Source organism: Diabrotica virgifera, chromosome 5 (assembly GCF_917563875.1).
Source record: "Diabrotica virgifera virgifera chromosome 5, PGI_DIABVI_V3a".
NCBI classification, from domain to species: domain Eukaryota; kingdom Metazoa; phylum Arthropoda; class Insecta; order Coleoptera; family Chrysomelidae; genus Diabrotica; species Diabrotica virgifera.
The window spans coordinates 110,794,939-110,907,017 of NC_065447.1; the positions used below are offsets into that span (position 1 = coordinate 110,794,939).

At 34.3% G+C, this 112,079-nt stretch overlaps 1 protein-coding gene across 1 annotated transcript; it reads right to left on the reverse strand.

Moving 5' to 3' along the window:
- Window positions 1–870: 870 nt before the first annotated feature.
- Window positions 871–79,391, reverse strand: LOC114344934 (endoribonuclease Dcr-1). The gene is made up of 7 exons (XM_050651516.1): window positions 77,903–79,391; window positions 60,818–61,658; window positions 41,672–41,886; window positions 26,359–26,572; window positions 20,574–21,179; window positions 16,763–18,636; window positions 871–2,094 (listed from the first exon to the last, which is right to left on the reverse strand). The coding sequence occupies exons 1-7, from the start codon at window positions 79,202–79,204 to the stop codon at window positions 1,624–1,626; spliced, it is 5,523 nt and encodes a 1,840-aa protein (XP_050507473.1). The 5' UTR covers window positions 79,205–79,391; the 3' UTR covers window positions 871–1,623.
- Window positions 79,392–112,079: the final 32,688 nt, after the last annotated feature.

The following is a 112,079-nucleotide window of genomic DNA, read 5'->3' on the forward strand; positions in this document are numbered from 1 at the left end:
AATCATTTTTTAATAATATTGTGGCTTATTTCCCATTATAAATAATTAAAATTGTAAAAATGCCACAAGAAAATAGCTTCAGAACAACCTAAGGTTCTATTTACAAGGACGTCCAACATCAGTTGATTTTCTAATTTTTTGCTTTTTTGAGGACGATTTCCGGAAAGGAAGTCGACACGTCAAAAACTAACAAAAATGTGATTATCATTACAACCCATCCGATCAAAAAAAATTTTGTCAACATAAAAATGATAAATAATCATATCTTAAGGTTCTATATTATTTAAAAAAAAATGGCCCGATTTTCATTTAAAAGTCCCGGATTTCAGGTATTATTTTGCAGCCATGTACCGAATTCGACTGAATTGGAGTTGGTCACACTGGTTATCCAATAAGAAGAATTGCTGATCTGTGGGTTCCTGGAAGAAGTACATTATAGATGTTTTCACACAACGCAATGGTATTTGTCATAATATAAAAATTCATCAATCATCGATCAAAAGAGGTAGCTTGATTAACATAAAGTTACTGGAAGTAAAATATTACATATCACTGGGACACGTTTTTTACGTACATGATGAATCTATTATCAAAATTACTCTTACTGTCATAGTTTACAAGTAAATGTGATTTTGCTATTTCCCGGAAGTAGAAACTTCCGATTTGGTAGTTTTCCCCTACAACTTTTATTACTAAATTTGTTATTACTTTATTACTGATTCATTACTGAATCACTCATCAGATTCTTTTCGTGAATTTGTTGGGTTTAAGGCCAGTTGTCTCTTCAGTTTTTCTGTATTTATTGCAGTTAGGCTGTACTAACTTCTGGACGCATTGATAGACGGGTCGCACAAAATTAAAGGATAGAGATGTTTTTAAATTTTTATTTTGATCCAATAAGAGGATATTGTATAAAGGAGTTAGCGCATATTGTACAATAGGTATTACATAATCATTAGACAATGATTATTATAGGACCGACTTGCATTTCATAATTAAGGTAATCCACGGCATTTCTGGTCATGGGCCACTAATAAAAATAATTAACAGTTTTTAGTAGGAAAGTGCAGTACTTCATGGTGATTCTCGAATACATGCCAGAGATGATAAGCAGATTCCAATATTTTCCAAAGGAACGATATTCCAATAGTAACATAAATTTCCGATCATGGTCTAGCGCACTAGATAATGGAAAAACCCACAATTCGAGAAAAATCAAGAGATATGTTGTTGTATATTGTAACTTAAGAATATATAATATATAATTGTGTCCATTATTATATAATATATCCTCAAACTAGGGAAGACTTATCTCATCCAACTGTGGGAGCTACCAGTTGAAGTAGTAGAAGTTTGCTATATTCCACAAAAGTACTTCTTGGCACAGAGCCTCATTTTTCTTGTTATTTATTCCTATATACTGTACAATACTTCTGTATTCTACATTCCACCTTGCGTCTTACGTTGTTTGATTTCGCCAGTTCCGACATTTTTTCTGATTCCGAAAATGTTCTTACATTCCATGTTCATTTTTTCTCAATTTCAGTCTTTGTCTATCGGTATTGCTCGTAGACAATTCATATTTAAAAAGACAGTAGGAAACAAAAAACGCCAAGTGATACATTAGTTTTCTACTTTCCTTAACAAACCCCTTCTTTTCAGATGTTTTAATGCACATTTAGCTGCGGTACACTTGGCAATACGGTAATTGCGTCCAATCCCTTTAAACAAACCTTTCCCAAATACTTCCACAGTAACTCTAACTCTCCTTCCATCAGCCAATTTTTCTGGTTTGCCGAATTTTGCTGTTTCTGGTTCGAGTTCCAAGAGTTCTCTAATGGGTGATTTGGGTACTTTATTGCTAAACTGTTCGATCTCCGGTTTCATCATTTTATAGTACACTTTCCACACAGCATCTAATGACATTCCAGAATCTAAAAATATTGCACCTGCTACGGATTCAAAGACATCTCCTAAGGCTTTGGGAACTTCTACATCTTCTATTTCCTCACATTCGGTCTCTACAACCAGGTACAATTCTTCTACTAAAGAATGTCCACTCTCTTCTTGTAGTCTTATAAATCTCTCCACAACCTAAAAATATCAAAAAGTGTTATTTACAAAATTCAGATAGGTTTGCTTTCAACATATTAAGAAACATATGTGCGATTGAACAAAAAATTTTACATTTATATCTTGGCACAACCAAAAATTATAAGATAAGGTTTAATCGCATTATATACTCACGGACAAAAATATTGCATATTATGCATTAGTGATGTTGAAAAAGTTACTATTCGTTAAAAAGTACTCGTTACTTTCGAATACCGAAAGTAACGATTACTATACAGAGAGGCAAATCGTTACTATGATTACTCTGATTACTTCGTTACTTCGTACCAATCGTATCAGAGCGAGTAACGACTATTGTATCTACTTTGATTGCTTTGATTACTCTGATTACTTCGATACTTCGTACCAACCGTATTAGAGCGAGTAATGATTATTGTATCTAGTTTGATTACTTTGATGTCTCTGATTACTTCGTACCAATCGTATCAGAGCGAGTAACGGAGTAACGACTATTGTATCTACTTTGATACTCTGATTACTTCGTTACTTCGTACCAATCGTATTAGCGAGTAACGACTATTGTATCTACTTTGATTACTCTGATTACTTCGTTACTTCGTACCGATCGTATCAGAGCGAGTAACGACTACGACTATTGTAGTTGTTATATCGGAATACCTATACAAAATACCTACCTACCTACTGAGAAATACGATTCACGATATGATTACCGGTACTCAAATACAAAAGTAACAAAAGTAATCAAATCATTTTTATCCCTTAAACAGATCGGTGAAGGTCGTTGTTACATCGGAATATCTATGCAAAATACCTACCAACTGAGAAATATGATTCTCGATATGATTACCGGTACTCAAATACAAAAGTAACAAAAGTAATCAGTGTAATCAAAGTAACGAATACTGTAAAAAATGATTACTTTATACAAAATACCTACCTACTGAGAAATACGATTCTCGATATGATTACCGTACTCAAATACAAAAGTAACAAAACTAATCATAGTAATCAAAGTAACGAATACTGTAAATGATTACTTTATACAAAAGTAACGATTTGTAACGAATACTCGAAAGTAACTATAATCAACATCACTATTATGCATGTGGAATGAAATTTTTTGTGCTGTTATCCTTAGCCCCCCTGTATCATAGGAATATGATTTCTTCTTCGAATGCGATGTTTTAATTAAAGTATCATATAAATGCTATAATCGGATTTAAATCTGATATGGGCTTTATGCTGGCCAGAATAATTTTTAAATTGAATCTCATCAAGGTAAGTCTTCACTATGCTAGCGACATAAAGACGTGCATTGACAAAAATGTGTCATCTCAAATATGGCTTTCAAATGGCAAAACATAATCTTCTTAAATGTGTTCAATGTCCATATCAGTTGGCTTTCGCCTGACCACCTCCACGTTCGGTATGTCCTTTCGGTCCGCACGCCCCTGTTCGGTATGTCCTTTCAAAGCAAAACCGCTCCATAGCACTATGACGCCACCACCAAAACTAACGGTCTATATGAGGTTACAACTGACATACTGTTCGCCAACTCTTCTATAGACGAAGTTTTGTAAATCTTGCTTCCATATGATGAACGCTATGCCAGATGTAACCTCATACAGAGTGTTAATTTTGGTGGTGGCGGAATAGTGCTATGGAGTGGTATTTCTTGGAAAGGAGATACCGAATTTGTGGAGGTGATTGGGTGAATGGCAGCTGATATGTAGGGTAGAGTGGGCCACAATGAGACATGGGCCACTATGAGACAGTTAAAGTATTTCAATATAGCGGGGCTTGACAGGTACTGCACTCTATGAGCAGTTCTATGAATTTCATCTTTACCCATAACCCTACATTACCAATGGCTGCTATCACTCTATTACAGATTGTTTGACTTTCGTACTTTTTCGACACCAGAAGTTTTTTCATCACTCTATTTCATCACAAAATATTACCCAGTTAAGCAGATATTCTGTTACTTTTTATAACTAACATATTATAACACATGTTTATATAGTTAACTTTCATGATATTTACATTGTGAGTTTCTACATTTAAATCGGTTATAATAACAAAAGAGTAAAACACTGTGTATTGGGTCACAATGCGACAGATACATTGGGCAATAAGACAGAATTTTTGTAGGCACTCAGACATAGAACACTACGTTTCAAGTGAGAGTAGTGAGGAATTTGAAATTACTGCTTCTAGTAACAGTGAAGAGAAGTTTTGATAATGACCAGCAAGAAAGAGTTGATCCTTCAAAATTTAAGCTCTTTGATGACGACCCAAATGTTGAAGATTTTGTCCTTGTTAGGTTTGAGCCTAAAGACATGAGAGATGTTTATTACATAGGTAAAGTAATCTCAACAAAGGGCATAAATGGTGATGTAGAAGTAAGTTTTTTAAGGAAAAGTTAAAAAAACCAGGTGTCTCATTGTGGCCCATGCTTGGATCACAATGAGACATTTGCAATGGTTTTTAAAAAACTTTATGAAACTGATTGAAATCAATCACAGATCATCAATTTCAATGTAAAACGTAGAGAAAACGTCAACGTTTCTAGAATACTAAATTTGAAAATAATCTGTCTACTGAAAAAAAAAAATAAAAAAAAATAAAATGAATTTTGTCTCATTGTGGCCCACCCTCCCTTACATTAAAAACATTTTAGAAGATCATGTTTCACCACTTGCCAGCCAATTTGGATACCAAATTCGTGTTAATCCACCGTGACGCAGGTCTTCATCTCGGTAGAATAGTGAATACTTATCTTGATGAGATTCAATCTAAAAATTCTATTGGCCACCATATAGCCCATATCAAATCCGATTATACCATTTATATGATACTTCAAAACATCATATTCGGAAAAGAAATCCTATTCCTATGACACTGGGGGCAGCACAAAAAGTTTTATTTCACACGTTAATTTTAAAATAAGCAATATTTTTGTTCGTGAGTGTATATTACTGCAATACATAACTGAAAAGACTGCAAATTCCCATAGTTGTGGATCACCCATCTAACATTTTAGTACTTAAACAGCGCTTATTTATGCCTAATGGAAAAACTATAGGACGAAAAAAGTGAGTACTATTATGAGATGTAGTGAATAAAACTAGCACTGAAATGGTTTTAAAATTATTTTCCTCGTGACATCAGGGCTACTATACTATGCGGTCTACCCCGAGGATCTGGTCTACCTGTGCATATACCTTTATTATAGTGTGTGGTATACCGATCGCAATCTAAAAATTTCTTAAGGATTTGCGCAAAATAAAAGTATTCTTCTAATGGTTTAATTTTATCTGCTTCACTTATAATAACAATTGAGACATGTTTTATAGATTAAAAAGTAACAAACTTTAAAATAGGTACTATTGTTAGTTGTAGATTGAAATAAATCGCAAAATATAGTTAATTTTCTATTGGTATTTTAAATTTGTGTTACCAATTATTGTATTAAAGCACTTTCAATAAGAGTGCGCTGACCTATTGTCATTAGTTATGTCGTATCTGCAAACTATACTGAGTTGGTGTAAAGCGTGGTTTAGACACAGCGATAAGTCACAGCAACTTATTATGATGACAAGTTGCTGTGATCTGTTGATGATTTAAACGCTGTTTAGACGCTGCGATATGTTGTTGTGATTTATCGCGATGTGATTGACCACAACAAGTTGAAGAGGGGAGTATTGTGTGCACTTTACACCCTTCAATACATTATAACGAGTTTTCATCCTAACAAATAGATCCTGTTACCTTCTTCATACAAAAATATCAAGGTTGGATATGTTATACAGGGTATTTACAAAGTTATAACCAATTTTATATGAAAATCGTAACAAGTTCAACTCACTGGATAAATAAAAATAAGCACAACGGCAATGGTTTATTGATGCCATATTTTTTTATTGTCAAAATTTTTAAAAATGATTGATATTGCTAATTTACTTTATATCTAATACAGGGTGAGTTAAAACTCAAGTACATTATTTTCTCAGTAAAATTTAAATGGGATACCCTGTATTTTATATCACTATTGAAAAGTACCATTACCGTACTTTTATTTGTATACAACATTCCCTATGTCTAAATTTATTAGTTTTCGAGATATTTTCATTTTTCAATGGACCAGTAGCGTGGCTGCCCAGATCACCAGAATTTAATAAACTGGACTGATTTTTTGGGGTTACTTTTAGAATAGAATGAAGGTTACAAAATGCCCCCAACAACAAGAGATGAGATGAAAAATAGAATAAAAAGTGTATTTCGAAGTGTTAATTTACAAATGCTTCGTAGTGTAAGTAACTCATTCAATAACCGTTTTTAGACATGCATAAAATGTGTTAAGCGGTCATTTTGAACAACTTTGTAATTACATAAATATATAAAATATTTTAATTTTTTCAAAAATGTTGTGTTTTGTGTTCATTTTTTTTTAATTTTTTACTGATAAATTATTTTTCGTTCTTTATTTGTTACATTGGTACATTTACATACAAAAGTAGTTTTTATTTGTTTTCACAAAATTTTTTTGTTTTGTGTTTTTGTTTTTTTTTGCAAAATTTATAATTAATAAATTATTTTTCTTTCTTGTTTCTTACACTTACCAAAAGTAGTTTTTAATTGTTTCAAGAATTGTGTAAGTATGTTGTGGTTGTGTTTTTTTTTTTGTAAAATTTATTACTAATATTTTTTTTTTCTTTATTTGCTACATTGTTACATTTATTACCAGATTGATAATCAGTACTTAATCGTAAATTGACAGTTTTAGACAATTCAGTTATGGCTTACTCAAAATGTGGAAAGTTTTAGACCCGTAATTAATAATTTGCTCTGAAAAATGAAAATATCTCGAAAACTAATAAATTTAGACATAGGGAATGTTTTATAAAAACTAAAGTACGGTAATGATACTTTCCGATAGTGATATAAAATACAGGGTGTTCCATTTAAAATTACCGAGAAAATAATGTAGGTACATACTTGCGTTTTGACTCACCCTGTATTCAATATAAAGAAAATTAGCAATATCAATAATTTATGATATTGATATACGAATGAACTCCTAAAGTACGGAGAACAAGATCTAACTAAATAACTATTAAAACTAATACAAAACATAATAGAACAAAACAGAAGAATGGAGATCAAGCATCCACAAGAATGGAGATCAAGCATTCTCATACCTCCCTTCAAAAAAGGAGACCAATCGGACCCGGAGAATTATAGAGGAATTAACTTGTTAAACACAACATTAAAATTAACAACTAAAGTGATAACAAACAAATTAACTGAAATTATACCATTAGCAGAAGAACAACAAGGTTTTAGGTCGGGAAGGTCATGCACTGACGCTATGTTTATAATGAGGTAAGTTCAAGAGAAATCGTTGGAATACAACAAACCGGCATATTTATGTTTCGTGGAACTTAAGAAAGCATTTGACATGGTCAAATTAAAGGACGTTATCCATTTGTTATACTCGAGAGAGGTACCTCTAGGAATCATTAAAACGATCGAAAACATCTACCAGAACCACACAATAAAAGTAAAAGTGGAAGATGAACTAACTGACCTAATTGAAGCGGGCAGAGCGACAGGGGGATTCATTGAGTCCTTTATTGTTCAACCTGATCATGGACGAAATAATAAAAAAAGTAAGAACTAAAAAAAGATATCAAATGAGAGACAAACAACTCAAAATAATCTTCTATGCATACGACGCAATACTAATAGCGAGCTGTTGAAAGGTACAAACGTTATTTTGATAGTCCGTTTAGTTTTGGAATTAGCAGTGGTAAACTATCTGAAATTAAATTTTTAAAAGTAGTGCACCTAAGTTAAAGTGTTATCCAGTCTGTTTGGTGAATTTGGCTCCAGAAAAGTGCATCCAGGCCTGTGTGTAGATAAATTCATCGTATTGCAAGGTCAGCTTTATTTACATTATTTACATTAATTACTATCTATCACTCCCACCGTGCCAACTAGTCAAACCTGCGCTAATTGTTTAAAAGCGATCGACGACCGTGAACGTTCGGCCCTACAATGTGATGCCTGCAAAAGAGGAATTCATCTGGCATGTACCGAGCTTCTCCAAGATGATCGCATAACCAGATGTAAGGTGCGAGGCATTAAAATTATTTGTAACAGCTGCTCAAGCAATATTGAAGCGTTTTCAAATTTAAAATCCATTCTTAAGGAATATAATGATGATCTACAATTAAAAATTAGTCAAATAGATGAAAAGATCGCTGAAATTACAACGAAATTCAATGATCTAGAAATTAAATTATCATCTGCTGACCAACATTCGTCACCACAATTTGCTGAAAATATCGCCAATGAAGCCGTCGATCGTATTAATCGTGCCAAAAATGTTATTGTCAGAGGCGTACCAGAATCTACAGGTGATATTCAAACTAAAAAAGATGAAGACAAAAAATTTTTGGAGGAAATTTTGTCGGCTGTAGAATGTAATGCTACCCCGGTTACTTTCTTTAGAGTAGGCAAAGTTGGTGATAGATTTCCTAGAATGATTAAAATGGTAATGAATAATGAGTATGAAGCTAAGCAAATTCTACGAAATAAAAGGAAACTCTTAGAAAAAACAAAAACAAAAAATGTATCCATTGTTGACGATAAGACACCTATGCAAGTTAACTTTTTAAAAGAATTGCGATCTGAGTTAGAGACTAGAAAAGAAAACGGAGAGCAAAATTTAACAATAAAATACATACGTGGTATACCAAAAATCACTAATTTTCGACAATAATATTATAAAAACCTGCTTTTACGACTGGCTCTGCTTTTATACCAATTTAGCGACATTGCATTCTAAATTTAATGAACTTTTATGTTATATTCAGGATTTAAAACCTAAAATAATATTAATCACCGAGACTTGGCTAACACAAAAAGATTCTGACAATTTATATACTATAGATGGATACTCTCTTTACAGATTTGATCGCAGCAGTCGAAGAGGGGGAGGAGTGTGCATATACTTGTCATTAGATATTTCTGAGACTTTTTCTGTTGCTAATCTGGATGTTGTTGTACCTAACATTGAACTTTTATGTTTAAAAATTTCTCTTAATTCACTTGTTATTCACTTGGCGTGCATATATCGTCCGGGTAGTACTATCCTAGAAGATGACCTAATCTTGATTGAAAAAATGGAACTCCATTCAAACCTTGAAAATCTTGTCTTATTTGGTGATTTTAATTTTGCCGATATCTCTTGGCCTTTGACTATTGTAAGCAATGAACTAACAAATTCGAAAAACATTTTTACAAATTTTGTTCAAAGTTCTAATCTACACCAATTGATTACCAATCCAACTCGTTTCAGAATAAACAATTTGCCATCAACGTTAGATTTGATTTTTACAAATGATGACCAGTTGCTTACAGAACCGGTGATTCGCACTCCAGTGGGCAATTCTGATCATGTAGTTATCACGACAGACATACAGTTTCTTATGGAATATAATCATCTTTCTGAAAATACAGTTATACATGAAATAACACATTTTGAAAACCTCTCTCTTCAATTGCGTGATGTTGATTGGCCGTTACTACTGGGAAGTCTAGAACATCCGGAAGAAGTTTGGAATAATTTCATAAACATCATTGACAACTACAAAAGACTCAACACTACAAAAAAAACTTACTATAGGAACAAACTTAAGCCATGGATTAACGGTGAATTGATATCACTTATAAGACACAAAAGAAAATTATGGCGAAAATACAAACGTACAGGTGATACACGTGACTTGCAAACTCACAAAAATTACACAGGAATACTAAAAAAGTATATCAACGAAGCCAGAGTGGCATATGAAGAATCTATTGTAAGCTGCAACGACTCTAAAAAACTGTATAAATATGTTAGGTCTGCTATGTCTTCTAAAGTGTCCATTCCACTGTTAAAAAAGCATGATGAAACGATTTGTCAGAACACGTGTGAGGTCGCTAATATTCTCGCAGATACATTTTCTAAAGTTTTTGCTATTGAACCGTCTCAAAATCAGTTTCCTATAATCAGTAATCCACGAGTTATTCCCAAAATTGATTATATTGATTTTTCATCTGAAATCATTCAGCGCCATATTGACAAATTAAAAAACAACTCATCTCCAGGGCCCGATAAAATTTCTACATTATTTTTGAAAAAATGTTCAGATGTCCTCTCTGTTCCACTATCACTAATGATGCGTTCATCTTTTAATGCACACTCTTTGCCTTTAATTTGGAAAAGTGCTTCGGTGACACCTATATTTAAAAAAGGGAATAAGTTAGATCCTAATAATTACAGACCAATAAGCCTTACACCTGTTATTTGTAAAGTTATGGAATCAATTATTACAGAGTGCCTTTCAGAATTTTTACTTCGAGAAAAAATTATTCCTCTACAACAACATGGCTTTGTGAAAAGTCGATCAACCATGACTAATTTACTGTGGTGTGTTAATGAGTGCACAGCAGCATTAGATAAAAAACGACCTATGGATATAATATATTTAGACTTTGCAAAAGCATTTGATCGAATACCAAGAAGAAAATTGATGTATAAACTAGAACATTTTGGCATTCGCGGACAACTTCTTGAGTGGATTAATGATTTTTTAACAAATCGGGAGTTTTGTGTTAGAGTTGGCAAGTCGCTGTCATCTAAAAAAACGGTTTTAAGTGGTGTTCCACAAGGATCTGTTTTGGGTCCGCTTCTATTTGTGTTGTATGCTAGTGATCTTGAATCTCATATCAAATCTAGGAAAGCTTTCTACGCAGACGATACAAAAATATTTGCTGACCCACTCTTGAATGGGCAAGACTTACAAAGTGACTTAGATTCGATCTTCAAGTGGTGTTCGGATTGGATGTTACCTCTAAATAGAGATAAGTGTGTGGTTTTACATTTGGGAAAAAATAACCCTCGTTTGTCTTACTCGATAGACGGGCATTTACTGGATACTGTGGAATCATATAGTGACCTTGGTGTAACAATTACTGAAAATTTGAGTTGGTCGGAGCATATTTCAAACGTTACTAAAAAAGCGAATAGTAAGTTATACCTACTTAGTAAGACTTTTACAAAAATATCATTTTCGGGTTCTATTCGTTTGTATAAAACTTATGTCCGACCCCTACTGGAGTACTGTGGAACGGTTTGGTGCCCAGAATTAGTGCGCGATAGAACTCTTCTCGAAAATATTCAAAAGAAGGCCACCAGACTATGTTTCAAACGAAGAAGGCCAGATTACCAACAAAGACTTTCTTTAGCCGGGTTATCAACTTTTGAAGCTCGTCGACTCCGTGGTGACTTAATTATCACCTTCCGAATTTTAAAGTATGGATATGGAGATTTGCAACACTTGTTTATTTTAAACGATCACAGCAGACTACGTGGACATAGTTTGAAAGTGAAGAAGGAACCCTTTTCGTCTATAAAGCGCCAACATTTTCTGTGTAATCGCATTTTTAGTATATGGAACAGTCTCCCAACGGAAATTATAAATTCTCCATCTATTAATGTTTTCAAAAATCAACTAGACAGTTATTTGTTTGTAAACTGATCAGTGTTGTGCACAATCTATTAGTCTATAGTTTATTTGCGAAGCTAATTTTTGTAATGTAGGTACTATTTCATTTTTCTTGTAAATGGGCTTATGGGTCTCCATGACCCCAGCCCTTATTTCTATGTAATAATAATAATAATAATAATAATAATAATATTAGCTATTAATAATATTAGCTATTCATTTGGTATTGTTAAGTGGACAAAAACGGATATAGAAAATCTTCAGCGAAAAGTACGAACACACCTCACAAAGGCACAAAAACACCACCCTAAAAGTGCAGTAGAACGAACGACATTACCCCGGTATTTAGGAGGAAGAGGACTTATGGATATAGGTGAGCAATTAGATAAACAAATTGCTAATTTAAAAACTTATTTTCAGATGCAGGCTGAGACATCTACTCTACATCGCGCTATCTGCGCAGTAGATGACACAACACCGATCAAACTGAGGGAAGCAGAACTGCGCATAAACCACCTTACTAAGGACGAAAAAGTGCGCGCCTGGATGGGTAAACCTTTGCACGGGCGACATCCCAATGAGGTCAGCCAAGATTATGTCGACAATATAGCGTCGAACTACTGGTTGACATCAGGAAAGATGTTCCCTGAAACGGAGGGTTCATTACTGGCCATTCAGGATCAGGTTATACCAACCAGAAACTACCTGAAATATATCATCAAAGACCCTCAGGTTCAAAACGACAGATGCCGATATGGATGTCAAGCCCAAGAAACCATCCAACATCTTACAGGGGGCTGCCAGGCATTTGCTGCAACTGAATACAAGGAACGGCATGACGCAGTGGGAAAAATCCTTCATCAAGAGATAGCTATCAAGCTGGGACTTCTCCAAACGGACCATCTCCCGTATTATCAATACGTCCCTGAGAGTATGCTTGAGGATGGCAACTACAAGCTATACTGGGACCGCACTGTGCTCACAGATCAAACAGTGGCACATAATAGACCAGATCTCGTACTAGTTAATAAATTAACAAGACAAACAACACTAATTGATGTGGCGATACCTAACAACAATAATCTACGTAGTAAATTCACTGAAAAGATCGCCAAGTACAGAGATCTAGAAATTCAAATACAAAGGCAATGGAGAATGCAAAGTACCCAGACGATACCTATTGTTATATCTACTACTGGAGTCATTCCGAAGAACCTCCTCGAAAGCATAAAAAGGCTGGGTCTAAATGAACATCTTTACAAGACCATGCAGAAAGCTGTACTACTCGCAACGGCCAGATGTGTACGAAAATTTTTGGGAGATACACCTGCATACCAAGTCACCTAGGGCTCGATAACACGGAAAGAGTCCCACCAGAGCTCAATCCTTTTGATACCGTAGGTATCTGGGATGAGTCAATTTTCCCCCTTAGAGGGAGTGTGAGCCGTATGGCTAAATCTGGATAATAATAATAATCTCTCAAAGTGAAGATGATTTACAACGTATTCTGCACCAATTTAACATAACCGCCAGAAAATTTAACATGTTAATTTCACCAAAAAAAGACAAAATGCATGGTTATAACGGCAGATCCAATAAGATTTTAATTGGAGCTGGAAGGTCAGATAATAGAACAAGTGATGGAGTTTAAATACCTAGACATCACACTGTCTAGCTACGGAAGGCTCGAAACAGAAGTGGAAGATCAAGTTAATAGAGCAAACAGAGCCGCAGGTTGCCTGAATGACACAAAGGCAGAATTGACAAAACAGTCATCAGAATAATTATGACATACACGGCAGAAACACGACCCGACACAGAGAGGACAAAAAGATTGCTCGAAACAGCGAAGATGAATACCCATCGAAAAATCGATAGTAAGACTCTATGGGACAGAGCTAGAAGTGCAGATATACGACAGAAGACAGGGTAAGAAAGAGAAGAATAGAATGGAATGACCACATAAGCCGAATGACAACAGAGTAGTCAGGACAGAGAGAGACGGTTTCCCAATAGGAAGACGATCAGTAGTAAGACCACGAAAACGATGGAACGACAACTTACTAGAGGCACATTGAAAAAACACAGTCATGTCTATACAAAAAGAAGAAGAAGAAGAAGAAGAAGAATTTATGAAAATTTTGATAATAAATAAAAAAATATGGCATCAATAATCCATTGCTTTTGTGTTTATTTTTATTTATACAATGAGTTAACTTGTTACAATTTGTCATATAAAATTGGTTATAACTTTGTAAAATACTCTGTATAACATAACAATTAAGTTAAGAAGATTTTGAATATAAAATAAAATACAGGGTGTTCCATTTAAAGAAACATAAGTTTGGTCTGTCATTATGTTATCGAACCCCCTGTAACATTCTAATTAATTTTGAAATGTGAATCTCAAAGTTGGCTACAATTTTTGTTATTAACAATAACATTTATTGCTATCTATTATTAAAACGGATCTACGGAGCTTAACCCCACTAATCAATCACCCTGTGCACATAATTCGTATAGTTGATAAAAGTATTATATTATTATTGTTGATTGATGCAACCCAACTCCAATGATAAATCGCTGTACCGTTTAGACACGACGATAAATTAAAACAACTCGATAGTTACAATAAGTTGATGCAACCCGATACCAACTCCAATCCAACTTCAACTTTGATAAGTCGCTGCGATGCACCGTTTACACACAATGATAAATTGCAACAACTCTATTGATATCGATAAGTTGATTTATCGCTGTGTCTAGACGACCCTTTTCCCATAGCATTTCCCATAGTTGAGGCGTTCAGAGCAACAGTGGCGTAAGCCACAAATTGAGCATTTTTAGATTAATATATCAATAAAAGCAGCAACATTAAATCTACGGATTAACCACCTCTAAACAACCTACACAAGAGAAATAACTCAAATAATTCAAGAAAACAAATGTTTAAAAAAGTTTTGAGGCGAAATACGAATAACATCGGTAACAAAAATATGTACAAAATCAGAAACAAAGATGGCAACATTGCTACGGTTAAAGCCGAAATCCTCAATATTGTCGAATCGTTTTATCGCGAAATGTATGAGAGCACCAACGAAAGGCAAGATCAGCCCCTGCCCAAAATCACAAACCGGGGATCAGAATTCATGCCAGAAGTAACACCACATGAAGTTAAAAAGGCACTTTCAGAAATGAAAAATAATAGTTCCCCTGGCGATGACGAAATAGTGATCGAGGTAATCAAACAAGGTGGAAATAAAATTATCCAGGCTATGGCCAAACTTTTCACCGAATGCATTTACCAAGTAAAAACTTCTCAATGGAGCAATGCAGTGATTATTTCATTACACAAGAAGTGACATAACAGATGTAAAAAACTACCGTCCTATCAGTTTGCTATCACACATATATAAACTTTTCACAAAAATTATCAAAAAAAGAATGGAGGCTAAATTAGACTTCTATCAGCCTAGAGAACAAGCTGGATTTAGATCTGGATATAGCACTAACGACCACTTACTGGTAATAAAAAACCTAATAGAGAAGTCTGCGGAATACAACAAACCATTGGCACTGATATTCATGGACTACGAGAAAGCATTCGATACCATAAGCCAGCAGAAAATGTTAAACGCATTGACAGAATGCCGAATAAACCATCGCTACACTAACATGATAATATATCTACCAAAAGGCAACGGCTAGCGTAAGACTGTCCGAGCAACAAACAAATACATCCTGTATACAGCGAGGAGTACGACATGGAGACACCATCCCACCAAAGCTATTCACAACCCTTTTAGAACACACTTTTAAGAAGGCAGATCTAAACGAATATGGTATCAATATAAATGGAGAGAAGCTCAGTCATTTGAGATTCGCAGATGACATCGTCCTTATAGCCGGTCGTATGGATGATGCAATAATAATGTTGATCAAATTATATCACGCTTCCTTAGAGGTCAGACTAAATATTAACATCAACAAGACGCACATAATTACTAATATGGTGCTAAATCGTAATATTGTTGTTGATGGAATGGATATTGAGCAGACTGCATCTTATAAGTAATTGGAACATGAAATTCGGTTGGGAATAGATAACCTGACGTGCGAGCTCCCACGTCGCATAGGATTAGCCTAGGCAGCGTTTGGTAAACTGAACTATGTATTTAAATCGGACTTGCTTATACGCCTCAAAAGCAAAATCTTTGACCAGTGTGTGTTGCCGGTACTCACTTATGGAGCCGAAACATGAACACTAACAAAAAAGGTAGTGAACAAGATTCGCGTAAATCATAGGGCTATGGAGCGCCAGATGTTGGTTGTCTCCCTGAGAGACCGAATCCCAAACGAAGACGCCGTAGAACAAAAACAACAGACGCTGTCGAAAAAATCGTCGCGTCACTTAAGTGGAATTGGGCAGGGCACGTTACCAGATTGTCAGACAATCGATGGACAAAACGTATTGTCGAGTGGATGCCGCGAGAAGAAGCACTACGGAGCAGAGAACGCCCACTAACCAGATGTTCCGATGATTTGAAGCATGTTATTGGTAACTGGATGTAAGCCGCACAAAACAGAGATAGATGGAAAGAGCTGAGGGAGACCTATGTCCAGCAGTGGACGCGTACGGCTTGATGATGATGATGATGATGAAACAACCTACCTCTATATTTGGCTAAATGGCGCTACATAAATTGTAGCGCCAGCCCATAAGCACAACGGAAATGCGAATGCAAAGATTGCATTTATCTCAAAACTTCGTTTTTGGGGTTAGGCCACTGTTGCTCTAAGCGACTCATTTTGTATTATTATATTTATAATTTTATTAAAGAGGTTTTTATTTATTTGATTTCCTTCTATTACTGTTGTATTGCGTTGATGTAATCAAATTTGCCACATTTATTAATATTATTAACCCACACAGAACCCTGACACTAAAGGTATTTATAGTATTTTGGACGCCATCAATTAAAATAATTAACAATGATTAGTAATAAACTCGTTTTCAGTAATAATAATGTTTAATAATACTTTAGATTGGTATTAATTGGTTTTAAAGACAAAACGATAATTCTAAACTTTTTAAAAATAAAACTTACTTCGTTCAAGCCTGGTGACAGATGTCTAAAATATTTATGAAAGTTATTTCTCACAGCTAAAGATGCAAAAATTGTATTATTAACTAGAGCTGATCTCAAATCCGTCAAAGCACCAGGAGAATGCATCCTAGGATCCTCGTATAGATGTCTTGTTATTAAATAATCGAGTACAGCGTCGCCCAGGAATTCTAGCCTCTGGTAACAATCTGTAAGGTGGTTAGGGAAATACGACGCATGGGTCGTGGCTTGCAATAAATATGAACGGTCTGCAAACTTGTAACCAATGTGTCTTTCAAATTTATCGTATCCATCTAACAGTCTGGTTAATTCTCCCTCAGGATCGTGCACATGTCGTAAAAGTGGTGATCTAGGTGGTTTAATTTCTCCATAACCATCATCTGGTAGCCTTGGCAATACCCTTATTCCCAACCAAGCCATAAATAGAAGTGCTCCCCGCGGTCCACACTCTATTAAATAAGCGCCTATAACTGCTTCTACACAATCTGCAATGCTTTTATCAGGGATACTATGCTGTGTAACTAGATTATATGGAATTGCCATAGGACCATCACTCAACAAATTACTTGTTAATGTATAACCCTCCGCACGCTCTCGTACCATTAAACAAATATCGTCTAAACTCATGTTTCTAGTAGCAGCCATGTCTGCAACTGACCAGCAGTTCGCCGGGTATTGTGCGTCTATTAACGCCTCCTCCAGTTGTTTCGGAACATAAAAGCACGGTGGCAACCAATTATCGTGAGGATCAAATTTTGTAGCTATCATAAACTCTCCTAAATATTTTCGCCTTCCTAAACGATATAAATTCAAATTGCTAACTTGTTTAGACCTCAAATGACTCAACTTTCCTTCATGAACGTTCTCGTATTTAGAATATAAGTAATTTGTTATAGCATATTTTAAAAAAGAATCACCAATTGTTTCTAACCTCTCTAAATTAATACCATCGTTGGCATTTGACATTGTCAAAGCTTGTAATAACACGTTAGGACTTGGACCAGGATGTTCCTCTAGGTTTGGTTGTTTATCAAAACTAAATGACAGAGGTTCAGATTTATCATACTCGTTAAAATATTCTAATTCTAATATATCATCCATTTGTTGCTCGATGGGGGTCATATATAGTCCTGATAAATCAATATTATTAACTATGGGATTTAAAAACACTGTAACTCCTTCCTTATCCCTAGAAGAGTGTTTACTAAAAGTACTGTCCCTTTTAATTAATATGCCACTTGAAAGTATATGTTTTTTATTTTTGTCACAGGCTGCATGAAATTCTTTCTTAAGATTCTCAGTCAGCTCGTTTTCTTCATCTATTTGCCACACACTGTCATCGTTGTAAAGTTTGAAGGAACTATCTTCTTCATCTTCTTCATCGTCTACAGCTTCTGCCTGATGATCACCTGTAAACTCGATTCTAAAAGGTCCAAGTTCTGTATCCGAATCTTCATCATACATATCTGATTCACTATCAGAAAAATCTTCGTAGTTTGTATCTACTGCCATCCAACTTGTTGGTGAAGCGTATCGAACTACGGCCGAATTTTCTGGGTCTGTAGATCCGGCCATTTCATTACACCATGTACCTATTTCGATCCATTTAGATTCGCCTTCATTATTAGAGTCACTTATATAAGTTTCTAATTTGGTGTCATCATTACTGCAATCATCTATACTCTCAGGGTCTTCATCCGATTTTATTTCCCGAATCGTTAATGTTTGCAATTTTTCTGTTACTTTTGTTTCCAAAGCTGCTAAGTTCTCTTGTTTTTTCCGTAGCTCTTCCTCCCTGGATTTCTTGAGGACATCGGAGAGGCTCCAACCGAAATTTAAGGAAGGCCATTTAAAATCTGCAAGAAAATCAATAATCGTCTAAATATAACGTACAGAAAAAATAACAAATTAACTTATGAATAGAAAGATAATGATTTAAATTAGATAACTTAGTACATAAACGAAGACTGCCACAGATTTATTTAAATTTTAACAAACACTACAAAAAATAAATAGTGCAATCAGTGAGGGTATTTGGCTCCGGATTCCATCCTACTGCATCAATTTATTTGAGATTTTTACTATAACTAGGGAATAGCTCAAGAAACAAAGTCTATCCTATATCCTGTGGGGATATCTTCGGTGTGGTTTTTATCTTGGGGGTGGTTCCCACTCCTTCTCGGTGGAGGAAAATTTTTTGGTCAAATTAACCAAGGACGTGGCTAGAGAACCTAATTCTAAGAAAAAACTGTTCTATAATTTTTTTTATAAACTCAATACTTTTTGAGTTATTAATGATTGAAAATTTGACATTTTAATTGAAAAATGACACCTTTTCGGACGGTTTTTGCGAATACACTTTTATTAAAATGTAAAGTTTTAAAAGATAACTCATTCTCAACCTATTTAAACAATTATAACAAATTGACTCTTATTGGCAACTCTTATTGATATTGGCAACGAAACATGAATTTCTTTTTTGGAACTTAGAACGTTAGAACTTTGAATAGACACGGAGTATTGAACGCCCTAGTCAGTGAATTGAAGAGACACAAAATTGTCTTTTGGTCAAATTAACCAAGGACGTGGCTAGAGACCCTAATTCTAAGCAAAAACTGTTCTATAATTTTTTTTATAAACTCAATACTTTTTGAGTTATTAATGATTGAAAATTTGACATTTTAATTGAAAAATGACACCTTTTCGGACGGTTTTTGCGAATACACTTTTCTTAAAATGTAAAGTTTTAAAAGATAGCTCATTCTCAACCTATTTAAACAATTACAACAAATTGACTCTTATTGGCAACTCTTATTGATATTGGCAACGGAACATGAATTTCTTTTTTGGAACTTAGAACGTTAGAACTTTGAATAGACACGGAATATTGAACGCCCTAGTCAGTGAATTGAAAAGACACAAAATTGGCTTGGCAGCAAGAAACAAAATAGCTGGAGAAGGGTATCTATAGGACACAAAAACACACATCATTCTTGGCAATTGGTTTAGATTTTTAGATACAGGAAATAAGGAATTTGGGGTGAGATTTATAATCGATAAAATAAAATGAAACACCTCGTAACAGATTTTCAAGCAGTTAATGAACGAATTTGTAGTATATATGAATAAAGGCTCACTTCTTCAACTTATCCATAATAAACGTTTTCTGCCAAACCAAAGAACAAGATTATTCGAAATGGAACTGGGCCGAATATGTTTCTAGAATTCAAGAAAGCAGAAGTGGAAATGTGAGTAGATGGAGACCATGGGGAAAAAGAAAAAGCGTAGTAAGACCGGAGCAAGGATGTTATGACGACTTAAAAAGAACAAGAATAAACGCTGAGGAAACGGTAGTAGATAGAATAGAAAGAAGATCATTGAAATGGTTTGGACACCTATTAAGAATACCTGAAGAACGTTGGCCTAAACAAATATTTCAGTGGAGACCACCAGGAAGAACAAAGCGGGGTAGACCTGCGAAGGTCATGGAATGAGAGCGTCAGGAGATCAATGTATGACCGCAATTTACAAGAAGATAATGCCTTGAACAGAGAGGTTTGGCAAAGGATGACGGGAATATGGCAAGATGCTGTTAACAATTGAATAATTATTGTACAATTGGACCCGTAAATAGATAGATAGCTATTTAAAGAAACTGCATAACGTGTTAGATAGGGAAAAAAATTCAACATACTACGCAACATCCAAAAATATTTTTATACAAAGTTAAGTTTGGCTGGTATTTCAAAGATAGCTCAAGCATATTATATAGAACGAATTATGAAACACTTACCTTCAGACAAATTCGATTTTCCTAATCTGAGAGCCTCAGCAACTGTTCTGCGTATCTGATCGGCCAGGAGCAACGCGTTGATTCTGTAAAGAATGCAAGGTAACGCTACAGCTTTTCTCCATAGAGAACCTGGAAATGGATGAATGGCACATAGTTCGGGCACTAGTATTTGCTTTTGTTCCAAGTTTTCGCGCTTGGCGCGTTTGGTTTCTTCACTGCTTGTTGGCAGAGCAACTCCTTTTCTGTTCACATATCTAGGGGTAAGAAAATTTAATCTGGCTGAAGTATGATCGACATCTAGTAGATTCTGGTTCAAATTTTGAATCTGTATACCATATTTTCGGTTATAATACTCCTCAAATGTAGCGTACTCTGAGCCAGGAAATGCTGACGTAGGGTTCAGGTTGCTACAAATTTCAGCAACATAAAAATACTGAGGCTGATCTTGATTCCTATACCAGGGCATCACGACAGCATCACTATATGCCTCAGCTTTAAATTCGTAGTCTACTCTTTTTTCGTCGACAATAAACTCCGGAGTAGTTGTTAAATTATTGAATATCAAATCTATGAAATCCCAGTGGACTCTAACACTTTGAGCATCATCTAAAAATTACTTATTTTAAAAAAGAAAAATTAATAAAAAACATATATATAATGCTGGTTCCTAAAGAAACGCAAATACATATTTTGCCAAAAAAAAATATACAGTGTGTTTCATTGGGACACGGAAATACTTAAAGGGTGAATAGAGGTCACTGAGACGGTTCTAGATATACATTTATTGCTTCATCGATTTTTATAACCGAGTTACAGGATGTTTTATCGATTTCGTCCATTTTTGTTAGATCCACAACTTTAGCACCACCTTGTATATTTTTTTGATATTGGGTACACATATGTCTCATTTATAACTCAAACCACCCAACTACTAATCACAAGAAAAAATCAATTTAAGCAAAAAGTTTCATGTACGCAATGGTTGTTTAATCCTATGCAATATTATTGACATAAGAAGACAGAAGAAGTAGAGGTAGACCGCCTACACGATGGACATACGACATCAAAAGGATTGCTGGGAATTGGTTGCAGAAAGCCCAAGATCGACAAAACTGGAAGAAATTAGGGGAGTCATATGTTCAACTTTGGATGCAGAAGACTGGATGATGAATATTATTGATTGCTTTTAAGCAGGTGCTGAACAACTCTTTTTTATAAATTTTAATTTATTCAGAATATGAAGTATATAGGTCTAATCATCATCATTCTCTTTGCCTTTATCCCTATGCGGGGTCGGTTTCCCCAATTGCATTTCTCACATAAGTTTCTAGCTTGGGTCATATCAATATTAATCCCCTTTACCGACATGTCCTGCCTAAGCGACTCACCCCAGATTTTCTTTGGTCTTCCTCTCCTAATCCATACAGGAACCTGCAGTTAAAAAATTCTTCGTATTGGGTGACCTGACGTCTCGACGTTGAACATGACCAAACCATCTGAATCTATATATGCTCTCTCATTTTGGTATCAATGGGTGCCACCCCTAGACTTCCCTAATATACTCATTCCTAATCTTACCCTTCCTTGCCACTCCACTCATCCATCTAAGCATTCTCATTTCCTCCACATGCATTCTTTGTTCTTCTTTTTTTTTAACTGCCCAACATTCAGTTCCGTACAATCATAGCTGGCCTTATGGTTTATTTATACGATTTTCCCTTCAACTTCATTGGAATTTTTCTGTCACACAAGATACCTCTCGCTTCCACTTCATCCATCCAACTCTAATTCTACTGCATGCATCTCCATCTATTTCCCCATTACTCTGTAATACCGCTCCTAGATACTTACAACTATTACATACTTTTCACAATCATTTCACCATCCAAAGATATCATTTTAGTTGTAGTAACTCCATTTTTAAATGAACGTTCCAAATACTCTGTGTTTGTCCTACTAAGTTTTAAACCATTTTTCTCAAGAGCTTGTCTCTACTGTTCCAGTTTTTGTTCTAAGTCGCTTTCACTATTTCCTACTAACACTAAATCATCAGCATACATTAAGCACCAGGGAATGTTGCCCTGTAGCTTCGCGGATATCTGATCCAAAACTAATGGGAATAAATTTAATAGGGACTAAGCAATCCTACTTTCACATAAAATTTATCAGTCTCTCCCACACCTGTGCTAACACTAGTTGTTGCTCCTTCATACATATCCCTCACAATCTTTAAATATTCACCGGGGACTCCTTTCTTATTGAGTGCCCACCAGAAAATCTCTCGAGCAACTCTAAAGTCTAATAATATATTAAATCACCTCTAAAATTAGCAAAATAATCACGAAAGTTTATGTAAGTTTCGGCATGTTCGGAAAAAATTTGAGCAGTTGGTTGTACTGAAACGGCGTACAAATAGCATAATTGAAATTTAATAAAAAAAAAATTTCTTTCTTCTTGGTAAAAGGTATATTAGTTTAAAAAGCCCTAAAGGGCTACAAACATATGAACAAAACGTTTTCGCTCTGTAACAAGAGCATCATCAGTGTTACCTAAAATAAGTACATATAACCACATTAATTAAGCAAATGTTAAAGTTAAAATGATGACCAAGCTAAAAGGAAAGTTTGGTTATACTTACAAGAACATGGTGAGCCAACCGAAAAATACAAAGGTCAAAGCCTTTCAAAAAACAGACAAAAGTCTTATATAAATGAAAACATCGAAAATCCAAAGGATGGATAAAATTCCTAAGGATACGGCCCTAGGGCAACATATGACTCCCACACGTTGTAAGTGGGTCAAAAGGTAACTAGGTCATTCTATTATAAGAGGTGGCAGGCAACTAATAGATGAGACTTCAAAAGCGAATCTGTCTGATGTCAGGACGACAATTGTCAATGATTGAAGTTTTATGAAATTTTGGTTACGCAGCTACTAAATTTAAAGTTATTTATGGTACAAGCAATGATAACAGCTAACATCAGTGTGTTGGAATTATAAAATTACAAGAACTTAGTGTGAATAAATTATCTAAGATTTATAAAATAATGGGCGAATTTGAAATTCCAAAATCATCAATGAGGTGTATATAAATTGATGACGTGAAGATAGGCAAACCAAAATACATGTGGCATGTTTTGCGGTTTGTGTTAAAAATTAGATAATTAATATTTGTGAACCAACACAAATGATGGTTGATAAAAAAGGCTGCATGAAGATGAGACAAGTGAATAGGGGTTGTGGTATCAAATGCTTAGGAACATTGTAAATGCAAAAAAAAGATTTTTTTATAGTTAATAGGATATAGATTGATTCATCAACACCAATTTAAATGACTGAAAAGGTTGTTTTAAAGCTTAGTCCGAATTTCTTTATTCTGTCCTTTTATGTAAAATAACATCTAGGGCAAAGAAAAATTAATAAAATTGGATAAAAGTATCTAAGCTATGTCTAACGTGAGGTCAGATGAAGTTAGGTGTTAAGTAAAATTATTGAGTAAATGGGGAACATTTTTTTAAAAATGTGTTTAGTTTAATTAAATTAAAAGGTAAAACAGAATAAAAGAAATGTTGATAGATAAATGACGTGGATAAAAATTTTTTTTTGATATCACAATTATGACAATTAATGATGATAATTATTGAGAGACTGGGAACTCAAGTGACCCAACGACCAAACAAACCTGATGATGTGAGTAGAAGGTGGGCTGATAGAATAGCTTGATGTGAGAAATTTGATTGAAATATTGTATGTATTGTTGGATGAATGAGTTGAGGAAGTGAAATGGTTATGATTGGACACTAAACGAAGACCAGGTTGACAAAGATGATGTGAAGAGTATGGGAGAGATACTGACTAGATATAGTTGTGCAAAAGTTGTGACAAATAGATGTTGTAAATATCGTTAAAATGAATTATTTGGGAGAAAAAAATTTTTGTTTGAAGAAAGGATTAGATGATTATCGAAAATTGAGAGGAATGTCTGAAAGTGTAAATGTAGATAGAAAGAAATAATAAAAAAAAAGAGAACAGTATTAATATAGATGAGAGTAATTAGGGGAAGCAAAGATAATATGGGAAACAGATTTATAATGTAATTTATGAAAAGAGTTGAAGATGTAAGGGTTGGAAGTCACGACTGAAAGACACATGGCGATTAACACAATTCGGACTTCTCTGTTTCTCTTTGACTATTTCAAGGTCCTCGTATAGGTCCAATCTGAAGGTCTCAATCTCTTCACATCATCTTTGTCAACCTGGTCTTCGTTTAGTGTCCAATCATAACCATTTCACTTCCTCAACTCATTCATCCAACAATACATACAATATGTCAATCAAATTTCTCACATCAAGTTATTCAATCAGCCCACCTTCTACTCACATCATCAGGTTTGTTTTGTCGTTGGGTCTCTTGAGTTCCCAGTCTCTCAATAATTATCATCATTAAGTGTCATAATTGTGATATCAAAAAAAAATTTTTATCCACGTCATTTATCTATCAACCTTTCTTTAATTTTGTTTTACCTTTTAATTTAATTAAACTAAACACATTTTTAAAAAAATTTTCCCCATTTACTCAATAATTTTACTTAACACCTAACTTCATCTGACCTCACGTTAGACATAGCTTAGATACTTTTATCCAATTTTATTAATTTTTCTTGGCCCTAGATGTTGTTTTACATAAAAGGACAGAATAAAGAAATTCGGACTAAGCTTTAAAACAACCTTTTCAGTCATTTAAATTGGTGTTGATGAATCCATCTATATCGTATTAACTATAAAAAAATCTTTCTTTTTTTGCATTTACAATATTCCTCAGCATTTGATATCACAAACCCTATTCACTTGTCTCATCTTCATGCAGCCTTTTTTATCAACCATCATTTATGTTGGTTCACAAATATTAATTATCTAATTTTTAACACAAACCGCAAAACATGCCACATGTATTTTGGTTTGCCTATCTTCACTTCATCAATTTATATACACCTCATTGATGATTTTGGAATTTCAAATTCGCCCATTATTTTATAAAACTTACATAATTTATTCACACTAAGTTCTTGTAATTTTATAATTCCAACACACTGATGTTAGCTGTTATCATTGCTTTACCATAAATATCTTTAAATTCAGTAGCTGCGTAACCAAAATTTCATAAAACTTCAATCATTGACAATTGTCGTCCTGACATCAGATAGATTCGCTTTTGAAGTTTCATCTATTAGTTGCCTGCTTCCTCTTATAATAGAATGACCTAGTTACCTTTTGACCCACTTACAACGTGTGGGAGTCATAAGTTTCCCCTATTGCCCTATCCTTAGGAATTTTATCCATCCTTTGGATTTTTCGATGTTTTCATTTATATAAGACTTTTGTCTGTTTTTTGAAAGGCTTTGACCTTTGTATTTTTTAGTTGGCTCACCATGTTCTTGTAAGTATAACCAAACTTTCCTTTTAGCTTGGTCATCATTTTAACTTTAACATTTGCTTAATTAATGTGGTTATACTTATTTTAGGTAACACTGATGATGCTCTTGTTACAGAGCGAAAACGTTTTGTTCATATGTTTGTAGCCCTTTAGGGCTTTTTAAACTAATATACCTTTTACCAAGAAGAAAATTTTTTATTAAATTTCACTTGTAATTAATGGTATACAGCCAACTACAGGAAGTTCTTCCTTGTGGAAATAGCATAATGGCATACAAATTGAATTGAGAGCCAAAAATGTATATCAATGAAGTAAATGTACGAGATTTAATTAATAAAATGTTTGACTTACCTTTAATAGTTGGAACAATAAGATAGTTATTAGGTGAAGCTTCCGGATTGAATAACATTAAATATTTCTGGAGCCTCAAAACGCTAGTAAAGGTATAGTTTACAAATTCTCTCGTTTTCTCGATCTGGCTCTCACTAAGAACGACATCTGTAGATATAAGCTCCAAATCTACACTAACTTCTCCTGATCGAGTAAATATTGGGAAGGCACTTATCTACAAATAAATTTAAAAAATGATTAAATCAAAGTATTTACTATAGTGGGAATTAACAACAATTTCAGTCGAAAATACGTTTATTTTCAATGTTAAAAATTCAAAAATTAAAAAAAATCACATTTTTGTATGTCTAACATGAAAATAGCTTGTTTATGCAAATTATATATATGGGGATTTAATATTCAGGTGATTGTCCATACTGTATAAGCCAAATTGGTAGTTTGTAATTGTTTTAGATTTAACTATCCACGAAATCTATTCTTTTGATTTTAAAAATTCTTTTGGCCGGTTGGCGATAAGAGTTTTCTGTGTAAGCTATTCATTCATTGTGGTATCGTGATTCAAAGAGTAACATTCAATCTTTATACATGCTTTGAGTTATTAAAATAAAGGGATGCTACTTGAATGTTTTTTATTAATAATTAAGAAGTGTTTTACATACAATTTTTGGTCCTTCGTCAAGCCTGACACAGTCTAGTGAAGTGATACAGCTCAATTCTCCAATTTATTGAAATTCATTGTCAATAATAGCTACGTGAAACTTGGAATTGTATGCCAACAATAAGTTCTTTCCAAGTACACACTGCGTTGGAGGAATCTGGTGAGCTTTTTCATATTTTCTTTTCCTATTTGATACATCCTTCAGATAAATAAAATATGGCTTCACAGAATATCATAAAATACAACATATTACATTAAAGTTTATTCATTATTTCAATATAAATAATGTCAATGACTGATAGTATTATTTCTCATTACAAGTGCAAATTTTCATATTTATTTTTCTTATTAAATATTTTTACATTAAGTAACAAAATGTATCAAATCAAAAATTTGCTTAAGAGAGCTGCTTTAAGACCAAACTGATGGTTTTCAGTCACTTTTTGAAAAAGATTAGTAATTATAATTCAGATGTGCCGATTTTGAATTACAAACCAGACTTGCAAGGTGGCAGGACATCATAAAACAATTCTACTAGCTCCAATATGAAATTGATGAAATAAAATGGATGAAACAACTGAGGATGATATTGTATATCGCTAATAGTTTGAGTCTACAATTGGGAAGGATCACAGCTTCTTATCTGCGCCCAGTAACAAGCATCCGAACACACACGCATGTTGCAGCTATTAATCTGCCAAAATTGTCTGGTACTTACGAAGACTAACTTCGATTCCGAGATTCTTTCGAATCACTAATTAATTTAAATTCTACACTTGAGAGCAAAATAATCGACTCACTTGCTGAATTGTACACGTTAGAAGTATCGAATTTCCTAAACCTGTTGTCCGATTTGAGTGATTTTTTTAGAATGTTATAGCCTTATTATTTAAGAAAATCGATGTAATATTATTGTTGCTAGACAAGTAAAACTTATTTTATACCGGGTGTAACAATCATACTGTGTTTTTTTCTTAAAGTTCGGAACACCCTGTGGAATATTCTAGCATATAAAAAATGTTTAAATTAAAACTCAATTGTAGCCTTAGGCTTTATTGACATTTTCTTTTTTGATTAATTTGCTTGTTGGATAATAAAAAATTTAACGTTAACATTTAGCGATGTTTTTCATCAATAAATCCTCATTTTCTGCTTAGTTTAACAAACAAGCCTAAAGTAGGTTATAAGAAATTAACAATTTATTGAATGTCAAATGGTTAACAGTCAAAAAGTGTCTGGTTTGTTGTGAAAATTAGTAGACTTATTATTTAAAGTTTCATTAAGTCTGTAGTTTTTTTTGTTATTTGGTGGAAATGGAATGCGCTAAAAGGAATTTGACTCGCGATGAGTGTGTTCAAGCAGTGATCTTACATAGCGAAGGACTTAGCTACCATGCTATCGGCTTCTTATATTGGTAACAATTTCTTGCTAATGCACGATAATACAAGACCTCACGTTCACGAACTGTAACCGAATATTTCAACAGGTAAATCTTCGGGCTTCGCATTGGCCATCGCATAGTCCAGATCTTAACCGGATCGAACATTTGTGGGACATAATTGGCAGAAGACTACGACAGCGTTTGCCACCTCCTAGAACCTTACAAGAGGTAGAAACAGTAGCTCTCGAGATTTGGACCAAATAGCATACCTCATTTGTAATATAAAAGTACATATCTCTTTTATTATCGAACATAAGCGAATCAATAAAAAACAGGATGTTTAGAAAGCCTAAGGCTACAATTGAGTTTTAATTTAAATATTTTTATATGCTAAAATATTACAAAGGGTGTTCGGAAGTTCAAGAAAAAAAAACACAGTACGATTGTTACACCCGGTATAAAATGACCTTTACCTGTCTATCAACAATAATATTACATCGATTTTTTTAAATAATAAGGCTATAACATACTAAAAAAATCACTCAAATCGGACAACAGGTTTAGGAAATTCGAGACTTTTAACGTGTACAATTCTCCAAGTGAGTCGATTATTCGAGTCGAGATGAACTTAAGGTGCATTACAGCACAGTTGTCTTGGATAGTGGCTCTCATTCAATCTCGCCTTGTAAAATACTTGGATTTACTCAAAACTCCAACAAACAGATGTGGAATTGGCATTGGACTATCCACTCCAAACATCAAATTAAAAATAACAGTTGAAATAGTCATACATAATAGTCAACATTCATAATCAGTTTGGATTGTCTTTAGAGTGCTAAAAGTTTATCAATGATAATATCTGTGATCGGGTCACAAATGAGGAGGTCCTTAGAAGAATGGGGAAGAACCGAGAGGTACTGACCACCACCAAATCTCGAAAGTTGGAAAACTTTGGACACATTATGCGAAATGAATCGAGATATGCCCTCCTACAAGCCATCCTGCAAGGAAAAATATTTGGAAAGCGTGGTCCAGGAAGAAGAAGAACATCCTGGTTAAATAACCTCAGAACCTGGTTCAACACAACATATGTGCAGCTTTTCCGCGTTGCTGCAGATAAGGTGAAGATTGCCATGATGATCGCCAATATTGTCACGGATAGGCAGATTATTCCTGCAGATAAGGTGAAGATTGCCATGATGATCGCCAATATTCGTCACGGATAGGCACATCAACAGGAAGAAGAATATCTGTGACCAACTTCGGAGTGGTCGCATAGACATTACTTCACTTTGTATCACTCGAATACAACTTTACGGTGCGCTTGTGATAGCACCGATATTTGAACAGGTTGGGCATAACGTTAAGAGATAGGGTAAGAAACGAAGAAATTCGTAGAAGAAGTGTTGTAGAAGACATAATAAAACACATAGCCAAAATTAAATGGAAGTGGGCAGGACACGTCGCTAGAATAAGATGATAGGTGGACCAAAAAAATCTTGGAATGGAGACCGAGAGCGGATAGACGAAACCCGAGAAGACCACCCACAAGATGAACTGACTACATAATGAAAATTTGTACCAACTGGATTGCAGCAGCGCAGGATAGATCTGAATGGAAGTTTTTCGAGGAGGCCTATGTTCAGGAGTGGACGACCATGGGCTGATGATGATGATGATGATGATGATGATGATTTCCTCTCTACTATATGTTAAGTAGGAGTACTTTTCTGATGTGCATTTAATTGAAATACTTTTCAGATTTAATAAGTTTGCAACAAACACCTTGCACTGAAACTAATGTAGAAAAGATAACATATTAATTAGCATTTTGTAGTATGATTAGTTATTTTAAATTCCTCAGTTTCCTTTCTACAAAATTGAAGATGTCTAAAAACTTCACTAGTATTCAAAATATAAATTCCTAACTTTTAAAATATTCCCAGTAACAATTTACAATACTGCTGTTTTCAAAATATACTGATAATAACATCAAAACAATACACAATGAATTTATATTTTATTTATTGTACCAGGAAAACTTACAGAAAAGTATACAGTAACCAAAAAACAATCATATTTATATTATTAGTTTTCCTTCCCATATTAGTCCATGTGTGAGGACACTTTCGTATGAAAGATGTTTCTGACTCGATTTGAAAAATGTCCCCTTTAAACAAATCAGAACGGTGCCGGGTGAAACATTTTTTAAGCAAATTCAAAATTACTTTTTTGCCTCGAAAAATGTATTTTTAGGTTTATTGGATAATTATAAACAAAAATGGTCTCTTGTCATATTTCTGAAAAGTTATAGTTTTCGAGTTATAAGCGACTTAAAATCTGAAAAATGCTAAAATATGCATTTGCGATGCTTGAAAACTCTTAAGTTTTAATAAAATGACAGATCTTTTTTGTTTAAGATAACCCAAAAATGTTAAAAACATATTTTCGGGGGCAAAAAAGATGATGTTTTGAATTTGTTAAAAAAATGTTAAACAATTTCTGCCCAAAAATTTCGCCTGACACCCTTCTGATTTGTTTATAGGGGATATGTTTGAACAAGAATCCGCAAAGAAACCGAATCAGAACAGCCAGACACAGGCAGTATAAATCCAGACCCCGGAAGTGTCATAGGTTTTCGAAACTGACCCTCAGGGAAACTAATTGGTGACCCCTGGCATAGACCGTCATTTAAGCATGAATCTTCCAATACTTGGAAAATCTCTTCTTTTCAACTACCTCAAGTTCTAGCCGAAATGAGGCAATTAACAAACTCTTTGGTCAATGTTCCCTGCTTCCAATACCAATCGAGAAATTTTCTAACTTCGTCACACACCAGAGAGTTGTGGCATATTGTTTGAGATTCTGACATAACTGTTTGGTCCTTAATAATTCTTCTCTAGGCTCACAGGTCCAAGGGAATTGTTTTGTCCTTGAAGGATATAGCTGAGTATAGCTATTTCGAATCAGGGGAGAATCATGAGCTTGAACCCGTTTCTTGTTAAAAATGACGCAATAAGAGTAGGCGGTAGCTTAAGGTAAAACTTCAGTTTCGCTGAGAAGCACCCTACACTGCTATCAGCCAAGCACCATCTAACTAGCGATATTCCAATCCGAGCATCAGATAACACTTCATGCTGGACCACAACATTTCTCAAACGTTAGAGGGCAATTAAGTGATTTCATTCCTGTAAACTCACCTCATTTCGGCGGAATATACAAAGCTGGAGTTAAATCAATGAAGGCACATCTGAAGCGTGTTATTAAAGATACAAAGTTAACTTACGAAACTTTTGACTAAATATTTGTTCAGGTGGAAGGTTTATAAAATTCCAAACCCTTAAATCTTATGTCTTCTGATCCATCCGATCAATCTTATTCCTTCACACTAATTCATTGGAAAATCAATGGATTCCACACCGCAAATTGACTTAAGTCAAGCTCAACCAAACAGGCTGATACTATTCAATCGATTGCAGCAACTTCGTCAACATTTGGAAGAAATGGTTATTAGAATAAATCTCTGAACTACAGCAGCGATGTAAGTGGAAGCAGAACGAGCATAATGTGAAAATTTGTACACTGGTGTTAATCAAAGACAGAAATGTACCTCCCTTAAACTGGCCTTTAGGACGTGTTTAATCCGTTCACCCAGAATCTTATGGAGTGGTCAGAGTCGCAACTATTCGAACTCCAAGGGGCACTACCCATAGGTATGTGGCATCTATTTGCTCTCTTCCTGATAGCATGGATCCAGCTCCTGAATTTGATGCAGCGCCTGTAGAACGACTGTGTTAGAGACTACCATTGTTGTAAAAAAAACAGAATTCTTGTGTTTCTATTTCTTACTATTTGGTTAGACTATACTATTGATTGTGTTATTTTACTTATTTACTTTTACTTTTTTTGCTTATTAATGTTAATAATTATGTATTAATGATAACTAATATTTATCGTTCAAAGGCCAGCCTTTCAAGGTTATAGGTTTTGAACATGCAAATTATATATATTTGGATTTAATATTCATGTGATTGTCTGTCCACACTGCCAAATTGACATTTTGTAATCATTTTAGCTTTACATATTTGAATAACAGTGTGTATTATGCGTTATGTAACTTTCGCCTTTCGACGAAATCCATTCTTTTAATTTGCGGCTTGTTGGCGATAGGGGTTTTTGTGTAAGCTATTCATTCATTTGTCAGGTTGTCATCTGCCGAATTATTGAGATCTACCGTAAACAAAGTCAGAATAACCATGTTAATTGCCAACGTTCGGAACGGACAGTGCACATGAAGAAGATTAATTCATTGTAATATCGGCATTCAAACTTTTTACATGCGTTCGATAATTAAAATAGACCAATTCTACTTGTGTGAATGTATATCAGGTTTTTTATTAATAATTAAGAAGTGTATATTAATAATTAAGAAATCCTGTATTAACATTTAACTACCCAAGTCAATATTTGAACGAAGACCTATCTAAAATGAAACAATGAAATCCTAGTAATCCGAATCTGCTCCTCCTAAAGCCATGTCATCTTGTCTTGACCATCAGCAAAAAATGTAGCCTCAATGATTCGGAAACTGTTTAACTGTATCCCGTTATGGGTCACCCTTCTAAAGAGGAAGAGGAACTACTGAAAAGGAAAAAAACGATGAAGCTAAGCAAGGGCCGAAGGTCCAGTGAGCCAGCATGTGCGGCGTAGCGGAAAAAGGATTTGTGTACCTATTAAAACAATAGCTTAACCAAAGAAGGCTCTATCTCTATAACAATGGCTAGAACCTATCTGAAAATCATGAATCTAGTGCGGCAGATTCGTGCAAATAATATAAGAATTGTGCATTTAATGATAGAAGCATATAATTTGGACCACATATACTACACATACAAAGGTTGTAATTTAGATGGGAGGCCATCTCAGATTCTGCCTTTTACAAAAATGGCTGCGATTCAAAATGGTGACTATACATATGTGACTAGTAGCACGATAACTTTTGAACGAGACTTCAGATTTCAACCAAATTTGGTATATAGGTTCTTTTTTTGATGTATAAGATCGAGGTCTTGAACTGGAAGAATCGGTTTACCAGAACTTGTGTTTTTCCTGGTTTTTATGTAAAAATATGTTGTTTTTTTCTCAATTATTTCACCCTGTATGTTTTAATTTTTCAAAATTAAAATTAATACGGCCATTAAAAAGAGCGTAAAAATATTTTTTAGAAAATATCTTTAATGGTAATTAACAAAAACTGAGACGGCCTCGTATCTTAATTTGAACCTCTATATGTGTAGTATATGTGGTCCAAATTATATGCTTTTATTTGCTGCATTTAATAAATGCAGAACGTATCTTCACATCTACCTATATGCAAATATTATAAGCAGATTCGTGCAAATATTATAAGAATTATTGTGCATTTAATGGTAGAAGCATATAATTTGGACCACATATACTACACATATAGAGGTTAAAATTAAGATACGAGGCCGTCTCAGTTTTTGTTCCTTTTACAAAAATGGCGGGCATTCAAAATGGCGACTATACATATGTGACTAATAGCACGATATTTGAACGAGATGTCAGATTTCAACCAAATTTGGTACATAGGTTCTATTTTTGATAAATAATATCGAGGCCTTGAACCGGAAGAATTGGTTTACCAAAATTTGTGTTTTTACTTTTTTTTATGTAAAAATATGTTGTTTCTTTTTCAATTCTTTCATCCTATATATATTAATTTTTCAAAAAGGCAATACCGGCGTTGAAAACAGTGTAAAAATATTTTTTAGGAAATATTTTGAACTCTTTAGTTATATTAATTACCATTTAATAAATGCATAACCTATCTTTAGATGTAGGTACCTATGTGTGGCAGATTCGTGCAAATTATAATATAAGAATTATTGTGTATTTAATGGTTGAAGCATATAACTTGGACCAGGACCACACATGCTAAACATACAAAGATTCAAATTTAGATATGAGGTCATCTCAGATTTAGTCTTTTACAAAAATGGCGGGCATTCAAAATGAATCTGCCGCCCATAGGTACATGTGAACAAACGTTATGCATTTATTAAATTGTAATTAACACAACTGAAAAGTTCAAAATATTTCCTAAAAAATATATTAACACTATTATCAATGGCGGCATTACCTTTTTGAAAAATTTATATATACAGGGTGAAAGAATTGAAAAAGAAACAATATATTTTTACATTAAAAAACAGTGAAAACACAAATTCCGGTAAACCTATTCTTCCGGTTCAAGACCTCGATATTATTCATCAAAAAAAGAATTTATATACCAAATTTGGTTGAAATCTGACATCTCGTTCAAAAGCTATCGTGCTATTAGTCACATATGTATAGTGGCCATTTTGAATGGCCGCCATTTTTGTAAAAGGAACAAAGTTTGAGATGTACCTAAATTTGAACCTTTGTATGTGTAGTATATGTGGTCCGAATTATATGCTTCTACCATTAAATGCACAATAATTCTTATAATAAATCATACAGAAGTAAAAACTTCGTTTGTATAAAAAAGTTTATTAAAAACTATTAAAAGTCATCCAAAAGGATTTACAAAACGTTTTCGATCTAGATCAGATCATCTTCAGTGCCTTCTGCTTAGTACATGGAACTAGCAACCTTATGAAATTGGTAACATCGAGAAATATGGTTTACATGATAACTATATAATATTTATAGCGACTCAAAGTCGATGTTAAAAGATTAAATGTGTTAGGAGTGCTCAAAGGGCAACATGGTTCCCTGCTCGATAAAAACTCGTGGTTCTTGCCAGTTCAATGGACACAGACCAAAATGTTGGTCTGGCAAGAACCACGAGTTTTTATCGAGCAGTTCGTTGGTCTGTGTCCATTGAACTGGCAAGAACCACGAGTTTTTATCGAGCAGGGAACCATGTTGCCCTTTGAGCACTCCTAACACATTTAATCTTTTAACATCGACTTGGAGTCGCTATAAATATTATATAGTTATCATGTTAACCATATTTCTCGATGTTACCAATTTCATAAGGTTGCTAGTTCCATGTACTAAGCAGAACACACTGAAGATGATCTGATCTAGATCGAAAACGTTTTGCAAATCCTTTTGGATGACTTTTAATAGTTTTTAATAAACTTTTTTATACCATTGTACAAACGAAGTTTTTACTTATGTATGATTTTTTAATTATGGTGTACAGCCAGCTACTGGGTATTTTCCCATTGATTTTGTTTTAATTCTTATAATATTTGTACGAATCTGCCGCATATAGGTACATGTGAAGATATGTTTTGCATTTATTAAATGGTAATTAACATAACTAAAAAGTTAAAAATATTTCCTAAATAATATTTTTACTCTTTTTTCAATGGTGGTATTAACTTTTTGAAAAATTAATACAGACAGGGTGAAAGAATTGAAAAAAAAACAGCATATTTTTACATAAAAACCAGGAAAAACACAACTTCTGGTAAACCGATTCTTCCGGTTCAAGACCTCGATCTTATACAGCAAAAAAAGAACCTACATACCAAATTTGGTTGAAATCTGAAGTCTCGTTTAAAAGTTATCGTGCTATTAGTCTCATATGTATAGTCGCCATTTTGAATCCCCGCCATTTTTGTAAATGGTAGAATCTGAGATGGCCTCCCATCTAAATTAGAACCTTTATATGTGTAGTATATGTGGTCCAAATCATATGCTTCTATCATTAAATGCACAATTGTTTCACATATCGGCTGCACTAGACAAAGCGTATGTATGAAAGATCCTCATGTTGCAATGTGAGAAGTCATGCTTAACGATCTCTTTTTCCATATTAAATTCTACCCTGGATTCCTGTATATGACGAAAAATTTGGTGAGTATATGCTTATTTTATTGTAAAAATATAACCGAGACTAAACTAGCAACCTCATAGAATCTTACAGCTCTAGGAGTAGAAGTATCTAGTAGATTTTTGTCTTCTAACAGAATTTAACACTAATACATTAACAATTTATTGTAATAACCTGTTAAAGATATACTACTTTTATCAAAGATCATGAGCTTACAAGTTCTCCAATATCTTCCAGCCTGTAACATATTTAGTTTCCAACATTTCATTTTCATCATTTTGTCCTTTGCAGCCAATAGCATACATGTTTATATTTTTTTACTCAGTTGGAAATTCAAATCTTATTTTTCAACGAAACTATGCGATTCAACACTCAGAAAGCATTCAATGATGTACTCCTTTTAACCCTCCGTTAGTCGCTATCGGTGTCACACACCGACGACAGAATTATTTATTCGGGATTTACAAAATAACTGGTTTTTTCTATCGCCACTATCTGTACCTCTTCCTATCAACTAACCTCGTGTTAGTATACATTCTTACCTACTTGGGTACAGTTGTGCGAGTTTTATAGCTATTTTCGGTACAAGACTTCGTAGCGACTAACGGTGTGGTTATTACTTTATTGGCATAACTTACAGTTCAGGTAAAGATTTAGCTTCTTATTATTGCACTTTATCGGTAAGTTTTGGTCAAATCTTATTTATAGATGTCCTTTGAAGCCGAACAAAAACGTTTGTTGGAATTATGGGAAATGGTTCCTAGCGAATATTCTTATATTACAAATAACAATATGTATATTGTTATACTGGGGTTTTTCATTTTATATCTGTTGTTTTTCAATAAAACATTTTCAAAAATATTTTTCAGTCATTCCTAAACACAATATAAAATGTTTGTATGAATTTTGTAGCAATAACTATTTTTTTTAAATTGTCAGTCTCTGACACCGTAGCGAGTCTTTATGTTCCGTTTATCCTAGCGACTAACGGAGGGTTAACAACGACTTCTCATTTTATGATATGCTTAAAAGTTCTCAATCTCTGTAACCTATTTCTTTTCCAACATTTCATTTTCATTATTCCATCCTTTGCAGCCAATAGCATCACTTTTATATTCTTTGATTCAGTTGGAAGTTCAATCTCATTTTTCAACGATGTATTTCTTTTAACAATGACGTCTCATTCTAGCATATTCTTACAAATTCTCCAGTCACTTCCACCCTGTAACCTATTTCTTTTCCAACATTTCATTTTCATCATTCTGTACTCTGCAGCCAACAGCATACACCTTTTAACAATGACAATCTCATTTTTCAACGATGTACTCTTTTTAACAACGACTTCCCATTCTATCATGTTCTTACAAGTTCTCCAGTCACTTCCACCCTGTAACCTATTTCTTTTCCAACACTTAATTTTCATCATTCTGTCCTCTGTAGCCAATAGCATACATTTTTATATTGTTTTATTTAGTTAAAAAGGATCCCGCAACACTCCTTATGGAAAAGTGGTCTCGGTCAAATTTAACGAAAGTTTGGTGAATGATACTTCTCGGTGTGTAGATTAAAAAAGTCCATTGGACCTGGGTCTAAATAACCACTATTCTCGAGCAGGGTTGGCGTAGAATTTCCCCATCTTATAAAACCCAGTGGGTTTTTTCGGGATTTTTCAATTTATAAAACCCACTATTATTGGGTTTTTTGGGTTTTTTTCAAAAATAGCAAATTTTCAGTTGAATGAACGTCATATACATATATTTATTTCTGAATAAAAATAAAAACTAGCATAAATACCATGAAGTAAGTAGTAGGTGAATACAAAACGAGAGAAACTGAAACTAAACTAATAAAACACTTATTTTAAACATGGTATATAGACAAAAAAAACAAGTTTCTTGTTAAACAAAGCATCAGCAAAGCATATTAGTTATCAGGAAAATCAGAATCTGTATTTTTGTCACATTCCCAATTCCCATTCGTTATTCGTTAGACTCGATCGAGGACGAGGACTCGGTTCTTAAATGATTATATATTTTTACCAAGTTTGCAGCTCTATCGGTACCTAATCTGTTGCGAAGCTTAGTCCATATTAATCCATATGAAGAAAAAATCTGCTCAATAGATGCAGATGAAGCTGGACATGAGAACAAAGATAACATATAAATACAAAATTCATCTGGTATTTTATTTGTTTTTTTATTTTTTATTGATATCAGCTTCCACCACTTCTTTGTTGAGAATTTTTTGACAAGTTCTTCTTTGAAAAGTGTTGCGGGGAACATATCTGTATCCTTAATCTTGAATGATAACATCACTGCCAAAAACTCATCAGAGAGATTCGATGCAACCCATTGTTCGACTGTTTCCTCTTCTTCCCCTGTAAGTCGTCTTCCCATGTATTTGGGATCCATAGTATTTGCAAAAAGGTGAAATGGTTGAATGGCAAAGTCATATCTCTTTTTTATTTCTTGTCTGTATGACTGTAACAAATCATGGTCGAGGGCATCTTTCCATATTTCTACTGCATCAGAAATGTTTACAGAATCGCTTTGGAATCTTTCTAGAGCTTTCACAATAACGGCAAGTTGTTTTTGCAAATACAGAGCCTCTCTATATATGGCGACATTATCTAATATTTTGGAGATATTTTTATCAAATTCTTGCTCCTTCTCTGTCCTAATTTCAACATATGTGATAGTTGCTTATAAATGTGGCAAGACAGGCTTCATGTGATTTCCAACGGGTTTCATTGGGTAGCTGAGGCATTAGACCCTTTTTTTCTTTAAGCCACCCATATGGTAAATGTTTATTTCTAAAATATTTATGGACCTCAATTATGTGCTGATGCACTGATGGCCAGTGATGCCAAATGTATTTATGTCAAGTTGCTTTATTTTGTAAGCATATTTTGTTATTTTATTATTTTTGCAATAAAATTCATAATTTTTGTAAAACTTTTGATAGAGCAGAAACTATATATCAAATCTAAATAAAAAACTGAAAATCCCCAAAAAACCCGAAAAAACTCAAAAAAACCCGTCGGGTTGGGCTTTAAAAAAACCCGGGTTTTTTACAACCCTGTTCTCGAGCTATTCTGAAGTTATTGGATTCGAGTGCTTGGTTTACGTTAAGTGCACTAATTTACGGTCAAGTGAACGAAAATATTTATTATTGGAAGAAGGGAGACTCATTTTCTTCATGCATACCTGCGTCTTGTATATGAAATCGTGGTCAAAAATAGATGCATCGTATTTTAGTCTTCAGGAAACCTCCGAAAAGTCCTCAGGAAACTAAAGAAGTGCGATATAAAATGTGCTACTAGAGCGATATAAGAATTATCATGTTTTCATTAATGCTTCACAGTTATGCAGTACCAGCAAAACTGCAGTTCTCCTTATCTTTAGAATACTACTGAACAGTGGCGGATCTAGGGGGGAATTGAGGAATTCTCCCCATAACACTTCTCCCCGTAACACGGTCTAAAACTAAAGAAAATGTTGTCGAAACATAAAAAAATACATTAGCAGACATGAAACTTGTCCCGCATATCAGATATAAGACAAGTAGAGAACATGGACTTGATTTCAATACGAAAAAAAACTAAGTACCTGGTAGTTAGTAAACGCTAAATATTAATTACAATTGTCTATGGAAAAATCGGGTTTAAGTCATCTTCGACTACCTGTACGTTAAGATTTTGCTGATTTTGGTTAGATGCATCATATATCGTGTTAACAACCTATCAGGATACTTAACATTGGGTTGATGTCTTGCAAAGCCTAAAAACCATAACACACAGATTATATGAGCACAAATACCCACAGTTATCGCATCAGATTGATAGGTACAGCAGTACCCGCTAATCGGTTCTTCTGCAGGCTCATCTTCATCAACCGTGTAGGAAATGAATATTTGGTGTTTTGTAGCTTGCCGAAACCTAGAAAATATTCGAACTCTTATGAATCCCTGTTCATCCATATTCTCATCAATTTGAAACTCTTCGTCATTGTCTCTAATTATTTAATCTTGTATTTAAGACGGTGCTAGTTTAATTTGATATATCTCAATCGTAAGGTCTTTTAGGTATTAAAAGTCGAAAACAGGAAAGTTGGCAACATCATGATTATGAAGCCATTATTATTGACCATTTCTTCTAATCACATTATCAGTCTCAACTTGTACAACATTGGGAATTAATAACCTCTGCAATAATAATTGTTGAGCACCTTCAGCTGTAGCACCTTCCATTGTACAATATTTTGTATTAAAAAGTTCATCACTGGCTCTAGAGCCCCTGGTGGACCTTGGCCTGTTCAAGAATCAGCTTCCATTCCTTCCTATCCCTCGCCTACGTGTTCCAATTTCGTACTCTTAACACCCGTAACTTGTCTTCCACCCGGTCCTTAAATCGTACTCTGGACCTACGTCTTTCTCACACCATCCGGTATTTGGTTATAAATGTGTTTTGACGGCTCTATCTCGTTCATTCTCGTTAAATGAAGAACACTTTTTCATTTAATTCTGGAGCATGTTATGGGTGGAATTAGCCCATTCCCCCTAGATCCGCCACAGTTCAGTAGTATTCTAAAGATAAGGCGGAACTGCAGTTCTGCTGGTACTGCATAACTGTGAAGCATTCATGAAAACATGATAATTCTTATATCGCTCTAGTAGCACATTTTATATCGCACTTCTTTAGTTTCCTGAGGACTTTTCGTAGGTTTCCTGAAGACTAAAATACGATGCATCTATTTTTGACCACGATTTCATATACAAGACGCAGGTATGCATGAAGAAAATGAGTCTCCCTTCTTCCAATAATAAATATTTTCGTTCACTTGACCGTAAATTAGTGCACTTAACGTAAACCAAGCACTCAAATCCAATAAGTTCAGAAGGCTGTAGCTCGAGAATATTGGTTATTCAGACACAGGTCCCATGGACTTTTTTAATCTACACATCGAGAAGTATCATTCACCAAACTTTCGTTAAATTTGACCGGGACCACTTTTCCATAAGGAGTGTTGGTTGGTCCTTTAATCTCATTTTTCAACGATGTACTCCATTTAAAAATGGAAATCTCACTTTTCAACGATGTACTCCTTTTAACAATGACTTCTCATTCTATCAGGTGCTTACAAGTTCTCCAATCTCTTCCACCTTATAACCTATTTCTTTTCCAACATTTCATTCTCATCATTGTCCTTATACAGCCAATACCATACGCTTTTATGCTTTTTTAATTAGTTGGAAGTTTAATCTTATTTTTTAACGAAACTATGACATTCAACCTTCAGAAAGCTGTAAACATTTTTAAGAAACATATTCAACCTTGATACAAAATACTAATAAAAAGGCATGCCCCGCTATTAAAATAGTTAAACGAATATACGACAAAAAGGATTCACTTATTGTTACTTACCTTTGGTATCCTTTTAGAAGTTAGAATTCCAAAACCTTGAAGGGAGTCTTCTGGGGGATAAATCTTCCTGCCTCTTGTATTTTGTTCCTCAGGTAAAGGGCATGTTAATGTCATCATTATTTTATAAAAGAACGTTGGTTGCCCAGCAACTGGATGGCAATTTAAGAGGGCTTCTGATATCCGTTTATAATAATATTGTCTACGTTTGGTGGTACCTAAATGTGGATAATATGTTTAATATAATAAAAAACGTTCGTTTGGTAACGAATGGGCCTTAGCTTAACCTTAGATTCCTGAGCTTAACCCGGGAGCAGTCGCGCTCACTTCTGTAACGTAAGTAGTCGCGCGTAGAGAAAAAAATCTCACAATATAGATTTAAATACGAATTTAACACTAGAATGTCTGGCTTAGCATACCTACCTAGAAAGCCGGAAGGGATCATTTTGGCCCCACGTTCTTTAATCAATTAAAACTCAGTTTAAAGAAATTAAATCAACTCTAGACGGTAGAATCTAATTTTATTTTTTACTTTTATTGTTTAACACATTCGCTGCCCATCAAAAACATTCGGAACACCATACAATTTGCAGTTTTTGATATTTGCCACACATTGCCTTGTTACAACCGTGGCAATGATTTGAAGTATGATTTCCTTTACAAAATAACAAAGTAACAGTGATAGTTGTTGGTAGACCTGGTGTTGCTAGACGTAGTTCCAGATTTCGGGAGACAAGGTATGGGGCCCATAATTCTTCACACAGCCGAAGAATAAACTTACGGAAACTGAGTCTACTTCCAGTTATTTCTTTATAAATAATCCATGCATTTATTGCTTCCAAGTCAAGAGTATGATAAAACACGTACATAGGCCATCGTCTTGAAGTTGCTTTTGCAGTATAAAGACGCGTCATTTGGTCCTCTACACCAACAATTGCATCTTTGTGTTCACTTGTGTTCGCCAACAATTGTATTTTTATTACGTAGATGACCAGTACCAGTATAAGGGTAACCATTTACAATAAACATACATAAATATAATTTTACCCATTCGACAGGAATTTGAAAGAAAGGATCGTCGAATTTACCAGAAAACGATAATAACTTACACGGGGCCAATTTGGCCCCTTTAGACTTCTATGGTAGATTTGTTAAAAAAACCATTAAATAAATTTAGTAAACAATATTTTTTTGTTTTAAATAAGGCTTTGTATCAAAATATTAAAAGTCTTAAAATATGAAAATATTATTGCCTCAAATAAAAAAAACTACAATAACTTTAAATCGTAACAGGGGCCAAATCGGCCCCTCCGACTTTCTAGTGTTAAACCAAATTTCTATTTTATAATATTTTTATTTGCTTGTTATGTTAAAAATATCTATATCTAACAATTTTAGAGCTAATCAGTTCTCACCAAAGCCGTAAATTCCAAAATAAAAAATAAAAAAGATAAAAAAAAATTAAAAAATTTTTTTCTACGCATTACTACGATCTTCTTCGCGGCACTTCCGAGTGGAAAGCAATGTTGAAAAATGTTCATCAAGTTATCACGGAAAAGGATAAAATGTGAGATTTGTTCTCACGACGCACAGTGGGGAAGCAATGTTGAAAAATGTTCATCAAGTTATCACGGAAAAGGATAAAATGTGAGATTTGTTCTCACGACGCACAGTGGGGCAGGAGAGCTAAAAAGTTGCATTAAAATAAAAAAATATAAATACAATATTTTCTGTAGTTTTCATTTTAATTCAATAGTACACAATCCTACGTATTATTTGGCATCATTATTTCCCCATTCGATCCCCATCCACCCGTCGCGACGCGTCGCAAAGTGCACATAGTCCCGTGTTAACAATGCGTAAGCCGTGATAGCGTGATTCGACTTACGTTTGATCCACTCTAGTACGTTCTTTAACGGTAAAATATTGCAAAACCTCTAAATTTTAAAGAACCGCTTGGATTGACATGAAATTTGGCATACACATAGCTAACAAGTCAAAGAAAAAAAGTGATATTTTGCCGATATGTGCTTTTGCCCCGGGGGTGGTTGTCAACCCCCGTAGGGGGTGAAAAAATATTCGTCCAAAGTAAGTCCGGAAATGGATAAACTGACTAATTTTAAGTACCTTTTGTTCTATAGAGTTTTTTCACTAAGTCAATACTTTTCGAGTTATTTGCCAGTGAATATGTTCATTTTTTTCAACAAAATAACCACGCTTTTAGACGGTTTTTCGCAAATAACTCACATAGTAAGTATTTTGTCGAAAAAACATTCTTAGCAAAAATATAGTCTGTATAAAATTTAAAAAAATGGTGTATATATCACGTCTCTATACCTAGTAGAAGCGCAGTTATAGCTAATTCAAAATAGGTTCATATTCGTCAAATTCCAAATGGAATACTTTAACGTGAAATAACCAAAAATGAAGCACATTTCGGGGAAAACTCATTACAACTTATTTAAAGTGTTTGAAAAAAGCTTCATTTTTGTTTTATAAAAAAAATTTATACCATCAAAAATAAACAAGTTACGCTCAAAATAAAGTTAGTCTCTTTTTTTTTGGTAAAAAAATCGGGAAAATCACCCCCCCATTAGTATCTCAAATGAACTTATTCGTTACGACTTCACAAGTTTCTTGTTTCGTGTATGTATTGTTTATATGATCTGTAAGTTTCATCGGTTCAAAGTCCTTATTTTTGAAAGGGCTGTAGTTAAAAGGGGTTGAACGAGTCACTGATCACGAATGTATGCAAATTTAGAAACACCAAATCTTAATCAATTTTTTTCTAACAGAAAAACAAAAAAATACATAATATTCAGAAAAGTAATGCTGACTTTTTTGTTTTTCGAGATTTTTGGTATCTCTAACAATTTTTAAGTTATTTTGAAAAAAATCATATTTTTCAAAATTAAAATTTTTAAAAATTTTACTTTAAAACCAAATTTTTTCAAAAATAAGCACTTTGAATCGATGAAACTTACAGATCATTTATAAACACAACATAAGTAAAATAATTTGTGGAGCGGTAACGATTAATTTCATTTATTTAAGTTGCTAATTAGGGGGTGATCTTCCCGATTTTTTTTGCCAAACCAAAATGGACCAACTTTATTTTGAGCGTAACTTGCTTAAATTTAATGCTAGAAACTTTTTATAAAAACAGAAATAAAGCTTTTTTTAAACACTTTAAAAAAGTTATAATGGGTTTTCCCCAAAAAGTGCTTAATTTTTTGGATATTTCACTTCGAAATATTCTATTTGAAATTTGGTAAATATGAATCTATTTTTCATTGGCTATAACTCTGGTTCTACGAGGTCCAGAGACCTAACGCGTACACCATTTTTTTACTTTTTTACTGACTATATTTTTGCTAAGAACGTTTTTTCGACAAAATATTTACTTTTTAAGATATTTGCGAAAAACCGTCTAAAAATGTAGTTATTTTGTTGAAAAATGAACATATTCACTCGCAAATAACTCGAAAAGTGTTGACTTTACGAAATAGCTCTATGGAGCAAAAATTACTTAAAATTAGTCAGTTTATCCATTTCCGGACTTATTTTAGACATATATTTTTTCACCCCCAAGAGGGGGTGAAAGTCACCCCCAGGGCAAAAGCACACATTGGCACACTATCACTTTTATTCTTTGACATGTAAGCTATGCGTATGCCAAATTTCATGTCAATCCAAGCGGTTCTTTAAAATGTAGAGCAAAAACCGTGAAAGAATGTACTACTTATTTCAAGTAAAAAATTAATTTACGAGTAAAATTGGCTACGCATATTTGATCTTCAAATTAGTGACAATATTATTACAAATTAATGTGATTTATTAATTACATAAATATAGTTTCTTATAATATGTTGTCTAAAATTATCTGTATAAAATATCAAAACATGCATTTTTCAAAAAGAGTAAGTGATTTGTTAGTGTTCCAAGAATGATCGACTTTAATTTTGTTTTATTTTGAAAGCTTGAGTTTGAGTACTATTCTTTAAAAAGTAATTTTAACTTTTTGCTCATATTTGCTCCTTTTTTCACAATTGTATTTTTTGTAAGGTTATGTTAACCTAATTAAATTGAATAACACCCTAGTCCAAGAAAGTGTAGTAGATCAAAAAAGAATTAAAATGTACTTATTCCACTTTTTGTCGATTAGTAGCGATCAACTGATCACAAGCAAACGAAACATAAAAAGAAAGAAATTAGAACACCTGCAAGTGGAAGCACTGCATATTAGTGCATATGTTGAAATCTCCGAATGTGCAAGATGTTGATGTCACATCTGATGATTCTGATGATGATCTGTAGTTTAAGTTTTTCAATATGTTACCTACAAAATTTTATGTTATGCTTATAAATATGCGGTAAATGGTTTTAAAGAAAAATTTGGTTAGGTAATTTTTCAAAAAGTATGTTAAGGTTGATATGAACCCTTAATTAATTTGTTTCTGATCCTAGAGATGGCTGTACTGTAGCATGTTACTGTGGTAACATTTTCAACTTAATTGTAGATTTCTACATGATGACTCTGTAATAATGTAGAAACCTGAACACTATTCTGTCCTTACACCCATTGGCTCAATTGGCCCTGTTGCCAAATTGTTTAGACAGTAATTTTATCAAGGCCTAATAACAATGTAATGTAGCAAGAAACATTTAGTCCATGTTGTGATGCCGGTCCCGTCTAAAAAAAATTATGGTTCGGTTTCTCTGCGGATTCCTATTCAGAAATGTTCTCTTTAAGGAAATATGAAGTGCGCAGGCCGAAATTTTTGGCCAGAAATTGTTTAAAATTTTTTTTTAAGAAATTCAAAAGATCACCCTTTTTGCTCCGGAAAATATTTTTTTAGGTTTTTTGGGCCATTCTAACAAGAAAGGTGTGTTGTCATTTTTCTCAAAAGTTGATAGATTTCGAGTTAAGGGCGATTTAAAATCTGAAAAATGCGATAATAAGCATTTTCGAAGTTTAAAAACTTAGTTTTATGTATATTAATATATCTGAAATAGCCAAGTGCTTGAATTAAAGTTTTTTTTTTCAAAATTATGAAGAGTAGTCGGTTCTATCTTAAATTTAGACCGTTCTTTTTAAAATGTATCAAAGAATATATAGTGAGTAGAAGTTTACGGCCCTGTAACGTTTTAGCATAGGATTTTGCGTTCCAACTGAGTAGGTGCTATGGAGGTGCATAGATCTGACAACGTCCGTAGTCACCGTCATCTCACCACCGCCCGCTCTGCGGCCGTAACATCCCTCGTCAACAAGCCTCCTTATAAACGTGACCATCTGTTTCATATAAAAGCTTCCTCTATGAGCTATTATTATATTCGTTCAATTCGTTGATGTTATTATGCCTCCATTCAATTTTAATGCCGATGCGGCAGGTTCTATTTCAACAATCTTCTATTTTACACGGGAAAATATTTTTTCAGGTTTTTCGGGTAATACTAAATAAAAAAGTTTGTTTTCATTTTTCTGACAAGTTTACAGTTTTTGAGTTATAAGCGATTTAAAATCTGAAAAATGCGAACATACGCATATTCGAGTTAGAGGCTTGAAAACTGATAATTATTATTATTTTTGTAGTTGATAAGTGCCTAAAATCGAAGCTTAAACATTTAATTTTAAGATTTTGCTGGGTAACCGGGGCTTATTTCAAAAATAAATCGTTGTTTTTTACTTGTTAATTATGCGCGTTAAAAATAAAATTTAATAGTTATTTATGATATAAGTCTTAAGTTTAAAAGTACACGTCTAATTAAGGCAGGTATGTGAAAGTTTGCAGAATCAGCGAAGCGAATTCTGTAATTCACACGAGTGCCTTAAAAATGTACTTTTTAACACGTACAATATTTTTTCTACAAACGTCTTATACAGAGAGAGTCTGTAAAGTGGAATAAATTTAATATCTCAAATACTAATTGTTTTTTTTGGAAAATGCTCAGACCCGTCGATTAGTATTTCAAATTGTCCTTTTTGACATTCAATAAAAATGTATACAGGGTGTCCCAATTTAGAGATATGACGTCATCGTCGATTTTCTTAAATGGCAACACTGTCATTTTGATAGCTAATTTGATAGGGTTTGTAAAGTTATACATAACTGCAAAATATCAAATTTTTATTCTCTACCATTTACAAGATAATAGAAAATAACAAAGTTATATCTGTAATTTGGAATATATTCAATAATTAAAATACTAACTGTTTTTTTGAAAAATGCTCAGACCCGTCGATTAGTATATCAAATTGTCATTTTTGACATATAATAATAATGTATACAGGTTGTCCCAATTTAGAGATATGACGTCATCGTTGATTTTCTTAAATGGCAACACTATCATTTTGATAGCTATTTTGATAGCGTGTGTAAAGTTATACACATCTGAAAAATTTCAATATTTTATTCCCTACCATTTACAAGATAATAAAAAATAACAAAGTTATGAAGAACAAGAAGTAATCAAATAATAATTGAATTTATTTACTTCAATTAAGCAAATGCTCATAACGTTGCCCATTGACAATTTGACAATAATTGAGGGCAACATTATGAGTTTTTGCTTAATTTATTGAAATAATTAAATTCAATTATTAGTTGATTACTTCTTTTTCATAACTTTGTTATTTTTTATTATCATCTAAATGGTAGAGAATACAAATTTGAAATTTTGCAGTTGTGTATAACTTTACACACCCTATCAAAATAGCTATCAAAATGACAGTGTTGCCATTTAAGAAAATCAACGATGACGTCATATCTCTAAATTGGGACACCCTGTATACATTATTATTATATGTTAAAAAGGACAATTTGATATACTAATCGACAGGTCTGAGCATTTTTCAAAAAAACAGTTAGTATTTTAATTATTGAATATATTCCAAATTACAGATATAACTTTGTTATTTTCTATTATCTTGTAAATGGTAGAAAATAAAAATTTGATATTTTGCAGTTATGTATAACTTTACAAACCCTATCAAATTAGCTATCAAAATTACAGTGTTGCCATTTAAGAAAATCGACGATGACGTCATATCTCTAAATTGGGACACCCTGTATACATTATTATTGAATGTCAAAAAGGACAATTTGAAATACTAATCGACGGGTCTGAGCATTTTCCAAAAAAACAATTAGTATTTGAGATATTGAATTTATTCCACTTTACAGACTCTCTCTGTATATCAACAATTATAATTTATTCATTCTCATTTACAGGACAATGACAATACCTACAAAAACTTTTACTTGAACTTGACTGACATTCCATTTTTATATTTTTCTTGACATTACATCAAAACCGTCTATACTGTCAATACGTAAATCATAACATAACAACTATTCGCGGTGTGCAAGTACTTGGAAAGGGAAACGAGAAACGACCGTGCGCGAGTCGCGGAGAAATATTGCAACTATCTTAAATAATTCATATTGTCAATTGAAATTGTCAAATTGACGTATATTTCATACCTTCTGTCATTGACTTAGAAAAATTATATATTGCTCCACAATATTGATATGATATGCAATTATTATATAAAGATAAATTTAATTAATTGTATTTTGCTTGCAATACTGCATTTTAATAACGGATTTTATTTACTACATACAATTGTTTACGTTTGCTAAACATAACCTGCATCTTATTTTTTTCTTCTTATTATTTTTTTGGACTATGGTCTTGACAATTATCCAGCAACCAGGACTAATATAATTGGCCAATATAATTAAAAGTGCGAATAAAAGTACAGAGCGTAGAAATAGAGGTCGCTTTGGCGAACTTGCACGGTCCCAATAGAATAACATCTACTTTTATTGTTGTAAGTATATTCTAACAAATTTTAATAGTTTTTTCTACATACGTGTTAAAAATGCAATAATACAGTTTAAATTAAATTTTAAAAAACCTTTTAAACTACCTTTTTCAAATTGAGCAAGTTGTACTATTAATATTAATGTTAATAAATGAAATATGAAATATAAATATTTTGACGTTTCACAATTTGACAATTCACTTTTAACTGCAGTACCTTAAAAATTTTAAAGCACTAGTGCCTTAAAGTAGCATTTTTAACGCTCGTATGGAGTGCTAAAAATTGCATTTTTAACACGGTTGTAGAAAAAAGTTATTTAAACAATTTCTGCCCAAAAATGCCGTCCGGCACCCTTCTGATAATGTTTAAAGGAGACATTTTTGAGCAGAAATTCCAGAGAAACTGAATGGGAAGCATTTTTCATGCGGGAGCTACCACACAACCGGGACTACTTCTCTTTAAATTTTGTATATTATTATTACCATAGTTTTATAAACAATTTATTTATTTTTTTAATTATTTACAATGTACCAATTACATACGCCAATCATATCGCACGACAAAACTGTGGAAAACCAACAACCAACCTACAGTTTAGGACTTACAGGACTTAAGCAGTCACCATATGTAAATGGGGGAAACTCCTGGAGTTGGCCGAAGAAATCAATATTCACCTTATTCATAGTCTAAAAGATAAAACTACTTTCTTTTATAGGAGATGGCGCAAAGGCGCAACCTCGATCTATGCTGGGTTTCGAGTAACTCACAGTTGCAACTACTCCCAAGCTTCCGAACCGTACTCCATAGTTTCCCCCCGCAGCCAACATCGACCAGTCATAATCGAAATAGATTCAGAAAGATTCAGATTGAGTTACACTAAATACCAATTACCAATCTTGTGAATTTGTTTAGAAACATTGTTTAGACAATTTCTGCCCAAAAATTTCGCCGGCACCCTTCTGATTTATTTAAAGGGGACATTTTTGAATAGGAATCCGCAAAGAAACCAAATCAGAATTTTTTTCAGACGAGAGCGGCCTCACATCATAGACTAATTGCATATTATGTTTCTCGGTAACTAAATATTCCAGTTGTTAGTCATCTCTTATCTCACACTGAAAAATGGTAATAAAATTTTATGACTGCTTGCAATCTTGTAAAAATGTATTAGCACAAATTTTGTTTATACATAAACTTTTTAACACGTTGACGGACAGTGCGTCAAATGTATAAGCAAGTGTTGTGACACTATATGAATTTTGCAAAGTAGAATATACACTGGCGCGCAAAAAATTTAGGTCACTAGATGAATTATTTGATGCCTCGGATTTCCTAAACCTGTTGTCCGATTTGAATGATTTTTTTAGTATGTTATAGCTTTATTATTTAAGAATCTTAATGTGTTAATATTGTTGCTAGACAGGTAAATGTCATTTTATACCGGGTGTAACAATCATACTGTGTTTTTCCTTTTAAAGTTCGGAACACTCTGTGGAATATTATTGCATAGATAAAATGAGGCGGTCAGAGCAACAGTGGCCTAACCCACATTCCACAATTTTACCAAAACGATATTATTACATTAAAGTTATTCTTTATTTAAGTGTTTTCAGATGCAGACTAGTTCAAGCAATGGTTGCTTCAGCCACTCTGCATCTGAAAACACTGAAGTAATGCATAACTTTAATGTATTAAAAGCATTTTGGTAAAATTGTGGGATGTGGGTTAGGCCACTGTTGCTCTGGACGCCTCAAATATTGAAATTAGAACTCAATTGTAGCCTTCGGCTTTCTTAACACTTTCTTTTTTTATTCATTTGCTTATGTTGGATAATAAAAAAGTTAGGTATGTACTTTAACAACTAGCCATGTTCTTCATCAATACAGGGTGTTTCTAAATAAGGGCAACAAACTTTAAGGGGTAATTCTACATGAAAAAATAATTACCGTTTGCTTTATAAACATTGTCCACAAATGCTTAATTTCCGTGATACGGGATGTTGAATTTTTTACCAACTGACGGTTTATTTGTTGCTCTAAAACCGATTGAGATATGCAACTGAAATTTGGTAGGTTTTAAGAGGTAGTTATTACGCATTGTTTGGCATACAATTAAGAATTTTATATTCGCCATTGGCGTGCATACGGGATGTATCTAAAATATTTATACCCGTATGAACGCCAATGGTGAATATAAAATTCTTAATGGTATGTCAAACAATGCGCAATAACTACCTCTTAAACCTACCAAATTTCAGTTGCATATCTCAATCGGTTTTAGAGCAAGAAATAAACCGTCAGTTGGTAAGAAAAAATTCAACATCCGTATCACGGAAATTAAGCATTTGTGGACATAATATGTTTATAAAGCAAATTGTCATTATTTTTCATGTAGAATTACCCCTTAAAGTTTGTCGCCCTTACTTAGAAACACCCTGTATTGATGAAGAACATGGCTAGTTGTTAAAGTACGTAGCTTTTTTATTATCCAACATAAGCAAATGAATCAAAAAAGAAAATATTAAGAAAGCCTAAGGCTACAATTGAGTTCTAATCTTAATATTTTATCTATACTATAATATTCCACAGAGTGTTCCGAACTTTAAGGAAAAACACAGTATGATTGTTACATCCGGTATAAAATGACACTTACCTGTCTAGCAACAATATTAACACATTAAGATTCTTAAATAATAAAGCTATAACATACTTAAAAATTCATTCAAATCGGACAACAGGTTTAGGAAATCCAAGGCATCAAATAATTCATCTAGTGACCTAAATTTTTTGTCCGCCAGTGTAATAGCGAAATTGCTAAATTTGTTTTATGGAAACAATATGTTTTTTGTAAACATGTGGACGACGACCATGGATGTCGTATTATATTTCATATGCATCTGTAGATGTAATGTGACAAAAAATCTATAAAAATCTACCGATTTTTTGTCATAACTCGTTATTTTAAAAATGTCGTCTATAGACGTTCTGTTCATCAACGTGTAAAGAACTAAAAATATCTGAGAGAATAAAGTCAATGTATGATAGAAAAAGAATAGAAGAAAAGAATAGGATTTTGATTTTAAATTCGGCAAAATATGTTTAGGCGAAAACATCGTGTTTCTTGGGAAAAATATTGCCATGAGATCTTTTTGCGTAATCAGTTTCATGAGATACCGCAGAATAAGGTCCAAAAAGGTTATAATAAAGATATTAAAAATGATTGTTAACAGAAAAAAATACTCAAAACTATTTCACTAACACCAAAACTAGTTCTTCTCTGTCTTGCTCGTCGATTTATTGCATTTCGATTTAATGTCCATGATTCAGCTCCTTAGTAAAGCACACTGTGTACATAACATATAATTAGCCTTATTCTGAGGGCCAATATCAGATCTTTGCTGCATAAAATCTTTTTCATTTTCACGAAGTTGGCACGTGCTTTTTCAATTCTCTCTTATTTCTGGAGTATAATCGTTATTTTCTGTGATTATCGTTCCCAGTAAATATATTTTTTACTCTCTCAGACTGCTGGCCGCCTACCGTTAATATTTCATTTGTATTGTTGTTCTTGCTGTACAATGGGGCATTCGATTCCATAGAACTCTGGACCGTATTAAACGGAATGAATAACGCAAGGAAGTCATCTAAGATTTGCCGATGACATAGTGCTCATAAGAAACAATACAGAAGAACCAATCTACATATTAAAGATGCTTAAACATGAATCTGAGAAAGGCGGTTTAAAAATGAATTTAAATAAAACAAAAGTGATGACAAATCAAAATATCAGAATCGACTTAGTTGGAAGTGAGATCGAAAGTGTCGAAGAGTCACACGATCAAACTAGACAAACAGAATCAAACGGACGAGATAGCTATAAGAATCTGAATTACTTGGACAGCAGTTGCAAGACTCAGTGATGTGTTGAAAAACAAAAAGATACCAATAAATCTAGAAAAAAGGGTACTCAACAGTTGTATTCTACCAGTTATGACTTATGGAGTGGAGACCGTGACACTTACAGGGTTATCAGCCAATATATTAAGAACAACACAGAGGGCCATCAAACGAGCTATCTTAGGAGTATCTCTGAGAGAACATATTCGAAATGGGACGTACGAAACAGGACGAAGGTGGAATATGTTATTGGAAGAATTGCGCAAATGAAATGGAGCTGGATATAAAAGGACACGTGCCACGGCAAAACAATGAAAGGTGGACGAGAAACATTTTACATTGGAGACCACGCAAGCATAGTCGTAGCAGAGGAAGACCACAAAGACGATGGCTAGATGACTTCAAAGCAAAAGTGGGGAGAAACTGGTACCAAATAGCACAAAACAGAGAAGAGTGGAGAACTCATGGGAGGCCTTTGTCCAGGAGTGGATGCAACCAGGCTAAAGAAGAAGTTATTGTTTTCTTTAGGGACATTCACTTAACAAGCTACATGTTTTTATGGATTCGGCTGCCTCTAGAGATGTATATTCTCGGGATGAATACAGTCACTTAACTTCCACAATATTATTGTCACTTACTGACCCGTCCGGACTCCGGACAAGCTCGTAAAAACCCATAACCTTTTTCAAACACAGGAACAATCCACACTGCTTTACTATATTTTTTATTTTGATAGCAATTTCTGGTTGTTCTTCGTTTCTTATCAGATAAAACAATTGTTCCAGATATCGTTATCGCGTTTCCTCTTTTTAGTTCTTTATCGATGATTATTCTGCCGCGCCGTTTTCATTTTCTAATATTCCATAATCTTTCTCTTCCTGCTCTTAAAGAAACTGTTTATTAGATTTTTTTTCTTTCTCATTTAATTTATACCGATCCAGATTAGCTCCATATAACAGTTTTAAGTTCTACTTCCATCAGACTAATCAATACGTTTTTTTGACATACCTATTATTAAGTGACAACACATTTTTTCTTTTGTCTTATTTATTTCTGTTGTTTTTGTACAGAGAAGAAATCAATATATATGTAAGATTTTTAAAATTGATTGTTACCTATTATTCGTTGTATATTGATCCTTTTTTATTTTTAATATGAAGGTGAAAATATTTTTAACCTCTCCTCAATTAATTTTAGAAGTGGTTATTTACTGCTCTTACTCCATATCAATTTACATATCGTCCAATTGTTTTCCCTTAAATTTAGCTCACCACAAATGCAAAAAGTAATGGACAATGAAAATTTTAAAGATAAAGTAATAATTTCAGTTAAAATCTTTAATAAACATAAAAGTGCAACAAAAGAGAAATACCATGGATGGTAGTTATTAGAAACACTATTTGACAAATGAAGACTATGCTCCAATTCCAATTCAAAATATAGTCAAATACAAAGCTTCAGAGATACATGAAAAAATACAAATAAAAAAAGACAACTTTATGGTACTTAAAAACATTAAAATGCCAATTGCCAACTAGGGTTTAATCGAAACAGAAAGTACCGGCCCTAAATATATCAAAATCTAATACGGCCAAGGGGACTGAAAATATTTCAACAAAAGTAGTTAAATTAATAATTTCAGAAGGTCACGTTGATGCCTTATAAATAGACGTTATAGTAGTAGGCTTATATTACCTACTAACATTAAAACATTTTGTTGTACAAAGTAATTGATATGGCAACGCTGTTAGGATAAAGTTCTGTGTGACGCGATTGAAGCAGAAGGCACTGCTATCTATCGAACATAAATATTACCGATGGTGTAGATGGCGCCATGTCATGGCTGCACAAATTCTTAGCGGCAATTCAAGATATAATTCTTGTTAATCGAGATTTTTCATATGTTTAGGAAAAAATATTCAACATTTTATTCGAAATATTTTCCATTGTTACAGTTTTATATATGTTGTTATTGAAATTTTATCCAATTTCTTACCGGTAGCTTTATTATAAGCCGAAACATATTATTTTTTCCTACTGTGGCAAAACTGTACATTCAAAAATTTTAAAAAAATTCATAAGTATTTCCTAGGATTATATCTTTATGCTGTAAGAAAATTAACAAAATTGTATGTTTAGTTTTCCCGCTTTATACTTGAAAAAAAGGAGTTTTTTTGAGTTTTTTCGAAAACGAAAACATGAAGTTTGCTCAAAATTTGTCAAAATACTTATAGTGATCACATATACCTTCTCAATTTTTTTCAAATTTTTTGAATGTGTAGTTTATTTTTGGGGGGGTTCAGATCAACCTTAACACAGTTGTTTTGAGATATAAATAATTTTTATTTATTTATTTATTTATTTATTTATTTATTCACGGGCAAGCCCTATTCAGATATAAATGTTACAGTGTTCTAAATTATCATAATATAACATAACATAACAAAGTGGTTTGAGAAAAAATAATTCTATGAGTAGTACAGTTACAAAAAAGAAAAAAGAATAAGATAACATATAGGTCAGTACAATTACAAACAAAAGATAACACATAAATCATTTCAGAAATGTTCCAAGGTATAACGGTTTTGAGTTATCTAATACATACAGGTCATGTAACACTAATCGCAATACAAAAGCTCTGGCCGAAAGTATAAAAAAGTTAAAAAATTAGTGAAGAAATATGATTTTTAAAGCGGGAAACTGATATATTAAAAATTTCAAGGTTATTTAATGAGTTAGCTAATCGAAGAGTTTTAGGAATAAATGTGTTGTAAGAATAATTGAATCTATGAAAAGAAACATAAAAGGTTTGCACCTGCCTAGTCGAACGACTGGGGACAAATAGAGATATTTTGGAGAGAAGCTCGGGGCAGTTACACAGCCCATTGATAATTTTAAATAGAATTATTAAGTTTCTTTGTTTTCTGCGTACCTCAAGAGGAGGTAAGTTCAGTATGCGCTCTAATGCAGAATAGTCGTAGTATACATGCATCTTAGTGACAGTATATCTCAGAAAATTGTGTTGGACAGCCTTAAGTTTCAGTTTATGAGTAAGGTAATAGGGGGACCAAATTGTGGAACAGTAATCGAAATGAGATCTAACCAGGGAGAAATAAAGGGATTTAATAGCCGAGATGTTAGTAAAGTCTCTGGTGGTTCTTTTTATAAAGCCAAGCATCTTCATAGGCTTCTGTATTGTACTGGAAATGTGTGATTTATAGCTAAGGGCGGAGTCAAGGATCACACCTAGATCCTTAGTTTCAGAGGCAGAATGTAAGGTCAGATTATTTATACTATATTCGAAGATGATTGGATGATGAGTTCGATGAAAAGAAGAATATGGCATTTAAATGCATTCAAACACATACCATTTTGCATACACCAGTTAGATAGGCGATCAATATCACCTTGTAGACTAAGTGAATCAGCCTCACATGTGATTATTTTAAAACATTTTAAATCATCAGCGAATAACAAAGTTTCACTTACTTGGAAACAGGGTATTAGATCATTGATAAATATATTAAACAACAGAGGTCCCAAGTGTGATCCTTGTGGTACACCTGAGGTAACAGAGATGGTATGAGAATAGTAATGATTAACCCTGACAATTTGCGATCTTTGCGTAAGATAGCTCTTGAGCCACTTCAATATAAGGCCATCAACTCCGTATAAATAAAGTTTATGAATCAAGAGCTCATGATTAACTTTGTCGAAAGCTTTGGCAAAGTCAGTATACACAGAGTCAACTTGTAAACCCCTCTCAAGAGCATCTGTCAAAAAATCAACATATGTTATGAGACCCAATTCTGCTGATTTTTTGGATGTAAATCCAAATTGTTGGGCCCCTATAATTGGCGAGCAGTCATAACTTAAACAATCGGAAATAATGCTCTCAAAAACTTTAGGAATATCACTAAGAATAGAAATGAGACGATAGTTACCTATATCCGATTTTCGACCTGATTTATATATTGGAGTGACATAAAGAGTTTTTCCAGTAGTCTGGAAATTACCCTGTTAATAGAGACTTGTTAAATATATAAAAAAGAATGTGTGTGTACTTTGTACGCACGTAAGAAGTTATACTTCTATTATAATATAATTTCAACGAAATAAATATACCTACTTAACAGTTACAATAGAAAAAATTAACAATAATTACCAAAATTTAACCAAAACTTAACAATGCCAAATATTAAAAAAAAAACGAAAAAAGTATGAATCGTCCGGGAATTGAACCCGCAACCTCGCGAATTCTCAATCTCTGGTCCAATGCTCTACCAACAAGACCATCAAGGCACATACTATTAACGTGTCAGATATACATATTTACACATCACGGTGACAAGTGAAATATAAAAATAGATGTTTTATTATTTTACGCCCAAGGAAGACAAATCCAAAGACACAAAATTATAATAAAAAACCTTTTAAACCACATTTTTCAAATTGCGCAAGTTGTATTATTAATATTAATGTTAATAAATGAAATATAAATATTTTGACGTTTCACAATTTGACAATATCATAACAAAATTTGATCTACTATTTTTAAAACACTTACCAGTGTAAGATTCTTTAGCTTTGAATAAGCGAGATCGTAGATCGTCGCGGTTGATTGTTGTTATCCACAGTTCTCTACGCCTTCAAGCTAATAGGTTTTTTTATCAGTAATTTTGTGGCACTCATACTAGTCACAGTTTGATGGGCTTTCACATTGACATGCAACAATCATCTCTTCTATGTCAATAAGTCCAAAAATATAATATGAAAACTATTGAAAAAGGCAGTATAACCATTAACTAACTTTTTGTTTGTTGTTTCTCTTCCTACAAATTTTAAAACGCAACAACCATACATCATACATAACCAAACCACAGTTCCACAGCTGTGATACAGCTGCCATATTGGATAATTTTTGTCATGTCATTTGAACATCCAATCAGAGCAAAGTTGTAATGCGACTGCGCCGGGATCAAAGGTTTTAATCCTATTAAAATTCACCCGCATATGCGCGTAAAGAAGTATAACTTCAAAAAGTGGGCGCGATAGAATGAAGCTGAATGTTTTAAGAAAGGTAGGGGGAATTCCATCACGACCAGGACCTTTGTTGATATTAAGTTCAGACAGTTTTTCGTAGATTTTTGAAATTTCAATGTGATAATTAGACACATTAACCAAAGGTGAAATCTGGGTTACATGCGGATGTAAGGATTGGTTTGTATAGACGGAAGAGAATTGGTTAGCAAAAAGATTAGCGATATCAGTTCCATTGAGAGCAGTACGATCTCCAAGAGTCATTGTATTAGGTATAGCATTATTTTCCCTTTTACTACTTATAAATTTCCAAAAAGATTTAACGTTATTAATAATAGAATGTTCGGTGCGTTGAATGTAATTGGCATAACACTCTCTTGATAAAAATTTACATCTAGTTCTTAAGTTACTAAATGCTGCATAACTTTCTGGACACCTTGTGCTCTTGTATATGTTGTGCGCTGATTTCTTCTCGTGAAGCAACTTCTTCAGTTCAGAGGAGTGCCAGCATGGATATTTCTTATCACAGATTTTTTTTTAGCGGAACAAAACGATCAATGATGTAATAAAAAATATCGTAAAATACAGAAATCATGTCAGAGAGCTCTTTTCCTTGAAGTGCACCATCCCAATTAATTGCTTCGAGGGAAGAACGAATTGCTGCATAGTCAGCATGAACAAAGTCATAATAATACTCTTCACCAGATGAATGATCATGTGTGATTTTGAGTGTCAAACTGCATTCAAGCGGAGGATGATTGGATCGGAGGATCCACTGGAATTAAAGTGTCGACAGCCTTCAATACATCAATACCCAATGGAGATAAAATGAGATAATATTATTAAATATACATAAAAACAAGTAAATTAGACTGTAGATTTATTTTAAATTAAAATGATTAAATTTCAAATATCATTTAAATCAATATCGGTACCAAGTAACTACGGATATGCAGCTTTGAAAATTAAGTTTGAGCAAAACATTTTTTGAACAAGCCATCTTTCAAGGAAAAAAATTTGGAAAGCGAGGTCCAGGAAGAAGAAGAATATCCTGGTTAAAAAACCTGGGAATCTGCTTCAACACAACATCTGTGCAGCTTTTTCGCGCTGCTGCAGATAAAATAACGATTACCATGATGATCGTCAACATTCGTCACGGAGAGGCACATAAAGAAGAAGAAAAAAACCTTTAAAAAAACATCGTTTTTGTATATGTACACACAATTTATAATATTAAAAAAAAATTGGCAATAATATATCGACAATGATTTAATGCCAACTTATGCCCACTAATCCCCACTGTGCGGCGCCACTGCTCCCGGATTAAAATAGGTCGATTTAAACTAACTTACTTTAGTACGAAAGTTGATAATAACCGAATTACAGGGTGTCCAAAAATAATGTTTTACCCAGAGGGCGTCACATAAGTCTTCCAGCGCTCATTTAATACATTCGATTTTTTTATCACCCATTCTACATACTTACTTTTTGAATCAAAACTATTATTCTCTTAATATTTTTACTTAAAAAAAGTATATTACATTCATCTCGCTAAAGTCAACCGTTTTCGAAATAAACGCATTTTAAATCTGCGATGAAACAACATTTTCTGCATAATATCGTTGTATGTAGTTACACCCAAAAAATAAACTTAAAACCAAAAGAATTGTGAAAGTTCTCATATTTATGTTATTGAATCGCAAATTCCATTTAAAGGAATTTGCGATATTCCATTTGAAGGAATTTTGATACATTTTTGGAAATTATTATGGTTTTAAGTTATTTTTCGGGGAATAGGTACCTATGATATTGTGCACAAAATTATGTTGTATCGCAGATTTAAAATGCGTTTATCTCGAAAATGCTGGAGTTTATCGAGATGAATATAGTATACCTGTTTTAAGTAAAAATAATAGGGTAATTAAAGTTTTGATTCAAAAACTATGTACAGTGCATAATAAAAAAAAATGAACATTTTAAATGAGCGCGTGAAAGATGTATGTGGCGCCCTCTGGGTAATACATACTTTTTGGTGGCGAATTTAGATGTCTCGTCCCAAAAAACACCCGCTTACCAAATTACGTGTTGTTATCCCATGCCTGTCAGGAAATATTCAAGAATTAATAAAATAAAAGTTGAACTTTGACTTTATGTCGGTTATTATCAACTTTCGTACTAAAGTTAGCTAACCCCAGAAATCTATGGTTAAGCTATGGCCCATTCGGTACCAAACACCCTGTATATAGTTAGATTACATTTTATGGAACATTCAGGAAATCACTTAGCCCCTATGAACATAGAACTGAGTTGCAGAATATTGCATTAGGCCTGTTTTAACTAATCGTCATAGTAAAATCCCCTCTATACTCAATGATTTCTACATACCTGGCCGAACTTCAGAGGTTTCATCATCAGATTCATCCAGAGCAAAATTCACCCAATCATCTTCTGTAGCCCGAAAATTTTCCTTGCTAATTGGTTGAAGGTAATCATCTAATTCTTTGGTCATGTGTAGAAGCTGGCAGATCATAAACGCTGCAGCCCTCCTCGCCAATAAACCATTCGGCATTGGTGGACTGCTGATGGTTTTCTTAACTGGAGAGTTAATTGGAAGTCGAAGATGACAAATAAATTTACCATCATTAGTTTTGTCCTCTGACCATATAGGAGTTAGTCTGGTAAAAGTGTCACTAGGTAGCTTGGCACAATATTTATTAAGTAAAGAGATCGCATTGATTAAAGTAATACTGGGTGCACCTTCCTCTGATAAGGGTTGGTATGGTTTGCATAGATTATTGTACATATCAGCAACCATTTCTTCATTTTTATTGGGCTCTAGACTATAACATCTTCTAAGTAATGTATTTTCTACTTCATTATATTCAGCTAAATTGTCTACAAATTTATCAAGCTCCTGTTCATTCCCAAAAAGAATATAATGAGCCTCAGGAGCTCTAGCTCTTGCTTTACTTTGAATGTAACTATAAAATGTGTTTGGCAAATCAAATCTAATAACTAAGTTGCACTTTGGTAAATCACAGCCTTGTTCTAGTACAGATGTGGAAACGAGAATATTACATTCATGGCACCTGAACTTTCGCAGTACTTCTTCCTGGGTTTTGTGCTCATTTTCAGCCTGTCTTGCTTCACTTCTACTATCTGCTACTTTTTCAACTGAAAACAATGCTGATATCCACCATAAGTCATCATGTACATTTGACAGAGACTAAAATAAAAAAGATAATACAAAAGCAATTTAAGTAGTTTAATGTTGTTAAACATGTTATTTTAACACATCGAATGCCACACCGTGATCTGGCATTTTCACTGTGCGCTAATCGATTATGGAGGTGCTGAGCATAGTTTACTTAAGATATACGAAAACGTCACTGGTGCTAGACCAGGGCAAAGTATGACGTTAATTAACGTGATTGGCACTGAATGGGTGAAAAGGTGGGTATATGAAAATGCTATAATTTCTAAATTATACAGCTGGTTCCTAAAAAAACTGATACGACTCTTGAAGCGTATTTTGTAGAAAATTGAGCAGTGTATTTTGAAGGATAAATACTTATTATTTACATACTGTCACTGTCACTGCCAAATCTTAAAATTTGTCAGATAACTTATTCTGTTCAACCTTAAAAAATGGTTCCACATGCTAGCAAAGAACTAAAAGCAAGAATTGTAACGAAATTAGAAGATTGTTGGTCACTATTTGCCGTATCGAACCATTTTAAGGTAAGCAGAAAAACAGTTTTTAATATTAATAAAAGATAGAGAGAACAAGAAACTCTCGAAAAAAAAGCAAGGTTCTGTAAGCACAAAAATATCTACCGCTCATGAAGATCGTACGCTTTTGGAGAGATTAGAAGAGAATCCTTTTGAATATGCGAAAACTGCAAGAATTATGTCACAGTTTCCGGGAAGGAAGACAAAAATTTGTCGCAGAATTAAAGCATCGCATGTCTTAGGTACCGAACTGTAGCAAAAAAACTGTGGTTCTGCTTATGTTAAAATGTTATGCTGCCTCTGATAGTGCCCAGTTATCTTTTAATTTGGTTACAATTCTTGCTTTAATCTATTGTTGAGTTAAGTCGTTTGTTTTGTTCCTTAATCGTAATAAAATTATAATAACATAATAACAACAACCCTATTTTATGTAAAAACTATCATTTATTTACTCTTTATAAAATTCAGGAATTCAAACTAATATCAAAATTTAGACCTTAATAATTTATTACAATTTATGAATTAACATAATATTATATGTAATCAGTTGCTTGTTGTTTGTTTGTTTATGTTATTATTTGTCTGTCATAATAAATATAATACAACGTCAGACCAATCAAATACACTGCTCAATAAATGATCAAATCTTACAAGTCGTATCAGTTTTTTTTTGGAACCAGCTGTACATGAGATGTGAAAATACAGTATGGACACATATTTTTAAGTAAATGTGGCAATACTTCAAATTGCTTGGTGTTTCAATAAGTAATTGTAACTTGTCTTTATTTCAGATCTCTTTTCCTTGTCGTGTCTTTTTAACATAGCTGTAGACTATGATCTCTCCAAACTAGGCTCAGACATAAGAGAGATACAATGGTTGTCAACCACATGCTTAACCGCTTAACTCACCGATTTATTTGCAAAAATACGTCACAAAATTATCTATTTATTTTATTAGAGTAAAATAAACTATCAACAAGACTAGATAATCTAAAGTAAAAAAACGCATATCTTATTGGAAAAATCTTCTTCTTCGTTTGCCCTTTAATTCGTCCAATTTTGAACATAGGCTTTCCCCAGTTTCCCAGTATTGAAAAAATATAAAATAAATACCCTCATGCGATCACCCGAGTTAACTCAGTTAACCCATTAGCGCCCACGGATACCATACGGTATCAAAATCCCTCTCAATATTATTGAGGCTTCACTGGAATTGTTTTAGTGGGAATTCGAATATTTTCAGTTTCAAGGTTAGCAGACATGACAGACTTTCATTATATCTCATTTGTAAGCCGATTGCTGTATGTTTTATTGGTGTGCAATTTTTTTTCCTGAACAGTTTTTATTTTCAGTCGAAATTATGGATGTTCGACGGGCGCAAGTATATTTTCGCAGTAGTATTACATATTTTAGTAAAAGTTTGATATAAACGCTAATGTAAATAGATCAAATATTTGTTTTGAGCATAAATATTTTGAATAAATTTTAATTTGCTTTTGATATGAAGCCCTAAATTAGCGTGATACCATAATAATATGGTATCCGTGGGCTCTTAGGAGAAATTGTTTGCCAAAGCGTCAATACCATTGATTCTTATGTTACAAGAACTAAAAGAACCGAATTTACCATTTTTTACATACAAATAACTCGTTTACCGGCCTAAACTTGTTCTCCTTCCTTTGTAATCTAGAATCTAGGATATAGAGCGGTAGGCACGATACGATAAAATCGTATATCCCGATCATGTACCTTGACTAGCAAAAATTTGTTTAAAAAAAAGGATCGAGAGCAGTATGAACAAGTGATATACGAAAAAAATAATAGTATTCGACAAGTTCGTTGGATGGTCAACTCAGTAGTGACAATGTGTTCTACAAATACTGGTGTCCAACCATTACGACAGGTTCAGAAAGAAAAAAGAAACATATTGCTGCCTCGTCCTCAATGAAATGAAGCCTATAATTAATAAGATAGGGGAACTGATCTTATGGACCAAGGAGTAGCTTCTTACCGAATTATAAATGCCTTATAGACGTAGCTATACAGAACGCATGGTATTTATACAGAAAACAAAAATCGTAATGCATCAAATCTAGATTTTAGACGGGAAATAGTCCAAGTTTATTTGAACAAGTATGGTACCACTCCAAAAAGAGAGCTAGAAGAACTGCTCTTAACAAGAATATTTTTCCAGATGTACGGTTTGATGCTATAGATCATTTCATATAAGAGTTTCTTGCCGAAGAAGACGATATGCAGTTAGAGATTGTAAATCTTTTGGCCGAACAATGTGCCAAAAATGTAACGTGGGATTATGTTTAATTGTTTTGCAACAGTTTATACAAAATGAATAATAGAACATGTTGTAATTTTTATTTACCAACACGTAATTTTAGTTTTAATTTTTGCAATAAAATGAACCTAAACGCCCACTATATCATATGGTATCAGCATTTTTTAACCCCTGTACATAAATTTTACAAAAAAAAAAATTATTTTTAGTCAGTTTTAACCAACATCTTTAAGATTTATAAGAATTACGCAAAAATTCAAAAAAAATTAATTTGGGAGTTAATGGGTTAAGTATGCGAAAATAGAAACGTATTTCAATACCAAGTTAACTCGGGTGAGTGCATTAATTTATTTATTTATTTATTAACGGGCCTTGCCCACTTTTAGTACAATAATTTACAGTTCAAAAACCTCAATAGAATTAGTCAAATAATAAAATCTAATAAAGTCAAATATAAAAACAATCTAAATACAGTCCAAAAAGTGTAAAAACAATACAACATTGATATATAAAACTGACAGGTACAAAATCATTAGTTACACGTTATTACAATATATCACATTGAAAAATTTATATCACAATTTGCTTCAACAGGCTCACAAATTTACTAAAGCTTTCATTAAAAAAATCCAAACTATCAGCATAACAGTTAGCCATTCGTGACACTCTAGATAAGAATTAAGGCCAACATTGGTTCTACTAAATGGCTGATGAAATACGTTAACTGATCTGGTGTTTCTTATTGGAACTGATAACGACATTGTGGAAATCAATGAAGGGCAGTCAATCATGCTATTAATGAGTTTAAAAAATAATTTGAGATCTGCCTGATCCCTCCTCACTTTCAAAGTAGACAGGGAAAATGTATCTTGTAATAATGCAAAATCATATGAAAATTCATTTACACGAGGTATATTGGATTTATATGCTAGGTACCTAAGGAATTTTCTCTGCACCTGCTCAATTCTGTGAAAGTGTGAAGTATAATGGGGGCTCCAAACTAAAGAACAATATTCCAATAAGCTGTTAAGCAATCTTGAATATAATGACGATATCTGCCTATTAGGACAAAGATTCTAAGATCTGGCTGACCAATTATTGGAAATACTTTCCAATGAAGCCAATAAAATAGGTTTGAAAATCAATATTAATAAAACCAAATTCATGAGAATAAATGCAAGAAACAATAAATTATCTACTATTAACATCATGCAGATTGAAAATATGCAAAATTTTATTTCTTGGAAGTGTCATAACAGAAAGCAGAGGTGCAGAAGACGATATTCGTATGAGGATTCAAAAAGCTCAACAAGTTTTCAGCATGCTCAACCCTGTTTGGAGATATGGCCAGTATACTACAAAGATGAAGATATATTTCAAGTCAAATATTCCAGTCAAATGTCATGTCTGTTCTACTCTACCGATGTGAAACCTGGAAAGTGGCAAAAACCCTTACCGACAAACTGAAGCCCTTTGTTAATAAATGCCTATGAATAATTGTTGGACGAGGGTAGAAAATAAAATAAAGTCAAGAAAGTGGGGTTGGATCGATCACACAATTTAAAAATAGATTTAGTATTGCAAAAACTCTCCTAGAGTGGAATTCCCAAGGAAAAGGAAAAAGAAGGTCGCCCAGCACAAACTTGGCTGGAGAAAATCCATTATACTCGAGATAAGAGGTCAAGGAGAGTCTTGGAATAAAGGGAAGGCCTTAGCACAAAATAGAACTTGATGGTGCGTTTTCACTGAAGCTCTAGGCTACACTTGGGAGTTCAATAGTGCAAAGTTCTATAATGCAATAATTGTAAGAACAATGAGTTTAACAACTGAATGGGTCCGCCGAATATTGTTAAAGAAGTTTTAAAATTATAACAATGGCAAACTTAAACATTTTAAAAGTTAGTAATAAAGTTTGTTAATACAATTAAAAACTGTATTACTCACCTTTAAAATGTATAAACTCACCATTATCACAATTTTAAAACTTTTTCTTCAGCTTCTCAAAAATGAACAATGTGGCACTTACAACGTTATTCGGTGGACCCATTCAACTAATAAAAATACATACTGTCATTTATTTATTTTAACCTTTAACTACACACGCTGGCGTATTTTGTACGCCAGATATAAGAATTCTACTGCAAATATATTTAAAAATTTAATTTTTGACCTTGTTTATCCATCTAACCTATTACTGGAATGTGCACTGGCGAAGCGTCCATGTAACCACTGTTACCATTGGTAACAGTTAAAAATCTTGCAAATAAATATTTTATGACGATGAATAATTCTATTTACCAATATTTTTACCAATAGAAGTATATTAATATATTATGTGGTAATAGTACCTAACTCAGTAAATAGAAAACTACTCGTAGACACGAAAATATTGGCGAGTTTATGTGACTCAGTTGCACTTTATTATACTCTGTTACCAGACTCATTTCTGGTTACAATGGTTATATACCCACGCTGGCGCTCGGGACCGGCTAGTGACTGAAAATTTTGAAGAAGCGACGGCATAAGCGCGCTGTGTATCAGTAGCGCTGTTACCAAATTTAAAATTGGTGACAGTACCTATAAAAAGTGTGCGTGCAGTTAACCATGGATGAGTGTCGCTTCTTAATCGATCAACTACTTGAAAAGTAATTCTCCTTGTATAATTTTGAAGAAAAAAATAAGATTAAAAATGAAAGACCTATTTTAAACAATTTAAAAAAGGAATCAACAAAAGTAGTTCGATATTCTAAATTTAGTTGGTACAGTGAAAATCCTTGGTTATATTATGGTTGCAAGAAAAATATACTGTATTCTTGGCCATGTCTTCTGGTTTCTACAGAAAAATGGGTGGACCAGGTTCACGATTTAAATAGTGTTATATTTTTAAAAAGGAGACATGAAATTTCTCCTTTACCTACATGTAAGATGTATACCCAGTTTGATTCAGTTTGGCAAAACAAAAATCAAAAGTTCTCTTAACCAAGCTTTTAAAGCAAATATGTATTGCTAAACATAATGAGTTTGTTAAAAAAATAGATAGGTCCTAGCACACTTATAATAGATACTGTATGTTTTTGGGCCAAACAAGAACTAGCGTTTCGTGGTCATTTTGAGTGCCACAACACTGACAATCGAGGCAATTACAGGGAATTGTTAACATTAATTGCCAAAAAAGATTAAAAATTTTGTCAACATCTAGAAACATCTGTTTTTTCGAGAGTTTCAAGTGATATACAAAATGATAATATTGAAGCTACACTCACCGGCACAAAATTCCGCCACCCAAAATTTGTGATTAAGTTGGACAATTTATAACTTTATTATTTGTGCTCCGATTTTCAAGATTCTTGCACCAGTTTGTAGGTAGATGTATTCATATTGTTTGGTATTATTCCGGTAACAAAAAATTTTGCTTGCATGTCATTGTACAGGGGTGTAAGAAAGCGTTGTATTTTCTCCTAATTTTAAAAAATTCTGTGGAAAAATGGAATAGCTGATTTTGTTTCATAGTCCTGTTATATTTTCCCGGAGACATCACCAACATTTTGTTATTTGAATTCTCCGAATATCTTTTTTCTTGTAAGAGCTGTACCATTTTTTGTAAATAAAAACACTGATTGACTCATACAATATTGGGGTTGGATTGATAAGATTATAATGACCCGCATGCAGCCCAGATCTCAATCATATTGAGCATTTATGGGATGAATAAAAAAAGCTATTTGCCGTCATCCTAGGCCTCCAGAAAATTTGGTACAGTTTTGGCCCTGGTAGACGAATATCGGGCTATTCCCCAGGCAAGGAAAACACATCTTTATTAGATGCTAAACAGATTACGCGCAGTCGTTGCTGCAAGAGGTGGACATAACCGCTATTAAATTGTTTTGTTTTGTTGTTAAATTTGTTTTGTTTTGTTAATTTTAGTGCGTTTGATATGTTTAATTAAATAAACCTTCAAAGCAGTGTTTTTAATTACAGCTCTTACAAGAAAAGAGATATTCAGATAATTCAAAAAACATGACCTTAGTGATGCCTCCAGGATAATACAAAAGGAGTATGAAACAAAATCAGCCCTCCAATTTTTCCACAGAATTTTTTAAAGTTAAGAGAAAAAACAACGCTTACATTCACCCCCGTATAATGCCATCTAAGCAAAAAATTTTTGTTACCGGAATAATAGCAATTGACATAAATACATGTACCTACAAACTCGTGCAAGAATCTTGAAAGTCGAAGTACAAATAATAAAGTTATAGATTGTCAAACTTAATCAAAAATTTTGGGTGGCAGAATTTTGTGATGTCCATGAACCTAGCAGAGCAAGATTAGCAGAATGGAATCAGACCAAGTGCATAATTAGGTGCTAATTAAGTACCCCAATCGCGAATTTAGTGCTCCTTTTTTTTAAATTATGACGTGTTCTGCCAGGTACATATGAACTCAGCAGAGCACAACCATAAAAAACATCAAATCGAAAAGTGACCAAGCTTATAATTAAGTACTAATTAGGTGCTAATTTAGTAACCCAATCGCGAATTTAGTGCTCCTTTATTTTTTAAGTTATGACATGTTCTGCCAGGTACATATGAAGTCATTAGAGTACTACCTTAAAAAATCAAAAAAATCCAAACATACCTATCTTCAATTTAGGTGCTAATTAAGTGCCCTAATCACGAATTTCATGCTCAGTTTTTTTTCCAAATTTTGACGCGTACTGCATTCAAGTTCATGCGAGGTCAGTACAAAGTCAAGCCGTTGAAAACATCATCAATAGAGTTGCTGGCCTATCTCACATTTGAGTGCTAATTAGGTGCTTATGTAGTACCCCAATCGCGAATTTAGTGCTCCTTTATTTTTTAAGTTATGACATGTTCCGCCAGGTACATATGAACTCAGCAGAGCACAACCATAAAAAACATCAAATCGAAAAGTGACCAAGCTTATAATTAAGTACTAATTAGGTGCTAATTTAGTACCCCAATCGCGAATTTAGTGCTCCTTTTTTTTAAATTATGACGTGTTCTGCCAGGTACATATGAACTCAGCAGAGCACAACCATAAAAAACATCAAATCGAAAAGTGACCAAGCTTATAATTAAGTACTAATTAGGTGCTAATTTAGTACCCCAATCGCGAATTTAGTGCTCCTTTATTTTTTAAGTTATGACATGTTCAGCCAGGTACATATGAAGTCATTAGAGTACTACCTTAAAAAATCAAAAAAATCCAAACATACCTATCTTAAATTTAGGTGCTAATTAGGTGCTAATTAAGTGCCCTAATAACGAATTTCATGCTGTTTTTTTTCCAAATTTTGACGCGTACTGCATTCAAGTTCATGCGAGGTCAGTACAAAGTCAAGCCGTTGAAAACATCATCAATAGAGTTGCTGGCCTATCTCACATTTGAGTGCTAATTAGGTGCTTATGTAGTACCCCAATCGCGAATTTAGTGCTCCTTTATTTTTTAAGTTATGACATGTTCTGCCAGGTACATATGAACTCAGCAGAGCACAACCATAAAAAACATCAAATCGAAAAGTGACCAAGCTTATAATTTAGCACTAATTAGGTGCTAATTTAGTACCCCAATCGCGAATTTAGTGATTCTTTTTTTTTAATTATGACGCGTTCTGCCAGGTACATATGTACTCAGCAGAGTACAACTTTAATAAACGTCAAATCGAAAAATGACCAAGCTTATAATTAAGTACTAATTAGGTGCTAATTTAGGACCCCAATCGCGAATTAAATGCTCCATTTTTCTTTCCTTTAAGCCATGTTCTGCCGGGTACATATGAAGTCATTAGAGTACTACCTCAAAAAAATCAAAAAAGTCCAAACATACCTATCTTAAATTTAGGTGCTAATTAAGTGCCCTAATAACGAATTTCATGCTCACTTTTTTTTCCAAATTTTGGCGCGTACTGATGTTTTTTATGGTTGTGCTCTGCTGAGTTCATATGTACCTGGCAGAACACGTCATAATTAAAAAAAAGGAACACTAAATAAATTAATTATAAGCTTATTAAAAAAATTATTAATTAATAAATAAAATTATTGATTATAAACACCGGTGCACCAACAACACAGATGCAATCAAAATCAAAACGGTCTTTATCAAGGCCATTTTTGATGACGACCTCAATTAATATTGAAGGACTGTCAGCAGATAAAGAAGACCTATTGTCTAATATGTGCAGAGAACATGGTGTCGATGTTCTACTGGTTCAAGAAACCCATAGAGGTACTGCAAGCCGCAGACCAAGGATTCGGGGTATGAAGCTCATACTGGAGAGACCACACGACCAATATGGTAGCGCAGTCTTCGTCAGACCAGATATCGACGTAGCATCCACATCTCTAACAGATCAAAATGACATCGAGATCCTCACAGTGGAGATAAACTCCTGTACAGTAACGTCAATGTACAAACCACCAAACGCTGACTTTGCTTTTGAGGAACCGAATAACTTTCAATCACAGCAAATCAAATTCGTACTGGGTGACTTCAACTGTCACAGTGTCGCGTGGGGTTACAACGAAACAGATTCCAATGGCGAAGAACTAGAAAAATGGGCTGAAAGCATGAACCTAAAACTTATTCACGATCCAAAGCAGCCTGCGTCGTTCAACAGCGGAAGATGGCGCAGAGGTTACAACCCAGACAATATATTTGTCAGCGACAGAATTGGAGACCAGGTGACAAAAATCGTTGGAAGCGCTCTCCCAAAGACACAGCACAGACCAATAATTTGTCTTTCCAACGCGGCAATCAGATACGAAATTGTTCCTTTCAAGAGAAGGTTCAACTTTACTAAAGCAAAATGGGAAAAATTCTCTGAAACATTGGATCAAGAAGTTTCCCAGCTAGAACCTTGCCCTGATTCATACGATAAATTTGTAGAAATCGTAAAGCAAGTATCACGGAAATTTATCCCTAGAGGTTGTCGAACTGAGTACATAGCGGGGCTCAATGAAGAATCTAAACCCCTACTTAAAAGATACGAACAGCTATATGAAGAAGACCCTTTCTCGGAAGCGACAATACAGGCTGGGGAGGAAATGTTACATGCGATATCCGCCAACAGAACGGAAAGGTGGTGCAAGCTGGTCACGAGTCTGGACATGAAACAAAACAGCAGACGTGCCTGGAAGCTGATTCGGAATCTTGGCAACGATCCCGCTGCTCCGGCAGTCAACATGACAGAAGTCACACCCGATCAGATAGCCCATCATCTTCTAATGAACGGTAAGACGACATCAAGAAAGAACAAGGTGAGAGCTCAACGGAATATCGACGAAGAAAGAGATGTTCTAGGTACCTCTTTTTGTCTAGAGGAGATGAGAGGCGCGATCCATCAAATGAAAGATAATAAAGCGGCTGGCCTGGACGACATACGAACAGAGCAAATAAAGAACTTTGGACTAAAAACCGTAGAGTGGCTCGTAAAAATGATGAATTGCTGCATCCGTACATTACAAATCCCCAAAATCTGGAGAAAAGCTAGAGTGGTAGCCCTCTTAAAACCAGGGAAGGATCCGGCGGATACAAAGAGTTTTAGACCTGTATCTCTCTTGTGCCACCTTTTCAAGGCCTTTGAAAGAATGATACTGAACCGGATCGCAGAATATGTGGAGACTAAAATTATTCCAGAACAAGCAGGATTCAGACCCGGAAAGTGCTGCTGCAGTCAAATTCTTAATCTCACCCAACATATTGAAGATGGTTTTGAACGGAAGGAAATAACAGGAGTAGCGTTCATAGACCTAACTGCCGCCTATGATACAGTTAACCATCAACGGCTACTCGCAAAACTCTACGAAACTACAAAGGACTTCCGACTAACAAGGTTAGTGAAATGTCTCCTCCAGAATAGACGCTTCTACGTAACGCTCCAGTCCAAGAACAGTCGGTGGAGGGACCAAAAAAATGGGCTACCACAGGGAAGTGTCCTCGCGCCGTTTCTATACAACATATACACCAACGACCAACCCATACACCAACAAACAAGGCAATTTATTTACGCTGATGATACAGCGGTGGCAGCTCAGGGAAGAACCTTCAATGAAGTCGAAGTGAAGCTGACAGATGCCCTGGGAGACTTAGCTCTATACTATGATAAAAACCATCTGAAACCCAATCCCACAAAAACCCAGGTATGTGCTTTCCACCTGAGAAACAAGCATGCCCGAAGGTCGCTGGAGGTGGAATGGCGTGGTCAGATGCTGGAACACAACAAGACGCCAAAATACCTTGGCGTCCGTCTGGATAGAACTCTGTCTTACCGATACCACTGTCAAGATGTTAAGAAGAAAGTAAGTGCCAGAAATAATATCATCCGCAAGCTAACTAATACAAAATGGGGAGCACAACCACACACTCTCCGCACTTCTGCCTTGGCATTATGTTTTTCGGCCGCGGAGTTTGGAGCACCAGTATGGGCAAACTCTGCTCACGCAAAGAACGTCGACGTGGCTCTAAATGAAACGGTCCGTATAATATCGGGTTGCCTGAAACCGACACCTATCGAAGAGGTATACCCCATTGCTGGAATTGCTCCACCACCAATCAGGAGAAAGGTCACGTCAGAGGTAGAACGGAAAAAGCAGGAGACGGACCGAAGACACCCCTTATATGACCACCAAACTCAGCCAAGCAGACTAAGATCTCGGAAAAGCTTCCTGAAAACATCAAGATCCATCCCCGAAGCGCCAGAGACGCGCCGAATACACCTATGGCAAGCGTCAACTACTGCGACACATTTTCCTCCCTCGGAGGAAATGGCTGCTGGACACAATTTACCGTATCCGACTTGGAAAGCGCTAAACAGACTAAGAACCGGCGTTTCACGTTGTGCTAGTAACCTGAAAAAATGGGGATACCAGGAGGACGATACCTGCGACTGTGGCGCGGTTCAGACCAGCCGGCATCTACTATCATGCACAGAGATGAGAGAGACCTGCACAGAACAAGACTTAATTATAGCAAATGACAGGGCCATCTATGTGGCCAACCATTGGAAATACAGAATTTAAAGTTGTTGGTGTTCCGGACACGGAAAGTAACTAAGTAATTATAAGCTTGGTCACTTTTCGATTTGATGTTTTTTATGGTTGTGCTCTGCTGAGTTCATATGTACCTGGCAGAACACATCATAATTAAAAAAAAAAGGAGCACTAAATTCGCGATTGGGGTACTAAATTAGCACCTAATTAGTACTTAATTATAAGCTTGGTCACTTTTCGATTTGATGTTTTTTATGGTTGTGCTCTGCTGAGTTCATATGTAACTGGCAGAACACGTCATAATTTAAAAAAAAAAGGAGCACTAAATTCGCGATTGGGGTACTAAATTAGCACCTAATTAGTACTTAATTATAAGCTTGGTCACTTTTCGATTTGATGTTTTTTATGGTTGTGCTCTGCTGAGTTCACATGTACAGCTGGTTCCTAAAAAAACTGATACGACTCTTAGTAAGATTTGATTATTTTGAGCAGTGTATGATTAGTCTGACATTATATTTATTATGACAGACAAATAATAAAATAAAGAAACAAACAGCCATATTTTGAGGTTGAAGTTATCTGACAGATTTTAAGATTTGGCAGTGACAGTGACAGTATGTAAATAATAAGTATTTATCCATCAAGATATAATAAATTAAATATAATTAAACTCATATTCATTATATCACACCTCATCAAAAGCTTTTTACAAGAACATAGTCAGCAATTTTGATATGGCTTAGAGCCAGACTACATCAAGATCGTCTATAAATCGTGCTGGTAATTGCCTTGCAGCGAGACCAAAAACAAAAAGAAGAAGAAGAAGAAAGTACACTGCTCAATTTTCTACAAAATACGCTTTAAGAGTCGTATCATTTTTTTAGGAACCAGCTGTTCCTGGCAGAACACGTCATAATTTAAAAAAAAAAGCACTAAATTCGCGATTGGGGTACTAAATTAGCACCTAATTAGTACTTAATTATAAGCTTGGTCACTTTTCGATTTGATGTTTTTTATGGTTATGCTCTGCTGAGTTCATATGTACCTGGCAGAACACGTCATAATTAAAAAAAAAAAAAAAGGAGCACTAAATTCGCGATTGGGGTACTTAATTAGCACCTAATTATGCACTTGGTCTGATTCCATTCTGCTAACCTTGCTCTGCTAGGTTCATGGACATAATTTTGTGCCGGTGAGTGTATATATACATTTAGCCATATCTTCATTTTTTTAAATAAGATTTTTTGCATCTGGTTTTGGTAACACTTCAGAAAAAGTCACACGTCGCCACTGGGAATGTGCTTTACAATTGGTTTTAGTTTCGTTATAATCGGCATTCTGAGAAGACCATAAGTACACTTCGCGTCAAAAAAAACTGGTACACTTTTTTTTCCCAATGTAAACCTGTGTTCAGACTGGACACAATGGCTCGTGAATCACGGCGTTGTTGCCAGCACAGATAATGGAATTGCACTAAATCTAAATACAAAAAATAACGTTCAAAAATATACAGGGTGGTGAATCGTAAAACGGGCCATAGGAAACTCAATGTAAAATTCTAAACTGTTAAATTCCTGCTTCCCTAATAATTTTACAACAAAAGTCATGAGAAGCTATTTGTAGAGGAAAAAATTCCAAAATTTTGAAAAATACCTTCCTTTGCCACAGTAGTTATGTGTGTAAAAGTTAGGCCCACGTTATTATTTACCTGATTGTTCGCACACTATTGACTGAACAAAACATCTTTATTACTATTATTAGTTTCTCCTCAACTCAGGCTATCTTATCAATTTTATTATTTTTTAAACAAGAAATGATAAAATAAAAATTTTGACAGTTCAAATTGTCAATATTTATAATAACTTCACTGTGACCGAACGCAACCGATACACATTATGGTAATGTGTGTGACCTAACTTTGGTGTATTTCTGTGAAAAATTATTATATTTTTACAAAATTTTGGAATATGTTTCATTCGTAGAACAATTTTAACATTTGTTTTCAATACAGATTTCAATCCTCTAGAAATAGTTGTTTATTTGTTTTGATATAAAATAATTAGGGAAGCAGGAATTCAACAGTTTAAAATTTTTCATTGAATATGGCCCGTTTTTCAATTCACCATCCGGTATAAAATTTTTAGACAGAACTCCGAATTCTAGTCAGAATTCAATGTGTTTAATAAAACGCATTGAACATTTTGACAGACGACATTTTCCTCCTGTGTCCTTAATATTTCAGCAGTTTCGAATTTTATTGTAATACATAATATTTAAGTTACACACTTGTTCACTGTAAAAGTTATTCATTTTGTATTAATTTCAAATTTTACTATTTCCAGTGTGTTTTATTTATTAGTATCCCACAACTCTAAAAGAGTTTTGTGCTACACTTTACGAGAAACCCTTCACACTTCTCGATTTTAAATTAAACATAATAATTTAATGTCATGTCTAGAGTTATTATCTGTCCTTCATGTCATATCTGTCATAAATTATAATAGAACACGAATTAATTTATGGGTGCTTAATTGAGATGATGGAACATTACAAAATTAATAAGAGAATTTTTTAGGATGCATGTTTAAATACATGTGACTGACTAATCGAGAATTCTCGATGTTCTTTTAATTTTTAGTAAACCTACTAAAAACTTGTGGTCTGCCGCACAGCCCTGCTTTTAGCTGGTTTGATATAATATTTTAGTTGAACTGGCAACGTTGCCTAGAAATAAGAATGACATATGTGATAAGACCAATTTACACAACTAGAAAAACACGATTTTCGGTTATAAGACTTGTACCAGTTTTTTTTGACGCGAAGTGTACCAGTTTATTATTTGTTATTTCGGGTGATGTACAAAATATGCCAAGATTGTAGTAATGTAAGTACATCTTTCAATTGTTTTTTTTTTTTAGTCATTATGGCACAATAGTATATTGTACAGCTGGTTCCAAAAAAAACTGATACGACTCTTAAAGAGTATTTTGTAGAAAATTGAGAAGTGTACTTTCTTGTTCTTCTTCTTTTTGTTTTTGGTCTCGCTGCAAGGCAATTACCAGCACGATTTATAGGCGATCTTGATGTAGTCTGGCTCTAAGCCATATCAAAATCGCTGAGTATGTTCTTGTAAAAAGCTTTTGATGAGGTGTGATATAATGAATATGAGGTTATTTAAATTTAATTTATTATATTTTGAAGGATAAATACTTATTATTTACATACTGTCACTGCCAAATCTTAAAATTTGTCAGATAACTTCAACCTCAAAAATGGCTGTTTGTTTATTTTATTATTTGTCTGTCATAATAAATATAATATAATGTCAGACCAATCATACACTGCTCAAAATGATCAAATCTTACTAAGAGTCGTATCAGTTTTTTTAGGAACCAGCTGTACAACAAGTGAGAAAAGAGACATATTTCTCACAAGCGCAGAAGTTTGTTGGCAAGAGGCGAGTGCCGCAAATCAAGCGAAGGGAGAAATATGTCATTTTCTCATGTGTTGTACACTGTACTTTTTCTGTGGATGCAGTTTTGTCAGGAATTCGAACTTCAAAATTAAATAACTTGGGCGCTTTTATGTATATTATAATACATAAATTGAAATAAAATACATATTATGGTGCCGTGCTTAGCAAAAACGCTGTATCTGCAGAGACATCGCTTTTAGTTAAGAATTCGTATACATTTACACAGGATACTGCATAAGACGCTGTGTGTTTAATATGTTTTGGCTTAACTTAAGTCATTTTTAGTAAGCAAATAAGATAGATATGTACATTTGGGTTAGAAAAAGTAAAAATTTCATATTTTCAGAGTTATTTATTTAAAATTTTAATTAACAATTTTTTTTTTAACAGTTTTGAAAGGTAATTCCTGGTAAGTTTAGCTTCAACATATTTTGTTTGACAACATTAATTGTGTTTGTATTGTGCATATTACCATGGAAACGGCAATCATATGTATGAAACCTGTGAGAAAAAATATCTCTCACTACAATGGACGACTTTTCTCACTGCATGAGGAATTGTTCATTTTGAATGTAGGTATGTAAGTAGTAAAAGAAGTTGCACATTGTATAGCATCCATAGAAAAAATATATTTTTCTTTATAAACAATATCTTCTCTCATGTAAAAAATCACATTTGAAAATTTTTTTATTGGTAATTTTATTTTTCAAGGGATCAGATTCCATTCATAAATCCCAAATTACTGAGAAGGAACTCCAAGCATTCACTGATGCCGAATAAGGCTTATAACAAACAACTAAATGTATTTTTCAAAAAAAAATAAACAACCCCTATTTTAAGTGTGTTCTCTTGTGGTGTACAAAGTACTCCACACATGTACTTATAAATATTATAATTTGATGCGCGAGTAGTTAAAGGTTAAAAATAAAAATATATGACATAGAAAATAACATTTTACTTACACAGAGCAAGGCAAATAGTGATTTGGCTTTATAGCGATTGTGAACAAAGACCAAGCAGCATAAGTTATCTTCATTTTGAGGTCTGGGAAATAAAGGCCTTCTTGGTCCCTTCCCCCTACATTTTATTTTAACTGGTGAAGTTTCCTCTTTGTCTTTTATTAATTGAGAAGGTTGTGGCTTTTCTCCAGGAGGCTTAAATTGTTTTAAAACATCAATAAACTTGAGAACTTTTGGAGAAGAAAACTTGTTTATTCTTTCAAGCTCATCATAGCTTTCAAACACATAATCACATACTGCTCTCACAGTTACTAAAGCTGATGATACCATACAGAGTAATAAATAATGCCTTTCATATGGTATTTTTACTTTAAGTTTCTCAATTTTTGACAAAATGTTAAGAGCAGCTTTATCTGCACCCCATGGTCCTAGGTCTTTGAGAATTTCTAAAAACTCCTCTAGTAACTCTAAAGGAACAGTTCGAGGATCTGGAACTTGTTTTAATTCTTCCAATAAATCATCTTCATATATTTCACTTGGATCATACCTGTGATCTTTAAGAAATTCTATTGCCATCTTAATAATATTTTTTATTTCATCATACAAACTGTCAGGTTCATTTTTAGGACATTCTATTAAAGTTTCATGTGGTCTACAACATAATCTAATCAATGTTACTATTTCCGATGAAGTGTCCACATCAGAATTTAGTAATTTTTCTAGTCTTCTTAGTTCCCCTTCTAGTCTATCTGGCTGTAATTCTGAACTTAATAGACCTGTTGTTAAACCAAGTATTCTAGGTCGATTAAAAACTGGTGAGCTTCTGTAATATTTCATAATTATCTCTATAAGTGACTGTCTTGGACCATATAAACAATCATCAATAACAAATAAATTGAATGCTGAAAAATCTGAAATAATACTTTGCTTGAGCATTTCCACACATATTTCTGCAGTAGAGGTAATCACTTGATAAGGTTCAAAATAGTCCAGAATTCCATTTTCCTTGGCATCAAGAGTATATTCCATGATGCTAATACAATTTAAATCTGTTAGATACTTTATATGCGAGGTCATAATCGGAACATTCTGTGGATCTAAGATAAACAGAGCTTTTTTACCATTCTTAATTCGCATTTGCCAGGAAAATTCTTGTAATAACTTAACAAGAATAAAAGCTTTGGCGCAACTTGTGCTGGAGCACATTATGGTGTTTTTGATTTTCGCAGATTCCAATAATTCAACTTGATATTCTTTAGGAGTGAATGTATGTGTGTATACATTTTCATTATGATAACTTGCCATTTTGATAAATATCTCTTTGGAGTGGAAAAAGTTTGGTTAATATCTATTATCATTTAACACAACACATTATGAAAATCCGAGATTTCTTTTGAACCTTATTTCATTTATACAATTTAAAATATATTAAAATTATTCTAAATATTATTTATTTTATCTGTTGTGAGAACACAATGGACTTGTTGTGATATATGACACTGACACCTGACACCGTGACACGTGACAGTGACACCAAAAATGACAATGACAATCACAAAAAGAAAGAAGAAATGATAACAAACAGAAAGAAATAAGTTAGGTTAGCCACTTAGAGAATGGAAAATTTTTTACCCTCTCCCTGGAGTGACCGCATCGAGAACGAAACTGAAGCCAAAACCAAGTTAGAACCAAACACGAGTGCCAGTGGCGTATCGCGTAGGCCAGAAGAAACTATATAAAACTACATAATTAAATAATATTGCTCGTAGGTTTAGTTCAATTTTCTATTTTTATTAATTACACAATATTATGCATGGCTTACATAGAAAGATTGAAACAAATAACAGTATTTTAGTATGTTGAACTTTTATACCTACTCAAAATAAAACAGGATTAGGAATTAGGGGATGTGACGAAAGCAAATTTTTTGAATTATTGATTTATGATAGATATCTTTATTTCACATAGGTCGCAAAATTTCGGCTCCAATACTATATTTAAATAGGATTTATTTTTTCGAATTCTGAGAAAAAAGTTACAGGGGTGAAAAACTAAGAGACAATTTAGTGTGATTTTTATTTTCAAAGATCTCATTCAAAAGAAACTTTTTATTTATTCTGAGGGACTTTTAGCCCTCGGTAATAATCTAGTCTTTCATTCTGCGTTTAAATTTTTCAAAAGTATTACTTTTTCAGTATAGGGCTTTTCATTCACAGTCATTTGTTTCGAGCTTCTGTCGTGTTTTACATAATATTAATATATTTACGTCATACGTTATTGGTATATAACAATGATACAAACTAGAGACGTATGACGTAGATATATTAATATTATGTGACACATGACAGATGCTCGAAACAAATGGCAATCGATGAAAAGCCCTATAGGGCTTTTTATTCACAGTCATTTGTTTCGAGCTTCTGTCATGTGTCACATAATATTAATATATCTACGACATACTTTATTGGTATATAACAATAATACAAACCAAAGACGTATGACGTAGATATATTAATATTATGTGACACATGACAGAAGCTCGAAACAAATGACAATCTATGAAAAGCCCTATTGGAAAAATATGAACACCATGTCAGTGGTAATATTTTCCAAATTAAATATTCGCTATCTTTGTCGTACAACGCACTCAGTCGAACAGAATGTGCTGACAAGACAGCGGCAAATTTTAGATATTTGACACGGCTTTAGGAATAATAATAACGTTTGATCCAAAATTATTGTCACCATAAGTGGCTCTCAACGACAGAGATAGATATACAGTGCATGTCTGTTCTTAATTCAGATATACTACTTTCCAGTGTACGTCAACTTTGCAGTGCACGTCAACTTAACAAGAAAAGTTAGGTTATGTAGAGATGTTGGTGGTGGACATATACAGCGTCCTGTTTGATTTTATTTTATTATTGTTACTTATAATTGTGTTAATTATTTTTATTTTAGATTAAAGTTCTGTGTTAAAGGCTTTGACTGATTTTTTATGTTTTATAACGTTAATCAAAATTAATTGATAAAAATTCAGATTAAAACAAGACATACGTAATTTTTTGCACGGCTAGCTTTGATCCAATAATTGTGTATCGCTCGTTATTTTGAGTTGTTTATTAAATAATATTGATAGTGTATTGGCTAAAGAATTTAAGACGTGACATTAATAAAAAGTTATTTATTGTTTATTATTGATGGAAGATCCCAAGCAGAGACTACACCAGGATATATATTGTGATATAAGCATTTTGTTGTTAAAGATATTCAAAATTTATCTAAGCGTTCCATAGTAACAATATATTATTAAAAGAATCACTTTTCCTCTTTTCTCGATTAAGTATTATCTTTTATGGCATAGTATATAAATTATTATAATCACTGAATACATAGTTAGTGAAAAATTATCATATTAATTAATTGAATTAATAATTTAAGCGATGATACAAGTAACAGTTATCCAAGAACATTCAAAAGTCATCTCAAGTTAATGGTGACAATGTCATTGTCAAGTAATGTTTATGTACGTATCCATACCAGTGAAAACTTTACTACATATAATTTGCCGTGTAAAAAAAGAAAAAGTATAGATAGCCGTAAAATATTTGCGCCTGTGCTCTTAAATAATTTTTTTACATATAAACAAAATAAAATCAAGCAATAAAATGTTTAACAACAAAAAAAGTCAATAATATGTAATAACAATATACGCTATTAATTCCATTTTCGAAGTTGCCACAATATATTTTATAATTTCATTTATTTCGTACCGTTTCGTACCTACACCACTGGTAAAATGGTGATTTTTTATGTTACTTTTAATTTTACATGTAAATTTTTCTCATTTTATATCAGATTATTAATCATTTAAGAGGCAATATCTAAGAATATAGGAGTATTTATTGAATTTTCATCTACGCACACATAACAGAAATATTTATTTACCTGTAAAATGTAATTCGCACTTATTTCCTGCTGCTGTCGCTTTTACAACCGTAAGCCGAACACATCACCACTATAAAGAGTTAAAAAAAATTGCTAGTTTTCACTCAGAAATCGCACAAAAATCACTAATAAAACAAGTGATGTCAAATCTCAATGAGAACCAACCGTATTAAAATAAGGATTCACTTTCGTTCGAAAAACAGATTGCGTGTTAGATCTCCAGAGAAAGAAAAAATTTTCCATGCTCTAAGGTTAGCCATTACCATCAGACAAGGAAAGAGAGAGGACGTGACCACGGTTCTTAGACATTACTACGGTTGCCTAAATCGACTAACCAATGAACATTAAGGGTGAGATTACGTCACGAGAGTTTACTGTCATTTGAATCGTAATATGATTTTTTTCGAATCCTGAGAAAACCAAGTATTTTAGAAAAATTTAAACGCAGGATACAAGATTACATTATTACCGAGGGCGGAAAGCCCCTTAGAATAAACAAGCAGATTCTATTGAATGAAATATTTGAAATTAAATATCACACTTCTCTTTTATTTTCAGCCCTGTAACTTATTAAAATAAACATTATAGAAGTTTTCAGGGACTTTCAGCCCTCGGTAATAATGCAGTCTTTCATTCTGAGTTTAAATTTTTCAAAAATATTTATTAGTTTTCTCAGGATTCGAAAAAAATGAATACAATTAAAACACAAAGAGAATTTTGACATGCGTCAAAGTATTGTTAACTCAATGTAAAATTCTGAACTGTTGAATTCCAGCTTCCCTAATAATTATTTTACATCAAAAGACATTAGAAACTATTTGAAGAGGATTGAAATCTGTATTGGAAATAACTGTTAAAATTGGTCTACGTAATTAAACATATTCCAAAATTTTGTAAAAATGTAATACATTTTAGTTTTCAGCCCAAACTTAGGCCACACACAATGCAAGAATGTTCACATTTTTGAACTGTCAATATTTTTATTTTATCATCTATTGTTTAAAAACAATACAGTTGATAAGATACCCTCAGTTGCGGAGAAAGGATTAATAATAAAGATTTTTTATTCAGTCAATGGTGTGAGCACTGTCAGTTAAATAGTAACGTGTGGCCTTACTTTTACACGCATACCTATTGTGGCAAATGTATCATATTTTTCAAAATTTTGGAATGCATTTAAATCGTAGAACAATTTTAACTTTTGATTTTAATACAGATTTTAATTCTCTACAAGTATTCTCTCATGACTTTTGATGTAGAATAATTAGGGAAGCAGAGGAATTCAACAATTCAGAATTTTACATTGAGTTTCCTATGGCCCTTTTTACGATTCACCACCCGGTATAAGATAACATGTGTACTATTTGTCTTATTATTTCATAATAACAGAAATAATACACATATATACACAATAACACACATTCAATGATCGAAAATAATTTAAAAATATGGGAATGTAAACTCTTGTGACGTAAAGTCAAAAATATGGATCTACGAAAAAAGGTCGCCAACAATTGGTCGAGCGAAAAAATGTCGCGCACATTTGAGCGCGTATCAAAAGGTCGCCGGCGAAAAAACAGCGCCGACGAAATAAGGTCGCGTGCAATTGATCGCACGAAAAAAGATCGCGTCAGAAAATATGTTTTCATTTGCATACTTTAACTTTCCTTCACACTTAATCCAGGCTTAGGTCAGATTTAGATGATGCAATAGAACTAAAGGATTGCTGTTAAATAATGACCCAAACAGTTAAATATTTTCTTATTAGTCATTTTAACCTATTGGTAAAAAATATTTCGTCAACCCAATATTGACTTATAAATGACTTTAGTTTTATTTTCCACTTTAAATAATAGGAAAATAATTGGAAGTAAATAATCCTATTTGAAATTGATCATGTAAAATGTTCGACCAATTTAATGGTCGAATTAAGGTAATTTTAACTGTAAATGTTGTAGGGAAAGTACCTAGAGGTATTATTTCACGACTTGGCAGTGTCGCAAAATTTACCCTTGGTTATTTAAGAGTAAGTTTTAATATAAGCTTAATATATTTTACAGGGTATATACTACATATAGATAGGGTAGGTTAAGGGCTACCATCTTTATTAAAATAAAATTTCCCAAATAAAATAATGATATTGTGGTTAAAAATTATATAACAGGCACAATTTCATTAATACATTGTCACTGGTGAGTACTTATTGAAGATATCATAGTTAAAGAATACATTTATATTAATAACAGATTTGCATACTTTAACTTTCCTTCACACTTTATCCAGGCTTAGGACTGGCAGTTAGTAACTGGCGTGTTTAAAAGTTTTTTTAATTTTAATTTTTTTATTTTTTTCTAATTGTTATTTTTTTTTATTTTTATTTTTTCGTGTTTTTTTAATTTTTATTTTTTTTTTGTTTTTTTTAAATTTTTTTTTTTAATTGTTTTATAGTTTTTTATACTTGCAGTTGAAAATTTTGGGCAATTCCTCTTAAATATTCTAGATTTGGCCGGTTCCCGTATTGCAAACAAATCGTTTTTATTCGCCGCGCTGTATCTTTATAAATTTTTTTTTGAGGTTGTTGGTTTCCAGCTATGTATTGCTCCACTTTTAATCGATTTAAACTCTCTTCTTTCTTTAGCCCCGTAATAAACTTCCATAGATTTGGGTGTGCTGCATTTAATATCGAGGAGAAGCTGTTGTGCCAACCTTCGACAGCATTATTAGTACGCGGTAGATCTTCCTCTATAAATTCGAAGCAATTCCAAAGATTCCTTGGAAACATTGGCGGTCTTCTTTGTTGTCGTCGATCCAATCTGCCTATCCATACATCCTCAAAGTAGTTTATTAAAGGTGTTAGTAAATTTTCATTTTGAGTGTAAAACTCGCTGTCCAGTAGCTCTCCGAATGTTGCAACAACATCTACTTCAGGTACGAAGGCTAGGGCTGCCAATTGTCGCAGATGTAGAGCAAAATTCGCGTCTTCTGTATAAACTTGTTGCAGTCCTGTACCTTGCATGTTTCTCCACAAACATTGTGTGAAATGAAAGAAACATCCACGGATTCTGACTTCAGGAAACTCTTGTTGTAAAGCATTAATTGCTGCTTTTTCATAATCCACCATTATTGTTGTAGGACGTAAACCTGGTCGTAACGTTTTTAATTCATGGAAGAGTCGAGTGTATGTTGCCTGAGTTTTATTAGGAAGTAGAGCAAAAACAGTTGGAATAACGTTGCTATACTGTACGCCATGTATTGTATACAGCTGACCAAACAATAGAGGAGTACATGTGAATGTTCCATCGGCATACCAGTGTTCACAGCTCGCCATCGAAGTTAAATTTCTTTCAGTGGAAAATATTAAAATTCTCTGTTCGTTTGGACCACTGTCAAATAAAAGAAACGGTTCGCCGTTATTGTTTCTGGTGTATTCTTCCGGAATAATAAGCTCTGTTAAGCTTCTTGGATTTGCCGGAATAGCTTCCACTCTTTGGCGTGTGTTCTGAATAGTTCGCTTTAGGGATGAAATAGAAGGTAGCTGCCCAGTTGCACCCACAGACACTTCTTGTGAAACGGTAGCTATGATTCCTTGTGTTGTTAGTTCAACTTGATGAGCCAGTTCTTTCATTCTGTTACAAGCCTTTTTTGCTTCTAATATTGACGCATCGGCAACGTGGTTGTGACTTGTACTTTTCACTACTTCATCTCCCACTGTGTGAACTCTCCCGGTACATTTATGCTTATTGTACTGAGCGCACTTCCAAATTGTCTTTTGATCAATCGTTTTTTCCTTTCTATGGATATATCCATTATACACCAACATATTGGCACCTTTTTGACTCTTTACGTAAGTTAAGACCATCTTGACAAATCGACAAGCTAATGAATAATGAGATATACGATATTTTTCCCATCTTCTTATACATCCAAAATACATTAAAAAGTAATAAAAGTACGTTTCACGAATATGGAATAATAATTACCACATTAGTGAATAACGCACAATTAGACAAAGAACTTTTGTACAATATTTATTTTAGCATTTCCAATAATGTCTTATCGTAATGACTTCATGGAATTCCTAATAAATACCTACACAATAAGGTGCCCTTATCTAAACTACTTATTCTTCACTAATCTGCATAACGACTTTCTACTAAGAACCAATTATGCTAATTACCGGTCTCTGAAAATACCAAAAATAGGTAAACTGGTACCTGGTATTCGTTTGTATGTAATATATACTGTAAATAGAACTATTATTACTGTACATTTTTAACGATATCCGATTAGGAAGAGCAAACACTTTTAAACACGCCAGTTTTTTGCTGACAGTCCTAAGCCTGTAAAAAGTGTGAAGGAAAGTACCTTTCTGAATTTAGATCCATATATTAAAATTATTCACGTAGAACAAAAAAAATACTTTCTTCATGTTAAAAATTGTTCAATTTTCAAGTATATTCACTTGAATAACCTGAAAATACCATATGAAATAATTTCCCATTCTCCTATATTTCCCATCTTCCTACACATCCAAAATACATTAAAAAGTATTTAGATATACGTTATTTTTCCCATCTTCTTATACATCCAAAATACATTAAAAAGTAATTAGATGGAATTCCAAGACTAATCGGCTCATAATGCATAAAGTTAAAGTATGCAAATAGAATTTCTTTAGAACCTTTTTGAAAACCAATTGAATGGTTTTAATAATGTAAAACATGACGCGATCTTTTTTCGCGCGATCAATTGCACGCGACCTTATTTCGTCGGCGCTGTTTTTTCGCCGGCGACCTTTTGATACGCGCTCAAATGTGCGCGACATTTTTTCGCTCGACCAATTGTTGGCGACCTTTTTTCGCGACACCCAAAAATATAAGTCTCCCCACCACCGTCGGACAAGACAACCGTAATAAAGTCTAATAACCGTGGGACGTGACCACGGTTATTATGGCTCCAATACACGTTGGGCCAACTAGTTGGCCAATGAGTTGGGCCAATAAGTTGGGCCAAGTAAGAACAGTGAATACATGGTGATTACACGTTGGTGGAGTTATCAGTCTGCATTAACCTTTCTTAGTGAATAAACAAAAAACAAACTCTGATTATGGATATGGATGTGGAGACTGTAGCAGCTGCCGCAATTAATTTGTACAATGCGTTCAATGCTTATAGAAAAGTGTACCAAACAAGAGTGATTAAAAAACAATGGCGCAAACGACGGTGCTTTTACACCGAAAAAAGTATTCATATTAAAACAAAACCTTAAAATTAATACTTATAAACAGTATCAGTATTGTGAGAAGAGAAAACAAATATTTTAAACTCAACGACAACAACGTGTTCAGTGTTCATAACCAAACAGCTGTTTGGCAGATCGCGCAAGTCCCAAAAATCCTTTGATTTGTGCATCAAATACCGACAAGATTCGGTTTGTAGACCAACGCTGACCGGCAATCGCAAACTCATGCCAAGTGGTCCTGTACACGTTGGCCAAACTCCTTGGTCCAACTGATTGGCCCAACGTGTACTAGCCCCATTTAGACTTTATTACGGTTGTCTTGTCCAACGGTGGTGGGGAGACTTATATTTTTGACTTTACGTCACAAGAGTTTACATTCCCATATTTTTAAATGATTTTCGATCATTGAATGTGTGTTATTGTGTGTATATGTGTATTATTTGTGTTATTATGAAATAATTAGACAAATAGTACACATTTCATCTTATACCGGGTGGTGAATCGTAAAAAGGGCCATAGGAAACTCAATGTAAAATTCTGAATTGTTGAATTCCTGCTTCCCTAATTATTTTACATCAAAAGTCATGAGAGAATACTTGTAGAGAATTAAAATCTGTATTAAAATCAAAAGTTAAAATTGTTCTACGATTTAAATGCATTCCAAAATTTTGAAAAATATTGTAACAAAAACGAGCGTTCGGGTATTTATTTACGACTTTATTATTTATTTATACAAGTTTACTTTACAAACTTTAGCTTAAGACTAAACTCTATTCACAAAAATTATGCCTTATATATCCTAGTCGTTATTCTCGATCATTCCGGGCTAAGCCAGCTCTCCGACTATCGTGTGACCTTCCAACAACCGCGCATCGGTTCCACGTATAGCGTGCTTCGATCTAGACTTTTCTCGGCTTACGCCTTGCGGCCGGTGACTCATTGTTTTGCTACATTGCTCCCCTCTTAAGATCTGAGCGTCCCGATCAGCAACTCTAGATGAAGGCCCAGGATGGCGGAATCTACACGACTCTCCAGCTTTGCATACACCCTTCAAGAAGAAATAACAGTCTACTGTCTTTGAAGGATCCGACATCTTCGGGTTCATGCAACACACAGTAATTCGTACGCCAGTTTCTCTGAAGACCACTTCAAGCATGCTTCTCACAATCTTCCAATCCAGATTTTCTACTGCATGGCCTATTTTTGGTAAAGCCAAATCTTTGAAGTCATAATTACACACGATTTTCTTCAAATTACTTAGAGCACGCCATATGTTCTCATAGCTTGGCGTGTCCGTATAAGACTTCCTGGTCACCATATACAGCAAAGATCGAGGACCATCTTCCAATCGCAGTACTCTTCCAATTTTAGGCTGCTGATTTCTTAACTCGTCCAGGCGGCCGAACTTTCTATTGAATACGGACGAGATTCCTTTAGTCATCTCGAGGTCTTGGGCAACACAGTGGGCTAGAGAGACGTTTTCTGGAACACCAAACAGATCTTGCTGTACTTCTGTGGTCACGCCGAATCTAGCACTCTTTCTTTCTGCGTAATTTGACATAAATTCCTTAAAACTTGGCTGTGCGGCATCTTTCATTTCCTGTTGGAGGACTCGGGCTTCTTCTGTTTCATTGGAGCCAGCATATGGTGCAAGACGATTTATGTGAATAACTTTTGGTTTACCGTTTGGCAACTTCTTAATTCTGTATATTACGTCATTTATTTTCTTCTTAACTTCATACGGACCTTCCCATTGTCTTTGTAGTTTAGGACACAAGCCGCGACGACGTTGTGGATTATAAAGCCAGACAAGGTCACCTATTTCGAAGCTTTCATTCTTGCATCGAGAATCATATTGATCTTTCATTCTGTCACTGGCTATCTGGATGTGTTGTCGGGCAAATTCATGAATGTTGTTCATTCGTAACTTCAGGCGGTCGACGTATTCTTCGCCTGCAACATGTTCCTCGGAAGGTCTGCAGCCAAACTCTAGGTCGCAGGGCAAACGAACTTCACGACCCAACATCAGGCAGGTTGGAGTTTGACCTGTAGTTTCATTTACGGCCGAGCGGTAGGCCATCAGGAATAAATGAATGTGTTGGTCCCAATCTCGCTGATGTTCAGATACAACTTTGGACAAGTGTTTACCCATCGTTCGGTTCATCCTCTCGACCATCCCATCTGATTGAGGATGCAGGGGTGTTGTTCTGGTCTTATTGGCACCAATCAATTTACAAACGTTTTGGAAAAGAGCTGACTCAAAGTTTCGCCCTTGGTCGGAGTGGATCTCCAAGGGAACACCAAATCGGCTGAAGAATTCTCTAACAAGTACCTCTGCAACGGTAGCAGCTTCTTGATTCGGTAATGCATAGGCCTCGGTCCATTTCGTAAAATAATCCATGGCTACCAGGATGTATTTATTTCCAGCATCGGTTTCTGGAAATGGACCTGCAATGTCGATTGCTACTCTTTTCAGAGGACTGCCAACATTGTACTGTCTCATGGGTGCTCTCTTTTTACCAACTGGACCATTACCGGATGCACACAGTTCACATTTCCGGCACCATCTTCTTACATCATCTTTACAGTTCACCCAATAGAACCGTTCTCGAACCTTTTGCAGAGTCTTCGTAATACCAAAGTGTCCACCTGATGTACCGTCATGCAACTGACGCAATACTTCTGACACTTTACTTTTAGGTACAATCAACTGAAGCTTCGATTCTGTACCATCATCGTTCTCAAAGGTTCTGTACAGAAGATCATCTTTTAGTACCAGGCAATTCCATTGGCTCCAGTAGGCCTTGACTTCTGGACTACATGCACTAATGTTCTGCCAACTAGGTCTCTCACCTTTCCGCATCCAATCCAATACTCTTTTTATACATGGATCATCCTCCTGGGCGTCTTGTAACTGTTGGGGCTGCCATTGCTCATTAATTACGGTGGTTCGTCTCACGGGGCAAAATCGTTCCTCTAATTTGGCACAGTGATTACAATTTGCACTGCATGGTCGTCTCAAAAGGGCATCAGCATTTGAATGAACTCTTCCGGCCCTGTGTTCTATATCGTAATCATATTCTTGTAATCGTTCTAACCATCTTGCCATCTGGCCCTCTGGATTACGGAATTGTATGAGCCATTTTAGAGCAGCGTGATCGGTGCGAAGAAGGAACTTTCTGCCATACAAGTATTTATGGAAATGTTCGCAAGCCTTCACTACACCCAGCAGTTCTCTTCTGGTAACGCAATAGTTTCTTTCTGGTTTCGACAGGACTTTGCTGAAATAAGCGATGACTTTTTCCTGTCCATCCTGGATTTGGGAGAGAACAGCTCCTATGGCACTGTTGCTAGCATCGTTATCCAAAACAAATTTTACTGCCTGTCCCGGGTAGCTTAATATCGGTGCACTGATCAGAGCCATTTGTAGTTGTTCGAAAGCTTTTTGGCACTCTTCACTCCATGTATATTCTTTGCCCTCCTCCGTCAACTTTGTTAGGGGCTTGGAGATATTGGCAAATCCTTTGACAAATCGTCGGTAATATGTACATAAGCCAAGGAAACTTCTAATTTCATGTTTATCTTTTGGTACTGGCCAATCTTTAATTGCTTCAATCTTTTCAGGATCAGCTGTTACACCATTACTCGATACAATATGTCCTAGGTACTTAACTTCTCGTCGAAACATGTGACATTTCTTCGGACTTAACTTCAAGTTCGCTGCCCTCAATCGTTGAAAGACTTCTATTAGATTCTTGGCATGTTCATCAAAGGACCTTCCAACCACGATTACATCATCTAAGTAAACCAGGCATGTTTTCCACGTTAGACCTCTTAAAACTGCCTCCATTAATCTTTCAAATGTGGCAGGGGCATTACATAAACCAAACGGCATAGCCGTAAACTGCCAAAGCCCTGATCCTATCGAAAATGCGGTTTTCTCCCGATCGGCTGGCTCCATGTCTACTTGCCAATATCCACTTTTTAAATCGAGTGTGGAAAACCAACGAGAACCGGAGAGAGTATCCAATGTATCGTCTATTCTGGGCAAAGGATAACTATCTTTTTTTGTTACCGCATTGAGCTGGCGGTAGTCGATACAAAAACGCGTTGAACCATCTTTCTTCTTTACCAGAACTACTGGTGATGTCCATGGACTGTTCGATGGTTCAACTACCCCTTGTTTCTCCATATCCTTGATAATTTCTTCGGCTTCATCTCTTTTCGCAAATGGAAGTCGTCTAGGCCGTTGTCTGATTGGCTGAGCGTCTCCGGTATTTATTTTATGCGTTACTATGCTTGTTTTGCCCTTATCCTTCTTATCAATAGCAAAAACATCTTGATACTCTATCAGCATAGACGTCACTTTTTCCGTTCGTTCATGATCAAGATCTTGGCATCTTTCAATGATCATCTCAACAAGCTCCTTTGGATACTTCGCCTTCGATGATTTCTCATTGGTATTCACAGAGCAAATTGAAGCCACGGGAACACACTGTCCGATCAAAGCTCCTCTACTTAACTTGATAGCAGTTTCCTTTAAATTCATAACTCTTACAGGGATGACATCTCGAACTTTTACCAAAGTTTTCGCCGTTAGGAACTCGACATTATCCACATCTTCGACCATCCTTAAACTTCCCTCTCGGCAGTGTCCATCAAGCATGGTCATCAGAATTTTCTCACTATTACCGGGTATGGTTACGTCGCATGTAGTAAGTAAGCGGATGACATCTTCTTTGTCGTCGTGAAAGGGCAACTCTTCACCATTGATCTTGAGAACTCCATTTTGAACATCCAATATTGCCCCCACTTTCCTTAGTACGTCCATCCCCAATATGAATTCGTCTGAGATTTCGGCAATTAATACTTGATGTTCAACTGTGGTCTGGCCAATGGATACTGACATATTAGCCTCGCCATATGTATTAATTAGCTCACCAGTCGCTGTTCTAAGCTTTACTGTTGCAGGTGATAATTTATTATGGTCTCGTACTACATCTGGACGTGCGATAGTTCTCGTTGCACCTGTATCCACCAAAAATGATCTCCATCTATTACTGATACGACCTTCGATGTATAAGTTGTGGATTCCACCGGAGGACGTAAGGTTGACAGTTACTATGGGGGCTCTAGTTCTCGAGGTCGGCAGTTGCCCCTTGGTGTCGACCCGCTCTAGTTTTCCGACGGCTGTACGATCTTCTTACAATTACGACGAATGTGGCCTACGTCTCCACAATTCCAACATCTAGGCTCGCGTCTCTTTGGCATCTGATTACTTAATACTCTCCGTATCATTTCCTCCAGACGTTCATCGTTGTGTTCGTCACTTTCTTCAATGGTTCTTACTCTATGGCCTCGTGAAGTTTGACTAGCCGTTTCGTGTTCCAATGCAATAGCAAGTGCTTCATCTAAAACTTTCGGTCTTGCTAGTCGTAAAGCTTTCTGTAGTTCATTATCTTTCAGCCCATTGACGAAGGTATCTACTGCAATTTCTTCTAAAACGCTGTCTGGCACCTCTGGATAAGCCAACCGCACCACACGAGCCACATCTGCTTCAAATTCTTGCAGATTCTCACTTGCTCGTTGACTTCTACTTCGCAGTTGTGCTTTGTATACTTGTTGTAGATGGGCATCTCCATAGCGTTTTTCTAGACGAGTGAACAAGGTCTGGTAACAATTTTCTTGACCCTTGGGAATTGACCTTAATATATCTGCAGCATCACCTCGTAAAGCGGCAGTCAAGGAAACAGCCTTTTCTTGTTCGGTCCAATGATTGGCGGTCGCAATAGCTTCAAACTGTCTAAGATATATGGACCAAGAGGACTTTCCATCAAATGGTGGTAATTTGAATCTCATATTATGCGACGTTTCGTCTCTCGGTAGTTCATCTTTCACTAAAGGATCTAACGCTGCTGCATTAACTGATGGTTGTACTTTTGTATCGGTTATCCTGCTCTCTAGCTGTTTGATCTTTTCTTCTACGGTCTCTACACTTTTCTGCATCTTATCGAATGCTCTAGAAACTTCTTCAAATTTCTCGTCATTCTGTCTACAAACGTCTTTAATTATTTGAGAAACACTTTCAAATTTCTCGTTGTTCTGTCTACAAACGTCTTTAATTACTTGAGAAACACTTTCAAATTTCTCGTTGTTCTGTTTACAAGTTTCATCGATCGTTTCAGAAACAGTTTTTAATTTCGATAAGATTAATTGCTCTGCTGACTGGAAGTGGAACGTCTCTGGGTCATCTCCGTTCTTCGTGAGGACTTCCTTGAGTCGTGCTTGTAGGACTATCTTGCACCCACTGCTGTCTAATTCGTACTCTTCTAATTGTTCACGGAGCTGTTTTATGGTCAGTTCTTGTAGCAACATCTTTGGTCGGCACACACGTACTTTTCACAATGTCTTTTAAAAGTCTTTCCGAATACCGAACAATCAACGCACTTTAACTATTCCCGACGAATAAAGTCCAAAAGTCTTTTAAAGTCTTTCCGAATACGAACAATTAACGCACTCCGGTTATTCCCGACGAATAAAGTTCAAAAGTCTTTTAAAGTCTCTCTGTAATTCACTTATTTATATCGCACTAAGTTTACCGAACACCGACACCAACTGTAACAAAAACGAGCGTTCGGGTATTTATTTACGACTTTATTATTTATTTATACAAGTTTACTTTACAAACTTTAGCTTAAGACTAAACTCTATTCACAAAAATTATGCCTTATATATCCTAGTCGTTATTCTCGATCATTTCGGGCTAAGCCAGCTCTCCGACTATCGTGTGACCTTCCAACAACCGCGCATCGGTTCCACGTATAGCGTGCTTCGATCTAGACTTTTCTCGGCTTACGCCTTGCGGCCGGTGACTCATTGTTTTGCTACAATATGATACATTTGCCACAAAATAGGTATGCGTGTAAAAGTAAGGCCACACGTTACTATTTAACTGACAGTGCTCACACCATTGACTGAATAAAAAAATCTTTATTATTAATCCTTTCTCCGCAACTGAGGGTATCTTATCAACTGTATTGTTTTTAAACAATAGATGATAAAATAAAAATATTGACAGTTCAAAAATGTGAACATTATTGCATTGTGTGTCTAAGTTTGGGCTGAAAACTAAAATGTATTACATTTTTACAAAATTTTGGAATATGTTTAATTACGTAGACCAATTTTAGCTGGAATTCAACAGTTCAGAATTTTACATTGAGTTAATACAAAACTTTGACGCATGTCAAAATTCTCAATGTGTTTTAATTGTATTCATTTTTTTCGAATCCTGAGAAAACTAATAAATATTTTTGAAAAATTTAAACTCAGAATGAAAGACTACATTATTACCGAGGGCTGAAAGTCCCTGAAAACTTCTATAATGTTTATTTTAATAAGTTACAGGGCTGAAAATAAAAGAGAAGTGTGATATTTAATTTCAAATATTTCATTCAATAGAATATGCTTGTTTATTCTAAGGGGCTTTCCGTCCTCGGTAATAATGTAATCTTGCATCCTGCGTTTAAATTTTTCTAAAATACTTGTTTTTCTCAGGATTCGAAAAAAATCATTTTACGATTCAAATGACAGTAAACTCTCGTGACGTAATCTCACCCTTAATGTTCATTGGTTAGTCGATTTAGGCAACCGTAGTAATGTCTAAGAACCGTGGGGTTTACATCAGTTTTTGTAAAGAATATCCTGTTTGGTTTTGTTTTTTATTGTTAATTGTGCACCGAAATTGTGATAGCAAATAAATATAAACTAGTTTATCGCCTACATAACTGAATTATCCCATAGTAGTTATTGACACAAACTGGTAACGAATATGGGATAATTCAGTTCTGTAGGCGATAAACCACTTCATATTTAATTTGTTACCACAATTTCGCAGATTTCCCTACACAATTAACATAAAAAAACAACCAAACAGGATTTTCTTTACAAATTAATGTCGATGTAAGGTTAGATTTTGCCCACACCCGGCCATGTTTGACGTTTCATTGGAATGCCTAATTGATCCTAGCCAGACACAACCTGCGTCGGCGGACTGCGTAAACCGTTCTGCGCATCCTACTATCAGTTCATGCGTTCGCAGGTCGAGCTTGGGAAGGCCTGTCGTCAACGTACTGGGCCTTGGGACAGGTGACTCACCGCCAGATGTATATTTTTACGTGTTTTTGTTTGCGAGATGGAAATATCTGAAATGAATAAGCGGCGATATATTTTACACTATCTTGGATGAATAACATTTTATTGCTCTGTTGTATCAATCAGCACTACTCTACAAGTTTTCGTTTATTCGTTTTAATATTGTATTGCAATTAGGGGGGAAATGCGGGGGTTATGCCACAAATTTCCTCCTAGAGCGTCAAACCCTTGTGACGACCTGTCGAATTTGAGGATAAGTATTGTAAGTACTTACAGATTTACAGGATTTGCGGAATTTTAAACATGAAAACTATAAAAAAAAACACTTAACTTGCTAAAACTACTTTGCTCTTGAAATATTTAAATGAGAGACAATGAACAATTAACTATTTTAAGGCGGAAATACATATCCGCGCCGCGAACTCCGCGCCGTGTGTGCGCCGCGCGTTCGTGGCGCGGTTATTGTTTGTTAAAATTTTTCATTTTGACGATCCAGAGGAAACTTACGAACGTTTAGTAATTGTAGATAATCATGTCTCTGTCCTGCACTTCTACTATATCTTATTTTGGTATTGTTCTGAAACTATTTTCTTGTGTCATCTTATGCAATTTACTATTTTATGTGGAATAAGCCACAGTTTTTTGAACATTTCGGGAACTACCTTTTTCGCTTCCTGGCAACACAAATATAATGGTAGGGGAGCCCAAGCGGGGATTTTTGCAGTTACTCGAGCGCGTCAGATTATCATATGGGGAGAAACGTGGTACCCTGCAGATGTATCTCCACCATATATTGGCTCTTAACACAGGGGAGTTCGTTCGGGGGGGCCCGAAAAAAAATCTATCCTTAAAATATTCGAAATTGTCAGATTAAGATAAGGTAAGTTAAGTACATGCAAAAGAGTCTATATTTCAAAAATATGACGATTTGAGCGGAAATGGGTGAGTCAAAAAGTTTCACAAAAAAAAGCGAATATTTCGCGAAATGAACGTCAGATTGAAAAACTAAAAACTACGTGTTCAATATTTTTCAAAAATCTATCGAAAAATACCAAACTTGACCCCCCACGGAGAGGGGTGGGGGGTAAATTTAAAATTTTAAATACAAATCCCGCGATCTTTCGCAAAATAAACATCATATCGAAAAACTGCAAAATACACTTTATCAATGTTTTTGAAAAATCTATCGAATGGTTCCAAACACGACCCCCCACGGAGGTGAGGTGGGGGGTTACTTTAAAATCTTAAATGATAGACCCCGTTTCTTATTGCAGATTTGGATTGTTTGTATAAAAATAAACAACTTTTATTCGAAACATTTTTTTGAATTATGGATAGATGGCGCTATAATCGGAAAAAAGATTGTTGGAAATGAAAAATTAAATTAAAATTAATGGAACTAAAATGGAAAATTTTACTTAAATTTTTTGGTTTTAGGACCTAATAATCACAACCCAATAGGTCGCCAAAGCGCTCGAGTGACTGCACATTTAGCATACTTTGCTCCCCTACCATAATATATCTGCTTGTTGCTACAACCAGAAACAAAATTAGAGAACTATAGGTACTTCCAAGTCATGCGATACCTTTTTCGTTTTCCGGTGACACAATTGTAATGTATCTGCTTGTTTCAACTGCGTAGCTTCACTAGAAACGAAATTAGAGAACTGTAGGTTCTTCCAAGCCCTGTGTTAACTTTTTCGCTTTCCGGTGACCCAATTATAATATATCTGCTTGTTTCAACTCAGTTGCTTCACCAGAAGCGAAGTTAGGAAACTATAGGCTCTTCCAAGATGTGCGTTACCTTTTTCGCTTTCCGACGACACAATTATAACATATCTACTTGTTCCAACTCCGTTGCTTCACCAGAAGCGAAGTTAGGAAACTATACGCTCTTCCAAGTTGTGCGTTACCTTTTTGGCTTTCCGGTGACCCAATTATAATATATCTGCTTGTTCCAACTCCGTTGCTTCACCAGAAACAAAGTTAGAAAACTATTGGGTCTTCCAAGTTGTGCGTTACCTCTTTCGTTTTCCGGTGACCCAATTATAATATATCTGCTTGTTCCAACTCCGTTGCTTCACCAGAAGCGAAGTTAGAAAGCTATTGCGTCTTCCAAGTTGTGCGTTACCTTTTTGGCTTTCCGGTGACCCAATTATAATATATCTGCTTGTTCCAACTGCGTTGCTTCACCAGAAGCGAAGTTAGAAAACTATTGGGTCTTCCAAGTTGTGCCTTACCTTTTTCGCTTTCCGGTGACACAATTATAATATATCCGCTTGTTTCAACTGCGTTGCTTCACCAGACACGAAGTTAGAAAACTATAGGTTCTCCAAGTCGTGCGTTACCTATTTCGCTTTCCGGTGACACATAATATATATCTGCTTATGAATGTTTTTTTGATATTGATAACTATTTCCGAAGTGAAAGTCGAAAGGTCAAGTAAACTTGATTTCAAACTCGAATTGTGGCTTATGCCCAAATAAAATAATAAATCTTATTTTTAATACATGATATTTTTAGTACAACAATGAACTAACATTTTTTAAAAAGGTCCGCATGTACATTTTTTTATTTCAGCTTCTATTTCCGTTCAGATCGGATTTAAGTTGTTTCTTTAAATTAAATGGTTCTTTATTGAGGATCCCACAATAATGATTTTCCACGGTAAACATCAATTTCCTTCCGACAGTTCCGACCATTCCATTACTAACAAATATTCAACTCATGCGCGCCAAAACCAACAAACCACTCGCAAACCCGTCCAAATACGTATTGCGAACCATCAAAGCGTTTGTTGAAAAACCGACAGAATTTAGATCGTGATGCGCCCTGTGCGTGCCGTTTGTGCGTCACTTGAAAACACGTACTAATCTGACGAATACGCTGCGCGCGAGCGGCTCGCACACCGAGCAGAGCGCATATGTATCTCCGCCTTTAGACGAGAAGATAACTTACAAACGGTGAAAAATGCTGAGAGAGAGAGAGTAGCGTGGCGTTGCTTGCTTCCAACTTTTTGGAGAGGGCGGAAGTGGAAGTGATTTTTCGGAAGTAAGTGGAAATGCGATTTTTTGAGGGACCCGAAGTTTTGAAAGTGGCCTTTGACAATATAACTATTTAGACATTTATAATTCTATGGTTGGTTTTCGAACATATTACCGGGCCTTGAAGCATTTCTTCAAAAAGAGAAAAAAATATATATGTATATTCATGTAGAGATATAAACGGATAAAGCAAGAGCAAAAACTAACTCAACAAACACTTATGCTAATATATTGGTGATTCTATAGTGCTATTAACCTAGAACCATTACCTAAACATAAAACAACTATTATTATACACGGTGTCCCGAAAAGATTGGTCATAAATTATACCACACATTCTATGGTCAAAAATAGATCGATTGAACTGAACTTACCTTAGTACAAATGTGCTCACAAAAAAAGTTACAGCCCTTTGAAGTTACAAAATGAAAATCGATTTGTTTAAATATATCGAAAACTATTAGAGATTTTTTATTGAAAATGGACATGTACCATTCTTATGGCATGAACATCTTAAAACAAAATTATAGTGAAGTTTGTCCACCTCATAAAAAATTTATGGGGGTTTTGTTCCTTTAAACCCCCCCCCAAACTTTTGTGTACGTTCCAATTAATTCATTATTGTGGTAGCATTAGTTAAACACAACGTTTTAAACACTTTTTTGCCTCTTAGTATTTTTTCGATAAGCTAGTTTTTATTGAGATGCGGCTTCTTTTATAATATATTTACATAAAAAATTTATGGGGGTTTTGTTCCTTTAAACCCCCCAAATGTTTGTGTACGTTCCAATTAAACTATTATTTTGCTACCATTAGTTAAACACAGTGTTTTTAAAACTTTTTTACCTCTTAGTCTTTTTTGACAAGTCATCTTTTATCGAGATATGGCTTCTTTTTCAAAATATACATAAGAATGTAAATTATAAATAAATTTTCAGATTATTAACAGATCTCTAAAATCGTACTTACCATATACAAATATGTGGTGGATTCGAGAAATATTCAAAATATGTCGATAAACACTGGCTTATCGAAAAAGTACTGAGAGGCAAAAAAGTTTTAAAAACATTGTGTTTAACTAATGGCGCCACAATAATAATTTAATTGGAACGTACACAAAAGTTTGGGGGGGGTTTAAAGGAACAAAACCCCCATAAAAAATTTTTATGGTGTGAACAAATTTCACTTTAATTTTTTTTTAAGATGATGCTGCCATAAGAAGGCCACACGTCTATTTTCAATAAAAAATCTCTAATAGTTTTCGACATATTGAAAAAAATCGATTTTCATTTCGTAACTTCAAAGGGCTGTAACTTTTTTTATGAGCACATTTGTACTAAGGTAAGTTAGGTTCAATCGATCTATTTTTGACCCCAGAATGTGTGGTATAATTTATGACCAATCTTTTCGGGACACCCTGTATAACATTTCTTACATAATGATGCAAAAGCTAAACCATTGATTATAAATATTCCTGTACTTATTAATCAATGGCTAAACCTACAAAATTTATATAATATAAAAACATAGCACTATAAAATATTTAAGGTGATATTTACAACATATTTACAAAGAATGCTCTTCTGGCAATGGACATAATTTAGTGATAGGACGGGTGAAAATTCCATCCCTAGTCTTAATTTTAACAATTCGGACCTTGTCATTTTTGCCATGGAAGACCTCTAGCACTCTAGCAAGTGGCCAATATAAAGGTGGTGTATTATCTTCCTTCAAAAGGACAAGATCATCTACTTGAACATTCTTATTTGATACGAGCCATTTGGGACGGTTTTGTAACCTATTCAAATAATCTTTACTCCATTGAAGTACCTATAATACATAATTGGATTTACATTTATTAAAATATAGTGAACTCTGAAAATGAACTCAAATTCAGAAGGTGTAAGCATGTGTATACACTTATAAGTGTAATGATATGTAGATAATAATGATAATGTTATACTAGGAACCTACTAGGTACTAGGAATAATGTTAATTCCTGTGGGAGTTTTTTGTCAGTTCTTCTATCAGGCGCGCCCCCCTGCGAATGGGGGATGCTTTCTGGGTATTCGTGACCTGCCGTGGAGCAAAAACTGACACCTGGCAGTAGGTATAAAATGCACACCCATTAATATGGAGAATTATGGTTTATGTTTATGGTCGCTGCCTGGGGATCGCCAGGACACGTCTGGAGCCGGTGCTGGACGTGACAGCATGCGGGACTTCGGTGGCAGGGTGTTGAGGAGGCGGCCCCCTGTCACACAACCACCTACAGCCCCACAACAAGAACCGCAAGCGAGCCAAACAACAGCAGGAGCTCCACTCGCCGAAGGTGTTGCGCTGGAACATCAGCCAGCGCTCACTCAAGCGGGACGACCGAGGCAGCGCATGAAATAGACAGTGTCCATTAACGAAAACATTTTGCGCATCTATTACAAGGTGACCAACCTCGGTCAAGAAACGATCGGCTACCGACAACAGCTGTATGCTGAATTTTGCAGGGAGTACCCAGATATTCACGTAACTGAACAATCAGTAGCAGATCAATATCGGGTAATCATTAGCAATAATCTTATCCCGGGGACGAGACGCGATACCATCAAATGCGAAGTATCACGGGAGATAGATCATAACCAAGGACTAGTTTGAGATCAAGCCCCGAATGAAATCCGTGATCAGCAGATTCCTGAGGTTCCCATACCAGAAACTCAACCTGATGATACACAGCAGGTAAACAGCGAGTTGCACGACAGTTTAGTAAACGAAATGACTCGTGCCGTACAAGAGTTTAATGGAACAAATCCACTTGGCAGACCACCGCTACCAAGAATAAACTCTTGTAAGAAACTAGGTGCGCTGTTACAAATTGTGAACACCGAAGTCATACCCAATTATGTCGTAGAAGCTCAAACATTGGAACATTTGCATAATTTGCTCATCTACTCTGCAGCAACAGCAATTGCTAATGTAATGGGCATTAGGATCTGCACACGACGGGGTACTAATAACGGAAGGACTGGTAACAGAATTGTAGCCTGGGAAAAAGACTGCTCGGGAAGATTGAAATATTGCCTGGATACATTAAAACAAAAAACTTCTCAGTTTATTCAAGAAGACTACGGAGGTACAAAGTTAGTAATAACCGGAAATCAGACAATACACTTTTTTAGCATTCAGAGAAGGCGTTTTATAGGAAACTTAATTCCACTGCAGAAAATGAAAATAAACCATACCCAACCCAAGAAGAAGTTCATGAGTTTTGGAGAAATAAACTTTCAACTTCACCTACTCATAACAATGCTGGATGGATTGAAGACACGAAAACCATGGATATTTTATACTATAATGTGTTATATATCGTAGGAAAGAGAAGATTTCAGAGAATAATTTTCAATGATAACTCAAAAAAGTTAAAAAATTAAATTTTCGGACTTTGGGTGCCCTGAAGTACCATTCCAAATTCTTTAGGTACCCAAATTATTTATTATTGTCTAAAATAAATAGTGTCTAGTCTATACAACTTTTAATTAAAACATTCTATAACTTAGTAGGGATCTACATTTTATATAAGTGATTTGGGTTAAATCTCAATATTTTGAGGACTAGAAAATACAACTCAGAGATTTGACTTTATTAGACTCAGAGATGAGTTACCATTATTGTTTTGGGCATATTTTGTGGGTGTGAAACAAACTCGAGTATGTAGTAATTTATATATTATATTCAGTGACATTAGAAGTGTTACACCCAGAAAGAATCATTTGTGGAACTTAATTTTTTGACAACATAGTACATTTTCATCAAGAATGAAACGATAGCATTGGCAAGACTTTTTATTGACATGTAACCAAAAAATAAATAATATGTTTGGCGACCCCCTAGCTGAATACACTCCTGTGCACGTCTAGGCATTGATAAAATGAGATAATCGGTGTCTGCTTGTGGCACCTCGTTCCAAGCAACTTGAATTTCATGGATTAACTGTGCCAGGGGGTACACGACAATTAGACCGAAATCATTAGACCGAAAGCAGTAGACCGAACTCATTAGACCGAAAAGCACTTTACCGAAACCTCACTAGACCGAACAGCATTAGACCGAAATGGTAAAGAAATTTAAAAAGTTTGCAGTAAATTATGCTAAGATTTTGTATATCTGCCTTTTTGTTTATTGTATTTTTTTGTATTCTTTTATATATTATAGACTGTGTAAATTGTTACTCTGTACAGTCTGATATGAAATAATTTTCATCCGTTACACAAATTAGCAGGCCCGGTCTGGCCAGGGCGGCTGGTCGGCGATCGCCGAGGGCCTCCGGCTCAAGGGGGCCTCCAAAAGCCAAAAAATTCAAGTAAACAAAAGTTTTTTTATTATAAAAAATTATTTCAAATCGTATTATAATGCTTAACTTTCCGAATTTCCATTACCGTTATTTAAGTTTATTATCAATAATTTTAATAATACTTAGTTTTCTATATTGTTTTGGGGACAAATGCCACGCCTACGATCGTAAGATTAAATTATTTCAAAAGGCTAACGTAAACAGAATAATTGTTTAAGATGTTTTGTATAAGACTACTGTATATCGTATTATTTTGCACCTACGATGTTATTACTTATTTCCAGGAAACGAAGATCAAATTAAGCCTCCTTCAATCCAAGCAGAGGCTAATGTAACTACTTCGTCTGGTGGGAGTGAAAATAAGAGGGAAGAAACTACTACTAGCAATCAAAAATTCCTAGACCTAAATCTAGATCACCCCAAAACGTCATTGACGCATTTCGACAGGGATTCGTCAATAAGCTCTGACTCTGATTCAGAAATCAGCGATGAAGAATCTCAACAAGACACGCTTGATGCTTCTAAGCAAAACCTTGGTTGTTTCATATGTCCAAATGAAAGTGATCACATTGGAATAAAAAAAGCTTTTATGGAAAAACATCCAATCCAAGTTCATGAGGGAAAAGGAGCTAAACTTCCGTTTGATCCATCCAAACTCTACTATCGTCTTTTGCCGAATGGGGAAAAATACACAGAAAATGGTTATCTTATTCCATTGAGCTCAACAATGTATATTGTTCTTGTTGTATGGCTTTCGGAGGCAAAGATAACAGAGATTCCACATTTATTACTGGACACGATGTTACACCAAAACACATTTATAAATCGGTAGAAACTCATGAAAACTCCCATTATCATGAACTTGCGGCCAAGGCAGCTTTTCAATGCCTAAAAGGTCGTGATATTGAGAGTCTTCTAGCGGGGAACCAATATAAACAACGAGAAAGAGAAGTTCACACAAGAAGATTAGTTGTTCAACGTTTGATTGACAAAGTTTTATTTCTGGGTAGACAAGGCATTGCTTACAGAGGGGACAAAGCAGAAGGGGCCTACTCACTTGACTCTGTAGAAAATCATGGCAATTTTCTCGAACTTGCCATGATGGTTGCAAACTATGACGTTATTTTACAAAACCATGTGAAACAGTGCATTGAGGAGAGTAAGAAACATAAGCAAAAAACAATTGAGAAAAGAAAACTTATTTGGATTGGTAGAGGAATCTGCAGTTTTTCTGAGTTCATCTTACAAACGAATGGCAGTGTGGGAGAAAGAAACAAAAAGACAACATACCGCCCACGACAAACTTTATAGACTGCAAAAAATAGGAGCCACTAGGTGGTGGAGTAAACATAAGGCTCTGTCATCGATAATTGATGAAAGTGTTTTAAGGAGCGGGGAAATTGCCACGGACAAATTAACTAACGTCATTACCGTATCCAAAGAAATATCTGATGGTAATTTTGATTGCAAATCCAGATATATGGCCAGAAATTTGGCAAGTCAATGGGCGAAATTTGAAAACCTATTTATTTCATTCGTTTTACTAGATACGTTTCTTGTTATAACGCCTGTTTCGAAATATTTGCAAACTAAAACATTGGACTACGCTATTACTTGGGATTTGGTTCAAACACTACTTAAACAGATCAATGAAAAAAGAAATGACAAATATTTTGAATTTTTGTACACAAAATCAAAAGAGTATGCGACTGCTGTTAACAGTAAATTGGAAGATAACAATATTGATTTGGAATTACAATTGGACTTTACGGAAAGAAGAATTTCAAAGAAAAAACGAATGCCTGGGGAATTTGAAATTAGTGAAAGTAAAAATAAATTAAGGGTATAGTGACGTTAACACCATTTTAACTGTTTATAATAACTAATAACCATACAAATAACATTTAGTTGTAATTACATTACATTAGTCTTCTCTCTTTTACTGCGACTAGTAAAAAGAACTGCTTTTCGGTCTTCTGCTATTCGGTCTAGTGAGGTTTCGGTAAAGTGCTTTTCGGTCTAATGAGTTCGGTCTACTGCTTTCGGTCTAATGATTTCGGTCTCTTTACAGTAAACCGTGCCAGGGTCTGTGGAGGATGGTGCAAAGTGGACAGTCTCCTCCCCATCATATCCCACACATGTTCGATAGGATTTAAACCCAGTGAACGGCGTAGCCACGGCAAAAAATTAACGCCAACTTCTTGGAGAAACTCCATAGTTCGACGAGCAATATGGGGACGTGCATTGTCTTCCTGAAAAAGGGTGTTTCGACGGCCGTCTAGATAATGCAGTAAAGTGGTTTTTAAGATGTCATCAACATAACGCGCATCTGTCATATTGCCTCGAATAAACAAAAGTGGTGATCGGCTACCATAGGCAATAACCCCCCAAACCATTGCTCCAACTGTCCTGTGTAGATGTCTCTCAACAGCAAACCCGATATCCCGTCGCTGTCTACGGCGGCGTCTTATCATTTTACGACCATCATGCATACCTAAGCAAAATCGCGATTCATCACTGAATACCGCATTACGACATTTTGCCACCCTATGCTGCCGCGTTTTCTGCACCAATTCAAACGTTGATGACTGTGGTCCGCAGTCAAAAAAAGCAGTCGTCATGGGCGGAATGAAATCAGTCCAAAGGGTCGATTGCTACGGTATAGGGTACGTATAGTAACAAGTCAACCTTCTACTTCAAATCATTGGTCAGCGATTTGACGCCTCGGTTCACCAGTTGATCTTCTTTGTGTTCCTCTACCTTCGTTTGTCCACTTACGACACACTCGCATACCTGTCATTGTCGTACAATTAACACAACGGCAAATTTCGCGATACGGCAAACCCATATCTTTAATTCTTCTTCTTCACGTGCCATATCAGAATTATCCGACGTTGGCGATCACCATTGCGAAGGCATCTATCGAAAATCGCTAAAATGGTGGTAATTTTGGTGTCTTCGAACTCGAGGCATATTCTTGCACTGAATACAATTATTAGACTGATGAATAATAACTAAAAATTTCTGCACCAACCGGTCTTCATAAATTGGTCTTTTCACAAAAAAATTTAAAGATAAAACATTATTTTTACAAAAACTATAAAAGATAAAACATTGATATTGTTATCATCTTCTTCTTCAAGTGTCATCTCCGCGACGGAGTTCGGCAATCATCATAGCTATTCGGACTTTGGAGACGGCTGCTCTGAAAAGTTCGTTTGATGTACATCCGTACTATTCTCTCAGGTTGCGCAGCCTCGATATTCTGCGTCTCCCTATGCTTCTTTTTCCTTGAATCTTTCCTTGCATAATGAGTTGGTGCAAGTTGTATATCTCTCCACGTGTAATATGTCCGAGATATTTCAATATACAGGATGTTTGGTAAAGAAGCTTGGAGTAGCTTAACCTTAGATTCCTGAGGTTAAAATAGGTCGATTTAAGCTAACTTACCTTAGTACTAAAGTTGATAATAACCGAAATACAGGGTGTCAAAGTTAAACTTTTATTTTATTTATTCTTGAATATTTCCTAACAGGCATGGGATAATAACACGAAATTTGATAAACGGGGGGTTTTTGGGACGAGAAATCTAAATTCTCCACCAAAAATGATGTGTTACCCAGAGGACGCCACAGACGCCTTTCAGTGCTCATTTAATATGTTCAATTTTTTTATTACCCACTCCACATACTTTTTGAATCAAAACTTGTATTCTAATGATATTTCTATTTAAAAATGGTATACTACATTCATCTCGCTAAACTCAACTAGACAAGGCGAAAACGGCGAGATCGAAGGGAAAAATATTCCCATGAGATTTTTTTGCATAATCACATTCGTGAGATATCCCAGAATAAGGTTCAAGAAGTCGCCCAAGTAAAAAGTGGGCCAATTTTTTTAACAATTTTTTTTTAATCAAATTCCAAGAATCAATATTTTTGGCCCGAACAATTTTTTCTTTAATTTTTTGGACTATTCTGGACAAAAAAGGTCTCTTATAATTTTTCTCTAAAGTTGATCGTTTTCGACTTATAAGCAATTTAAAATTGTGTGTGTGTTTATGTTTTATTGGCACTGGTTTAAGCAACCAACTGGCCAGTCAATGTGTTTTGAATTCTCTCTTTTACAAAATATATGCTTAGTATCTAAATTTAAAACTATTAGTACTACTGTTTTTTTTACTCTGTTTTTTTTATTATTTTTTTTATATTTTTTAACATTTTTTTTATTACATTTTTTATTTTTTTTTATTTTTTTTTATTTTTTTTTTTTTTTTTTAGTTTTTTTTTTTTTTTTTTTTTTTTTTTTGTGTATATTTTTTTTATCGCGCTAAGACCTAAACCCGATTCAACCTCGCGGAGGTTTAGATCTTAGTAACTTTTTATTTTATTTAATTATTTTTTTTTTTTATTTTTTTTTCTTTTTTTCTCAGAGCTTTAATTTTAAACAATTAACATGGTTGTACAAAATTTTATAAACATCTAGATTGTTTGATTGTAAAAGGTATATAAGATTAAAAGGAAATTGTACATTAACTTGAACTAGATTGGCAAAAAAGTTTGATATTTCAATAAAATGTAAAGGACATTCTAACAGCATATGTTGTAGATCAGCTAGCTCTCCACATAAACATTCATCATTATCTACAAGTCCTATTTCTCTTTTGTAGACTGGAGTCAGACAGTGATTACTTCTTATTCGACAAATAGTTTTGATAAAGCCTTTGTTGGAAACTTGATTAAACCATGTCTTGATGGGAAGTGTAGGCTGGATTTTTTTGTAATAATTTCCTTTGTCTGAATTATTGTATTGTTCCTGCCATTTCGTCCGTTTGATAGATCTCATAATAGAAATTATGTCTCCCATAGGAAGTTGATAAGTATGCAGAGTGGATTCCTTCGTTGTTGCTTTTTTAGCCAGATCATCTACTATTTCGTTGTTTTTTATACCAATGTGTGCTTTTATCCAACACAATATTATATTTTTGCCCGATTTCAAAGCTCCACTGTTCATTGCTATGATGTCACTGATGATATAATTTTCTGCAAAATTATGTACATTATATTTCAATGTCTTTACAATGCTTTGGCAGTCTGTAAATATAACATAATTGAGTTCTTTTTGATTAATACATATTTTGTATGCTTCTTTGATTGCAATGAGTTCAGCTGTGAAAATTGTCATTTTATCAGGTAATCTGTTGTTTATTTTTATACTTTTTTGTGGGTAATATATAGCATATCCAACTTTTCCTTCCATTTTTGAACCATCCGTATATAATTTCTGATAACTCCCCCAGTTTTTTTGTACACACTGAAGGTGGTCTATTTTAGTAAGGAAGTCTGTCGCACGAATATTACTTAAATGACAGTTAACTGGAGATAAATAATCTTCATAATTTAGCTTTCGGGACGAGCTTTGTTCAATTTGGTGTATGCCGCCAATGGAATTAGAAACGTTGAGGAAGCTTTCCACAACTAAAAGCAGTTTCTTTTTTTCCCAGTAATAATGAGTTAGGTATGAGGTGGTTAAATGAACAATTTTATTTAATAGCAGTTTATCGTTAACCGCTGTTTTAACTATAAATTTCTCACTTAGGTATTCCCTGCGTAATGAAAGTGGAGGTTCATTAAGCTCACATTCCATGACCAATATAGGTGTGCTACGAAGATAACCAGTGCATAACCTAAGTGCCTTATTTTTGATCCTCTCGATTTTTTGGAGTACAGAGTTTGATGCTGAGCCATAAAAAATAGATCCATAGTCTAAGATTGATCTTATCAAATTTCTGTATAGTAATATTGATATGTTTGGATCAGCTCCCCAGTTACTGACACTTACAGTCTTCATGATATTCATTGCATTTTCCATTCTTCGTAATAGGTAATTTGTGTGTTCTTTCCAATTTAATTTGGAGTCTAAAAATACGCCAAGAAATTTTATTGAAGTTTTATAAGGAATACTAGTATTATCAAATTGTAGATGGCTTTGAGGAACATATCGTTTTTTAGTAAAGGTAACAATGGTTGATTTACTCTCTGATATTGTTAAGTTATTATCGGTAGCCCATTTTTTTATAATATTCAATGTCGATTTAAGGTAGTTATTACATCTATCTATTGACTTATTTTCTGCATATATCGCAACATCATCAGCGTACTGTAGGATTTTTATGTGTTGAGGAAGTTTAGTTTCTAAGTCAGCAGTATACAGTATATATAATATAGGACTTAGGATGCTACCCTGAGGTAGTCCCAAAGATGTGTATCGGGAGTTAGATTGATCTCCATTTAATCTAACGTGAACTGCTCGATTAATGTATAAGTTAATGATGTTCCATGTTACTATCTCGGGTATTCCTATTTCCAACATTTTCGCGTATAGTATGTGAAGATTAACGTTGTCGTAAGCCCCTTTTATATCTAAGAACAAAGCACTAACTGCTTTCTTATAAGTAAAGGAACTATAAATGTCTATTAAAAAGTGGCAGAGGCTATCTTGTGTGGATTTACCTTTTCTAAAACCAAACTGACTTCTTGGTAATAGGTCGTTCTTTTCTAGCCAAAATTCCAGACGGTTTTTAATAAGTCTCTCATATGTTTTTAGTATACAGGAAGCCAGACCGATTGGACGGTAAGAATCCCAATTCTTTGATGATTTTCCTGGTTTTAAAACCGGGATAATAGTATAAACGTGCCAATCGTCAGGAATCTTTATGCGGCGCATCCAAATTTAATTATATATATTTAGTAGTGCAGCCTTACCATTTCTTGAAAGATTTGATAGCATCGAGTAATGGATATTATCGGCACCTGGTGCTGAATTTGAGTTTTTCTTCAACGCAAAGTTTAGTTCAGTGGCAGAAAATGGTTTGACTAGGAAACGGATTGGTTCTGGATAGTCGTACAGAGCATTTAGTTGTAAATCAGGAATTACTAATTCTGCAGACGGCGGTGTGATATTTTGATGGAACTCTTCTATCCACGAAGCTTCCGACAGAATAACAGGGACTTTGTTCTTTGTTTTTCTATTTTTTATTCGGTTAACTTTTGACCATACATCTTTAATAGGGACTGACCTATTTAGGGATCCGACATAATCTCTCCAGCTATTTCTTTTAGTTTGTTTAGTGATCTTCTTGACATGTGCATCATCTTTTTTATACTTAAGTAGGTTTTCATGGTTTGGATTTTCTTTGAATATACAAAAACTTTCCTGTCTTCTTCTGACTGCTTCTTCACATTCTAAATCCCACCAGTATTTTCCTCTGGAAGTCGGTTTTTTTATTTTAAATTTGGGGATGCAGTAGGATGCAGTTGTATTTATATTGTGCAAAATTTGTTCATAAGAATTTATATCTTTAAATTGAGAGAATACATCTTCCGAATACTGTTCATATAATTTCCAGTCGGCATTCTTTAAATTCCACTTTTGTGAATATGGATTATATGTATGAGTTGGTTGATCCTCTAACTCTACTCTTATAGGTGTATGGTCTGAACCAAATAGGTCTTGAAGTGTTTTCCAAGTGATCAGGTGGTTTAAGTCAGGAGTACAAATGGTCAGGTCTATTGCCGATTTCGAGAAGTTCCTAAAGAAAGTAGGAGAGCCATCATTTTTGAATATTAAATTATTATCGTCTATACAGTCCATCAAGATTTTACCTTTCATATCTGTTTGGTTGTCTAGGCCCCAGGCAATGTGGTGAGCATTAAGGTCACCTCCTATTATAAATGGTCTTTCTATAGATGTTATGAAATTGTTCCATTGTTGTAACAATAACTTGGTTCCTGGGGGAACATACATAGATATAAATGTGACAGTATATGACTTAAACTTTATTTTTATTGCTACTTTATTGACGTTTATTAAATCTACTTTCATGGTGACTTCCTCGTAATATAGGTTTGAATTTATTAAAATTGCTGAGCCACCGCCAACAGTTACTGAAAAGCGGTCGTCTCTGACAATATTGTACCCGTGAAAGTTATAATACTTTTCTGGTTTAAATCTAGTTTCTGATAATAATGCGATATCAACTTTCTGGTCTTCTAATAGGTGGATAAGGTTTTCTCTATTAGAGTTAGCCGATCTACAATTCCATTGACAAATTACCAATCTATTCATTATTATATAAGAGAGAACTTAAAACTGATTGAATTGAATTTACTAGAACTGATTTTTCTGGAATTTCAAAATTTTTGTGATTTATATTAGAGATAATACTTGTAACTATATTTGATATTAATTCTGTTAATTCTTTTGATGGTTCATGTATTTTAGATCCTTGTTCTGGATTAAATGTAGATTGATACGAAGAAGAGGTGATAATACCACCAGATCTGTTGGACATGGGGTTTAACTTTATTATTTTTTGATGTTCCATTGTTACTTGGTCTGGTGAGGAAGAGATAGGTCGTTTGTATTTTGGTGGTTTTATTATTGTATATCTATTTGAAACTGAAGGTAGAGCGAACTGATTGGAAGATGTTTGAGACGTGGACAATTGAGTAAAGGAATATGAAGAGGATGGTGCATTCATATTTGGAGTTTGATGAGAATTTATTGAGGAATTATTGGCTGCTATAGATGCATAAGTTATCTTAGGAAAGAGTTTAATTGTTTCCTTAAAAGATAAGCTGTTTTCAGACATATAATGTTTTATTTTCTTTTGGCGATCAAATTCTGGGCATATCTCCCATTCATTAGTGAAGTGTTCACCTTCACAGGATAGACATTTTTTGTTAAACGATGATAAAGAACAAGAATCGGAAAGGTGAGATTCATGACACTTAAAACAGCGAGGATTACTTTTACACTGCTTACTCATGTGCCCATACCTATAGCAGTGGTAACAGATAATTACCTTTTGCTGGTATTTTTCAACAGTGTGTAAGACATGATTAATTACTACATACTTTGGTATATTCTGGCATTTAAAAGACACAATAACTGATTTTGTTGGATTAAATATTACTTTGTCATCTGCTACTATTTTTCTTGTTATTCGTTTCACATACTCAACCGAGAATTTGCAATGGTGATCAAATTCCTTTATTCTATTTTTAAGATATTCTTCCGATATATCTGAATCTATATCCCTTACTACACCTAGTTTAAACAATTGAAATTTTGGAATGTATGCGGTCAGATTTTTTTGAATAAGGAATTTGGAAGTAACTAAAGCATTTGCGCTACTATAATTTTTAAATGAGACCCTAACTCGGTTGCGTCCGATTGAGTCATTTTTTTTATATAATTGTCAATTTCTGGATGTAACGTAAATAGGATCTCGCCTATTTTAACAGCGTTTAATTTTCTTGTAAAATTTAAACTGGAGTTTTCAATGAAAATGTAAAAAGGTCCTAAATCAATTTTTTCGTATAAATAAACAGGCCTGGTTTGTTCTGGTTGATCTGAGTTTACTAAAGTATTTTGTTTTTCATTAAT

Excerpts from the sequence above, each read along its gene's own strand:
- LOC114344934 (XM_050651516.1), bottom strand. The coding sequence starts at position 79,204 with ATGGCAAGTTATCATAATGAAAATGTATACACACATACATTCACTCCT. Across the intron at positions 41,887-60,817 it reads AACCTCTGAAGTTCGGCCAG|GTACCACCAAACGTAGACAA; the intron begins GTATGTAGAAAT and ends ATCCACATTTAG. Across the intron at positions 18,637-20,573 it reads AAAATCGAATTTGTCTGAAG|ATTTTAAATGGCCTTCCTTA; the intron begins GTAAGTGTTTCA and ends ATTTTCTTGCAG.